Below are 144,179 nucleotides of genomic sequence, written 5' to 3' on the forward strand. Positions count from 1 at the left end.
TAGGGTCTGAGGAAACGAATTTATCGAAAACACTCGTATTTCTTGTCTAGATTTGATCATGCATCCTTGTTAGAGAAAAAAAAAAAAAACAAAAGGAAAGGAAAGAAAGAAATAAAAAATGGAGATTGTAGATTGTAGAGGAAATACACTGGTAGTGACATATATGTTGATAAATCTTGACCTGACCCACAAAACCGATTTTCTATTATGTAAAGCCATGAACCAGTAAGCAATTTCAAGTTTTTCAGCTTCAAACCAACCCTGTATGGCTTTATACACATTTAGGCCACAATGCTTCTCATGTGTCTTGTGATTTGTAATGACAGAACTTCTTACTATTGCATCTGCTGCAAGTGTAGCTCTTGTCATAGTGGGTTCACTTATAATGATTTTTCATACACAAGATAGTCTTCAGTGGTTGGAACTTATAGGATTTGCCTATGATGGAAGTTAGATCATTCTACTTATAGGATCTGCCTGTGGGACAAGGGTAAACAAGAGATTTATGTTTACATAAAAGGTCAACCTGCGGGCCTTGCTCTCCTCAGTGTTTGACTGTTATTGGCAACGGTACAAAGGCTGTGTTTGACTGTACCTCAGATACCAGCATGGATTCTAGTTATCATCAATTTTACAAAAATTTGAATTCTTTGAGCTGAACAATGATTTTTGTGTTTGTACAACTGAACAATGATTTAACAAAGATTTATGGTGGATAATGTTGAAAATATATAATAACTGGATTGTTCTTAAGGTTATTTTAATGGAGGCAAATTTGGAAATTTTGGTTAATTTCAATTACAGCATCTGATTTCGATTCCCAATTGAACTAAGCATGCACCAAGAATAGGTGATTCTGATTCCGAGGTGAGTATGCATGGATTTGGCATTACTATAACAAATGGGCATTGGTGCCTCTAAATTGTAAAGCCATGACAAGAATCCAGAGGTCTCATTTCAATCTCTCTAACTAAAAGGACGACTGAGTAAATGAAGAATATTGTTTCCATCGCCATCCCAGATTGTGATCGATATCTTTCTCTCTCTCTAAGACGATGAAGGTGAGGGCGATGATGATTCATCTAAACTGTTTCTTCTGAGAGAACCTGATCTGGAGGGATTGTAACATAATGACTTAACTTTCAGAAGTTTTTTCATGGCTACCGGATTCCCCTTTGGTAAGAATCTCCTCATTTTGCTGATTTCTTTCTTCACTATTTCGCTGCTCATCATTAATTCCTGCAAAACTGCAGCCCAGTTTTGTTTCTTCACTAATTGCAATTGCCCCCCCGCCATTGATTCCTGCACAAGTGCAAAACAGCAAAAACAACATCAAAATCATCATCTCGTAAATTAGCACTCGACCCAATTCAGATTACAAATTCAACAAGCTTTGCTTATTTGGTAATTGATCCTCTTACGTACCTCATCTGAACCGCAAGATGAAATGCTCTTCTTCCTCTTCCATATATCTCCTATTTTTTTCTTCGTCTCACTACTGCTCTTGCCTACACAGACGACGGAAACAATTTTTTCTTCAGCTTTAAATTAAATTAAATCAATATTCGAAGGCTGAGGTCATCAGCACTCGACCAAGCCTAAAAACAATGATTCTATGCAATTCTTTAATTCTTCGCGCTACAGGCATGGTGGGATCCATCCCATGAAAAATTTTTTATGGGTCCCACTTTGTCTGTAGTGAGAAGGAAACAAAGAGTTGCACATTTGGTCCAAACTCCAAAGTTGCCACATCATCAGCAGACTTGGGCTGGTTTGATGTTTGAATTGAATGAATGAAAGGAAGCTGCTGCATGCATGAACGAATATGATACTCACCGTCATCTTGCTTATTTGTATGGCTCAACTCATCACCACCGTCGTCCGAGGCGTGCGAGTTCCTGCCAAATAAAACAAAATCTCTGAAACTGGGTGACCGTGCCCCTGGGGCAATGTCGCTGCAATCACCACCATCCCAATCCCAAGAGACTCTTTCCTCCCCCTCTTCTTCTTCTTCTTCTTCTTCTTCTTCTTCTTCCTTTGCTTCTTTAAACTCTTCGTCTTCGTTTTCTTTTACATTTTGCCGGTTAGCACTCTCCACCTCTTCTTTCTCTTCTTCCACTTTCTCTTTGATGGCCGGAACCCTCTTGACAACATCGTCGCACTCCGCTGTCATCGAATGCAGCTCATGGGCTAAGCCTGAGTCTAATTCATCTTTGTCTGTAGCGTTGCTATTCCGCGTTGAATTTGGGTGCACCTTGGGTGACGACAATACGCCTTTCGCCGCCGTAGGAGACACCGAAATGCTTTCCCAGCTGCAGAAACAGAAAGATTCCCTGGAAGGACACTGGTCGTCATCCTCCGCTCTTTCTTCAAGAAGATTGATGGAGAGGGAGCCGTCCTTTATCGTGTGCTGGTCCTGTCGCTCTCTTATCTCATCAACTGGCCGACAGCGGAGCAGCCCGGGAAGAACGGGATTTACTTCCATGCCGAACATGGAAACCCCGCAACCCATCGTGGAAGGAGAGAGAGAGAGAGGGGGGATGGATGAAGGTGGGAGAAAGAGTAGAGGGGAGAAGGTTAGAAGGTGAGAGAAAGTGTGGACGGAGAAGGATGGAAGGTGAGAGAATGAGCAGAGGGTTAAAACAAGGATAGAACGACAGTTCGGGGAGATGGATTCATGGAGACGACAACGAAGAGGAGCTGGATGTCTCGTCGCCATCGTGTCTTCTCTGTTTTATTTTTCTTTTGCAGTTATAAAATGGTTATTTGTTTTATTTTTGGAGTGGTATTTCCAGTTTGTTTGTTGAGTGGTCCTACACTATTTTCCTACACTTCACGTTCATTGTGTTGCAGGTGTCTTTTCTTGATAAAATGTGTGACAGGTGCCTTAATACAAGTATTTAGGGTTAGGGTAATTACAACGATCCCAAGTATTGTCGGTGACAATTATGCCCTGGAACCTTTGGGACAAGAAGTCCCCGGCCATTAAGTTAAGGTCCGTTTGGTTTGAGATCAGCTTCACTGCTCATAAGACCGTGGTGACACCGTTGGTACAACCTTTTATAGCCAAATATTGAGAATATCTCTGTATTTATATGCTTTTTTTTTTCATAGGGAGATATTTTCATTGCAAGGCTGCAAGGGAATGTATGAACGGTCTGGTAAGGACCAAATCCAATTTTATTTCATTTGTGGGAATAGGGGTTTGGTTGGGCAGAATCAGAATTCTATTCCCATTCTTGGTGGAAGCATTTCCACATTTGATGGAATGGCCATTCCCTGCCCCTCCCTTAAGGAATAAAGTCTCATTTCAATTGATTCCAATTATCATTTAGTGTCATGTTTGAACCAAACAGACTATGGGAATAGATCATTCCAATTTCAATTCCAAAAGATTTGGATTCTGATTCCAACTACAAACCAAATGGACCCTTAGATTATAAAATATGTTAAACTACCAAAGTACCCATCTGAGCTTTCCTTATTTTTATTTCCTCACCCTTTTTCTCTTAAACCCTAATTGACTCAAAAATACTTCTATTTTTTTCCAAATGAAACCCGATAAAATAACAATAATCATTTTACTTTTAATGACATGAAAAATAAGTTTCTTTAAATTCTTTTATCATTTAACTGACAAGAATGCCTCTCTTCATCTTAAAATATAAAAATGATATATTCCTTTCTCCAATAAATCAAGAAAAGCCAAATAAAACCTGAAATTTATATCTATAAAAAAGAAGACCCTATCCATTCATTTGAATATTGAACAAGGTGTATTAGAGCAATAAGAGGACTTCAATATTATATTTAGAAAATTAATCGAATCATAAATCATTTAAATAAATAAAAAACGTGGTTTGAAAATTCAGAAAAAATTAAACAGCTGAATTTTAATCTTTTTTTGAAGTCAACTGACAGAACTCTAAGGAGGAGGTATTTGTGGTAAAGTAAAAGTTCAAGGGGTAATTGTCACTGACCCCATAGTAAACTTCAAAAATAACCTATGACAGAACTAATTGAGATGCATGGCAAAATGTAGGATATCCGGAGTTGAGGACAAAGTGAGTAGGAACAGCATTTTTTCTTTTTTGTGAAGACAGGACTTCCCATCTGCTGTACATATTGCTGTGTGTATTCGATCAGTAATTTACAGCTATTATTCTGAACTGGGAAACCGGAAATAGATGTCCTATCAAGGCAGCAACTGGCGTGTTTATATAGGATGTGGTGTACTAAGTACTAAGTACTAACTACATTTACACACATATTGTTGCAAAATTCAAAGTATACAATATAAACATCTCACATGGTATCTTGGTGTACTAACTACTAACTACATCTGACCACTCTTAAAGGTTAATATCTGCTGATCATGTTTACCCACCCTGGGGAACATCTCTTGTACATATCGTCCATGTTCCCAATGTGATGCTGGTTAATTTTTTATCTAAGTGCATCACCCATCCAAAAAATTGCATACACATTTTTTATGTATCACGAGTGTCAATACTTTGAACCATGGTTTCCAGCAAACCTGCACCAATCCAAATCTGTGCAGACCCCTAACAATTGTGATGCTGATGGCTTTAAATTATATCTAATTGGGAATTTTTAAAAGAAGAAATATAGTGGAAAGCATTTAGTAACCACTGTTACATTCATTCTACAACCCTAATATATATCAGAGAAATGAGAGATCTATTTGACAGAGTCGAGTGTTACCTGGATACCTCTACCTCTTAATTACAAACAAATTAAATACAGCATTCCTCAAGAATATAATCTTTGATTTTTCACCATTCAGAAAAGATTTAATCATGCAGTTGGTTTATTTATTCAATCTGACTGTAAAAAGAACCTTTAATATATAAGTTATAAGATTTCACATTTACTGTAGCCAATCCGAACTGCACCGTGCACCTAATGATCTAATGGTAAAAGCAAGGTTTATACAATGCCGTACGATACACTGATATATTTCAAATTTTCAATATTTTAAGCCTTGGGCAAAAGAGAAAAGATCACTAGTATTTTTTTTTTTTTGTTGAGGGTTCAGGAGCAGTTGAGATAAAGGGGGATTTCAAAATGGTTTTTGAAAGCCTCCAAGGAAAAATAATCCCTTCATGGAACATTGTGAATCTTATAAAGGATAATCAGTGATTGTCAGAGAATAGTGCAAAGGTAGCAAAAGCAAACAACTTCGATTCAAACAGAGATGGATACGAATCTAGCTTTTTATGAATTATTCATCAGCTCCCTATAAATCAGATTTCAAGTCGAGCTCGAGTTCAATAAAGCTCAACTCATGAAACTTGCAAGTTTAATCCAGCTTATATTGTATATAACACTTTTTTTAGAGGAATACAATGTGCTTTGATGCATACTAAGGTCTTCCTTGTAATAACCATATTAATCATATAGCTATCTGTTTTCTTGCATGAATGATTTAGATAGAGAAAAACAAGATAGACGCAAAATGAATTTTAACGGTTTTATTCTTCTATTCACTCAAAGAGGTGCTTTGTTTTCAAATTGGTCTATTATGGGAGAACAAAAAGTAGCCATCTACTAATCAGAGATTGGTGAAAATTATCGGTAAAAATTAGGCCAGCCTAAACAAAGCCTACCAAGCATAAGAAACAAAATATCCGATGTACACCTTGACCTTGTGTACACCTAAAGGGCCGAACATTATCATCCCATCAGATTAAAAAAAAAAAGAGGGAGGGGGGGGGGGTCATACTATTATGTGAAAATCACTTCCTTTCATGGGGCAAGTGAGAAACCTCATCCTCAAAATGAGGAGCGTATACTGGGGTTCTGTTGTTTTCACAGTTCATTCTCATGTCATAAAGTTCCATATGCTAGCATTTGCCAGAAAAAAAATGTTCTTAACTAAAATAAATAGGACAATCAGTTATAAATTTAGTGTACTTGGGACAACGTAGATCCTTACATTTGGGATGACTCAAGTATGATATTTGCAACATTTGATGTATATTCCAAAGCAACTGCAGTTCTTCAACAATAATGATAATCCAGTATTTCAAGAGAAAGTCACACTATCAAAATGCCATGGGTTGATCACAGATCCCGCTGGTTGGACAGTATATGGTCTTCTCCAAATGAAAGTGCCAGAAAACAATCAATGGCAATGTGGCCTACACATGAAGCTTTTCAACACAAGTTATTTCAGGTATCTTTCTTGTTCACGAACACGTATATTGCAGGTAAGACCCCTAGGTCAACTCAAACCTCTTTCCTGTACTTGCCCAAACTAAGCTTTCTGCCTTTCCAATGTAGGGGATTTTGTTTCCCAAATTTTCTGTTTCAATGTAGACCGAACATCCCAATGCTCATCCACAGAAATTGAAACCAAGCACATGGCATGAGATGCACCAACTGCAACTGAAAGTACATGGTGGGGATGCACCCCATCATCCTCAATTAGAAATTTCACTTCAATAGGTGAAGATTGCACCTCAGGCAGCCCAGGAACCCCGAGTTGACAATCCCTTGCATTTCCCCACATATACAACTTTCCTTTATCTACCATTACCAAGAAAAGAATTCCAGTCAATCCAGTGACCTCAGAACTACATTAAAAGACAAAATGCCATTCATTGGGCCCTAGTACATGATTAAATATATTGATGTTTCAAATTTATAGATTTAAAGTCATTTACTTCATTTTTTTTTTAATTTCAATAGATTGGGTCTACTTTTCCTGTTGATTTGAGCTCCTAGATGTTAGGGGCCTGCTGCCCACCTTGGTGAGCAGTTTTGTTTCAGTTTTAATGGCAAACTTCAGTTATTTATTAAATAAAACATTAAAGTATAAAATATTTACAGCTAATGAATGGCCTGGATACCATTTCCCAGAACCATCTTATGCTGGTTTAATGTGAATATAAAGCTGCCACTGTAGCAGTGAGGGATATGAAGCCCTTTGGTTCCTTGAGGACAAAGATGTTCCAATTGATGTGGTATATGAAATATCCTTTTTCTACGACTCTTACCAGAGATAGCAGCTGAAGAGGAACCTCCACATGCAATGTACACAATCCGCTCCTTTGCCAAAGATTCAATCACCATTGGAACCTTCAGATTCTGAATAGAAGAATGACCCAACTGACCTTGTCCACCATGACCCCAAGAGAGAACTTTACCTTCATCTGAAATATATCTCAAATATTTAGTCATAACTCATAAACATGCCTAAAAGGAAAAGGTGGATTACTTAGACAATGCAAATGGCAATGCACTCTGGGATTTAGGGAATTATCAGCACCATCCTATAAACCTGAAAGCTGAACTAAGAGCACCAGTGATGAAATTAAGTGTTGCATTGAATATAATGAGCATGATGTGGTACTTGAATTGTTTGATGGTCATGAGTCATGGCGACATTGAAAAATCACAGACTTGGGTTGGCATTTATGTGACCCATGGAAGGAACTAATTACATGAATTGACACCATGGGTGTAGGTGCAATTCGTAACTATGGAGAAACTAACAGAGTGGTTGTTGGATTAAGTTGTAAAGGCGCTTTCTTTTGATTAATATAATACATTCATACTTTACCTAGTCCCAGGCTGAGTTATGTGGTGGAAATGGAGGTTCCTTGCTCCTAGGAAACACTACTTGGGGTTTCCAATAATACCAAAAAAAAAAAAAAGCCACCTGGGTTTCTAAAATTACATTGCACTTACCTTAACTATTTGTTATTATAGACACCTTCACTTTGTCAAATAGCACTTAGTCATAAGATATATTTACATTTTCAAGATCAAATTTTAACCTTGCCAATCATATGTGCCCTCAAACCTTCTTAAGGACCAATAACCCTTTTCAGTACATTGTTTGGAAAGTTCAATTTAGTAGTTACATCTTTCATTAGACTTGTTTGTATGGCATTTAGCTCTGATAAAATGGCATTGAAACTAGAGCAAGTTGAATATGATAGAGCTCTTTTCTGTGATCATATGCTAAACATGAAAGAGTGGGAATAGAATTGGTAATCTACAAGTTGGAGCATACTTGGTATTTGAAAAAAGTGATTCAGTGTTATCTTTAAGGGTGTTTCTTTTGAGTTCAGACTAGAGGGGGTAATTGTAATTTCGGAAACATGGGGTGGGTATATGTTATTGTTGGAAACCCTATGAAGGAAGGGCATATGTAATTTCAGAAACATGAGGTGGGTATTTTTATGAAGTTTCACATAGATGGGGTAAATTATGGTTACCTCCCTAGGTTTCTACAAATACAATGACCTCTCCTGCTAAGAGGGAAGGTAGAGAGACTTGGAGGTTTCAGCATGCAGATTTCAATTGGCACGTAATTAACTGTTCTCTCCCCCCTTAATCTCACACTCTCCTACCAGTCATACAGATCCAATCATGTGGGTTCTGGAGTATGCATTTTAATGGAATTTCAAAACTTCTGTTGGAAATTTTCCTCTAGGCATGTCATCTGCTGTAAATTCTCTCAAGTCCAGTGGATGTGTTGTGTTGTATACCTCTTGTATACTTCTTTTCTTGTCTTTTTTTAATAAAAGATACCTTATCCTTTTCAAAAAAAAAAAAGTTACAGTGAGGCTGACACACAGGATCACTACTAGAGAAGAATTTAGACTTGTTTCAATTGTTTCTATTTCAAGGGGATGGCAGAAGATTGCTGATTCCTTGTAACCAAGGAGGTAGATCCTACATGCTTAGGTTGCAACCTAAGATGAAACAATCAAATTTAACTTTGATGACTGGTGTTAGTGTCGAGTATGTTGGGGTATTTCTATCTTTATGCTTATGCTTATGTTGTTGATGTGTAAGATTATGTTAGATCTAGTGTCCCTCACTTAAGTAGGGGCACATGTGTATTTTCCGTTTAACCTTATGTCAGTTAGTAAGTTGACCAAGTCTCTTAATTGCTCTATTACTTTTTACCCTTCTTCATGTGTTTTTCAGGATCTCAAGACGGGGATGAAGATTGGTGGATGGCATGAAGCTGGTGGATTGTATTATCTTGATGGTCGTGGATTGTATTTTTTGTTTAACCTTATGTCGGTTAGTAAGTTGACCAAGTCTCTTAATTGCTCTATTACTTTTTACCCTTCTTCATGTGTTTTTCAGGATCTCAAGACGGGGATGAAGATTGGTGGATGGCATGAAGCTGGTGGATTGTATTATCTTGACGGTCGTGGAAGTACGTCAACAGCTCTCCAGTCATCTCTTTCTCCTCTCCAGTGGCACTGTCGATTTGGTCATCCTTCGCTGAAAGTTTTGAAGTCTTTGGTTCCTTCTTTGAGTCATCTTTCTGTTTTGGATTGTGGTTCGTGTCAATTGGGGAAACATCATCGTGTTCCCTTTAGTACTAGGGTTGATAACGTTGAAGGTCTTGGATATACCCATATGATCTGGTAGGTCCACTACATAGGCATTATCATTAAGCTTCTTCACGATCTTGTAACCATACTTCCGAGGCTTCAACTTGTTGTAAGTACCTACGGGAATTCTTTCCTTCCTTAAAAAAACCATAACCTCATCACCTACATCAAACACTTGAGGTCGGCGGTGCTTGTCTGCGGCCATCTTGTACTTGGCGTTGGATTGCTCTAGCTTCTGCTTCACGGCCTCTTGGACGGACTGGATTTGTTCTGCCATCTGTTCTACTAAGATACTGGCGCCAGGTACTTTGGGTAGCTTCACTAAATCCAGTGCATGGTTAGGGACCTTCATGTATACGATGGAGAATGGGGATCTGCCTGTAGAACTGTGCACTGCATTGTTATAGGCAAACTCGGCCTGGGCTATGGCGAAGTCCCACTGTTTTGGCCTCTCCCGACATATGCTGCAAATTAAATTCCCTAAGGTCCGGTTTACCACTTCTGTCTGTCCATCTGTCTGCGGATGGGCTGTACTGCTGAAATTAAGTGATGAATCAAACAACCTCCACAAGGTCATCCAAAAGTGACTGAGGAACCGTGTGTCACGATCTGATGTGATGGTCTTGGGTACCCCATGCAAGCGGGCAATCTCCCTAAAAAACAATTTGGCTATAGCGGATGCATCTACTGTTTTCTTGCATGAGAGGAAGTGAGCCATTTTTGAGAATCTATCAACTACCACGAAGACGGAGTCCATGTTCCTCTGGGTCTTTGGCAAGCCTAGCACAAAATCCATGGACAAGTCTTCCCATATAGCAGTAGGAACGGGTAAGGGCATGTAGAGACATGTGTTCTGGGTTTGTCCTTTAGCTGTCTGACAAACATAGCACCTGCTTACTATGGTAGACACGTCCCTTCTTAATTTCGGCCAGTAATATCGCCCCTTAACTGCTTCTACTGTCTTATCCCTTCCCAAGTGGCCTGCTAATCCACCCCTATGCAAATCCCTGATGATCTTTTTGCGGAGAGAGGTGCAAGGGATACATAGTTGCTCCCCTTTCATAAGGAACCCATCATAAATAAAGAAGTCCTTTGCTGGCTGCTTATTCACACATTTCTCCCATACTTGTTGGAAGTCTTCATCCTGGGCATATAAGCTTTTTAGGCACTCAAAACCCACAATCTCAACACTGAGGGTCTTGATGAGAGCTACACGCCTGTTAAGTGCATCAGCCACTTTATTTTGCTGTCCTGTCTTATACACAATTTTATATGGGAACTTGTCTAGGAAGGCAGACCATCTAGCATGCAAATCACTTCTTAATTGCTTTTGCCCACTAAGATATTTTAGGGCCTGGTGGTCAGTGTAGAGAACAAATTCTTTTGCAATTAAATAGTGCTGTCATGTCTTCAGGGCTCTTATCACAACATAAAACTCTTTGTCATAAGTAGACCACTTTCTCTTGGCTTCACATAATTTTTCACTAAAGAAAGCAATGGGTCTCTTCTCTTGGGACAATACAGCCCCTATGCCCACTCCACTGGCATCACATTCAACTTCAAATAATTTATTAAAATCTGGCAAGGCAAGAACAGGAGCAGTACATAATTTTTCTTTTATGAGAGCAAAACTTTGCTCTTGTTCTTCTCCCCATTGAAATTTACCCTTTTTCAAACATTCAATAATGGGAGCCATGATACTACTAAAATTCATAATAAAGCGCCTATAGAAGGTTGCCAACCCATGAAAACACCTGACATCTGTGACAGTAGATGGGGTCGGCCACTCCCTAATGACTTTTACTTTTTCTTCATCTACTTTTACACCATCCTTGCTTATAATAAATCCCAGGAATAATAAATTATCATTCATAAAGATGCATTTCTTCAAATTAGCATATAATTTATTTTCCCTCAATGCTTTCAGGACCTCCTTAATATGTCCCACATGCTCAGTGATAGATTTGCTGTATATCAAAATATCATCAAAATAGACTACCACAAATTTACCAATGAAGGGGCGCAATACCTGGTTCATCAGCCTCATGAATGTGCTGGGTGCATTGGTTAGTCCAAAGGGCATGACTAACCACTCGAACAAACCATCTCTAGTCTTGAAGGTTGTCTTCCATTCATCTCCGGGATGGATCCTGATCTGATGATATCCACTCCTGAGATCAATCTTTGAGAAAACCACAGCTCCATTAAGCTGGTCCAGCATGTCGTCCAGCCTGGGAATAGGAAAATTGTACCCAATGGTGATCTTGTTAATGGCCCTGCTGTCGACACACATTCTCCAATTGTCATCCTTCTTAGGTGTTAATAAGGCAGGTACTGCGCAAGAACTCATGCTGATTTGAATGTGTCCCTTTTTCAATAATTCTTCTACCTTTTCCCATAAGATTTCATTCTCCTTAAGACTCATCCTGTAATGTGGGAGGTTAGGTAGACTAGCACCTGGAACAAAATCAATATGGTGTTGTATATCCCTCAAGGGAGGGAGTTCATTTGGTAACTCCTCTGGAACTACATCATTGAATTCATCCAGTAGTCCCCGTACTTCTGCTGGGATTTTATTTTCATCATTAACATCTTCTCCTTTTACTACTAACAAATGGATTTCATGAGTATCCTTACATTCTTTAACAAATTCAGCATGATGATGGGTGATGGTAAGGAAATTCTTCTCATGTGCCTTTGGAGCACTTGTAATATTTTTTTCTGCCATGGGTAACAAAGTATAACGTGTACCCTCTTTTTCAAGTTGGTAGGTATTCTCCTACCCATGTGCCTTGCATCTGTATCAAACTGCCAAGGCCTCCCTAACAAAATATGGCAAGCATCCATATCAACAATATCATAATATACTTCGTCATGGTAGTTACCAGTTGAAAAAGGTACCTTGTAGCGTTCTTCCACCCGTACGCCGCCTCCTTCCTTGATCCACCCAATTGTGTATGGGTTGGGATGTTTTTCAGGAATCAGCTGTAATTGTTGGATGACATCCCTGCAAATAATGTTTTCTTGACTGCCACTATCAATAATTAAATTAAATAATTTTCCCTTGACAGTACATCTGGTACGAAATAATCTGTGCCTTTCAGAAGTATCTTTATTCTTCTAGGACAACATTAATTTTCTTACCACACAAGTATACTCCTCATGTTCATATGGACCCTCTTCATCCTCCCCATCATGTCCACAGTATACCTCCTCAATATCTTCCTCCTCCTCCCTTTCTACCATATTAACTGCCTTCCTCCTGGGACAGTCACTGGATCTATGTCCAACCTCATTACATTTAAAACATTTAATAGGAGCAGGCCTTGCATAAGGGTTACTGGATTTAGGAGGGTTGGAAGGATTACCTCGAGTATGTCCGCCTGTAATAGCCTTACCGGCGTTACTTGTGCTTGCCAGGTGAGAGGGTTGTATTGCTGAGACTGATTTGTTCCTGTCGACAGTTGCCGGTCTGTTGTCGCTCCCGCTGTACCAGCGGTAATTATCACTACGGCCTTGTCTTGGAACATTAATTATGCTTTCAAAGCTAAGTTCCTTGCTTCCTACACACTAAGAACCATTTGTACACCAATTTTGTCCCTGATGGACGGTCTTAACCCGCTCAGATAACGGGCTGCCTGCTGGTTATCACTTTCAGACAATTGGTTTCTTTCTACTAATCTTAAAAATTCTGATGTGTACACATTAAGACTACGTGAACCCTGCGCACACCGCTGGTAAGATTCAAACATATATTGTTCATAGTCAGGAGGTAAAAATCTACCTCTGATTAATTGTTTAATGCGCCTTCAGGTTCGAACAGGACCCCTTCCTTCTCTGATCCGGGTCTCTCTCATTCGTTCCCACCAAACAGATGCGCCTCCCTTTAATCGGAAAGCTACCAATTTAACCCTTCGTTCCTCTGGTATCTCCATGTAATCAAAGAATCTGTCGACTTCTGTGATCCAATCTAGAAGTCCCTCTATGCCTAGATCTCCACTAAAAGTAGGAATATCTACCTTGAGTTTAAATTCATCATTATTCCTACGGGGATTGAAATTACCTTGATTGTGCCAATTTCTGCCATTTCTGTCGTTGTCGGGAAGAACTGGAGCACAACCAAATTCGAAATCCTCATCACTGTCGTCGTCAAGAACTGGACGTCGAGACGCAGTAACGACGGGTGGTCTGTCGTGGTCGTCTCCTTCGATCTGCTGTGGATTTTCCCGGTTCCGTGGAACAACCTCCCGTAACAAGGTTCGTAGTTGCTCAGTCACCTCTACCAACTGTTGTTCGATGTTATGTGTGGCCGTGCACTGTTCTTCAATCGCTCTCCAAAAAGCTTGTAACCCCTGATCACCGTCACGGCGTGGGTTGCGACTGCTACCATCTTGGTTGGCCATCTGACTGGGCAAACTCCCTGCTCTGATACCACTTGACGCAGCGTGGAAGCAATGGACACCGGAGCTGGCTATGCAAGCACCGGGCGTTCGCTAATTCCTAGCGAATAACACCGATTTCTCTAGGAGAGAGAAAAGGTGGCGAAAACTCAAACAATAGAACTTGAAGAAATTCTGAAAATATGAAGTATGAATTGATGAATAATTCTAGGAAATTAGCAGTATTTATAATACATTTGGAAATTATAAAAGAACTAGGAAATAACAACTAGGATAGATCCAATCATCTAATCTGATAGGTTCGAACTCTTCTTGGTTTGATCTCCACCGTCCGATCTCCCTTGATGCATGAATCTTGGATTATCTTGCTAACCTTGATGCTTCTTGGAGTCTTGTTGGAATTCTGATCTTAATTTCTTGATAATCTTGGAAGAGTCTTGAAAATCTTGGAAGAGTCTTGCTTTATCTTGATAATCTTGGAAGTTCTTCTTATCTTAACCTTATCCTAGGAGCTGCCGCCCCTAGGGGTGAGAAGGGCCTTGTGATGGGCCTCCATCAGAGCCTTACCACTCTTCCTCTTGGTAAGCAGGTTGTTGGTTGTAAGTGGATTTATACTGTTAAGTACTTACCTGATGGTAGTGTAGAGCGGCTGAAAGCTAGACTGGTTGCCAAAGGGTACTCCCAAACCTATGGTATTGACTACACAGAGACCTTCTCCCCGATTGCTAAGATTGATTCAGTTCGTGTTGTGATCTCTCTTGCTACTATGTATGATTAGCCCCTCTATCAACTTGATATCAAGAATGCTTTCTTGCATGGTGATCTGCTCGAGGAGGTCTATATGGAGCAACCATCGAGGTTTGTTGCTCAGGGGGAGGATGGTAAGGTGTGCAGACTAAAAAAGGCCATTTATGGGCTTAAACAGTCTCCTCGAGCATGGTTTGGTAGGTTCAGTGAGGTGGTAAAGAAGTTTGGTATGAAATAGTGCCAAGTTGACCATTCAGTCTTTAGTCATGACTCTCAGGCAGGAAAGATCCTATTGATGGTGTATGTAGATGATATTGTTATTACTGGAAATGATAAAATGGGCATTGATAGGTTCAAGACTTTTCTGCAGGAACATTTTCAAACAAAGGACCTTGGTAAATTGAAATATTTCTTGGGGATAGAAGTAGCAAAGTCTAAGCATGGTATTAACTTGTGTCAGAGGAAATATGTCCTTGATTTGCTGGAAGAAACTGGTTTGTTAGGTGCTAAACCAATTGAAATACCTATGGAAACAAACACTAAGTTGAGTACTGATATGGGTGAATTGTTTGAAGAACCCGGTAGATACCAGCGGCTTGTAGGTAAACTAAACTACCTAACCATTACTCGGCCAGACATTTCATTTGCGGTTAGTGTGGTAAGCCAGTTCATGCAGAAACCTCTGGTTCCACATTGGCATGCGGTTCCTCAATTTTATCAGGTTTGTTTGGATCCCTCCAAGCCAGATAAGAGGGTTTGGACTCCTAGACCCAATGGAACCTTCACTTGTGCTTCTTTCTTCAAGTCCATCTCTCAACTTTCTACTCACCAACCCTTTCCGTCAAATGAAATTTGGTGTAGGCCAGTTCCCCCAAAAATTATGGCATTTTGTTGGGAAGTATTCCATGGGAAAGTTAACACTTTAGATAACCTACAAAAGAGAAGACCTTTCCTCCGTATTTCTCCTAATTGGTGTATCCTCTGTAGAGCTCACGGTGAGGATTGTTACCATTTATTAATATCTTGTCCCTTTTCTGCAGACCTTTGGGCTTGGCTACTTTCGTTGTTTGGGGGTAGTTGGAGTCTACCAGCAGAAGTTCACATGCTCTTCAACCATTCTACCTTTTATTGGCCTACAAAAATAGGGAGAATTATGTGGAGATGTGCTCGTGCTGCTTTGATTTGGACTCTTTGGGAAGAAAGAAATCTTAGAATCTTTCAAGAAAAGGAAAGGAGCAGCCAGGATTTGAAAGACTGTGTTAAATAGGGCAATACATTGGCTGAAGACCTTGAAAATCTTTCATCAATTCTCCTTTAATGACCTTTGGAGAAATTGGTCAGCAGTAGCGAGGTGTTCATCTCTAAAGGACAAATCAATTACAAGCTGGTCTCCTCCATCCGAAGGCTAACTAAAGTTGAACTTTGATGGAAGTAGCAAGGGTAATCCAGGTTTATCCGGAATGGGGGGTGCTTTGAGAAATGCGAAGGAAGAGATTTTGTTGCTTTACTCAGGTCCCTTGGGATTTGGGAACTCCATCAAGGTAGAACTCTTAGCTGTTGTACAAGGGGTGCAATTTGCAAACCAGCTAGGGGGTACAACAACTAATAATTGAGGGGGGCTCCAAAGTGGTGGTGGGTTGGTTGGAAAATTCTGAAGAGGCTATGTCGCGATACAAGAATGAAATGAAGAAATTTAGTTGGTTGACAAGGAATATGTTGGTCACTGTACAGTGGGTGGAGAGATCAGCAAATACTTTGTCAGATATGTTAGCTAAGCAAGGGGAAAATAGGGAAGAAATATTTTGGGCTCAGTTGTGATTCTTGTTTTTCTTTCCTAGTTTACTTGTAAGTTTCAAGGAGGGGCTGCAGCTCGCGCCTCTCGCTGGGATGATGTATGAACTCACTCTAAATTTGTTTCTGAATCAATAAATTTATTATTATTCATCAAAAAAAGGGGGCTCCTGGTCGTGGTTTGATATACAGGAGTGGTGAAAAACTTGAAATAGAAGGATATACTGATGCTGACTAGGCCGGTTCTATGTCCGATAGGAAATCTACCGCAGGCCATTGCACTTTTCTTGGGGGTAATCTGGTGACATGGAAAAGTAAGAAGCAGACAGTTGTGGCAAGAAGCAGTGTAGAGGCAAAATATAGAGCTATGGCACATACTACTTGTGAATTAGTGTGGTTAAGGAAACTTCTACAGGAGATGGGATACACTATTGACACTCCAATAAAGCTCTACTGTGACAATCAGGCTACAGTTCATATTTCTTATGAGAGAACCAAGCACATAGAGGTTGACTATCACTTTGTGAGAGAGAAGGTGCTGAATGGAGTGATAGATACTACATATGTTAACACAAGGAACCAATGGGCAGACTTGTTTACTAAAGGGTTAAGTCGGGGAAGAGTGGACTACATATGTAACAAGCTGGGATTATATGATGTATACTCTCCAGCTTGAGGGGGAGTGTTAGTGTCGAGTATGTAGGGGTATTTCTGTCTTTATGCTTATGTTTATGTTGCTGATGTGTAAGATTATGCTAGATCTAGTGTCCCTCACTTAAGTTGGGGCACATGTGTCTTTTCCACAGTATTAGTAATATAAAACAAATATGGCTGAATGGTAGGTGATTTTTCTCTCATTTGAACCAGACCTTTCTCTCCCTTTCTTCTCTTCTCTTCTTCTCCTTTCTCTCTCTCTCTTTCTCTTTCTTCTTCTTGACTGTTATCAGCCTAACAGGATTCAAGGGCAGGCCGAATCCTAATAACTGGTCTCTAGGGAACACAAAAAGTGCCAGGAATTGGGGGTGTCTTTAGAAACCATGAACAAATTCTTTTGAGCTTTTCAGGTAATGTTGGAGTATGAATATTGCTAAGGGTGGTTTTGTTGGCACTGCTTGAGGGGTTAAAATTTGTATCTTCTTCAGGCTGGGCTAATTTTATGTGGAAGGTAACAGAAAAGAGATAATTCAATGGTTGTTGTCTTTTTTTCGATAAATAACTCAGATTTTATTGAAAATAGAAAATGATTTACAAGAGAACCTAAGAGTGGTGGAGGATCTACCACTCCCACAAACTAGTTCCCACTTTACAACTAATTTGATAGCGCATTATAAACCATTTACAACTCAGCCAAATTCAATAGTGTTCTCTTTCTATATTGCAAAGACACAAGAAGGTTGGTCGGTTTAATGGTTCATTGAATACCTTATTCACTGGATCACAAGATAGGTCAATACTCTTGCTGATGCTTTGACTAGGGAAAGGGCAGGTAGGCTGGAGTTAATTTGGGGAATACCTAGCCCAGGGGCTCAATTGAATCTGGCACAGCATGACAACACTGTATTTTACAACATTGTTCTATTCCTTTTCTTGTATTATTGTATTGTGCTTGTTTTCTTTTTATTTTGTCAGATGTTGCTTTATTGCAATTCCCCTGCTAACTCATTAGTAGCAAGACAATAAATTGATTGATTTATTTATAACTGTAAAGCTTTATTAGACTTTTTTGAAAAAAAAAAAAGAAAAAAATGAGGTATATACTATATGCCATGCATCCCAGAATGTGAACTGGACAAAAAATCACTTTGATCATGTTAGAGGCAAATAAAATCTCCTATATACCTGTTGGGAAAAAATAAAATGGCTTGTATTCTTTTCTATTGAACTAAGATAAGTAGAATAATGCAGGTTCTCTTGTGGAAGGGAAAAATAATTGTTATTGAAGGCAGATTTATCATTATCAAAATATCAAATGAACAAGTGTAATCACCTGTTTTGTATCTTTTATTCTCTTCTTGAATAATTTTGTTTTTATTTATTTTCAAAAAAAAAAAAGAACAAGTATAATCAGTATTACCAATGGCGCCCATGGCACTTTCTATTGCAAAGGGACTTGAATATGGCACTTGCTATTGGAACCATGAAAGATTGATATCTTGAGAATGCACAATATGTAGAAGTGTCCTATGAAAGACTTGAATGTGCTATCGTCCTTCACTACCTTGGGTGCTATTAACCCAAGAGAAAAGGGGGAGAAGTTATAAAGTATCTACTATAACCATTATGAATTTTCTACCTAGCTTACCTGTTAATGCAAGTGAATGATATCCGCCACTTGCTATCTGAATAACATGAATATCTTGAAGGCTAGGAATTGGTTGTGGTTTCCAACCACCAATCTTGTCACCCCTTCCTAACTCATAGTTGGAATTTGCTGCATAAAACATAAGGTGCCATCAGAATGATATCATGTTTGATTATATGGATAGAAAGATAAGCCAAATTCCATTGAAGGATAATATATGTTGAACACTAATCTAACTTGACTCAATATTCCCCATGGTGATAACACTCAAGCTTCACCTTCGGCATTATCGACATACAAGGGAACAGTAAACAAAGTATCTACTCATTAAAAAAATCCATCTTTTAGCACAAAATGACTCCAATAGGACTCGATTACTTATTAAGAAAATTATAATTTCTATGAAAGGACAACTCCAATTTAAAGCCTCCTAATTGAATTAAGCAACGAAAGGAAATGCTAATCACAGATCGAGAAGCATTACAAGCTTATGTACAAACTAAAAGAAAAATTAGAAATGCCCCACATCATCGTCACCTAATCCTTATCTCAACTATATGTGGTCAGCTATATGGGAAATGCTAACCTCCTAACCATGTTTATCTCAGGAGGTTAGCATCATCTCCAAATTTATTTGGACAAACTGTATACCAATTACCCTTACTACTACATTTCACATAAAAAAGAAACAAGCCTTTTCATTTATTCCTTCCTTCTCACTGTAGCCCCCTTTTTTTTTTGAGAAAAGATAAATGAAATCATCAAGCAATCGAAAAGGGGAAGGGGGGGTGATTTCTAACAATAGGTGGAATAGCTTCCACGGGTCTAGAATCTGTCCTGAAGCCTAGTTGATAACATTTCTTGAATCATCTTCCACTGCAATGCAGCTGAGCCGCTGTGATTTGGCAATTCTGAGGCCTTCCAAGAGGGCCCTTGCCTCTGCATCAGAAACATCTTCTGCCTTGACTGGGCCACTATAGGCCCAAATCAAATCTCCATTTGCTCTTCAAATCAGTCCTCCAATTCCAGCCTTTGATCTGTCCACAGTGGCTCTCCTAAAACTGCCATTGAAGTTTAGAAGAAATTCAGTCTTGTCATGGGGTGATTATAAGAGGAGGTTGAGGGTGAAAAGGAGAGGTTGATAGTAGAGCAGGCCAGTTACTATGTATGTCATTCCGACTGATACCCTCAAAGATTTTGCTATTCACCATCCAGCTGCTAATGTTGGCCAGAATGCGATCTTGAAGAGCCTCCAAGGAGTAGCTCTCCTCAAATAATCTCCTATTTCTTTCTTCCCAGATATTCCACATAACAGCATGTACAATTGCTTTCCAGAAACAGCTTCCTCTCTTGCCCAAAAACATCTTTAGCCCTTGCCAAGAATTGATAAACTCTATAACAGAATTACGGGGGTGCAAGTGACCTTGCCACCAGCTGAGGCATCAAGAAAGAACTGCCAGAGACTTCTGACCACCAAACAATTATTCACCATCCTTGTAACACATCAGACAGATATTGGGAGAGAGAGAACGATGGCCTTGAAACTTCTTTTGGAGATTGTCACAAGTATTCAGCTTTGAGCAAGAAGCCTCCCAAATCATGACAGAAACTCTAGGGGGGGACTGTGGGGAGCCAAATCTTTTTGCCCGGAAAAGGAGAGGGGGGTGGGCTGGTGGTTAGGTGTTGAAAGAAAGAAGAGGTAGTGAATGAGCCTTGAGGAGTTAAAAGACCAAATAAGTTTGTCTTCAGTGGAGTGAGAGATTAACACTTCCAAGAGTAAGGAGAGTAAGGAGGTGATTTCAGAAAGTTCAGAATCTCTTAGCTCTCTGTGAAAATTGAGGTTGAAGGAAAGGCCCTCTGAATCTCTTATCAAGGTTACAGAAATGAGAGCATGTTTATCACGCACTAGCCTAAAGAGAGAGGGGAAGGCTTCACAGAAGAGAGTGCTTCCCCAGTCCCCACCAAAGGTCTGTCCAGAATTTAATATTATTTCCTTTTCCTACTTTCAACCTAATAAGGGGAGAGAAGGAATCAAAAGAATGAAGGATACCTTTCCAAGGATTTCGCGAGGAATGAGCCAGTAAAGGGAGAGAGTTGCCCCGTTCCCAATTGCTTCTGCTGTATTTGCTGCGGATTACAGAGGGCCATAGAGAGTTTTGTTCTGTTTTGAATCTCCAAAGCCACTTTCCAAGAGAGCCTGATTTCTTTCTGAGATGTGACCCAATCCTAGCCCACCATCTTTCTTGGCCTTACACACTGTTTTCCAGTTTACAAGGTGGCAGCCCTTCTCTCCTCCTCCCTCCCAGAGGAAGTCTATTTGGATTTTTTCCAATCTATTTCTGATCTTTGCTGGAACTTTAAAGAGGGAGAGGAAATAGATAGGGAGATTTGAGAGAGTATCCTTGATGAGGGTTAGTCTACCACCTTTAGAGAGATAATTTCGCTTCCAGTGCTCAACCTTCTTTCACATTTCTCTATTACAGCATCCAAAAAGATGCAGATCTCAGATTTCCCCCAAGGGGGAGACCCAGGTAGGAGAGTGTTGTAATGTGTAGCGGCCTGTGGCCTAGTAGGGGCGTTTCTGCCTTTTCCTCATTGTATTTGTTATGAGCTGTCGCCCTAAGTATAAATACTAACTTAGGCGCTGCCAGCTTTAGACTTTTGAATAGATTTTTCTCTCTTCCCTCACCTCTCTTCTCCCTTCTCTCTTCTTTCTTCTCTCTTCTCTGTTCTCTGATCTTGTTCTATTGACAGCTTTGAAAGATTTGTGTTAGAGCCAAAAGATTTCAAACCTGAAAGGGGGCTTGGTGGGGAGAGGTTTTTCTGTATTAAGTATCACCGGCCAATGATCTGAAGTGCTCCGGACTCCAGTTTCTTGGACAGAGCCAGGGAATTGATCCTCCCATTCCGGAGAAAATAGGAACCTGTCTAGATGGAAATAAATGTCTTCTGCTTGCATGTTTGACCAAGTGAATCTGGCATTCCGCAAGGGGGGATCTAAGAGGGAAAAATCTTGGATAAACTTAGAGAAGAGGCGCATGCTTCTTGTCTGCCTTCTTCCATTCGATTTCTCTGAGGCAAATCTGGTCACATTAAAATCCCTGGCCACGCACCAAGAAAGTTATCCATGAGATCCTATCATCCCCACCTCCTCCCAAAGCTGGGGTCTTGATCTAGAGCTATTCGGGCCATAAATCCCTATGAAAATCCAGGTGAAACCATCTGCTATATTGGAGAAGAGGACTGAGATTGAGAATTGGCCTCTATCTATCTCAACCCCTGACAAGACACTTTCATTCCAAATAATTAGAAGACCTCCTGATGATCCTGAGGCAGCAAGCCATACCCAATTTTTATTTCTGACCTCCCAATTTGCCTTTATCAACCTTCTATCAATCCTCTCTTTCTTGGTTTCTTGAATTACCACTAAGTCTGGGTTTTCTCGGGTGAGAGTCTCCTTCACTAAGTTTCTTTTTTGACCCCCTCCGGCCCTCCCAAGCCTCTAACATTCCAAGTCAACAGCTTCATTAAGATTCATCTGGTTTCTTTCCCTGATTTCTTTTCCTCCCTACACTTTCCTTGGCTTCCTTCCAATTCAAGTCACACCTTAGCTTCTTCAACTCTCTCATTGACCTCGAATGGAGGGTATTACCCTTCTCCCCTAAGAAGTCCTTTATTTTCCAATTCTTCCCTTGAGAATCCACTGTAGATATGCCTAGATTTCCAGATATCTTATCTGTTTCGCTTGCTGAGTTCTCTGATTTCTGTTGCTTCCAGGCAAACTCTCTATGAGCCCATGTTTTCAGCCGGTCATTCTTGGGGCAGATGGGCAGTGGTTGTGGGGGTCCACTCTACCTGTACCTGCTAAATCAGGGGGGGGAGGGACACAGAGGTATCGACAATGAGGAAGGAGAAACAAATTGAGGAGAGGAAACAGGAAGTTGGAACGAAGTAACTGGAGACTCAGATTGAGGCATGAAAAGCAGGCTTGTGGTCTGAAGTCTGAACTGAGTTCTCTGACCTTTTTCCGAGCAAATGGGCGGCTCCCCTCCCACCGCTATTGCAATAGAGATGCGCCTTCTCTTGATTTTCTTTGAAGAGAGACTTCATTCCTGATAAAGGACCTTCTTCCACTGGAAATTCCGCTTCTGATCTATACGAACCCAACTCCTCTTCTGAACTCATATCTGCTTCTGAATCTGAGGGAAAGGAGGAGGGCGTTGAAGGGCAGAACACTGAGGATTTTTCTTCTCCTAGAAAAGGGTGGGTATTTACTGAAACTTCCAAAGGGTACAGTGGGGTTTGCGGTGACAATAACATTTCTGAGTCTTCTAAGTAGGCATCCTCAAGCAGTTGCAGGCCTGAAGAGTTTGGATCGAAGGAGGAAGAAACTTTCGGGCAGTTAATCTCTCGACCAAGGGTTGACTTATCCATTGAAGTAGTTTGGGGAAAAGGGCCTGTCTTGTTTGGTCCCACCTTCAAAAGATTTTGTTAGGGCCATAGTTGTCAAGGCGGACGCCTAGGCAACAAGGCACCCTTTGAGGCTCGCCTCGCCTAATCGCCAAGCAGTTTTCTACTTCCTACTATAAAATACTTTTTATTCATTCTTTCTTGAGATGATAATTATAAAATAGACATTATTAAACTAAAATAATCATTTTGTGTGTTTATATACAAATTTCTTTTTATTATTTTCTTATTTATTAGGGTTTAATCAACACAAACATTGATAAATGCTGAATTGAACCCTCAAAGACTTAAAAACCTGAACCAATAAGTAAGGAAGAACTTAAAATTTTATCTAATCAGCACATTTTCCTCTTCCATATATTCTTCTTCTATTTCTTCTTCTTCTTCTTCTTCTTCTACTACCAATACTTTTTATTTTCTTCTTTTCCTATAACAAAAATAAGGGTTCAGCCCCTGTATTTTTTGAATTTTATTTTCCTTCTTCCTTTTCTTCTCTTGAATATGTTGATTTTCTATACTTTAATATGAAATTTATACTTTTTTATGAAAATCATGAATAATTATTAAAGAAATATGGTTATGGTACCTAGGGAACTACCCTAGGATCTATGTTTTTAACATAAAAAATCCATCGCCTAGGCAACTAGGCGACAAGGCGCCCCCCAGTCACCTAGTCTCGTCTTGGCACCTTGAAAACAATGGTTTGGGCCTCGTCTTTTCTGGGGGACCTGTTGGGCCTGGGGGGCTCAACTTGGAACTCTTCAATTTAAAATTTGAAGGCTCATGCGCTGATCGCTGAACCAGGAGAGCAGTGTCAGTCTTTACCGTTGGCTCATGTGTGTTCTAATTAAACTCATAAAACTTTAGTCACCTAATTTGATCATTATTTTATTGAGGGTTCAGATTACCATGGCATGGAATAAGGTTAGTGATTGTTGGATCAAGTCTCTGTGGACAAAGAGGAGCAAGGGTTACAATTTGATGGTGGGGACTACTGTTTTCAAGGACTTGATATACAAACACGAGAGAAAGAAGGGAAATATTTGTAGAGGCAGTGAAATCTAGCCATAGGGCTATTTTTGTACTTTTACTTTTCTTTGCTGTATATCTATTCTTTGTATTATCTCTCTCTTGTACATTAAGGGCAGATCTGTCCTTTTACAACTTAATATAAATATATCTTTTAGGGTGTCGACTGATACAAGGTGTCACGCCCACCATTCTGCTGTTCTCTCTCTGTCTGTCTCTCTCTTTCTCTAACTTTCGAACTGACTCGGACATGGTATCAGAGCAGGTCACGACCTGAACTTCTCTCAACACATCGGCTACCACTGATTCAAGAACTCCATAACAGTATTTGAAAGTTCTTGAGTATCCTCATTTCCTCTCTTCTTGGATCGGCTACAGATCTGAATTCTACAGATCTGTTACCTGAACTGTTGCGCCACTAGGTTCAATCTTTTTCTTATATCTCCCTATAGAGACATTGAATCAGCCTAGAATTTTAGATCTGGTGTTGCCCAGAGAAGATCTATTGAACCTCTTTGGTTTGGTTTGGATCGGTTTCGTCTTTGAGGGGTTTTGATCCACTTTTCAGTTCAGCAGAAATCTACAATTGCCTTTTTTGGACATCAGCAGAAAGGTATTCTTCTTTTCTTCTCTAGTTCGAATTTCTTTTGGTTTTTGGAAGTGTGTTGTTGCCCTTTGTCATTCAATGACATCAGAAAGGATGAATGTTCTTCCTATTAAGTTCAATGGTACGAACTACGCACTATGGAAGTTCAATTTTCAGTTCCATGTCGAAGCTAAGGGTCTTTGGGGGTACCTAGATGGATCTGTGACTAAACCTGATGACTCTGACATCAAGGGACTTAATTAGTGGAAGATCGACAACGCAAAAATTGTGTCATGGATTCTAGGCTCAGCTGAAACTGATATTGCTATCCCTATGAGAGGGTACAGGACAGCCTATGAGATGTTTCAATACCTTGAGAAAGTTTATCAGCAGTCAAATACCTCTAGACAATATCAGATAGAGGTTGACATTTTTTCTTACTATCAGAGAGATAGAAAGGTCCAGGAGTACTATGCTGGGTTCATTAACCTCTGGACAGAATATGAGTTAGTTCATATGGGAGATGATCCTTCAGACTGTTGTGTTAAATACATGAAGGAACACTTCGATAGGAGAAAAATTATACATTTCCTAATGCACCTAAGGCCAGAATTTGAAGTCGTCCATTCTAATATCCTAAGCCGAGGAACACTTCCTGGCTTAGATACTATCCTTGGGGAGATTTTGGGGGCAGAAACTAGATTGACTACTCAAGCTGCACTGGATGGAAGGAAGGATTCCAACATTGATCTTGTCTTCTTGACAACTAAACCAAAGGGGAAGAAGGATTTCTCTAAGATACAGTGTTATGAATGCAAGGAGTGTGGGCATGTTGTCTCCCATTGCAAGAAGAAAAACACATGCACCTATTGCAAGCAGGTCGGCCACATCATCACTGAATGTCCTACTCGGCCGCAGAAAGGTAGTTGTCCAAAGCAGAAGAAAGGGAACTACAAGGCCTATCAGACTGTTGTAGATAGTTCAGATGCCTCCTCCTCTATCACTTCTATAGCTGGACAAAATGACACCTCCAACGGTACGTCTGAAGAAAAGATTCGACAGCTCATGTCCCCGGTCATCTCCTCAGCGTTTTCTGCTATTGGTTTGTCTGGTAAGTCACCGACCTATTGCCCTTCACCGAACCACCTCTGGTATATAGACTCAGGAGCCTCTAACCACATGACAAGGGCTACTCTTGGTCAGTATCCCAAACCCCATTTTCCCAATAGACATATTATTACTGCAAACAATGAGAAACTTGACATACTTGGTTGTGATGATTTGTACTTATCTACCTCTAAATCATCTCCATTTCATTTATCCAAAACTCTATTTGTACCTAAACTCACCACCAATTTGGTTTCTATTGGCCAACTTGTAGAGGAAGGTAATAATGTCTCATTTACTTCTAATGGTTGCTTGATACAGGACCAGCAAACTGGGGAGGTGAAGGGGAAGGGGCGTAGACTGGGAAGACTCTTTGCCTTGGAGTTTGAAAAGAATAAGACCGATTCTACTTCTACTTCTTGTTTGCTTTCTACTACTTCTAGTTTTGGATCTTTTAATTGTAATAATGATTGGCATTTGTGGCATAGATGCCTTGGCCATCCTTATTCTAAGAAACTTGATCAATTATTTGCTGCTGGTAGTTTACCTGTTTCTGCTATTTCTTTTAAGAATGTAAATAAGATTGCATTACTTGTGGTTTATGTAAGAGTCATATTTTACCCTTTCCTTCTTATTCTGAGCATGCAACCGTTCCATTTCATTTAATACATAGTGATGTTTGGTCGTCTCCAGTTGTTTCACGGCTAGGGTATAAGTATTTTGTAACCTTCATTGATGACTGCACTCGTTTTACTTGGGCTTATTTTCTTCAAAAGAAATCTGAAGTGTACACTGTTTTTAAACACTTTCACACTTATGTAATTACCCAATTTGATGCTCGAAACTGTGTGCTGAGATCAGATTCAGGGGGAGAGTATATTGATGGGGATTTTCAGAATTACCTGAAACATGGAATTCAACCCAAAAAATCTTGTCCGGGTACCCCACAACAAAACAAGGTAGCCGAAAGGAAGAATGGGCACATCTTGAGTGTAGTCAGAACCCTTTTACAGGATTCCCATGTACCCTCTTGATTTTGGGTGGAGGCAGCCAGCACTGTTGTGTATCTCATAAATCGTCTTTCGTCATCTATTTTGAATAACTCCTCTCCTTTTAAATCTCTTTTTCACAAACCTCCAGACCTATCCATGCTCAGGGTTTTTGGTTGTTCTTGTTTTGTCCACCTTCCACCCCATGAACGTACAAAGTTAACTACACAAGCAGCTTTGTGTGCCTTCATAGGATACAGTTCTGAACATAAGGGGCTCCTTTGCTATGATCCCTTGGTTCGTTGCTCTCGTAATGTAGTTTTTCTTGAAAGTGTGTCCTTTTTTGAACATATTGTGAAATTCCCAACTCCTATTTCCTTGTTGCACAGTTTTGATTCTATAGGCACCTCAGATATTCCATTGTCACCTCCATAGCAGCTTCAAACATACTTCAGGAAGCAACGGCCTTCTTCAGTCTCCATCCCCCCCTCTACTCCGCCTCCAATTGCTGATCAGGTCACTCTAGCTCCCTCAATAAGTGTACCTGACCTTCCTCTTGAACCCACTTTACGTCGTTCCACTAGAATCTCTCGACCACCTAACCGCTATGGTTATTCACCAGACCATAGCTCCTTTTCTGTTGTTTTATCTACCATAGACATTCCCAGAGCTTACCAGCAGGCAGTAGCAGAACCACACTAGAAAGATGCCATGGATTCTGAGATTCGAGCCCTTGAGAATGACACATGGGACCTAGTTCAAGCTCCACCAGAAGCCTCTCTCATAGGAAGTCGATGCGTCTATTCTGTGAAATTGAAATCCGATGGGAGCCTAGATAGATATTGTAAAGAGATTGGGCCGAATGGGTCCTAGTATCTTCTCTTGTAATATCTTTTCTTTTATTGTTGGCTAATGGGCCTGCTATTTCTTTTTGTTTAATCTCTTTATGTTACTGCCTAGCTGGCCGCCCACTTAAGGGCATACTTGTCATTACTCTAACTTTAATTCTTAATAAAAAAAGGATTAGAGGAGAAAGGGAAGAGAATTTGATTCTTCTTCTTCTTCCTTCTCTTTTCGCCATCTTCTTCTCTTGTGTTGCTGCTCTTACTTCTCTTCTTCCTTTTTCTTCTAATCTTCAAATTTACACCTAATATTTGAGGACTGATTTACATCTTCGTATCAGAGCAGGTCTATTTCTTCCTTTTTTTTTCTTTCTTCTTCTTTTCCCATACACCCTTAGATTAAGAGTGTATGGAGAGATAGATTCTCTATAGTTCAAAAGATCTTTGGCCTAGTTGGTAGAGGGTTTGGAGAGTTTGAATCTGGCTAGATATTGCCAAGAAGCGGTGTTGTTCTGTTGCTGCCCAAAACCCTAGCCGATTAGAGATTTTCGAAGGTATAGATAAAGGTGAAGCTTTAGGTGTGGCGCTCTGTGCTTGGGAGGTGTCTTGTGACTCCTAAAGGAGGGCGGTTCAGGTTTGGAAGAGATTGGGAAATTCTGGTAGGAGCGGTTGCATCTTCTCTCTTCCTCCCCAATAGCTGGACGGAGTAAAACCCTAGTTTTCAAGCATCTGGGTTCTAGTTTGACTTCAAGTAAGTTTATATAGACAAAATTTCTGGTTCTTTGATTTTCATTTGATTAATGGAGCCATACGAAAGTGAGTTCAACCAAGTGTCAGTTTCAGGCCTTGGCTCGGTAGATTCCGTTTTGACTGGTGTAACCACAATCAAGCTAGATGGGACAAATTATCTTGCTTGGGCACAACCTATAAGAATTTATGTCTGTAGTAGAGGAAAACTCGGGTATCTCATAGGTAATAAAGTGAAACCCAAAGAGACAGACCCTGAATTTGAGAAATGGATGCAAGAGAACTATACTGTCATAGGATGGTTGGTTAATTCTATGCAACCTCATATAAGTCAGCATTATCTCTGGACGTCTTCGGCTAAGGAGATATGGGACAGTGTTACTGAGACCTATTCACAGAAGTTGAATGTAGCCAGAGTCTATAAGTTGAAAGTGACGTGAAGAACCTAAGTTAGGGGGAGAAGAGTGTAGCAATCTACTACTCTATACTGAAATCCCTATGGCAAGAAATTGATGTTATGGAGACAGTTGTATGAGAGTAAGAATGATGTTGAAACGTATAGGAAGTTGGTGGAAATGAGGTTACTCTTTCCCAGGCATATGCTATGATAAGCAGTGAGCAGAGTAGGCGGCAAGTTCAATTGCAGGGTCTACCTACAAAACACTTTGCACATGCTGGAATAAAGCCAAAGGGTCCTACTGAGCTTCATGAGAGTAAGAATGAAGCTTCATCCTGAGCTTCTTCCTTATAGGTTTAAGAATAACAACAGCTCTAAGAAGGGCAGTCAGGTAGGAAAGCCTAAGGCAGCTAATGTTGCTACAGTACCTGAAGGAGGAAATAAGGAGAGTGAAGAGAAATCAACCATTGAGCAGTTGGCAGCAATGAAGGTGGATTTTGAAAAGTATAGGAGGCTACTAAATCACTTGGAAGCTATTGTTTCTTCATCTCACTCTTCCAGCAACAACACATCATCTTCATCAGCATTTGCTCACTCAGGTATTCGTGCTTCTACAAATCATGCTTTAGTTTCAAGTAATCATAAAATCCCTTGGATTATTGATTCCGGTGCATCAGACCATATGACCAGCCTGTCTAATCTCTTCTGCTCATACCACCTTCTCTCTGGCAAAGAGAAAATATCCCTTGTTGATGGGTCTCTTGCTTGCTCCCATCTCTGGTAAAGGAGATATAAAGACGTCTGACACCCTTTATTTATCATCTGTCCTTCATGTCCTTAAACTTAACACAAACCTTTTATCTGTTAGAAACTTAACTAAATCCATGAATTGCAGCATAACCTTTTTTTCCCACTCATTGTGTTTTTCAGGACCTGCAATCTCAGAGGATGATTGGGAGTGGCCATGAGGCGAACGGAATATACTTGCTGGACACACCGGATCGAGCTTTGGGACCACCTCATGGAGTTGCCTTAGAGTCAGTTTTGTCAGAGTCTGTTAACAAAGTCTTGTTATGTCACTTTCGGTTTGGTCATTTGTCATTTTCTACTTTGAGTCATTTGTTTCCAGATATGTTTAAGGGAGTGTCTTTATCGAGTCTTCAATGTGAGTCGTGTGAACTGGCAAAGCATTGTAGACATTCTTATTCAGTAAGCAATAAAAGATCTTTATCTCAATTATCAAAAAAAATAAATAAATAAATGATCTCTATCTCCTTTTCTTATTATTCACTGTGACGTGTGGGGGCCACATCATTTGCCAACTATGGGGGGTTACAAGTACTTCATCATTTTTATTGATGACTACTCTTGTTACACTTGGATTTATCTCATGAAATCCAGGGATGAAGTACCAGCTATTGTGCAAAAATTTTATGAACTCATCCTCACCCAGTTTAACACTTGTATCAAAATATTCCGTTCTGATAATGCTAAGGAGTATTTTGAGAGAACCCTCTCCACCTATCTTGAAACTTTTGGGGTTATTCATCAAAGTTCTTGTTCCTACACTCCACAACAAAACGGGGTGGTGGAAAGGAAGAACAGACATGTGGTTAAAGTTGCCAGATCCCTCTTGTTTGCATCCCATGTTCCTATAAAATTTTGGGGAGATGTTCTTCTTACTGCTACTTTTTTGATCAACTGTATGCCCTCCTAGGTCCTTGACTTCAAAACCCCCTTTAGCCTTCTCTTCCCGGATGAGGATATTTTTCTCTTCCTCTCCGTGTTTTTTGGTGCACTTGCTATGTGCATATTCACAGTCATCAAAGGCGCAAGTTTGAACCTAAGGCTCATAAATGTGTTTTTCTGGAATATGCTTCCACACAAAAGGGATATTGCTGTTTTGATCCAGTTCGTGGCACCCGCTTTGTATCTCGGGATGTCACCTTTGCTGAGTTGACTCCTTTCTTTAGCATTTCTCCTGAGGGGGAGAAATCTGAAGAGCCCTTTGCTATGTCTCCAGCTATTCCTCTTCCCATTCCTCTTGAGTCCTATCATAAGGTGTCTACTTCTCCCACTGGACCTACCTCTGATATTTCTATTCCTCCTCCTCCACCTCATTCTCCCATAATTCCTCCTCCTCTTGTTCTCCAAAGGTGGTACCAAATGTAGAGATTCAGACATGGGCAGGTTGTTTCCACTCCTACAGAAGAGCTTCTTGCTCCTCCCATCATTACTGAGGTAACAGGTCAGTACAGAAGAGCCTCTTGCTCCTCCCATCATTACTGAGGTAACAAGTCAGCCTTCTTCTGACCCATCTACAGCTTTCCCAGACCTTAACCTTCCTATTGCTCTCTGCAAGGGCAAGCGGAAGTGTACAGCCCATTGTATCTCCAAACACCTGTCTTACAGCCTTCTCTCTCCTTCCTACTACTCTTTTCTTGCATCTGTTTCTTCCCATGTGATACCCAGGTCCATACCGGAAGCCTTATCTCAACCTGAATGGAGGGATGCTATGATGGCTGAACTGGATGCTTTGCATAAGAACCATACCTAGGATATTGTTGACTTGCCTGAAGGGAAGGAACCAGTGGGTTGTAAATGGGTGTTTACCATTAAATATCACTCTGATGGCTCTATTAAGAGGTTTAAGGCTAGGCTGGTTGCTAAGGGCTATACTCAAATGTATGGCATTGACTATCTTGAGACATTTGCTCATGTCGCTAAGATGACCTCAGTCAGAGTTTTGTTATCTCTAGCCGCTACTTTTGGCTAGCCCCAACACCAGTTTGATGTTAAAAATGCCATCTTGAATGGAGTCCTGCATGAAGATGTCTATATGTCTTTGCCTCCAGGGGTGTATGGGAAGGAAATGCAAGGCAAGGTGTGTAAACTACAAAAATCTATTTATGGTCTCAAACAGTCTCCTCGGGCTTGGTTTGAGAGGTTTAGGGCTGCTCTTGTCTCCTTTGGCTACACACAAACTCAATCTGATCATACATTGTTCTTGAAGAGAAATGGCTCTCTGGTGACCTTGATAGTTTATGTTGATGATATTGTGGTCATGGGTAATGACACTCAAGAGGTCAGTAAACTAAAAAGGTTTCTCAACTCTAAATTTGAGATCAAGGATTTGGGAGATCTTCGGTATTTTTTGGGCATTGAAGTTGCTAGATCTAAGGATAGTATCTTCATTTCTCAGCATAAATATGTCCTTAACCTCCTTGCTGAGACTGGTAAACTTAGAGCTAAACCAATCACCACTCCTATTGATCCTAATCATAAGCTTTCTGCTACAGATGGTGAGTTTTTATCTGATTAGGGGGTTTTCAGATACTGCTTAGGAAGTTGTTATATCTTTGCATGACTCGGCCAAATATTTCCTATGCAGTAAGTGTTATTAGTCAATTTATGCATTCTCCCAGTGACACTCATTTAGCTATTGCAAAAAGGGTTCTGTGTTACTTGAAAGAAACTCCAGGGAAAGGTATTCTGTTTGCTAAGCATGGACACATGAAGCTGGAAGCTTTCACTGATGCTGATTGGGCAAGCATGTATTAATGATAGGAGATCCACCTCAGGTTATTGTGCTCTGGTCGCTGGGAACATTGTGTCAGGGAAGAGTAAGAAACAGTCTGTAGTTGTTAGATCCTCAGCTGAAGCAGAATACAGGGCAATGGCACATGGTGTGTCAAAATTACTTTGGCTACGATCCCTTCTAGAAGAATTGGGGGTTGACTACGATAAGCCAATGATGCTCTACTGTGACAACCAAGCAACTATCAACATTGCACATAATCCTGTTCAACATGACAGAACTAAGCACATTGAGGTTGATAGACATTTTATAAGGGAAAGAGTTTCCTTAGGAGAGAAGTTTGTTTGCTATTCATCACATCAGATGAGCAATTGGTTGATATCTTGACCAAGGGAGTTCCAAGAGGGAAAATGACACACTATATAAGCAAGCTGGGCATGATTGACATCTATGCTCAGCTTGAGGGGGAGTGTAAAGAGGCTGGGCCGAATGGGTCCTAGTATCTTCTCTTGTAATATCTTTTCTTTTATTGTTGGCTAATGGGCCTCTCTTAATGGGCCTGCTATTTCTTTTTGTTTAATCTCTTTATGTTACTGCCTAGCTGGCCGCCCACTTAAGGGCATACTTGTCATTACTCTAACTTTAATTCTTAATAAAAAAAGGATTAGAGGAGAAAGGGAAGATAATTCGATTCTTCTTCTTCTTCCTTCTCTTTACGCCATCTTCTTCTATTGTGTTGCTGCTCTTACTTCTCTTCTTCCTTTTTCTTCCAATCTTCAAATTTACACCTAATATTTGAGGACTGATTTACATCTGATATAAAGCCAGACTTGTTGCACAGGGATACAAGCAGGAATACAGGATAGACTATGAGGAGACCTTTGCTCCTGTAGCTAAAATGACTAATGTACGTCTTCTGATGGTCATATCTGTAGCCAAACAGTGGACAATCCATCAAATGGATGTCAAGAATGCTTTTCTTCATGGGGAGTTAAAAGAGACGGTCTATATGAAACCCCCTCCAGGATACTGTACAGATCTAAAACTTGTTTGTCGTCTGAAGAAGTCACTCTATGGCCTAAAGCAAGCCCCTAGGGCATGGTTTGAAAAGTTCAAATCTATCATCACTGATGTTAGCTTTACCCAGAGTCCTTCCGATGATTCCTTATTCATCTTAAGGAGGAAGCAGGGAGTAACAATATTACTCCTCTATGTTGATGATATACTCATTACAGGGGATGATACAAAAGGAATTTCTAGGCTACAACAGTTACTCAATGAATCCTTCAAGATGAAGGACTTGGGGCCTTTGACATATTTCTTGAGCCTTGAAGTGAGCAGAAATTCTCGAGGATACTTTGTTAATCAACAGAAGTATGCGGCTGACCTAGTTAAACTGACAAATATTAGTGACTCTAAGATTGTGGACACTCCACTAGAACTAAACCTGAAACTCAATAAAGATGATGGGTCTCCCCTTGAAGATCCTACCCTTTATCGTCAGCTAGTGAGAAGTCTAATCTATCTCACCATGACTCGACCAGGCATATCTTATGTAGTTCAGATAGTAAGTCAATTTGTTTCTTCTCCGAGACAACCACATTTATCTGCAGTTCATCAGATTATAAGATATGTGCGAGGCACACTGTCACATAGGATATTCTTCTCCTCATCATTTCCCATTCATCTTATGGCCTATGCGGATGCTAATTGGGCTAGATGCCCTAACACCCGACGGTCCACTACTGGCTGGTGTGTCTTCCTAGGTAACTCCCTTATCTCCTAGAAGTGCAAGAAACGAGCTACTGTGTCCAAATCTTCCACTGAAGTTGAATACAGGGCTATGTCTTCCGTGTGTAGTGAGATCATATGGCTTTGGGCTCTTCTATTTGAAATACTAAATGAGCCATCATTGCCTGTTCCTCTTTATGCAAACAATATCGGTGCAATAAAAATTGCATCCAACCCCGTCTTCTATGAGCGCACCAAACACAAGAAGTTGATTGCCACTTCATTCGCAATCTCCTTCTTGAGTGTACCATATCTCTTCCCCATGTCTCTTCCGGGTTTTAACTAGCAGACTTGTTGACTAAAGCAATGGCACGGGCTCGGCATCTATTTCTCATGGACAAACTGATGCTTGTTCCTAAGCATCAGTTTGAGGGGGAGTGTAGAGGCAATGAAATCTAGCCGTAGGGCTATTTTTGTACTTTTACTTTTCTTTGTTGTATATCTATTCTTTGTATTATCTCTCTCTTGTACATTAAGGGCAGATCTGTCCTTTTACAACTTAATATAAATATATCTTTTAGGGTGTCGATTGATACAAGGTATCACACCCACCATTCTTTGTTCTCTCTCTGTCTGTCTCTCTCTTTCTCTAACTTTCGAACCGACTCTGACAATATTATTGGGGGAGGGGGGCTGTTTTGGATAATTAACTGAAACCGGGTTTCTAGCAAACTAGTTGAAATGATCTCTGAATCATCAAAAAGGTTAACAAAGACAGGGAGATCCAAGAATCAAGACAGTAGTTCCATCAATACAACTCTTTTTTCTCTCTTCTAGTTGTCAAGGTGATGCATAGGTGTTTGCCTATGTGATAAAGCCTAGTTATGGGATCACCTTGGAGTTTCCATATGGAGTGCAGTGAAACCATACAATATTGTATATGTACAAGGGGCATAATAAAATATCAATTTTCAACTTAGAGAGCCATCAAATAGGATTTACCCCTTGGTTTGTTCTTTTCTTTAAAAAATTAAAGAAAAAGTCCTCTCTATCCAAGTGTGACCAGAATGCCCTTTTATTTTATTCCTTTTTTTTTGTGTAATTAATACACCTGTAAATGCACTCCTATATATCTTTGTTGCATTCAAAATGGCAAGGATCCCATCCCTTCATATCTTTGTTTTGTTATAGTCTCTGACTTAATGCTCACATAAATGAAAAGTATGCATATATACAACTCCCAAGCAGTCCTGCAAGGTGACAGCTATCACCATGCTCTTTTTCATTTCATTCCTTGGTTTCTTAGGCTACCTGATGTTGTTTTAGTTCTACTTATAGTGTTTGATAAATTATTTTGTGTTAGATCACGTTTAATGCTTTCTAGTTCATAAACCAACAAGGGAAACAAGTTAATATCCTAAAAGCAGTTTTAAAAGAACTAACCTCATTGATCTGTTTACTAGTTACCTCCATCCACAGTTAAGAATTAAATATTGAGTAAAAGAAAGGATTCAGAGGTCATTTATTAGTACTGTTCAACAGGAGATTCAGATAAGCACAGGTAAGTGCTTCTTTGGCATTGATAACAACCTAAATATGGAGCAAAAGAAGATGCATAAAGTTTCTTCTATTTCTTCTGAACTCAAACCCAATAATTTATAAATATTGACTAGTTTGAGGGACAGATCTAATTAGTTTAAGAAAGCGATAGGATGATTTCCAGGTTCAGAACTTCAGATTCAGGTAAGAGAAATTATGCATCATGAGGCACTGCAATGGGTTCTCAAATCCAGCAATTGTTGTTAACTGTCCTTCACAAGTGATAGCATGCCTAGCGCCAAAGTTGTTTCCACAAAAACTGTGACAAGTCAAATTTTGAGACTTTCCCATTAAATGCACTCACTAGATGAATACTCTGTCATTTTCTAAAACTTATACTAGCTGTAGCTGGTATATAAGATGATCCAAGAAGACAATGAATATTTTCTTAGAGGATCTGAGAACCCAACTGATCAAAGCACAATAGCCCAACCCAAAATTTCAAAATTAAAAATAATAATCCACAATCCTCTAATTACACTCTGCAATATGACAAAAATAAATTAGAAACAAAAACCTAATTGATCTTTTATGTCAATCACTATTTAAGGCCATACCCCTAATGCCCAGGGGCACACAAGCACATTTCTTCCCCAACTACAGATTACTAGCAATATCTTTGTCAATGAAAATCTTTGATGCTCTTGAAATCAAAGAGAAAAGGAAAAACAAAGGAAATTAAATATCTTGCCATACTGTTCTGCCCCCATAACTTGCCACATGTCCCATGTTTCAAGCATTAGAACCCACCACACCAGATGGATCCCTAAAAGATTAGCTGGGCCAAAAATCAGCTTGTACAAGAGGTTATAACCCTCTGATATTACTGCATGTAAATGAAAGGTAGAAAATTTCTCTTAAAGTTAAAAACTAGCTCTATGGCTACAAATAATACCTAAATTAGCTCTATAATGCTAATATTTTGCATACTGTCTGTAAGGACTTTTGAGGGGTGGCTGTATTGAGCATACTGTTTCTCTCTGTACAGTTCCTCATTGTACAGGGGCTATTTGATCTTAATGAAATACTTTTACCTTACAGTTCAAAAAAAAAACGCTAATATTCCGCCTTGTTTTTTGAGCCTAATTGGATAATGGTAATTCTTTAAAGGCTGAACTACAGGCCTTGATTCTGGGGCAACAGTTGATGAGCATGATGAAAATGGGGAACATGGGGGTGGATGGTGATTTCAAAACCATAATCTGCTGGATGAGATCCCTTGCAAGTTCAAGCCATTGGTCAAGCAAGCACAAATTCTAGGTACCAAGTTTACAACTTGAATAGTTCATTCAACTGGGTGCCTAGAACTGCAAATGTTTTGGCAGACATTTTAGCTAGGGCTGGGGCTCCTATAATCATTTGGTGTGGGGTTGTTGGACTGGATTGTAATTTGTAACAGATCTCTAGTTGTATCTTTCTGCTTCTTTCTGGAGCTTGCTCTGTGCTCTCTTGACCTGCCGTCCACTTTCATGGACAGTGTGGAATTTTTGCTTTAATGAACTATTTCTATTATTTATAAAAATAAAAGGTGACAAAATGTTAGAGAAATGGAAGAGTAAACATTTAGATCATATTAGATGCACAAGGTGAAGATCGAAGAGTTTCGGTAAAGAACAAGGACATTAAGGAGAGGCAAAGAAGTTATTTCGTAAAGAAAATGCCTAATGAGTGGGGGAAAATTACAATGATTATATAAGAACAAAGATAATATACAGAGTTGCAATGATTACCATGGAATTAAGATACTGGAACATACTTTCCCTGTGGAAAATGAGAAACTATGGCAATTGGCAAAGAGTAGTGGCAGTATTCATGGGCTATCAAGAAATGGCTGGGATGCAGAATGTCTGCAAATAGCTACTCTGACTATTCCTTGATAAGCAATTCATGGCACTCTTCCATCTTTCCTCAACCATGAAAGGTATGACTTGGCTTCTGGTAGTAAAATAAGATTCTGAGAAGATGTGTGGTGGGTGAATCCCCTTTGAAGGATGTCTTTCCCTCACTCTTTGTTCTTTCTAGTCTCAAACATAAACCTGTGGCTGACTTTATAGAACCTCATCCTTCCTCTTCTGGGTTGATTTGGAATTTGGAGCTTACCAGAAATCTGAGAGTCAGAAATCCCCTTGGTGTCTAACTTGTTGAGTGTTTTGGAGTTGGTGACCCTTGTGAATGATGGGAGGGATGCCGGGCGGTGGTCTCTTTCCTCTACTGGGCAGTTTTCTTTGTAGTCTCTATTTAGCTCCCTTTTTCTACTTCCTCTCCCCCCACTTTCCCTGTGAAAGAAATCTATTGTGTTCCTATTCCTCCAAAGATTAGTGCATTTTGCTAGGAAGTGTTCCATGGGTGTATTAATACTTGTGATTTGTTGCAAATGAAAATACCAAATTGAGCCTTGTATCCCAACTGGTGTTTTCTGTGTAAATTGAATGGTGAAACTACTTTCCACCTCTTAACTTAATCTCCTGTCCTTTCATTTGCTGTATTTGGGAATGGTTTTCTTCTCTTTCTGGTTGTAGGTGAAATCAAGGTTCTAAATATCAATAGAGAAAGATATGCCGATTGGGGCATATCGACCTATATCAAGCTGCGCCTTAAATTTTTTTTTTTAGTTTTTTTTCAAACTGGTTCAGGGGTCAGTTTAAAAGCACAAGGTAAAAAAAAGGTGTAGGGGTCAATTTGCACCCGAGGCGCAAGGCAAGGTGCGCGCCTTTCTGAAGCAAGGAGCAATAATTAAAAATAAATAAAAAGCTAAAAAAATCAAAAAAATCAAAAAAAATCAAAAAACATTAAACATAATATTAATAAAAAATATAAATTTTAAATTTTAAAATAAATGTTTTAAAAACCTATTATCTAAAATTAAAATACATAAACATAACATGTAAAACATATTCACATGTGAATTTTAAAATAAATCAAACATATAAACCATTTTCAAGCATGTAAAACCCACAATCTCTTTTTTTCCTCAATTGCATTACTTAAAGTAGCTAATGTGATGTAAAATATATTACATTCCTGATTCTACAAACCGCCTTTGTGCCACGCCCCTTGAGGCAAGCCAAAGTCCTAGTGTCCCAACCATCATATGCATGACCATGAATACTTAAAATTACCCTCGTCCACAATTTAACTCTTATTAAGTCTACCCTAGCAAATCTTCCAATGTACTACATGTCAGGATTTAGGATGCCACAAGAGATAGTGAGGATGCCTAGTCACCTAGGTGACGCCTTGATAACTACGCCAACTATACAAAAGTAATTGTCTTGAATGTAAATAAATCTTGTAAAGCACAATAGATGAAGAAAATACCAACCTCCCCAATTCCAAAGCTGCCCCTCTTTAGTCAGTGCCATTGTAAAAAATCCTCCACATGACACTGCAACCACAGGCACAGGTAATGCTTTTACTTTGGAAGGAACACTAAGTGCACCCTCATTCGGGCCACGACCAGAACCAAGGCCCAATCTACCATCACCTTCATCTCGACCCCATGTATAAAGTTCACCTACATCAAATGAATAAAAGCAATGATATTTGGTACAATGTGCTGTTGAAGGTTTTCATACAAACCCCATTCAAAATTGCCAATTGTAAAGTTTTAGGTTAGCGAATGCAAGTATAGTTTCTCATTTTGTGTGAATTCAAATAGACAAAGTCCAGTAGTAACTCCTTCCTAGAACAATGGTCAGCAAACCTGAATCTGTTACAGCCGCAGTATGAGCCCCACTGGTTGCAATTTGGCAAATCCTTCCATTCCAATCACCTTTCACCTGTCTTGGCAATAATTCTCTATGATAAACAGAATGCCCAAGAGCCCCAAATCCACCATAGCCCCTGCAAACTTTACCCTACTGTCTGTAAAATCATTACATTACGCAACTTCAAAGAAAGAAAAGTTCACATCAAATGTAATTGGATATTAAAAGGAGGGCAAGGAACGATGCTAAATGAAGTGATATCTTTAGAATTCTATGTAAAAATAAAAATCCTCTACTGATGCATTACCGACCAAGTAAAGACTTCGCCAAGGGCGGTGAGCGCAACAGAATGAAGTCCACCCGGAGCGATACTTCGGACATTATCAAGATTAGGGTTTAGAGTTGGAACAAATGCAGGGTTTTCGTGACCAAAGCCGAGGCGACCACCTTCACCTTTACCCCACATCCAGAAATTTCCATTAACGAGTAGAGAAGAGTGGAAGAGGCCACATGAGATGCCAACCTCCACAGACGACTGTGAGGCTTTGAAATCTGATGCATCGGAAGGAGGGAGGCGTCCAGGGATAGGAGAAAGTTGGAAACTGGAGGGCAGGGCAAGAGAGGCGACAGGAGTTGGGTATAGTCGGATTTCTTCAATGCCACCGCCGAGTTGGCCTGAGGCACCTCGGCCCCATGACATGAGCTGGACGGTGGTGGACTCTTCTTCAGTTTTCCATAGCAGAGGAACCTTAGAAGAGGACGATGAGGCGGACGAGAAGTAGCGCGCTAGGGATGAGCAGCGTATGCGATGCGCCATCAAACTTTGCAGCCTCTTCCTTGTTTGCTGGGATGTCCCAAGAGGTTTAACCACCGAAGGAGACGATGCTCAGTAATGGGTCGGCTGAAGCTCAGCCCGCACCAAATTCACACAAACCCACCCATATGGCCATCCCTTCAGAGATTGTCTCCGGAAAACCTCCTGCAGTGTGAACTCCTCAATCAAACAGGATTACAGGAATACATGTCCCGAACTCGTGTGACATCACTTCCACGTGCAACCTCTAGCTCGCGGCCTCGCTGAAGGGGAGAACGGGAGGGTGAGCCGTGACCGTGAGCAACTCCATCTGCTAGACTCATACTTAACTGAAAGAGAGGCTACTGCTCTGAAACGGAGAGAGAGAGATGCCTCTGCAATCAGTTGAAGAAATCTGGTAAGCCTGTGTTCCTTCAAGTTCTAAATCAGTTGAAGGAATGAAAGACTTCGAAGATCCCAATTCCAATATCTTACCATTTCAAAGCCCCACTTTATATATTTAAATAAATGAGCAGCAGTAAACACCATGATGAGCAAGGGTGAAGGGATTGAACGCACGAATCATTTTCAACTACTAAAGTGGCAATTGACTATGTTCACCTCTATAGGGCCTCGAAGGTGTAACTAAAAGAGGAGAAAGAAAGAACAAAACTACGAGACTGGCACCGGGTAGCGATCACAGCAAAGTTCTTGGTCGTCCTCCGCAAGCACGGCAACCATCAACTCTAGATTAGGGCTGATATTAATGAATAATGACGTTATAGTTGCTTTGGCGCAACCAGGCGAACACGGTGGTGACGGATGGTGCAAAAAGAGAGAATATTTGAATTTGATCAAATATTCTTGAATTTGGAATATTTGAATCATCAAGCATTACTATATCATCATCTTCCCCCTTCTGCTCACTGGAACTAAGCATGATAATAAGGAAATCAATGGGTTGGACCAGACTCCATATTCTGGATTCCCTCCAGAATCCCTTTCATGGGGGAGCAAAACTACAATTTGGGACATTATGTAATCAACCATATGACAAAAATCTTCGTGAGATGGATTAAAATATTAGCATATTTCTATTTCACAATTTCCATCAATTACAGTTTTAACTTGTTATTATAATCTCCCTTTTGATGGGAGACCTAGGATTAATAACCTTTCCTGTAACAAATAATTCTTTTTCTTTCTTTAAGAGCATCTAAAATTTACAACAAAAATAGAAGTGGTCTATGCAGAAGTTGATCATTTTGATATTTTCATTTCATCAAGAATTGATATAAGGCCAACTTCGTTTATGATGCTTCATCTTTGTTATAGCTTCATGTATGGTCTGTCATGGAAATGAGCATCACTGCCAACCAAAAACCTATAGGTCCCTTCTTTAGTCTCCAACCAACTAAAGCCTTCCCTTTTGGGGACACCTTTCTCTCTCATTGCTCTCCTAACCTCTGCAACACTGTCTAACCTACCCTTTTCTGCATATATACTCGACAACAACTTCTGGAAACCACCCTCATTTGGCTCAAGCTTGAATAGTATTTCTGCTGCAGTTTCAGCCTCTTCAACATTTCCATTAATCCTACAAGCACCAAGCAATGCCCCCCACACACTAGCACCTGGTTCCATTGGCATTGATGCAATTAAACCTTTTGCCTCTTCTAGGCGCCCAGCTCGTGCAAGAAGATCAACCACGGACCCATAATTCTCCTCCATAGGTACAACTCCATATTCCTTATGCATTGCTTCAAAGTACCTGACACCCTCCTCTACTAGACCCGCATGGCTGCATGCTGAGATCAGAGCAACAAATGTGACATGATCTGGACTTATATCTTTCTCTCTTGCCATGCCTTCGAAAACTCTGATTGCATCTTTCCCATTACCATGCATCCCATAACCATCAATCATTGAAGTCCATGAAATCCTATTCTTCTTGGTCATTCTAACAAATTGGTTCTCAGCATATTGGAGCTTTCCACATTTGGAGTACATATCCAATAAACTGTTACCTACCAATGTATCTTCATCTAAACCATTTTTAAGAGCATAACAGTGGATCTTCTTGCCATAGAGGAGTGAAGCAAATCTAGCACATAGTGGAAGAACAATGGCCATGGTGACAGAATTTGGCTTGACACCACCATATTGATACATAGATTGGAACAAAGTCCATGCCTCATCAATACAATTGTTCTCCACATATCCAGCAATTAAGGAGTTCCACATTGCCGTTGAATTACATTTTTCATAGATCTTACCCATCTCAAATAATTGACGAGCATATAGCATATAATTGCACTTGCCATACATGCCAATCAAGGCTGTAAAAACAAATGCATCTGGCTCCATCCCTCTCCTAATTATGAAACCATGAAGTTCCTTACCTAGTATCAAGCTTGGCATGTCAGCACATGCTGTTATTAGTGTGGTCAGTGTAACATAGTTGGGCTCAGAGCCGTCAGAAGCCATCTCCCTGAAAGTCTCAATAGCACGAGAAGGGCACTCATTACGTATGTATGTTGCTATTAGTGTAGACCAACCCACCACACACTTGATCACCATGGAATCAAAGACAACCCTTGCCAGTTCCTGAAAACCACAACGACCATACATATCCACAAGAGCGCTTCCAACAAATACATCATTCTCAATATATGTGCTTATCTTTACAGTGTACGCATGGACTTGCACCCCAAAATGGATCTCTCTCAACTGCCCACAAGCAGAAAGAACACTAGTAATGGTGTGAGAATTGGGCAAAAGACAAGAACATGTTTCATCGACTTCGCCTCCCATTTGCTTGAAAGATAACAAGGCATCCTCAGGCCGACCGTTCTGAGTATAACCTGCAACCATGGCGGACCACGTGATGTCATTTGGATTTTGTGTTAATTTCATCTGATCAAAGAGTTGGCCTGCCCCACCGCAGTCGCCTGCATGGAAGAAACTAGAAATCACCGTGTTCCAACAAACGGGATTGGGACATGGGATTTCATCGAATAGCTTGCGTGCATTCTGCAATGAACCATATCGAGCATACGCACTTACTAAGGCATTGGTCACATAAGGGTCGGAGTGGATGAACCCACGCTTGGTGGCATCTGCATGGATGGCTTGGCATTGATGAAGGGAAGGGGAGTGAGAAGAAGAGAAGGATTTGAGAAGAAGCGAGAAGGTGAAGGAGTTGGGTTGGAAGCCTTGATTTCGGATTCGTTGATAGAAAGCCGTTAGCTCCCGCCATTTTCCTTGCTCGAGGTAGAGGTTCAGAAGGGCGTTGGGAGAACCCATTTAAAATACGGTTACCCCAACGGCATTCTTGCAAAGTGGCAATTGAATTTCACAAATGTGGTGATCCGATAAGTATGTTTGGCTTTGGTTGATCTCGCTCCCCTGGAGAGAGAAAGAAGCGTAAAATAGTACTGTTATGTGGATGAGCAGTTAAACCGCGGTTCACGTTCACAGTTAACATCACAGATCACACGATTAGGCATCCCCAATCCCCCAAAGTGAACTCACAAACACGTTATACGCCCCTTCGCGTGTGCTTTATGTACACATCATCAACCATTAGGGAAGCTTCATTTTATTTCTCAGCTTTTGAAGACAAATCAAGTACAAATATTTATTTAATAAAGGAAAGTTATACCAAACACATACTTAATAGAAATCTTATGCCGTGCTAGACAAATTTGAATTTGAATAATTGGTCTAAATATAAGAACTAAGGCTAACTTGAATTTAAAATTGTCTTAATTAAAGAGTTAATTAAGAATTAGTGCTTTAGTGTAGGAGTCAATGAGAGATATTAATGAGTGTGATACAAATTGTCTTTGAAATTTTACCTTAGGCTACGCTTGGTTGTTGTGCAAATTTATTGCATCGATGCAAAATTATGGCAGTGCATATGATTTAAATTTGTTTCAATCTTCACCTTATTCTATTTGATTGCATTAAAAAATTAAGTAAAAATAAGACCTTAAGCATAATAAAGTAAAACCCTAAACAAAATTAGGGTATGTTTGTTTGCAAGGAATTCTAAATTTTGAATGCCTTTGAAACTGTAATAATTACTTTTAAAGGTGTATTAGAATTGGTAAACTTTTATTGACTCTGAAGCCTATAAAGAATGTTATTATGATATTTGAATGTTGAGTTTTGAAAAATGACAATTGACCATTTTAACCTTGGATAAGAGAAAGTTTGTTTAATTATTTAACAAACTAATTAACAATTAATAAAATAAATACAAATAATGGAATTGAAAAAATAATAAATAATTAAATATTTTTTAAAATTAAGAAATTATTAATTAATTAATAAATATTGAAAATGAATAATTACGTAAATATTAATTAATTTTTAATATAACTATTAATAATTAATTACTTAATTATTTTTAAGACATTAAGCATTAATTAAATAATATATTTAAAATATTTAATTATATAAATTAATTAACTAACAAATAAAAATTATGTATTTCATAATTAATTAATTAATTAAAATAATAAATTATTAAATAATTAAATAGATAAATAAAAATACATAAATAATTAATAAAGTAATAATAATAATAATTTCTAAATTATAGTATATGTGAAAGGAAAAAGCTTTTGGAAGTAATTTTTGGAAAACAAAAAGTGAAGCTAATGGAAAACAAGGGATGATGTGACGTTTAAGGATGAAGTGAAAACATGATACTAAATGCACTTATTGCCTTTGAAAATGTATCAATGCTTTTCAGCATTAAAAAGCAATAAAGAGGCCCTTAAACTACAATTCGCATTCTTTTCATCTGTACTCCCATGCATTTGTACTAGCACAAATAAAATTGCACTGCAACCAAACAATACAGCCTTAAGTATAGGAATTGATTAGACTTTAGTGTGTAATTATACAGTTTATATGTAGAAATTAATGAAAGAAAATGGAGAAAAACAAAAAAAGGGAGAATTTGCGATTTCTCAGCCAATATCGGCCAATGCAGATGGATATTATGAAAATATCAGTTGATACTGCAAATACAGGTGGAATAAATTTGAATTTCAACCATTGATATTTAAACCTTGCATATGAAATCTTAGCAATTTGCATTTTCACAAATTAGCAAGTTTGGGGATTTTAAAGTATCTTAAATCCTTTTCTGCTCATCTTTGATTTGGCTGTGATGCCAGTATACCTCATGCAAGTTTCAGATATCACTGGTTTCACCCAAATGCTCCAAAGCTTAAAAAAAAAAAATTCAAGGAGACGTATCTTGGTATCTGGACAAACCAATGGAATTAAGATCCATAAAAGATATACTCAATGCCAATCTAGGGTACATGATTGGAAAGAGAAACCTCTTTCAAAATCAGGAAAGGAGGTTCCAATAAGAGAAACTGCTGCAGCTATCAACTTATCAATATCCTGTTTCTTATCTCCATAGTCTCTCTTTATCTCCTCGGGTAGCTTTTGGTGGGATCAACCACCATAGGTGATTTGGTGTTTGTAGGAAAAAAAAAAAAAGAAAAAACTTCTGCATCTGAATAGTTTTTGGAGCAGAAGTTTCACTCTGCTATCTAGTCAAAGTTATTAGTTGACTTTAAAAGATGATCAAGATTCTTGGAAGCAACTACAAGGATCGTGGAATGGATAATGCACCAAGAGAAAACTTCAAGAAAATACAAAGGTTGTCAAGTTACTATATCTCTAATAAATTTCGTTTCCATAACCTGCGAAGTTGAATAAATGATACAAATTTCATCTAATGGCTAATTCCTATTTACGTAACCAAAAACAGTGATAAACCATATAGGCAAAAAATTCACAACTAAAACAATATCCTCTCTTGATAAATCTCCAGTGCTTGGCTGACCTTTTCTATAAACAACTTCCTATGCAGACGGTACCTGCAGGAGCGACATTTTTGTTTAATAAGTAAACTTTGGCAGTTCATTCCCCAAGGCTCAAGGTGATTTAACAATGAAACCCAAAAACAAATGATAAGATAATCATAGGGCTACATACTTAATTGCAGCTTCAAGTGTCCTCCTTGCTTGTGGCATAGAATCTGTTGGCAGTAAAAGCAAATTAGGAACAAGCTTCAACTGGACCTTAATTTATGACAACTGGATCAAGTCTGTAGCTAATTGGTTGATGTATTTCTAAAGAACCAGTGAGAGGGTCCAAACCAGCTTGCCCAAAAAAATAGAAAAAAAAAAGTTTGAAATAGCCTTATTAATAATATTATCTTTAACATCCTAGGTGTTTGGAAGCAAGACCATAATTAGAACTTATTGGGTCCATGCCCAGTCCACCCCTCTCAAGACCCAGATGATCAGGGTTAGTATTGGATAATGGCTGTTTTTAATTTATCCCTTTTGAACATGCATGATCACTATGCATATTATCCTCAAAATATTCAATTGAATGTACTATTGTTCAGATGATTTCAGATGATACAGATTGGATGGAGCTATCCATGAATCAAAACTCCATTCTGAATAATGGAAACTGCATGGTAATACCTAAGATCTCTTGATCTTCATATGAAGTCGTAGGGAATTCAGCTAGCATAAGTTGGCATTCTTCTTGTAACTCCTTCACAGCCTTTCTTTCTTGGCTTGGAATTGGAGGCATATCGCCATCTGACCATGTTGGCAATGTCCTTGCTGCCGCAATGACTGCTCCATCAACAAATCCATCTCCACCATTTGACAGCTTACCTGCTACAAATATTGGTAATTCTTATGGAATAGGCATACATAATCAAGTAACTAAAATGGTTGTAAATAGTAAAAAAATAGAAAAAAAAAGTTTGCAAAACCCATACTGTTATGATAATATTCTTCAGGCAGGCCAGATATATTGAAGACTGACAAGAAGGAATCCAACTGAATTTGTGAATTGCCAGAAAATTGGATTACATCCCAAGGGTTCTGCAAGAATCAAGCAGGTCACAAATATCTGAGTATATTTAATTGAAATAAAGTTCATTTTTTATTCAATCCAAACAAATAACTTGCAGAAAAACTACCCTCTATGTAAAAGTAGAAGCGGTTTTATTTTGAAATTCCACACCAGACAAATGGACAGATTCTTGCCACTTCATGGTACATTAATATGTAAGGCTACTTTTAACTCTGGTCAACCACATAGTTCAATTGACAAATTATCACTAATGCTGAATCAAGAGCCACTGGACAAATATGATCATCCTTTTGAGTGGTAAAGATTAAAAAGATTTGATTAACATGATGGAATAAAGATTTCAAGAAGAGGATATACATGATGGGCAATAACCTTTAGCCCACAATGCCATACAAAAAGAGATATTCCATATATGATATCTGAGGCAATGAAGAGCCACTGTACATCCTTCTCTATTTACTCACAATCTTGCCAACATTCCATCCATTATATCTGTCTTATTCCAGTTCCCACCAATTTGGGAGATAGGCCCCATCCAAGAGGAAATGCAACTTTAACTTGTAGGTTTATTTTTTCTGAGGTGGGTTTTGGAATGTAAAAAACTGGCTGTAGTGCTAGCCAGCTTCAGTTTCCACTAGAGTATAAAGTGAAATGAAAATGGAATCTCTTACGTATTGGTAAAATGTGCTGTAACCATAATTTTTACATGTTTTGGAGAACATAAAAATAGATAAACTGATCATCATCAAAAACTTATCCCAAGTTCCCAACTATACAGGTTGGCTACATGAATCCCGTTTCGCCATTCCATTCTGTTTACCCTTGTCCTTTTAGGTCTGCTCATAGCCCTTCTAGCCCCTTCAACTTGTAACTGACCACTTTTTCTTACAGGTTCTGTAAGTGGTCCTCTGTTCAGATGAATCACCTACTGGAGCTACTTCTAGGTTCCTACGAATGACTTCATTTCTGACATAAAAATAGTAAACTAGAATGTGGAAATTTCTGGAGGTCAGAAACACAAGCTAGTACTTGAGGGGTTGAGACTGGCAATGAAATCACGTTTTCAAAGCTTGATCATTTAGGGGGATTCACAGACTATCAGTTAGTGTAGAAGGAAAAATGGCAGGACTGTAGTAAATGGCAACTAGAGCATCAAATCAGAGAAACATGGAAACCTGTCTCACATTCTACAAGCAGAATTTTCTTGGGTTTCTCAGTCTGCTAATTTTATTGCCGACTCCCTAGCCTATGAGGGGAGTTATCAGAGAGTCAATGATGTGGGCAAGGCATCCATTTGGACTGAAATAAAACCTTTGATCATTTGATGTGGTGTGGGGCTCCATTAGGGGCAGGGGAGAGTAATAATGGGCTAGCTCCAACTGATCTGTGTGAAAAGTGAAATACATGGAAAATTGTATTATTTGTTTTTGTACTGTATGGTTCATATTATAGATAAATATATTAACAGTTAATCATCAAAAAAATCATAAAAGAAACAGGAGGACCAATTACAGCACAAGAAACACAGGAAAAGGCTCATGAATGATCAATAAAAGAAACTGTTTCACAGCTTACAAGGTCAAAAACTTAACAGGGACATTGAGGAATAACAAGTTTAAACATTCTGCCCTTCTAAGAACATAAAGTCCCAAGCTAGTAATTTCCAGAGTGTCAAGGATGTCCAAAATGGTTAGGTAGTAGAATCTACTAATTTCTGGTATAAAATTAAAACTAGATTAAATCATGAAAATAAGAAAGCATACACATATAGAAGACAAGATTTAATGTGGTTTGGCAATGGTTGCCTACATCAATGGCTGAGCCTCCGCAAAGATTCACTATAATCTCTACTGGAATTAAAACCCTAGCTTCTCCTTTTAGTCCCTAAAGAACTAAAGTTTTCCTCTCATGAACCCTAATTATTGGCACTACAAGGAATACCTATGATATAGGCCATTCAATACATAACATCTGAAGTATGAAAAATTACATAATAATGAAAAATAGTCCAACCCACACTATTATGTCAGGTAAGTCTTCTCCAGAAAATTATTTTTATTGCCATAGTCCATAGAAATGCGTACTGCTTAACATGAAAGACTTGCCTTTCTTTCATTTCTTCTTTAAAGGAATATATACTCAATAAATAAGCACATATTCATAATAATGAAAATACAAGTAAACAACTTCTAAGAAGCAAGGCCTAGGGCAAATACCACTGATGATGAAAAACCATAGCGCTGCATGAACATGTTATTCCTCTTGCCATGCATATAATTGATTGTCATCTATGCAACATTGCAAAAAACAAATTAGTAAAAGAAAAAGAATGAAACTAACCATGTGGTAGAACTGCACAAAGGAAATGCCAACTTAGATTATAAAAAACAAAGAAAAGGATATGGGTTTTGAGAAAATAATAATCCTGCTTAATTGATGCTCCATGCACCTATCAATTGAATAAAAAATGTATGTTGTGCAAGCAGTATTTTAAAAGTGAGTAATGGCCCATGCCCATTAAAATTGAATAGTCAGGACCATCATTGAGTAATGGCCCTTAAAATTCTACAATCCCCAAAAGGAACTTCAGGCCATCTAACATTCTACCGCTTCCAATCATCAAAGAAGAAAAGTATATCCTAATGTGTTGAAGATTTAGTCAGTTTGTGTTGTTTTAAGAGTAGTTGTTTTATGTTAATTGTTAGATAGGAAGTGGGGACCACAGCAGTTATGTTGGGTCCATTATTTATTATTTCTTGAAGTCTTTTATGTGCTTTTTAGTGTTTGCCACCCTATAAGGGCATATTAGTCATTGTATACTTCTTGTATTTCTAATATAAATATTAAGTGAAGGGGGCGGCAAGATATAGCTCTCTTTTCTTTCTCAAGTTCTCTTCTTCTTTTCTTCTTCTCTCTTTCTTCTCTTCTTCAAGAAAATATTTTTTTCTTTCACAATTTTTTAATTCCGCAGGTTTCTACTTGGTATCAGAGCTTCGACTAAGGTTCTTGGAGTTTTCTCATGCAGCCTTTGAGCGGCTGACTGCATGAGGTGATAAAGGGCTGATTGATCTACTACAAATTGCCCAGTTCTTGGATTTTTTGGTGAGATCTAGTCATCAGGAAGGTGATCTACTTTTCGTCATCAAATCAGGAAGAACTGGAGTACATGGAAGAGTCCTAAAAAAGCTGGAGTCTTGTTTTTTATCTGATCTTGGGCGCTCAAGTATCATTGGATTTCTCTTGTTTTTCTGTAGGGGGCGGTTAGGTTTCTGGAGTTTTTTGGGCCTCCTGGAGTGGCCAATTCACTTTTCTCTCTAGTGGGAAACAGTGGGAGGAAAGAAATTTCTCTCCGGATAGGGTTTTCTTCTTTCGGAAGAGTTTGTTCCTGTGTGTGTGAGATCGAATTGCTCTTGGAGGCTCTCAACCTATTTTTTCTTACTGTTGAACTATTTGAAGTACGATGGAGAGTTGGAGTACCGAGCTGAAATCCACCGGTACCATGGGACTGGGCGTTGAAGGTAGTAGTGATATTTTTGGGTCTGGAATCATTACTATAGTGAAGCTTGATGGTACAAATTATTTAGAATGGGCACAATCAGCCAAAATGGCTATTGGTGCCCATGGAAAATTAGGGTACATCACTGGGGAGGAGAAGAAACCTAATACAGATTCTTCTCGATGGGTACAGGAGAATTACATGGTGATGTCCTGGCTATGTAATTCTATGTTACCTCACATTGGCAAAAATTTTCTATAGGCTAATACTGCAAAGGAGATTTGGGATGGAGTTATTGAAACCTATTCTCAGAAGTAGAATGTAGCCAAAGCCTATCAGTTAAGGAATCAGGTGATTAGTATAAAATAGGGAGATAAACCCCTTGCCATGTATTTCTCCATGCTGAAAACCCTTTGGCAGGAGATAGATCACTTAGAAACTATGGTGTGGGAAAGTGTAAATGATGCAGCAACCTACCAGAAACTGGTAGAGAAAAATAGGGTTTTTGAGTTCTTGGCAGGGTTAAATCCTGAATTCAATATTGCTAGGCAGCATATCCTTTCTAAGAGAGTATGACACTCTCTCAAGCCTATGCCTTTGTTTCTGGAGAGGAGAGCAAGAGGAATGTCATGCTAAGATAGCCTGGGATTGACCAGTTTGCTATGGTTAGTACAACCAAACCTAAGCCAAATGGAGACAGGGGGAGCAGTGAGACTAGGAGGGAGGATAAGAAGGACTTGGTGTGTGATTATTGTAAGAAGCCTAAGCATACTAGAGACACTTGCTAGAAGCTCCATCCACATCTCATACTTGCTCAGATCAGGAACAAGAAGGGAAATGCAAATGTGGCAGCTATAAGAGACTCTTCGGCCTCCCTTTCCCAAACTGATTGGGAGTCCATTGCAATAGCAACAGTTAGAACAGAATTGGAGAGGTTTGGACAGCTTATGAGTAAGAAAGATGCAACTAGTTCTAGCCCTTCAGATGGACAACAAAGTGTAGGAACCAACTACACCACCTCTTTTGCTCATATAGGTAGTTCATATGCAACTGCAAATTTTGCATCCACTTCAGATAAGGAGGGACCTCCCTAGATTATAGACTCAGAAACATTTGAGCACATGACTAATATACCTACCCTTTTTAATTCTTATCAGTTGTGCTCTAGTGGAGACAGAGTCTCTACAGCAGATGGTTCACATATTCCCATTGCTGGGAAGGGGACAATTAGAGTAACCAATGACATTACTCTATCTTTTGTCTTACATGTCCCTAGACTTCATACCAACCTTCTTTCTATTAGTTCTTTGACAAAAAATTTGAATTGTTCAATGACCTTCCTTCTTGGTAATTGCATTTTGTAGGATCTAGAGTCAAAGAAGATTGGGAATGGTCGTGAGGTGAATGGAGTCTACCTTCTAGATGAGATCCCAAGACATCAGAGTCACCATGTTAGCAGCAACAGTAATAGTGGATCAAAGTCAGAGAGTCAGATTATGCTCTGGCATAATCGGTTGGGTAATCTTTCTTTTAGTTAATTAAAATTCCTTTTTCCAAAGTTGTTTGAGTCTGTCCAGTTATCTACCTTAGAGTGTGAGAGTTGTCAGTTGGGAAAACATTGTAGACATTATTTTAAATCAAGTAATAAAAGAAGTACTTTTGCTTTTGATGTTGTTCATACTGATGTATGGGGACCATATCATATTCCTTCCATGGGTGGCTATTGTTATTTCCTCTTGTTTGTGGATGATTATACATAGTATTTGTTGAGCAAGAGCAAGTGAAGAGAGGAGAGGAGAAGAGAGAAGAGAGGTGAGTCGAGTGACTGAAATCCCTCCAAAACATAAGGGGCGAAAGAATGATTTTATTATTTATACTAGTACAGTCGAACAATATAAACAGAGGAGAAATTACAACAGTACCCTTATGGTACTAAACCTGAATACATAAACTGTCAACACTCCCCCTCAAGTTGGAGCATAGATATCAATCATGCCCAACTTGTCACAAAGATCATGATGTCTGGAAAGGTTTAAACCCTTTGTAAAGATGTTTGCAAGCTGGTTCTCAGAAGTGACATAGGGGGTACACACTTCGCCTGTGAAAACTTTCTCTCTGATAAAATGCTTGTCAACTTCGATGTGCTTTGTTCTATCATGTAACACCGGATTGGCAGCAATGCTTATAGCTGTTTTGTTATCACAAAATAGAGTTATAGGTTTGGTCACTGGGAAACCCAACTCCCCCAACAAATTCTTTATCCACATGCCTTCAGCAACCCCGTGGGCCATAGCACGATATTCAGCTTCAGCACTGGATCTAGCTACCACATTTTGCTTTTTACTCCTCCATGTAACAAGGTTCCCTCCTATAAAGGTGCAGTAGCCACTGGTAGACTTTCTGTCACTTTGGGGTCCAGCCCAATCTGCATCTGTATAAACTTCAACTTTCAAATGTCCATGCTTTTGAAATAACAAACCAGTACCCGGATACTTCTTTAGATATTGGAGGATTCTCTCTGCTGCTTCAAGATGAGAAGACCTAGGAGCATGCATGAACTGACTGAGAACACCAACAGCATATGCAATGTCTGGGCGAGTCATAGAAAGGTATAACAATCTCCCTACAAGCCTCTGAAACTGTTTCACATCCTTGAGCGATTCACCACAGTTGTCACCTAATTTATGGTTGGGGTCAATGGGAGAGTCAACTGGCTTCACCCCCATCTTTCCAGTGTCCTGAAGTAAATCTAGGACATATTTCCTTTGAGAAATGAAGATACCCTTCTTTGATCGGGCAACTTCAATTCCAAGAAAGTATCTGGCAGGTCTTAGATCCTTCACTTCAAACTGAGTGGCAAGAAAAAATTTCAATTTCTGAATTTCATCCTCCCAATCACTAGTAACAATTATGTCATCCACATATACAATTAGAGCAGCAATTTTACCTTCTCCTTTTTTCACAGTGTGTGATCTGATTGGCATTGCTTGTATCCTTTCTGCTGAACTGCCACATGGAATCTGCTGAACCAAGCTCTTGGTGATTGTTTCAGCCCGTATAAGGACTTCTTCAACTTGCACACTTTCTGTTCATTGCCTTGGGCTAGAAAACCAGGAGGTTGAATCATGTACACTTCCTCTTCAAGGTCACCATTCAAGAATGCATTCTTGATGTCCAGCTGGTGTAAAACCCAATTCAGATTAGCCACAAGAGAGAAAGGACTCTAATGGAATTCATCTTGGCAACGGGGGCAAAAGTTTCTACATAATCAACTCCATACACTTGAGTAAATCCCTTTGCCACTAAGCGAGCTTTATACCTTTCCATTGTTCCATCAGCCTTATGCTTGATTGTGAACACCCATTTACATCCAACTGGAACCTTTCCCTTAGGAAGATCAACAAGTTCCCATGTGCCATTTTTGTGAAGAGCATTAATTTCTTCCCTCATGGCATTTGTCCATTCAGGAACTGAAAGAGCTTCTGCCACATTCTTAGGGATAGGGACACTGTCAATAGAGGTAAGGAAGGCACAGAATGAGGATGAAATGTTCTCATAGGAGACAAAGTTGGAAATGGGATGTTTAGTGGTGCACAATCTAACACTCTTCTTGTGAGCAATAGGACGGTCAAGATCATTAGCAGTAGAGGAATCATTTTCAATAGATTCAAGGACATCATTGGGAGCCAAAATACCTGAGTGAGAATGATCCTCCCCCGAGGAGTCTGGTGGCACTGGAGGTACAGCTTCCGGATTCTCTACAGCTCTTGAATTTGGTTGGCCTTTGCGACGACGAGAAAAAACACGAAAGGTGGAGGGTCAGGGAGAGAGGGAAGCTGAACCAGTTTCTCCTCATGCCTACACTCCCCCTGAGGAGAAACAAGATAGAAAGGCTCATCTTCAAAGAAAGAAACATCCATGGAGATATAGAACTTACAAGAAACAGGATCAAAACAACAGTATCCCTTTTGAGTGAAGGAGTAACCAAGAAATATGCAAGGGATAGCACGAGAATCCAATTTCCCACGGGTGGGAGACAGATTTTGGACAAAACACCGGCAACCAAAGACACGAGGAGCAATAGAAAGAAGAGGAGCCTTAGGAAAGAGAAGTTGATGTGGGGCTTTGTACTCTAACCAATGAGAGGGCATACAGTTTATAAGGTAAGTGGAACAAAGAACAGCTTCAAGCCAAAACCGTTTGCGAACATTCATATGAAGTAGTAAACCTCGAGCCACTTCAAGGAGATGTCGGTTCTTCCGTTCGGCCACACCATTTTGTTGTGGTGTGCGGGCACAAGAGCTACGGTGATGGGAACCATGCGAAGCAAAAAATTCCGTGAGGTCACTATGAAAAAAATGCATTGTCTGATTGGAAAATTTGGATTTTAGTTTGAAATTGAGTGAAGACCATTCGCTGGAAATCTTGAATGATTTTTGGTACTTCTTCCCTGGTTCGCATCGGGTATACCCAAGTATATCTAGAATAATCATCAATGAGGGTAATGAAATACTTGTAGCCACTCTCAGATGGTAAAGTAATAGGGCCCCACACATCAGAATGAACAATGTGAAACGGAGATTCAGATTTACTATTCTTTGAAGAAAATGAGTTCTACAATGCTTACTCAACTGACACGTTTGACAAGAAAAATCAGAAACAAGCATTGACTTAAACAGTTCTGGGAATACAACTTTCAAAGACTCAAAAGACAAATGACCAAGACGACAATGCCATAAATAGACTTTTTTCTTACAGGACGGACTCATAGACTCTGTAACATGAAGACCAACCTTATTCTCCAGCATGTAAAGTCCATCAGCCATACGACCCCTACCAATCGTCCTCCCCGAGACCAGATCCTGAATCACACAATGAGAAGGGAAAAAAGTCACTGAGCAATTCAAGGAATTAGTAACACTACTATTAGAGAACAAATTAATGGGAAAATTTGGAACATGAAGAACATCAAAAAGGGTAAGGCCAAGAGGAAGAGAGAGAGTTCCTTGACCAGCTATGGAAGAGTATGATCCATCGGCTAGTCTCACCTTGTCTCTTCCAGAAAGAGGGTGATAGGTTTGAAAGTAAGACGACGTACCAGTCATATGTTTTGATGCTCCAGAATCAATGATCCATGGAGAGTCAGGGGTGTGAGAAGCAACATGGAAAGTAGTGGCAGGGTTACCTGACGTAGATGCAAGTGAGGTTGAGGGAGGAGTATCCATCTGACGAATTGCTCTACCATAGAGCTCTAAATGGTCACGGAAGGAATTCATAATGTCCTCCCTCGGGTCAGGTCCAGTGAGATGTGTCTGAGTCACAGTAGAAATGGGGGGTTGATTCCCCCGAGTAGCCATGTTGGCCATGTGATGTTTCTTTGTACTTTGCTGTTCGTACTTCTTATTCACCTTTGAACCTTGCTTCTTAGTCAGATCTTGAGCCCATTTTGGTTTCCCATGAAGATCCCAACAGGTATCTTTGGTGTTCGGGGTTTCTGGCAATGAGTGCACCACAATTTTTCCTTATCTTCTATTTTTTTCTAGAGATCTCCTTTCCGGGAAGAAGATCCCACACCAGTAGATACACCCCCTTTTGCAACTAACACAACAGCATCCCCACCAGGGTTGTTCATCAAATTTCTCTTGCTTTCTTCAGATTGTACAAGAGCATAGACTTCCTGAACAAAAGGGAGATCCTTAGAGCTGAGAATCTGAACCCTGATAGATTCATACATAGGATTCAGACCATGTAAGAATGCAAACACCCTTTGCTGGGAGACAAGCTATTTGTACTTCTTAGCATCCTCATCACACTTCCAATCCACACTCTAGTAGTGATCCAACTCCTTCCAGACAGATGTTAAGTCAAAGTAATAGACCGATAAACACCTCTCCCCCTGTCTACAAGTAGAAGATGCTGCCTGCAGTTGATAAATTTTGGCATAGTGTCGCAATTCTGAATATGTAGACTTTGCTTGTTCCCAGATTTCATTCGCAGTTTCAGCCCACATGAAATTCTTCCTGATTTGAGGTTGCATGGAATCCAAGAGCCAGGACATAACAATATTGTTCTCCTGATTTCATTTATCATATTCAGCACTCCCGGAGGATGGTTCTTTTATCCTCCCATTAATATAGCCTATCTTCCCCCTTGCAGTGATGTATAATTTGATCCCTCTTGACCACTCTAGGTAATTTAAACCATCAAGAGGGACAACAGCCATTGGAAAGGATAGATCACCCCCACCCATTCCATTCAGCATTGAGGAAACTCCAGATGTGGCTGAATCTTCACTGCCCATGATATCTTAATAAAAGGTTGAAACAGCAACCAAAAAAGGTACAACCGTACAAGACTATTTTAGAGATAGGTCCTTCTGACCACTGGTTTCACTGAGAACAAAAGAAAGAGCATTGTTGTTACAGTACAAAAACAGGTCCTTCTGACCTACAGTTTCACTGAGAACAAACAACAAACTAAGCACTGCTGTTGCAGTACTGAAACAGGTCCTTCTGACCTACGGTTTCACTAAAACAAGTCTGCACACTGCTGTTGCAGTACAAGAACAGGTCTGAATGACCTACTTAGTAGGGCTGATAGCTAACCAGTCAAGGAGATCAATAGGGTAGCCGAACAGTCAATTAATAAGATTAATGTTGAGCAGACAATTAGTCGGCTAAAACAGACCATCAACAGTCCACAATACCAACAAAAAAAGGTTTGAATATGTGTTAAGGAATACAATCGCTTAACAGTAGGGCAGCCGAACAGTTCATCAGTCGAACAGACAACAGTAGGGTAGGCGAACAGTCATCAAACAGTTCAGCAAACAATAGGCATCCGAACAGACAAGGATGATACTACCTCCTTTAGTTTCAGATGATAGTCTCCCTTATGGTAAACCAGAACTCCTTGACTGTAAACCAGAGCTCCTTCTACGAATCCTCAAACAATAGGCAGTCGAACAGAAGATGAGCAATACTTTTTTTAGTTTCAGATGCTAGCCTTTCTGAAGACAGAACACCCTCTATGAACTGCAAACAATAGTCTCTCTACAGTCGAGCAGACAGGAGGAGCAATTTCTGGGCTGGAAGACGAAAAGACTCTATAACTTCTGGGTCGAAATGACTTCACCAGATTAGGAGTTCGATTGGAGACAGCACTGGATGCAACAGTAGTTAGCTTGACACCACCCTTCAGGCCTGGACGACTTGCTCTGATACCATGTTGAGCAAGAGCAAGTGAAGAGAGGAGAGGAGAGGAGAAGAGAGAAGAGAGGTGAGTCGAGTGACTGAAAGCCCTCCAGAACATAGGGGGCGAAAAAATGATTTTATTATTTATACTAGTACAGTCAAACAATATAAACAAAGGAGAAATTACAACAGTACCCTTATGGTACTAAACCTGAATACATAAACAACTGTCAACAGTATTCTTGGATATATTTGATGAGATCCCGTGATGAGGTTCCTAACAAGGTACAACAGTTCCACTAGATGGTTCTTACACAATTTGAAGTGAGAACCAAAGCCTTCGGATGAGATAATGCCAGAGAGTATTTTGAGAAGGATTAGACCACATTTTTGGAACATGGTATAATTCATTAGAGTAATTGTGCATATACACCGCAACAGAATGGAGTAGCAAAGAGAAAAAATAAACACATTGTGGAGGTGGCAAGAAGTCTTATGGTGTGTGCTTCAGTTCCTGTTCATTTTTTAGGAGATGCAGTTCTTACAGTCGTACACTTGATTAACCATGTTCCTTCACGTACTTTGGGGTTTAGGGTACCATTCAATCTTCTTTTTCTGGATGGAGAGATGTTTCACATACCTCTAAGGGTTTTGGGGTGTGTTTCCTTTGTTCACATTCTTGGCCTCCATCGCAAAAAATTGGATCCTAAGGCCAAGAAATGTGTTTTCCTTGGGTATGCTCCAAACCAAAAAGGGTATTCTTGTTATGACCCTGTGTCGAAGAGCAGATTTGTCATTATGGATGTTACTTTTTTTTAGTCTACCTTCTTTTTCTCGAGTGGTTCTCCTTAGAGGGAGAGTCTTGGGGAGAACTCACAGTCTGTTCCTTTTCCTGTTTCCTTTATGCCCCTAGTTTTACCATCAGCGCCTTCATCAGTTCCATTACCTGAGCCACTATGGGTAGCCTCACAGCACTATCAGTGCCGCCAAACGATGGTTGACTTCACACATGCTCAACCAGTAGAACCTGCACCACTCTCCATTTGTCCTTCTGAGGCTCCAAATTTAATAGATACAATTCCAGGTATTCCCCTTGAGCCTGAGCCTATTATTTTTTCTGATGATAATGTTCCTGTACCTAACACTATTGTTGCAGCTGATCCCATTGACCTTGATCTTCCCATTGCACTTCGCAAAGGGAAGAGAAAGTGTACAGCCCATTGCATTTCACATCATCTCTCCTACAGTGCCTTATCACCCTCTTACCGAGCTTTCCTTTCTTCCCTGGATTCTGTGTCTATACCCAGGAATGTTACTGAGGCTCTCTCCGAACCTGAGTGGAAAACAGCCATGCAAGAAGAGATGGAAGCCTTGGTTAAAAACCAAAGTTGGGAAATAGTTGATCTTCCTCCAAACAAGGAGACAATCAGATGTAGATGGGTGTTCACTGTGAAGTACAGGGCCGATGGCAGGATAGAGAGGTACAAGGCAAGGTTGGTTGCAAAAGGGTATACTCAGACCTATGGCATTGATTATTTGGAAACCTTTGCATCGGTTGCTAAGATGAGTTCAATTTGTATCCTCTTGTCTCTAGCAGCCACCTATTCATGACCCCTATTTCAGCTTGATGTTAAAAATGCATTCTTCAATGGTGATTTGCAAGAGGAGGTATATATGGACATTCCAACAGGTTTTTATGAAAATGTTGGTAAAGGAAAGGTTAGTAAACTGAGAAAATCATTGTATGGCCTGAAACAGTCACCTAGGGCTTGGTTTGACAGGTTCAGGGGGCAGTTACCCATTTTGGGTACACACAAACCCGGTCTGATCACACCCTCTTTGTGAAGAGGAGAGATGCACTTGTGTCAATTCTGATTGTGTATGTGGATGAAATAGTGGTTACAGGAAATTATCTAAAGGAGATCGATGCTCTCAAAAAATCATTGCAGCAAGAATTTGAGATCAAAGATCTTGGTGAAAACCTAAAGAAGCATCCCAATAGAGGTATCCTTTTCTTAGATCATGAAAATCTAAAGTTGAATCTTATACAAATGCAAACTGGGCAAGTTGTTTAGATGACAGGAGATCTACATCAGGAGTATGTACCTTTGTAGGTGGAAAATTGATCTCATGGAAGAGTAAAAAATAGGCAATTGTGGCTAGGTCAAGTGCAAAAGCTGAACATAGATCCATGGCTCGTTGTTTTAGAACTACTATGGGTTAGACCCCTATTGAGCGAGATTGCAGTAAAAGCAGAGGAACCTATGATGCTATATTGTGACAATCAAGCTGCAATCAATATTGCCCACAGTCCAATTCAGCATGACAGGACTAAACACATTGAAGTTGATAGGCACTTCATAAAAGAAAGGGTAACAATCAGAGAAGTTTGCTTGCCATATGTCTCTTCAAAGTTGTAGTTGGCTGTGTCCTCACTAAAGGGGTTGCAAAGAACAAGCTTGTACATGATTTACGCAAGTTGGGAATGTGTGACATTTACTCCCAACTTGAGGGGGAGTGTTGAAGATTTAGTTAGTTTTGTGTTGTTTTAGGAGTAGTTGTTTTATGTTAATTGTTAGATAGGAAGTGGGGACCACGGAAGTTATGTTAGGTCCATTATTTATTATTTCTTTAAGTCTTTTATGTGCTTTTTAGTGTTTGCCGCCCTATAAGGCATATTAGTCATTGTCTTCTTATATTTCTAATATATATATTAAGTGAAGGGGGCGGCAAGATATAGCTCTCTTTTCTTTCTCATGTTCTCTTCTTTTCTTCTTCTTTCTTCTCTTCTTCAAGAAAATATTTTTTTTCTTTCATAATTTTTTAATTAAGCAGATTTCTACTTTCCTAATGATATAATAAAAGAAATGTATTGCTATTGTTTGAGTTTTTAAAATTTATTTTCTAGTTGTAGGTGGTTTAAGAACTATTTTCTTTCTTGGAGAGAGAAAAGAGAGAGGAAAGGAGAGAAGAGAAGAAGAGAGAGGGAAAATAGTTTGGGAGTCAAAAAGTATTGCTGGCAGCACCCAGCTTCTTATTTATAATGTAATAACATAATAACAAATGGGAGATTACATTTATACCCCTGGCAGCACACCTTAATAGTAAACTAATTAAAAGAAGAAAAGAACAAACTGACAACACCCTAGGCTGACAGCATGCTAACAGCAAAGATAAAATAATAACACTAACAACACTCCCCCTCAAGTTGGGCTGAATATGTCTATCATGCCCAACTTGTCACACAACTCATTGTGCCGCAAGTATGGAAGCCCCTTTTTGAGGACATCAGCTAGTTGCTCCTTGGAGTTGACATAAGGAGTACAAACTTCTCCCTTTTTCCAATTTTTCCCTTATTAAGTGTTTGTCCACTTAATAAGGCTGACAGCATGCTAACAGCAAAGATAAAATAATAACACTAACAACACTCCCCCTCAAGTTGGGCTGAATATGTCCATCATGCCCAACTTGTCACACAACTCATTGTGCCGCAAGTATGGAAGCCCCTTTTTGAGGACATTAGCTAGTTGCTCCTTGGAGTTGACATAAGGAGTACAAACTTCTCCCCTTTTCCAATTTTTCCCTTATTAAGTGTTTGTCCACTTCAATGTGCTTGGTCCTCTCGTGCAGGACAGGATTGCTGGCAATGCTTATGGCTGCTTTGTTGTCACAGTAAAGAGACATAGGATTATGAATAGTAACCCCAAGCTCTCCTAGAAGATTTTTTAGCCAAAGTACTTCAGCCACCCCGTGTGCCATAGCCCTATACTCTGCTTCAGCACTTGACCTTGCTACCACACTTTTTTTTTTGCTTCTCCATGTCACTAGATTTCCTCCCACAAATGTGCAAAACCCACTTGTGGACTTTCTCTCATCCACAACACCTACCCAATCAGCATCTATATAGACTTCCACCTTCAAATGTTTATGTTTACTAAATAGCAGACATGTTCCTAGATACTTTTTCAAAGACCTAAGAATCCTTTCTGTTGCCTCCATGTGTGGTCTCTTAGGAGAATGCATGTATTGGCTCAGAACCCTAACTGAATAAGCAATGTCTAGACAAGTCATGGACAAATAAAGCAACATTCCCACTAACCTTTGGAACTGTTTCACATCTTTCAGAGGTTCACCATCACAGTCACCCAATTTATGGTCGACATCCATAGGAGCATCTGTTGTCTTTACACCTAACTTGCCTATGTCTTGTAATAGATCAAGGGCGTACTTCCTTTGAGAAATGAAGATGCCCCTTTTTGAGCGAGCAACTTCAATTCCAAGAAAGTACTTTAATGGACCCAGATCATTCACCTCAAATTGAAATGCTAGGAACTATTTCAACTTTTGTATTTTTAAGCTCCAATTTCCTGTAGTGATGATATCATTCACATATACTATCAACACAGCATCACAAAAAGAGTGTGATTAGACTAACATTGCTTGAATCTTACTTGTTGGACTGCCATATGAAACTTATTGAACCAAGCCCTAGGAGATTGTTTTAAACCATAAAGAGAGACTTTCTCATCTTGCACACCTTATTTTCACTTCACTTGGCACTGAATCCTGGGGGTTGGACCATTTAGAAAGGCATTCTTTATGTCCAGTTGATGCAATTCCCAGTCAAAGTTAGCATCCAATGATAGAAGAACTCGAATTGAGCTCATCTTAGCTACTGGAGAAAACGTTTCATCATAGGCAACCCTGTAGACTTGAGTGTATCCTTTTGCTACTAATCTTGTTTTGTACTTTTCAACTGTCTCGTCTGCCTTGTGTTTAACTATAAACACCCACTTACACCCCACTGGGTCTTTCCCCCTTGGAAGATCCACCAACTCCCAAGTTTGATTTTTATGGAGGGCATTAATCTCCTCCTTCATAGCATTTGTCCATTCAGGGTATTTTAAGGCCTCTACAACATTTCTGGGTACGGGGATGCAATCAACTGCAGATAGGAAGGCTCAGTATGAGGAGAAATAGTCCATGGCTACAATAAGCCAGGACATCACCATACTGTTCTCTTGGTCCCACCTATCATATTCAACAATCCCACTCTTGGGTTCTTTCACCCTTCCATTTATGTAACCAGCTTTTCCCCTTGCTGTTACATACAATTTTACACCCTTAGCCCACTCCAGGTAGTTCAGGCCATTTAAAGGGGTAATTGGCATGGGAAACATCATGTTTTCACCACCCATACCAGTTGATCCATTGGTTGATGTAACCCCCGGATGAGGCAGAGTCATCATTTGCCATTGAGAGCAACACAAACTACAAGTCAAGAAACTAATCTACAGATGCACACAACCAGTCCCCACTGAACTAGTACCTTTAACAGTCTCAGTCCAAGCACTAAACACCAAACCAAACACCACTGAAATGCACAGCAGCAACTAAACAGTCCAGGAACAATCAAATAGTCCAGAAAGAAATAAAAAAAAAATACTGTTGAAACTCACTAGCAACAACCAAACAGTCCAGATATTTAAATCTCAATCCTCATTGGGCTACCCACTACACATAGCAACACATCACAGCACATACCTGTAACAAAGGGGATCACACACCCCTATACAGCACCCGTTCAAAGGTGCAAATCCCAAAAAAACATGCCTTCACAGCATCAGCCAAAGAGAGAACAAGGTCTTCACAGCATTGGTTCTCTCCTACTAGGGTTACCTTAGTGCTACGACCAAGGAAGAACCCAGAAGAAACAGGAACAAGTTGTTCTACACAGTCCGATTAGGGTTTCTTGCCTTCACCGTCCAAGAAATCAGAAAATTGAGTGGATGAATGTGATTCTGAAGAGAACAAAGGACTCCTATCACCCAAAACCTTGCTCTGATACCATATTTTCTTTCTTGGAGAGAGAGAGGAGAGAAAAGAGAGAGGAGAGGAGAGAAGAAGAGAGGGAAAATAGTTTGGGAGTCAAAAAGTATTGTTGGCAGCGCCCATCTTCTTATTTATAATGATATAACATAATAATAAATGGGAGATTACATTTATACCCCTGGTGGCACACCCTAATAATAAACTAATTAAAAGAAGAAAAGAACAAGCTGACAGCACACTAACAGCAAAGATAAAATAATAACACTAACAACAAGAACATGGTTTGAAATTTTATAAAAGTTTTCTGTTAATTTTAAATTACTATTTATGGTAACTTTCAAGCTTATATGGTAAAATCTCTATTTACTATTTTTAGAAATTTCTGGTGTCTTCACATTAACTTAGCTTTAGCAGGATTAGTAAGGTGTTATTAGAGTTTGTTAAGAGTTAAGAGTCCTGAGTGTCCCTATTGGTTACCTATGGATTTGTCTTAGTTCTAAAGCGATTGTTGATTGGGTCAGCTTCCCAGTAAACTACAAAAGACAAATCCATAAAATATCATTTTTGCTAACATTATCATATATATTATTTATCAAATTTTTGCTAACAAATTAAACATTTTTAGCTAATATTATCATATATATTATTTATCAAATTTACCATTTCAAACATAAAATATAATAAAATTAGGAAAATATTATATATATAATGAAATAATCGGTTATTGTCCTAATTGGTTCGAGACAAGCAAGAACCAGAACCAATCCGATTATTAATTGGGACAAAATCATGGAACCAGAACCAAAATAATCAGTTTGGTTCGGTTCAGGTAGTCAGGCAGAACTAACCAAGTGATAGCCCTAGTCATAGGATCCACTGGGAGGAAGTGAAACACTTTAAATATGTCCTTTATAATGCAGACAGACTAAAAGGGACCATTATCCAATGTTGGTCCAGGCTATCTAGTGTTATGGGAAGGATGGACTGGATACAAGCCTAAACTTAGGGGTCGTTTGATAATGGCTGAAGTTTCTGAACTGAAAGACTTATTACTTTGTCTTTTAGTTGTTAAAATAATTAAATAATAAAAATTTCAAGGGTGTAGTGTTCTACCCAATATCAATTTCAGATATTAAGGAGTCCACAACCTCCTTAAAAACTTATTCACTAAAAGACAAAGCAATAAGCTTTTCAGTTCAACTTCAGCATCTTCAGTTGTAATCAAATGGTCCCTTATTCTTATACAAAGTGCCATTCTTAGACTTGAACCTACTTATCATGCTTCCCAGCCAGATATTTTACCATTGCACCAAGCAATGGTCCTTTGGTATGGTCAGCCTCTAAGAAGAAATACTTCACAGTGGACCAGCTACAAAAGAGAAAGGTCAAATCTGCCCAAAACCAAGTTGCTTTCCTGTATTGAGATGTAAATGAATTAATGAAATAACCAATAACCTACTGCATTGATCAAAACATAGAAAAAAAATACAATAACCTATTGCAGTATTGCAATATCAGCTCTCTTACATATGCTCTCAGTCTCTCACTTTTTGGTAGTTGGAGTTGAATGGTGTTTACCTAGGCATAATTCTCAGTAGCCTATATGGTGGCAGCTTAGAGGTCCAAGAAAAAGAGGGGAAACTATTGGTTTAAAAGTGAGAACAGCGGTAAAATATCAAAAGATTCCAATAACCAGAGGTGCAAGGCAAGGTGCACACGTAAACAAAGTGAGACATCAATTTTGAAAACAAAATAAAAAACTTAATGTATAGGAATATGAAAATCTAAATTCTGAAAGAAATAAAATATTTCAAAACCAATTAACTCAATTGGTTAGATCATCATAATATTAACAGTTCAACATGAAGGGTGTGGCCTTGTACATTCAAGTCCTACATAGGCTAAACTATTTAAATATCATAGGTGATAGGTATAACCTACAATCTAGTAAACTACCTAGTCATCATAAAATTTGTTATCCAGAAGAGAAGAAGGAAGAAAGGAAGAGAGAAGAGAGAAGAAAGAAAGAGATTTGGAGTCACAAAAGAGATGTCGGCAGCGCCAGAATTTTATTATTTATAATAGGACGACACAACTTAAAATAAAAGGTGCTGAAAGTACCAAAGTACCCCTGCAGCACTAAACTTACAGAATAATAACATTTCAACACTCCCCCTCAAGTTGGGACATAGATATCAATCATGCCCAACTTGTCACATAAACCATAATGTTGCAAGTGATGGAACCCTTTTGTGAAGATGTTTGCAAGTTGGTCTTCAGAACTGACATAGGGAGTACACACTTCTCCTGTGACAACCTTTTCTCTGATGAAATGTTTGTCAACTTCGATATGCTTAGTTCTATCATGCAGCACAGGATTAGCAGCAATGTTTATGGCTGCTTTGTTATCACAGTAAAGAGTCATAGGTCCATCAACTAGAAAGCCCAACTCACTCAACAAATTTTTTAGCCACTCCATGAGACATTGCCCGATATTCAGCTTCAGCACTAGACCTAGCTACTGCATTCTACCTTTTGCTTCTCTAGTTAACTAGGTTCCCTCCTACAAAGGTACAATAGCCACTAGTTGACTTCCGGTCATTCAAGGATCCTGCCCAATCTGCATTAGTATACACTTCAACATTCAAATGCCTGTGCTTTTGAAACAAGCCTGCACCTAGGAACTTCTTAAGATATCTAAGAACTCTTTCTACTGCTTCAAGGTGGGTAGTCTTAGGGGCATGCATGAACTAGTAAAAAACACCCACTGCATAAGCAATGTCTGGTCGAGTCATAGAAAGATATAGCAGTCTTCCTACAAGTCTCTGAAACTGTTTCACATCCTCAATGAGTTCACCTTGACAGTCTCCTAATTTGTGGTTAGGATCAATAGGGGAATCAATAGGCTTCACTCCCAATTTTCCTGTATCCTGGAGTAGATCTAAGACATACTTTCTTTGGGAAATGAAGATACCCTTTTGTGAGCGGGCCACTTCAATCCCAAGGAAGTGCCTTAGAGGACCTAGATCCTTCACTTCAAACTAGGTAGCAAGGAAACTCTTCAACTTTTGAATTTTATCATTCCAATCACCAGTGATATATCATCAACATATACTACCAGTGCTGCAATCTTTCATTCCCCTCGTTTCACAAACAGTGTGTGATCAGATTGACATTGCTTGTATCCTCTTTGCTGAATTGCTACATAGAACCTACTAAACCAGGCTCTCAGTGATTGTTTCCGACCATATAATGATTTATTTAACTTGCACACTTTCTGTTCATTACCTTGAGCCCGGAAACCAGGGGGTTGCACCATGTATACTTCCTCTTCAAGGTCACCATTTAAGAATGCATTCTTGATGTCAAGTTGATGAAGGTCCCAGTCAAGATTAGCAGCTAAGGAAAAAAGAACTCTAATGGAGTTCATCTTAGCAACGGATGCAAAAGTTTCTGCATAATCCACTCCATACACTTGTGTAAACCCCTTTGCCACTAAACGAGCTTTATACCGCTCCCCTGTGCCATCAACCCTATGTTTTGCTGTGAAAACCCATTTACACCCAATTGGTTCCTTCCCCTTAGGAAGATCTTCAAGTTCTCATGTGTCATTTTTATGTAAAGCATTAATCTCTTCCTTCATAGCATCTATCCATTCAGGTATCAAAAGACCTTCTGCCACATTCTTAGGAATAGGAACACTGTCAATGGAAGAAAGAAAGGCCTGAAAGGAAGGTGAAATGTTCTCATAGGAAACAAAGTGGGACATGGGGTGTTTAGTGGTGCAAGACCTAGCACCTTTTCGGTGAGCAATAGGAAGGTTAAGGTCATTAGCAATAGAGGTATCAATGGCAATAGAGTCAAGAACATCAATGGGAACCAAGGTACCTGGTTGGGAAGGATCCACCCCCAAAGAGTTTGACGACATTGGTGGTACAGCTTTTGGATGCTCCACAGCTCTTGAACTTGGCTAGCCTTAGTGACGTCGAAAGAAAAGACGAAAGGGAGGAGGATCAGGAAGAGGAGGTAGCTGAACTAGTTTCTCCTCATTTCTACACTCCCCCTGAGGAGAAACAAGGAAGAAAGGCTCACTCTCAAAGAAAGAGACATCCATAGAAACATAATATCTTCGAGAGACGGGATCAAAGCATCAGTACCCCTTTTGAGTAAGGGAGTGCCCCAAGAAGATGCAAGGAATAGCACAAGGATCCAATTTTCCACGAGTGGGCTCCAGATTTTGAACAAAGCAACAACAACCAAACACAGGAAGAGGAATAAAAAGAATATGAGCCTTAGGAAAAAGAAGTTGATGTGGGGCTTTGCACCCTAACCAGCGAGAGGGCATACGGTTAATGAGATAGATAGCACAAAGGACAACCTCAAGCCAAAAACGTTTCAGGACATTCATATGAATGAGTAAACCCCTGACCACTTCAAGAAAGTGTCGTTTCTTTCTTTCAACAACACCATTTTGTTGTGGTGTTCAGGCACATGAGCTATAGTGAAGTGATCCATGCGAATCAAAGAATTCCATGAGATCATTATGAAAATATTCTTTGGCATTATCGGATTAGAAAATTTGGATCTTAGTTTGAAATTGGGTGAAGATCATTCGGTGAAAATCTTGGATAATTTTTGGTACTTCATCCCTGGTTCGCATGGAATATATCCATGTGTATCTGGAGTAATCATCAATAAAGGTAATAAAATTTTTGTAACCACTCTCGGACGGTAAAGCAATAAGGCCCCAAACATCAGAATGAATAATATGGAAAGGAAATTCAGATTTATTATTCTTTGAAGAAAAATGAGTTCTACAATGCTTACTCAATTGACAAGTTTGACATGTAAACTGTGACACTGACACTAACTTAAATAACTCTGGAAACACCAATTTTAATTTTTAAAGACTCAAAAGACAAATGACCGAGACAATTGTGCCATAAATAGACCTAACTCGTACTAGACTAACTCTTAGACTGTGACTATAAGACCATCCTGATTCTCTAGCATGTAGAGTCCATCCACCATACGTCCTCTACCAATCGTCTTCCCCGAGGCCAAATCCTGGAGTACACAATAAGAAGGGAAAAATGTTACTGATCAGTTTAAAGAATTAGTGATACTACTAACAGAGAACAAATTAATAGGGAATTTTGGAACATGTAAGACATTAGTCAGGGTGAGGCCAAAGGGAAGAGAAATGGTCGCAGAAGGAATGTTTTGACGCTCCATAATCAATTATCCAAGAGGAGAGTCAGGGGAATGAGACGACACATGGAAAGTTGTGGCAGAGTTACCTGATGTAAACGCAAATGAAGTTGAAGGAGGAGAAGAATCCATCTGACGAATTGCTCTACCATAGATTTCTAAATGGTCGTAGAAGGAATTAATAATATCCTCGGGTTAGAACCAGAAGTGTGTGTCTGAGTCATAGTAGTAGTGGGGGGCTGATTCTCCTAAGAAGCCATATTTGTTGTGGTGAACTTTCTTGGACCTTGATGTCCTGACTTCTTATTCAGATCTGAACCTTGCTTCTTACTTAATTCCTGGGCCCATTTTGGCTTCCCATGAAGATCCCAGCATGTTTCACAGGTGTGTCGGGGTTTCTGGAAAAGGGTGCACCATAGTTTGTCTTTGTCTTCGACCCTTTTTTGAAGGTTCCCCTTCTTAAAAAAATTTCCCCCACCTGTAGTAACATAACCTTTTGCTACCAACACAACTGCATCCCCTCCGGAGCTGTTCATTAAATTTCTTCTACTTTCTTCCGACTGTACTAATGCATAAACCTCCTGGACAGATGGAAGATCCTTGCTGCCTAGGATCGATCTGGACTCTGATGGATTCATACACTGGATTCAAGCTATGGAGAAATGCACTCTTTGTTGGGAAACAAGCTTCTTGTATGCTTTTGCATCTTCATCACACTTCCAGTCTACACTCTGATAGTGATCTAACTCTTTCCAGATGGAGGTCAAATCCAAATAGTACGCAGAAAGGTTCCTCTCCCCTGTTTACAAGTCGATGGTTTTGCCTGTAACTGATAGATTTTTGCATAGTAGCGCAGTTCAAAATAGGTCGATTTTGCCTGCTCCCAAATCTCATAAGCCGTTTCAGCCCACATAAAGTTCCTTCTCACCTGAGATTGCATAGACACCAAAAGCCAGGACATAACCATGCTATTTTCCTAGTTCCATCTGTCATACTTAGCACTCCCGGAATTTGGTTCTTTAATTCTCCTATTTATATACCCTATCTTTCCCCTTGTAGTAATGTATAACTTGATCTCCCTCGACCATTCTAAATAATTCAAGCCATCCAGGACTATAACAAACATAGGTAAGGATAAATCTATACCCCCACTTATTCCGTTCTGCATCGAGGAGACTCCAGATGTAGCAGAGTCTTCACCACTCATAATCACAAGTTTAGGTTACACTCCAAGTGAACACAAAAAACCCAAAAAGAAACAGCTTAACACCCCAATAAAACTCTTTGCACCAGGGAATTAGAGATAACCACTCCCCTCCTTTCCCCCCTTTTAAATCTCAGTTCTTCAAACAAAATCAGCTGCTGTTACAAAACTCACAGGTCATCACTGGCCTACCATAAATCAGGTATGGCTGCTGTCGCAGCATGTACAGGTCCTCTCTTGACCTACAAATCAAGTGTGGCTGCTGTCAGAGCATTTACAGGTCATCCCCTGACCTACAAATTCATCAGAAAGCTGCTGTTGCAGCATATAAAGGTCATCACCGACCTACAGTCTGTTACAGGGGATCAGCTGATACCACAAAAAAGGAAAGAAGAGGGTGCTGCTCACCTCACATTAACTAACTGAACCTATTACAGGTTTTGTTCTGGCACACGACCAGAAAAAGTAAAAAAGGAGAAAGGGAGAGAGAGCACTTCAGTCCGATCTGAATCTGGATCTGGATCTTCAATAAATCTCACTGTATCTGGCGAAGGAAGAAGACAGAAAAGGTTTGCTCGATCTCTTTTCAGATCTGACAGTCCCGCTCTGATACCATGTTATCCAGAAGAGAAGAAGGAAGAAAGGAAGAGAGAAGAGAGAAGAAAGAAAGAGATTTGGAGTCACAAAAGAGATGCTGGCGGCGCCAGCTTTTTATTATTTATACTAGGGCAACACAACTTAAAATAAAAGGTGCTGAAAGTACCAAAGTACCCCTGTGGTACTAAACTTACAGAATAATAACCTTTCAACAAAATTCGAGGTTAATTCATCAAAACAAGGCACTCAGAGAGGTGAAGCACTGACGCAGGAGAAAAGAAGCAGTATTATAGCCATCAAAAACTCAGAAATCTTCATTGAAGAAATTCCTTAGGGATTTTGGATGAATTTCTTCAAAAACAGTCCTAGAAGTATGGGACTGTGCTAGAATACCAGAAAAACTAACAAGAGAAGATTAGAGAATGAGAGAGAGAGAGAGAGCTGCGGCAAGGAGAGTTAGAGGATGAGAAGTTCGAACTTAACCTCCCTCTAACACTCTAATACTCTTTTATTAAGTTAATCTTTTAGTAATTACAAGAGAGGTCCTTAGTTGGACAAGAAATTACAAAAAAGGAACATAGAAGAGTATGGGCCATTCGGCCCATCTTCTCTACACGTACTCAAAACCCAACCGAACTTGATCAACCCTTACACTTATCTAGGACAAATCTATATAAAAAATTTAATGGAAAAGTTCCAACCCTATATCTATTTTCCTTAATTTAAAACGTTTCACAATTTTGGGGCAAATCTACAACTGTTGTAGTTAAACCTTGAGACCCTTCCTAACCTAGCCAATCACTATTTAGTCCTAAAATCACCTTTAAACTCATCCTAACCCTCCTAAACCCATCCTTTGGTCATACAAAGTCCTACATCAATTGGTATTAGAGCTATTGGTCCCATATTAGGTAAAACCCAAAAAGTTGAACCTCATCCATAAACCTAGGCATGCCTTCTAAAATACTGGTTCCAAAACTCATTTTGTGGTGATATGATCAATACGGGCTGAAACAAAGTCAACAATCTTCAATCTTTGATAATTAAATCATCCATAAAGGAGTGGTTCTTAGGAGGAGTACCATAATAGTATAATCACGGTTTACCATGCAGAAATGCATCAAAGTATGACAATCCTACATTTTTTGTTTTATTTATTTCATATGCAACGCAGATAAAACAATTTTAACTCCTACTTGTTGGGAGTTCCAAAGGGAATACCAGCATATGGTTCTTTTTGACACTAATTCCATAAGTTGCTTTACCTTTCAAAGAGTAACCAAATCAGAGAAGGGAAAAAACAAATAAGAGGATGTCAATTAAGGGAACAAAAAGGAGACAGATTTCAAAAGTGAAGAAGTTTAACATTCAATCAAATTAAACATCTATAGTAAAATAATAGGAGAAATATTACCTCATCCCCCTTTCTGATCCGTTGCCCAGCATTTATCATCACCTCAAGCATGCGGTCTTTGAAACGCCAATGTAGAAAACAATTTGGCTGAAAGGAATGGTTCAGCATGTCTGCGGTAGAAATGCAATTGATTTTAAATGCTTGGGAAAAAGAATGGCTAGTGATCCCAAAAATCATTTCCAAAAAGAACAATTTAGAAGTTCTCAAATTATCAAGCAAACAATACTCTACTAGATGAAGGCAATTGCAGTTGAAATCCACAATATAAGAGAAGCAAGTATTTATTGTAAAATAAGTCAAGGAACAACAGAACAATTGACAGCTTTATGATTTCATGATTGTAATTTGGAATCATTTGTTCATCTTCTTATACAATGTTCAGGAGAAAAAACCTTTCACTTTTCTCAAAATTATAAGAGGATAATGACAATAAGGGAAATATAAGTGAAGGGTGGTGTATTTGTATTGTAGTAGTTTTGAGGTGCTATTTTGTCTTCACTTTATCCTAGTGATTTCTTATCACTTTAGATTGTGTAAAGAGATTGGGCTGAATGGGCCTTAGTTTTATTTACTTTTAGTAGCTTTATTTCTGCTGTAGCGGGCCTCCTTTATGGACCTTAATACTTATTCTTCTTATGTTTTTTAAGTCAGTCGCACAACTAGGGGCACTCATGTAACTTTACATATTTTACGTTTCAGCACATATTTAATAAAATTGAGGGACAGAGAGAGGATCGAATAGCTCTCTTCCTCTTCCCATTTCTTCCATTCTCTTCTCTTGTTTCTAAATCTTCTTCTGAACTTCTCTTTCTTCCTTCTTTGTTCTATTTTTCAGAATTATTGCGGGTGTGATTTGCAACTGATTGTATTATCTCCTTTTTCCTTTTGGGGTAATTTACAGATAACTTCCACATTTTCAAATTTGGGGTGCAACTCAGGTGGGCCCAACCCGAGCCTGGATCTACCTAGACTGAAATTTTATATGGACTGGGCTTGGATTTTCAGTCCTTGGGCTGAACCTGGGCCCAAAAGTTTGGGCTTTTTAATTTTTTGGGCTGGGATCAAGCCTAGTCCTTGGGTAGCCCAAGCCCGGCCCGTTTATATATATGCATATCAATTTTTAGTGTGGGCTGATTGACCAACCTAAGCCCAGCCTAGACCCAAGGCAAACCCAAGCACATCAATTTTTAGTGCAGACTGGGCTTGGGTTGGATAGTGTGGGCTTGACCTTGGGCTTGGACTTTAGGCCCAATTCTTAGGGTTGGGCCTCGGTTAAGCTAAAACCCAGCCCAGCCTGCCTGACTTGCACCCCTACTTACAATTAGGGAATTTGGAACAAAATCTTTGCAAAAATTTCCTCTACTGGAAATTTCTGACTACTGGGTCATCTTTATATTCAACCTCTGTCAAGCATTATTCCTTTTCAACTTGAGTGTTGAAAAATATCATGTAGTATTACTGTGTAGTGAAAAAAAAAGGAAAAAAAAAAGTCCGTGAAGAAACCTCAGAAACTGGAATTTTTTTATTGGGTTTTAGCTTTTAATTTTTTCTTAGGTGTTGATTAGTTAAGAAAGCAGTCTTAGAAGTCCTATATCCAGCTGTCAAGTAGGATCCACATAGATGCTTAGGTGTTAAATTTTTCCTATTTCTTCTGAAGTTTCTAATATTCATTTCAGGAGTCCATTTAGTCATGAATAGAGACTGGATGTTGGGCCCAGCTACTCTATAAAGATCTTGTATTGTAACTAAGGCAGATCAAGTGAAAGGAAATTTGAATGATTCTTTTAAGGTGCCTTGCTAAGGTTAGGGGCGCAACCTGAGCCCGGACCAATCCAGCCCGCAATTTTACACAGGCTGGGTTTAAATTTTTTGTTCTTGGGCTGGGCTTGGGCCCAAAAGTTCGGGCTTTCAAATTTTTTGGGTTGGGCTTGGGCCTAGCCCTTAGGAAACCCAAACCCAATCCAAGCCCAGCCCGACCTTATCCCAACCCGAGCCCAGCCTAATTATATACATGTATATGTGCACATGTAGACACATATTTGCTTTCGTACATGCATATATGCATATTTTTTTAATAAACTACACATATATGCATACATGCATACATATACACACATATGTATATCAATTTTCAGTGTAAGCTAATTAACCAACCCGAGCCCAACCTGAACCTGGCCTGGGCCAAAATCCAACCCAAGTGTATCAAATTTTAGTGCGGGTTGGGCTCAGGCTGAAGGTTCATGCTTGACCTCAGGCTTGGGTTTTAGGACCAATTCTTAGGGTTGGGCCTGGGTTGAGCTAAAACCCAACCCAGCCCGCCCGACTTGCACCCCTAGCTAAGGTACAAGTTACCAAATTTATCTCCTGCTCTTCTATTTTTCCTTCCTATTATCCATTTATTTCTTCTTCCAAGTGACCTATCTTTCTGCTACATATTCTAACAGAAAGATTTCTTTTTCACTTTGTCGGAAAATTAAGAGATTTGAATAAATTTAGGAAAGATTAGGTTTGAATAAATTTGAGAAAGTCATATCCTAGGATTAAGGGAAAGATTTGGTCAATCCCTGATTGAGAGAAATTTTAAGGGTTTGTCTTTCCTATCTTCTCTTATTTAAGGTGTATGCTCAATATGTTTGTTATCATCAATAAAGAAAATCTTCTTCTTTTCTCCCTCTATTTTTCGCAACATGGTATCAGAGCTTTAGGGTTCAATCATGAATTTTAAGGCCGCCATGGTTGGCTCAGGTTCAGCATCTTTGGATGCTACCAATGGTATGACGTCTTCGGAGGGAGGTATTCAGCCAGCGGCTATTTCTCTTTCTAAGAATTCCCTTCAAATTACCATTCACAAATTGAATGGAAAAAATTATCTTGAGTGGTCTCAGTCCATGCGGTTGGTGATTGACAGCAAAGGGAAACTCTGGCTATTTGAATGGCGAAGTGAAACCGCCAGCCACTGATGATCCAAAGTACAGGCAGTGGTGTTCTGAAAATTCTATGGTTACCGCCTGGTTGATCAACTCTATGGATCCGGTGGTTGGAAAACCATTCATGTTTCTGCCGATGGCTCGCGATGTGTGGGAAGCTGTTAGGGAAACCTATTCAGATTTGGACAATCATTCACAACTGTTCGAACTGAATACCCGAATGTGGAAGATGCAGCAAGGTGAACGTGAAGTAACAGCCTATTATAATGAGATGATGGCTGTTTGGCAGGAGTTGGATTTATTTGAAGAAGAAGAATGGGAAAGTCCCAATGACAGTGCTTGGTACAAAAAGAAGATAGAAAGAGGTCGGGTTTTTGTCTTCTTGGCTGGTTTGAACAAAGAACTCGATGAGGTTCGGGACGTATCTTAGGACGAAAGCCCTTGCCTACTATAAGAGAAGTTTTTTCAGAAGTGCGTAGAGAAGAAGCACGGCGGCAAGTGATGTTGAAGAATGTTAGTTAAACAAAAACAGAGAATGAAGGATCCGCTCTTGTGGCCCGAGGTGCAGACTTAGACGGAGATAAACGAGGAGGAAAGCAGAGGCCTTGGTGTGATCATTGTAGAAAGCCATGGCATACTCGGGAAACCTGCTGGAAGCTGCATGGGAAACCGGCGGGTTGGAAGAAAAAATCAAGCAGTGACAACAAGTCAGGGAGAGATGTCTGCGCACTTCAAGTAAGCAACTCAGATCCAGGGCAGCAATCATCCTCAGAGTCTCTTCCTTTCACAAAGGAACAAATAGAGCACTTATATAAAATGTTTCAATCTCAATCGTTAAGAAATTCTAACCCATCCTGTTCTCTAGCTCAGTCAGGTAATTTTTTCACTGCAGTCATTGCTTGTACCAAATCTAATGGCTCCTGGATACTAAATTCAGGTGCCACTGATCATATGACCGGCACTTCACAATTCTTTTCTTCATATACACCCTGTGCAGGGAATCAAAAGGTTAAGATTGCAGATGGTTCCTTTGCTACTGTTGCTGGGAAAGGAACTGTATGTATCTATTTCTCCCTTTCTACACTTGACATCAAAGATGTTCTGCATGTTCCTAACCTATCATACAATCTCTTATCAATCAGCAAACTAACCCTTGATCATAATTGTCGAATTAATTTTTGGTCTTCTTGTTGTGAATTTCAGGATTTAACCTCGGGGAAAATGATTGGGGGTGCTAAACAGGATGGTGGTCTCTACCTCTTTAATAAAGGATCTACCTTTGGAAGGCAAGACCGACAGACTTGTTTCAGCTCTATTTTTGTTTCTAGTGACAGTGAAGTTTTGTTATGGCATTATCGATTAGGACATCCTAGCTTTCAATATTTAAAGCATTTATTTCCCAAGTTATTCATGAATAAAAACCATTCAGTTTTCAAGTGTGAATCTTGTGAATTAGCAAAACATCATCGTGCTGTTTTTCAGTCTCAACCATATAAAAAATCAAAACCATTTACCATGATTCATAGTGATGTTTGGGGCCCTTCTAGAGTAACAACTCTTTCTGGAAAACGTCGGTTCATTATTTTTATTGATGATCATACTAAGGTCACTTGGGTTTTCCTTTTAAAAGAGAAATTTGATGCTGAAATTGTGTTCAAAAATTTCTATAACATGGTTCAAACACAATTTCAGACTCAGATTAAAATTTTCCGAAGTGATAATGGAAAGAAATTTTTTAACAATGTGTTAGGGAATTTTTTTGTTGAGAAAGGAATTGTTCACCAAAGTTCGTGTAATAATACACCTCAACAAAATGGGGTGGCTGAAAGGAAAAACAAACATCTCCTTGAAGTTGTTAGAGCCCTAAGTTTTCAAACTAAGGTTCCTAAGTATCTTTCGGGAGAAGCCGTTTTCACAGCCACTTATTTGATTAACAAACTGCCTACACGAATTTTGGATTTTAAAACACCCATACAGGTTTTCATTGACTGTTTTCCAAACTCTCGGCTAGTGACAAACATTCCCTTAAAAATTTTTGGAAGTGTGGCCTTTGTTCATAGCCATGATCCTAAACGTTCAAAACTTGATCCACAAGCACATAAATGTAATTTTGTACACTATCCCACAAATCAGAGAGGTTACAAATGCTTTGATCCAGTTTTGAAAAGGATGTTTGTGACTATGGATGTCACATTCTTTGAAGGAACCTCATACTACAGCAACTCCCATCTTCAGGGGGAGAGCAACACTAGTGAAGATGGTTTTTTAGATGGTTCTGATTTAATGTTTGAATTTGTCCATAATGATATTCCTCACAACTAGTCACCGAAAGAAAGAGAGGCAGAAAATACAAAATTAGTGGAAACAAATGAATTAAATATTGAAAATGAACAACCTTTGGTGATGCCATCTCAAAATGAAAAAGTTGAAACAACAGAGATGCGTGCGAAACAGTATAAAGGCCTTGTATATTCAAGGGAATATCTAGCACAGAAAAGGAGAGGCACTATTCTGCAGCATCAACAAGAATATAATCTAAGGATGGATCATGAAATTCATGATAATTCTCCAAAAATCCCTAAAAATATTCCTCCAGGTAATTCTAATTCTTCCAGTCAACTTGATCTTCCCATTGCTCTTAGGAAGGGTGTTAGGTCTTGTACAAAACATCCTCTGTCAATTTTGTATCTTACAAAAATATTTCACCTTCATATTATGCCTTTATTTCACAAGTGTCTAGTGTATCCATTCCTAACAGTATCCAGGAGGCTCTAAATGTTCCTGAGTGGAAAGAAGTTGTTTTTTAGGAGATGAGAGCTTTGGAAAAGAATGCTACTTGGGAGAAAGTGGACCTGCCGGATGGAAAGACAGTTGTTGGTTGTAAATGGGTGTTCACTCTGAAGTACAACTCAGATGGATCCTTGGAGAGATATAAGGCTCGCCTAGTAGCTAAAGGCTTTACTCAAACATATGGGGTAGACTACTCTAAGACCTTTTCTCCAGTGGCGAAGCTAAATACAATTCGAGTACTCTTATATGTTGCAGCTAATCTTGACTGGCCACTGAATCAGCTGGATGTGAAGAATGTCTTTTTGAATGGAGACTTGGAAGAAGAAATATATATGGAGCCTCCACCTGGTTTCACTGAGAAGTTTGGAACTAAGGTATGCAAGCTAAAAAAAATCTCTATATGGACTTAAACAGTCTCCCAGAGCCTGGTTTGAAAGATTCACAAGGTTCGTTAAAAGTCAAGGATATAATCAATCTGATCATACTCTTTTCACAAAAAGATCCACCAAAGACAAGGTTTCGGTTCTGATTGTCTATGTTGATGACATAACCTTGACTGGAGATGATATTGAAGAGATGAGCAGACTAAAGCAGAGCTTAGCCAAGGAGTTCGAGATTAAAGACTTAAGCCAGCAAAGATACTTTCTTGGAATGGAAGTGACAAGATCAAAGAAGGGCATTATGGTTTTGCAATGAAAATATATTTTAGATCTCTTGAAAGAAACTGGAATGAGTGGATGCAAACCTTCAGACACTCCGATAGAAGTTAATACTAAACTTGGAGAAGTTAAAGATGGGGTTCCAGTAGATACAGGAAGATACCAAAGGCTGTTAGGAATATTGATTTACTTGTCACATACACGTCCTGATATTGCCTTCGCTGTGAGCATGGTGAGTCGATTTATGCACTCCTCATACGAAGAACATCTTGAAGCTGTGTATTGAATTCTTAAGTACCTAAAAGGCACACCAGGAAAAGGACTCTTCTTCAAGAAAAATGAGAAGAGAGGGGTTGAAGTGTATACAGATGCGGACTGGGCAGGCTCGATCACTGATAGAAGGTCAATTTCGGGGTACTGCACATTTCTTTGGGGCAATTTAGTTACTTGGAGAAGCAAGAAGCAAAGTGTAGTTGCTAGAAGTAGTGCTGAGGCTGAATTCAGATCAATGGCTCAAGGAGTGTGTGAGATTCTTTGGCTAAAGAGGGTGCTAGCAGATCTTAAGATACCAGTGAACTTTCCTACGAAACTGTATTGTGATAAAAAGGTGGCTATCAGCATTGCTCATAATCCAGTTCTACATGACAGGACTAAACATGTTGAGATTGACAGACACTTTATAAAGGAGAAGCTTGAAGAAGGAATAATCTGCACTCCATTTGTACCAACCACACAAGAAGTTGCAGACGTTTTGACTAAGAGCTTGTTGAGACAGCCATTTGAACTTCAAGTTAGCAAGTTGGGCACGATAGATATCTTTGCACCAACTTGAGGGGAGTGTCAGCAAATTAAGAAAGACAGGATTTGCGGCAAATTAAGAAAGATATGATTTGATTGATTAAGAGATTTGAATAAATTTAGGAAAGATTATATTTGAATAAATTTAGGAAAGTCATATCCTAGGATTAAGGGAAAGATTTAGTCAATCCCTTTTCGAGAGAAATTCTAGGGGTTTGTCTTTCCTATCTTCTCTTATTTAAGGTGTATGCTCTATGTTTTTTATCATCAATAAAGAAAATCTTCTTCTTTTCTCCCTCTATATTTCGCAACACACTTCATTATTGGAACCAAATATATATAGAGAGAGAGAGAGGTTCTCATAATCCTTGCATGTGGTTTTTATGAATGAAATATACATACTCCATGCAACATTTTACAGATCGAGCACAGAGAGGGATGTGATGAATGAATGTGAAAACTACCACAAAACTCACTCAACTTGAAACTATCTAAGCATGAATAATTGTCAAGAAAAAATATAATAATGTTTCTGATTTATTAACTATCCATGTAGTCAATAAAAAAAAGCCTTCAAACATTATAAGTTGAAGCTTACCAGCATAAGGAATTAGCATATTTGCATCTTGGACAAGTGCACCAATTCTCATTTGCATGCTAATACATCGTGATTGTGCAATACTCAATGCCCAAATGAATCTCTCAGGATCACAGGCCAAACGCTTTATTTTAAGTGGAACAGCAGAATGCTGACATTGAAGTGTTGTAAATAAAAGCAACGTCAAAGAAAGCAAGGAGAAATAGGTTTAATAAATAAAATATGGAATATAGGCCATTCTATACCCAGTTTTTTTCCCAAAATTCTAATGCACGGTGTTGCTGTTCTTTCATACTTGATGCCAGATTTGCATCCTGCAATTCTTGGAGATCCTCCTGCAGTAAAAAATTAAAAAAAAAAAAAAAAAAAAAAAACTAAGCATAGTTAGTTAAAGTTAGGGCTAACAAATTAGTGAATCCCAGAGATTATGGACAGAAAAAAGGATTTGTTCACACCCTGGGCTTAAGAGAAGAAGTATTAATGCAGGACCAACCACAAATTAACAGGTCCATGAAACCATTTTTAATATTATTTCAATTCTACTTTTAATGTTTGATTTTTCATATTATAAATCACTTCTAGTGTTTCTTTTCAGTTTCTATGTCAACTGAGAAAACAAGTTGATTCATTGGAAAAAGAAAATAGGAAAACAAGTTTGCTCATCAATTTTTGCATGGCCAAAGAAAAGGAATGTTAAAATAAAAAAGAATAAGTACAAGGAAGGTAACCAGAAGTCACCCAAAAGAGAAAAGAAAAAACTCCAAACCCACCCAATTATCAACAACTCACAAACCAACCAAACAAAAAAAAAGACCCCACATACCCATCCTCCCAAGCAAAGAAAAAAGAAAACCACCAGAGCTAACACTGAAAAACAATACCACACCCCACATTCACTCTTGACAGCAACAGAAACTCAAACAAAAACCAATCACCTAAACAGAAACAATAACAAAGAAACCCCATCAAGTGTCTCCCAACCAAATAGCCTGAAAGGAACAAAGTAGAAATGCCTACCTCTTATTTTGGATTTTCCTGTATTTCATCACCTTTTTATTTGGTCCAATCCCAAATATTCCTCCTTTTAATTTAGCAAGGACACTTGACATCAAAATAGGTTGATGCTTTTTTTGATTTTTGAATCTTCTGAGTGCAAGGTTATCCTTTCAATCTCCAATAGATCCTTAATCCTCTCATTAATTCTTTCCAATTCTAACACCATGTTCTTCTCAAAATGCTGATCTGCTTCCAAAGCTTCACCAATATCATTGTTGACCGTTGCAAGTCCAACAGAATTCTGTTCGTTGTTAGTGCCTTCAAGCCATGACATATTTCTTTCAGAGGCATTGGGTACCTCTCTTCCAGTTCTTTGAATTTCTTCCTTGCATATTCCTCTCCTACAATAAGCAATCCCAGAGAAGGTGGCACTGTGACACATTGGATTAAGACCATGGATGTTTTCTCATCTTTCTTAACAAATGCCATTACTAGAAATTTGAGGGGGGGAGGGGGGGAGTGGCTGGGTCATCACCTAAGTAGGTCTTAATACAAAGAGAATGGGAACCCCCAGAGAGGGGATTCATAAAATTTATTTTTGATGGCAGTAGTCTCTGGAGCCTGGGGCCGCCCGGGGTAGGGTGTTTAGAGATGAAAAGGGACATGTGATAGCAATGTTACTAGGTGGGTTGCTTGTAACTCTTATTTGCTATATTAATAAAATCTTACTCATTTATCAAAAAAAAAAATAGAAACTCAATAAGAGCAGAACTTAATGCAGTTATTCAAGGACTGTAGAGAATAAATGAAATGAACTTGGAGTAAACTCAGAATTGAAGGTGACACAGAGATGGTAGCTGGATGGCTGCTGAATTGTTAGCACTTTGGTCATACAGAAATGATCTCAAGAAATTTTCATGGGTGACTAGGCACTAACAAGTTACTTCAGTGGGTACCTAGGTCAGCAAATAGTTTGGTTGATACTAACCAAACAAGGGATAACTAGAAATCAATTATTTGGGGTTCAAATGTAATATAATCTTCACAGAGAGAGAGAAAGAGAATAATGGCTGTGCTCTCAGTTGTTGTATTGCAGGGTTGTGCATCTTGTTTTATATCTAATAAAATTAAATCACCATGAATTTTTTGTATAAGAAAAGCCATTTCCTGTAGGCAACAAGTTGCTCTACTATTTCCCAACATTGAATTGGCACCTTGTTTGGTTGTAGGTGGAATCCTCATGTTAAGAGCTTATTCAGCCATTCCTTTTTCAAGCCATCAAGTAAAAGAGGCGAGGTGTTATCAAGGTGTACAAGGGCAACCACTTTTGGACCATTTGGGAAGAAAGGAAGAATAGGAGTGTGGCATGTAGAGTAAATAGCATAGAGATTTACAACTACACTATATAATGAAACTCTAAAGCATATCAATCAAACTTAAGGGAAAGTTTTTGTATGATTAGTGAAAATAAATCTGCTATATGAAGTAAAATGTAGGACTACCAAACCAACATATTATTGTAATGATATCAAATAAGCTGTAGTGGTTAGAAGGCTAATTGCATACACTAAGACAGTCAAGAACAAGAGTGTTCAACAGAATCTTTAAGTAGATAAATCCATGATGAAACAAGGGAGAGTTGATTGTTATAGCCTTTACATTTAAAAAGCAGATGATAGAAACCACTGAGGAGTGTTTTGGCATGTTTGAAGGCTATAGATGTGCAATGGGGAGACCAAAAACTATGTAGATTGTGGTGGTGCAGGAGTATTTGGAAAGACATGATTTAACTTTTAAGAGAATCTGTTGCTAAAGGTAAATAGGGATAGCAGAGAAGGATATAAGTTTCTGACCAGAAGTTCAGAACCAGTTTAGAGACACCTGACAGTGAAGATTATTTAGGATACTAAAATTCCACTTTCTCCAGTTTATTTTCAACTGTCAATAATATGTTTATATTGATATATAACTTATTTATAAGACATATCCATCCCTATATGCCCTTCTGTTTTATCATTTCAAGGACAATTGTACTTCAAACAGAAGTAGCTAGCATATTTCAACAAACCACTACCACAGGACATATTTCTTAATGAAGTTTCAAACTTCAAAGACATTATTGAATAGAACAAACTACAGAAAAATTTGCATCCAATTCTATAGATCATTTATAGTCATCATATATCCTGCTATTAAACATACCTCTGTGGCAAGAAGCAAGCTAGTGCACTCATCTGCACTTGGTAAAAAGTCACCATACAACTGCCAGAAGTTACCCTCCCTATCAAATGCAAACAAAAGAAGACATGCTAATCTCAAGTCCCAATCTGTCTGTCACAACACAGTATGAGAATCAAAGGTTAAAAAGCATATTAGGCCATCAACCATACTTGAAGATGACAAGCCCATGAAATTAGTGAAAGAACAGAACACATTTCTTATCAAGCATTGAAGGCCATTATCTTCTTTCTTCCTTTATCTTTGAAGGAATAATATCAAGGAAAATGCAATTACCTCCGGATTGGTTGAGTTGATGATATCAAATATTGGATGACCCACTGGAATAATATCCGGGAAAAACATCCATGGAAGTTTTTGGCTTATGGTTAACATTAACTCTAATGGAATCTCCATGATAACCTGTAAAGTTCAGTAAACAACTACTAATATCATATATGATATAGGAATTCCATTCCAACCATGACCCAAAACCAAAGAAACCAAGCTATAGTAGAAAAATGTGGCGATTGAACTAAAACCGAACAATTTGTTAAAGGATCAGTATAGTAGGAGAAATGAAACAGAAAAAAGGATTACCCTGGCTCTGCGAAGTGGCTCTACATCTTTGGAAGCATACACTCCAAATCCATCAGGCCCTTCTTTGAATTCCACACCATAAGCTCGAACACTCCGAACGTAGCCTATCTTGTAGAAATCAGGGTCTGCAGGCTCCAGCTACACAAATTGAGTTTGGGGCGGAAGTTAGAAAGAAGAAAATAAACAAAATGCTTCCGCTGGTAAGGAAGAACTACAATCAATTTGTTCATAATAGGTATGCCTAAAAACAACTAAATAAATGATGAACATCAATGAACTGATGAGCAAACCCCGAAACAGTAAAAGACAAGAAAATATCAGAGATGGGTATACCTCAGTAGGTGATTCTTCGACCTTGGGAGGTTCAAATAATCTGAAAGGAGGCAGCTCTGTCGTAGCTTTGATGGGCTGAATGTTATTCCTGTTGTTACGAAGGCGGAGAAAAGAATGGCCTGGTCGTAGTGAGCGGCCATGCTCGAAACAAGTCACCTATCTCAGATAAACAGAGATAAACAGGTTACAAACATTAATCGAGATTATCGAGAGAGAGAGAGAGAGAGAGAGATTGAAGTATATTGCTAACTGACCTTGTGATTGGAGATGAAAGAGTGGATTGGCTGCTGAAGGGGAAGAGAGGCCATACAGAGGAGACTGAGAAGAATTCAAATCATCATTGATTTTCCCTATAAAATTTACAGTGGAGCTTCAACTGTGGAGAGTCAGTGAACAATGCATCAAGCAATGGGCTACTGAGCTGCTGCAGGGGGGAACGTTATCCACTTTTCAAAAAAAAAAAATCTTTCAGACCGTAGCGCCTTTCCTTATTCCTTTCTAGTTTCTGCAATGTGTCCCTATTTTTTATTAGCGCAGAAATTGTAGTTGTAGAGGGATGTCAACGGGTCGGGTTCGAAACGGCTTTGGACCGACCTTAACCCGACCCGACCTATAGGGTCCAACCCCATACCACATCATAGGCTGTTGAGACAGTTTTGGGCTGGGCACGTTCTGGGCAGTTCACCTGTTCACACTTCACACCCATGATTTTGTTTTTAGTCAAAATAAATTAAAATGTAATTATTAATTTACCCATTCTGTGGCATTTTCAAAAATTCTCTCAAAAGCATAGATTGTTGGCCCCAACAACTAAAGTTTGTCCTGCCACAATGTGATATAGTGATATTTGAATTGTATTCTAAGGTGTTAACTTTTTCATTTAACTTTGGCGGGGGTGGGTCAGCCAAAACCCAAACCTCTCCCAAATCCGACTCAGGTCAAAGAATCAAACTCCTAACCTGACCGGCTGACCCTATAGGTTTGGGTCAAGCCGGGTTTACCGTTTAACTAGTAGAGGTACGTACCATCGAATGGGTGGCTGTTTGAAAACAGCTGACGTGGCTGAACTAAATTGAATGACTTAGGCCATGTTTGGGAGTGCTTAAAAATAAATGCTTATTTGGGTCATTAAACACTTATTGGTATTTGGGAAATAAGCCTAAAATAAGTGCTTATTTTAAAAATAAGAGCTTATTTTTTAAGCCCAAATTTCCAGCTTTTTTAAATGCTTATACAATAAGCACTTATTCAATTTTTTTCCAAAATTATCCCTAATTGAATTTTAAAATAACACTTATGAAATTATCCCTAGTTGAACTTTATAAAGGTAATTTTATGAAAGCACTTTTATAAAAATACTTTTATGAAAACACTTTTAAGAAAGCATTTTTACAAAAGTACAGTGCTTTCATAAAAGTGCTTTCATAAAAGTATTTTTGTAAAAGTACTTTTATAAAAGTGTTTTTATAAAAATGTTTTTCATAAAAATAATTTTATAAAAGTGCTTTCGTAAAAGTGCTTTTATTAGTGTTTTTATAAAAGTACTTTCATAAAAGTATTTTTATAAAAATAATTTATTAAAAGTGCTTTTAAAGGGTATATTTTGAAATTTTGAAATGCTTATTTAAGTGCTTATTAGAGAAAAAGACTACCAAATACCCAATCTAAAATAAGTGCTTATTTAAAAACAAAATAAGCACTTGAAAAAATTGGGTGCCAAATGCAAATAAGTGTTTATTCGAATAAGCAATTATTTTTAATCACTTATTCAATAAGCACTTATTTTTAACTTGAGCACTCCCAAACATGGCATTATTCCTTCTTTATGGCATGCTACCAAAATACTTAAAAAAGCTTTATGACATGAGTGTGTGCTTAGGATGGCTTATAGGAATTTAGGCTAGAGACTGAGAGAGCATGCTGAATTTAGGCTAGAGACTTAGAGAGCATGCCTGCTCCCTACATGTAAATCTTAGCATGCATTGGAAACATCTCTAATCTATATCTATATATATTAAAATGGAATGTGCCAAGTTGACACTTTCCTACATTCTGGTTTCTTCTCAAAGTCACTTATCTTTTTTTTCCTAGTTGTTTTGATTTTTTTAACTTAAAATTAAATAGAATAACTCAAGTGGCAAATCACCTTTAAGACTTTTAACTTTCTAAATTAACTTTATATTAACTCTTTTAATTATCTCTTCTTATTAATTATGCCATTAACTCTTTCCTTCAATTACTCATGCCACTAATTCTCTATCTTATTGCATTAAATTTATTAAAATTCATTAACTTTATATATATCTATATCCATTTCAATTTAACTATAATTTTTTATGTACATTAAATTATAATTATTAATAAAGATTAATTATATTGAAATAAAAATATTCAATGATATATTATTAGGCTAAATAATGTACTTCCATTTAAAAAATAATTAATTTTTAAGTTAATAAATCAAGTAATTTCATTTTAGAATAAATATTATTTGCTTCACTCAAAAATAAAATCGATGTTTTAAAAACTAACTTGGAGGTTGAATAACTTTTGCCTCTAGGTCATAGGTTAATGGTTCAACTGTCCAGATCAATGAGTCAAACCATGATACATCATCTATCCATATATGTAGAATATAAGGTCTATTTGTTTTTAAATTTTCTATAAATATAAGAGCCAAAAATTGCAATTCGATGTCAACAATTGAGTTTTTTTTCTTGGTATAGTAGGGTTGCAAAGATTGTGCAAAATTATCCAAAATATAAAAAAAAGCATCATTAATCAAACAATTGAACGCAAAGTTAAATCCCTTACAAGTTTCGAATACATTATATATATATATATATATATTGTAACATGTGACCCAATGTCTAGGTCAAAAGGGTAAATGGTTAAACCACATAGGTCAAAATAGGGCAGATTTTAGGAAACCCATAAATAGAAAATAGGGTCGATTGACGATTTCAATGGTTCAACTAAGTTAAAAACAAGCTGAAAACATTTAATAAAACATCATAAAAACTACAATGCATTTATATTTCATTTGAAAATAAAAAAAAAGTAATTAAGAATAGTAAAAATAATTTAGTGAGTTACTTAAGTAAAATAAAATTATTTTTTAATTATTGTTATTGATAAAATATTTTATTAATATAAAAATAATTTAATCAATTAAAATGAATAAGATAAATTAAAAACTAACCAATTTAAAATTAATATAGAATTAATACAAAAATATCCAACAATTATTACTTTTATAATTAATTTTACTAATTTAAAACCAACTCAAGTTCCTTTGAAAAAATAAAAACTTAATATAGTTAATTAAATTTAATAAGGATTAATAGAAACAAAAAATAAAAAAAAAGTTGTAAATATAGCTTAATTAATTTAAAATCATTTTAAAAATAAAAAATTATAAAAACCTCCTTGAGTTTTCTAACAATCTTATGAAACTCCATTGGGTTTAGACCATAACAAAAACTTCCCCTGTTGTTTGGAAAAGGGTGTAAATACTTTCCTTTCGTTAGCATTCCAAATAAAAAATGCTGATGTAATGCATTAAAATTTTAAAATGCCAAATTTACACCTAGCCAACTTCATTCATATGTAAATTTACTAAAATACATTGAAAAAAGGAGTATGTATTGTTGAAAATTCGTAATATGTGATTTTTGTAAATCACCATCAATACTTTGAACCATGGCTAGAAAAACCTTCCTAGTTTGGATTTGGATTTTTATAGTTGTCATATATTTAACTAGCGGGGACCCGTGCGATGCACAGGCTTTGTTAAGCAAAAGTTAAACAATAGAAATACATAGAAGTATATAATTATTCTATATTTTAAATTTTTAATAACCAATCCAATCGAACTCAACCCGAGTTGGTTGGTTTTATAGTATTTCCGATCGGCTTTGGTTTAGCAATTTTCCAACTCAACCAAGTTAGGTCAGTTTCAATTTGGCCATTTGTAAACCGACTCAACCATATATATATAAATAAATATATATATATATATATATAATTTTAAATATAATTTTTTAATACGGGAAAGTGGAAAAATTCCCATATTTCTTAGTCTAAAATATTTTATATCATAAATTTATTTTTTAATAATACCATCATCAATTATTAAGTTTAAATTTAATTTTTAAGTTTAAATCTTTTGGACAAACAAACCAAACCGAAAACAGACCCAAACTAATACAACCCAATTTGGCAGTTTTAACTAATGGTCAACTGGTTTCGGGTGACAAACTCCCTACCTAACTTGGTCGATTTGGTTGGCAAAACAAACTGCAACTAAACTTAACCAATTCTTGAACATTCATAATTTCAGATAAATTAATAGTCTTAATCTCTAATAAATAATAATAGTTTAATATTCAATAATTATTGAAAATTTATAGAAAAAATACACGATTATTTAACATAAATTTATAATAAAAATACAATAGATATCTAACAAAAATACAATAATGACAAAATTACAATAAATACTGAAAATATATTAAATTAGTCAATAAAAAGTGTAATCTCAAGTAATAGTTTAATCTCTTATAAATATTAATCAATAAATTATAAAAAATGCATAATTACTAAAGGTAAATTTATAACCAAAATATAATAAATATGACAAATTAAATTTCAAAAGTTAAATAATATTTGTTTAATCTTCAATAATTATTGAAAATTTATTGTTAAATAAAAAAACAAAAAATAGATTTATAAATAATTATTGAAAACATATTTATCAAAAATCCAATAAATAATTATTGAAAATAAAAAATATTAATTTTAGTATATATAAATATATAATGAATATACATTTTATTGTAAAGTTATTACTAATGAATATTATTTTTTGAAAGTTATTTTCTATAATTATTAATTAATATAAGTGAAATTAGTTATTTACAATATTATTTAGTTATTTAAATAATATTTTAATTTAAAATTTTAAAATATTAATTATTTATTGAATTTAATAATCTGTAAAATTATAATTAGTATTATTATTACACAATTAATCATTAATTTTGTAAAATATTAAATTATTATTAATATGAATATTATGAAATCTATTATGATTATTTTTATACTTCTAAGATTTTTTTTAAGTTTATTACATAATTTCGTTATTTTAACTATTTAAAATTTAGTCATGGTAATATTTCGTTATTTAAATCTTTAAATAATATGTAAACAATTATAATTTTTTATTATTTGAATTTTATTTATTTTAATATTATTATGTAATATTAAATATTTTGTTATATAATTATTTAGCTATTTTTAGTGTTTTCTTATTTGAGATATTTAATTGTTGAAATATTTAAATAATTTGTTATTTTTTAATGTTAAATTTTTATTATTTTAATAACATTTAAATTGAATAATTTGTAAAATTATTCCATGGATGTGAGTTCCTCTCTTACACTTAAGTGTGAGCATTTGTATTCTTTACAATTCTAATGCTACCGATGTTGGTTGGAGAGGTTTATGTGACAGTTATGTGTGACGACTGTTTTGATCCAGGTCCATGGAGAAGATTTTCAAATCTTTGCTTCTACTGATAGTCTTTTTTCAATCTTTAATCATTTTTTCATGTCTTATTTGTATTGGTCACTTGTGTTAGGCATGCTTTTAGGGTTGCGGTGGTAAGTATGACTTTCTTTGGAGTTGCTTTGCCCTTTTAATTGCTTTTGCTTTCAAAGGGGTTTATGTATGTGTGATTCTCGTCACTAAAACTGGTGCTACTTTGGAACGGCTTTTGGGCTCATTGGGTCGTTCTTTAAATTTGATGTTCAACACGGATGAAAGATGTTGATTTTTCTCCGGTGTCCTGGCTTTTTGTGAGTTGGTTTCAGGCATTTTGGGAGTTTTATCTGCACATGATGCTACCGTTCCCGACAACCATCTTAGGCAACCCTCTGGTTCTCTCCGGCAACGTTCATGCTCCAACCGTTTTGATTTCTACAACAACTTGGGTGGTATACAGAGCGTTTTGCACCCCAAAAGTTACAGAGTGTTATGTGGAGTTCTTGGTTTTATGGGGCCCATTCCTTGGATGTTTGGCGGCTTACAGAGTGTTATGTGGATTTCGAGCAGTTTGGGCATAACAACCATATTGCAGGAGAACTTTTTGGGCCTCTCCTACATTTACGTTTACTTTGATTTTATGTCTATTTGGGGGTGCCATGTAGGAATTGCAACGGGGTGGGAATCATATTTCTTGTCATCGATCCTGATTCTGAAATTAACCCCATCTCCATTCTCAATCCCCGACAGGATAAAGTTTTTCCTCCATCTCCGATCCCTGATGAGGATGGGTTTCCCATGGGGATCCGAAATGTTTTTAGATAATAATATTAAAAAAATAAATTTATTTGAAATAAATAAAAAATTTAAATTATAAATAATGTTTTAAATATATTTTGATATATATATACATAGTATAATATAAATAATACAATAGTATATTTAATATAATAATATATATATATATATTTAATCGTGGTCAAGGTGGGGTGGGGACCTCAATCCCCATCTTCAACCCCCTCGGGTCGAGGAAGTTAGGTCCCCATCTGGGATGGGAATAATTGCCATCCCTAGTGCCATGGCACCTATTTTCTATATACCCCTTTTTTTGGGCTATGAGTTGTTGGTCAAGTCCCACATGGTAGGGTGCTACACTTCCTGAATTCATGTCTATTAGAGGCATCTAGCATGTGTTTGGAACCATGGGCATTTATTGAATAAATGTTGGTATATAGGTGTCACTTCAACATTTCCCCGTTATGTGGATCCATACGCATAGAGACTTGTTAAAGCAGACCTTGATTTATGTACACGCCTACCGTTGGGGGAATCTTCATTTTAGTGCTTCCCCCGGTGGGTAGATGTTTATTCACTATTTTGATGATGTAGTGCCTAATGGTGTCTGTATCAATAAATATGTTAATTATTGTTTTTCTTGATTTTGCAAACAAATCAAATACAAACGTTTAATGAATAAACGCCTATTGTTCCAAACACATACCTAATCAACCTCTTTAGCCTTTCTTGAGTTGTTTTCTCCTAATGCTTTTGGTTACCTAATTTAGTCTTATCAACTTATGCATGCTTTCATAGTTGTATTTTTTTTCCTTTTTTGTTCATTATCCCATCTTTGTAACCTGAATGGATTTGCCTTTATGCGTAAAAAAAGGGCTCTTGGTTTTAAAAATGTGCAAGAATGAAGTTATAAAAATTATTTGAAAATTGCCTCCACTCAAAGGGATTTTTACTACAAAGAAGGATGAATGGGCTTATTTGGGAGGTCTTCAGCATTGATTGAGCTGCTTCGAAAAATTATCGAAACTAGCTTTATCAGAAAGTTAACTTCTCAACTCAGTATAAGCGTTTTTCACCAATATCTTCATGGCCTTTCATGCAACTGCAGGGCCTACCTTGCAATGTCACAAGCCAATGCATGAAAGCCCTCCCAAATTTGGGAGGGATTTCTCATGGCAGCTTTAGGCTTCATGAGGCCAGTCTAACCCACACGGTATATAAGAAATGTTTTGTGAAAAATCAGGAAAGCCTAATTTATTGTCCTTTTTCCCTTGAAGTTTTTTCGGTGACTTCTCCAAACAGTTCAACCAAAGCTTCAGCCCTCCTAAACAAGCCCTTGATATTTGGTTATTTGATTAATAGTATTAAGATTTTGAATTCAATAACTATCAAAAATAAATAAAGATCTTGTATTCAATGATTGGTAAATGGCAGTGGTAGAGCTGGGAATTTCTTTTGGGGGAGTCAAGTTAAACAAGAAAATGAGATTGGGTTTGGAGAGAAATGGGGCAGAAAGATTTGATTTTTAAGAAAAAATAAACAAAATTTTTTTTAATATAAGGAGTTGAAAGAGTATTACAGAGTGATCCTTAATATTTTAGTGGGACTTTCAAGTTCTGGGGGCCAAGGACACACTTAATTACGTTTATGACCCTGCCTCCACCTATATAATTAATGATTTTAACAAGTTTTGGGGGGCGGGTAGGGGTGTCAATTGACCGGTTTTGGGTTGGATTCAATCCGAACCGAAACTAATCAAATTGGACTTGAACGACCCAATATAGGAATTGGGTTGGACTAAATCCAAATAAACTCCTATTGGTTTGAGTTGGACTTAAACCAGATCTTCACAATAGAACCAAAAATCAGAACCTTTTTGTGCTTTACAGGTACTGGTTGACAAAGCATATGTGGGGGAAAGAAGCTTTCTTAGATCAAGAAGATTAATAGTCTACCGTGAATAAGAAGATTAATATATAAAATGAACAAATTAAAAAAAAAAACATTTTGTGAAGAAGTTTTGATTTTAATCAATGTTTTCAAAATTAGACCGGACGATCAGATCGGAAAAATTAAGAACCGGTCACCTGACTGACCGGTTCCGTTTTACCCCAAAACCACTATTTGGCAAAAAACCATTGATTTGGTTAGTGAACTGTTGACCCAGGCGGTCGAACTGTTCGACATAGAAATGGTTCTTGGCCATTTTTGGGTTTTTTAAAATTTTTATTATTTTTTTATTTTTTTGTCAGAGCAGGCTGTCCGTTGAGACCATACAGTCAGACCGTTTGACTCGGGAAATGACCCCAGAACGGTTCCCTATCTGGTCCGATTTTAAAAACTTTGATTTTAATGTTCCAGATTTTCTTTATTTTAATATATTTTTATAATTTTAATTTGAAATTCTACTCGCATGATTGTTGGATTATATAAAAAAATTTGATATTTTATTTGGTTTGGATTGAGTTGGATCCAATCCAATCCATTTACATTTTAATGGATTATTAAATTCTAGTCAATGAAAGCGGACAATGACTTATTTATTTTCATAGGCTTAAAACTTATTTTGCATAGGTTAGTTTAGGCAGACAAACGGTTTATTCAGTTAAAACCTGAACCAAATAAACCAAAATTTTAAATGAAAAACCGAATTGAAATCAAAATCTTTTATTCAGTTTTCGGTTTAAACTGAATTTCAACACTATATATATTCTAATATATATTATATATTAAAAATATATATTATACAATGTATACAATAAATGATATATTTTAATACATAATATAATACAATATAATATATTTTATACATATTATATATGTATTATATGTTAATATATATGATAGATAATAAAGTTCGGTTTAATTTAGTTTTTTCGGTTAACTGAATTTCTAAACCTGAAAATCAAAACTGAAACTGAAATTTTCGGTTTTAACCGAATAATGCTCACCCCTAGGCGTGGTAATAAAATTTTTATGAAAAATAAAATTACTTAACAACTAAAGAAATGCCATCATGTAATATAAATTGAAGAGAAATTAGAAATTTATGAAAAAGAATTTAGAAAAACTAGTGTAACGGCACATGCTATGCTCGTGTGCAAGTGAACTTAACAACATGTTCTCAAATTTAAATAATAATTTTGGAAAATTTAGTGTTTGCTCTCTTTCATAAGGTTGCATTTGGAAACGATGCAAATATGTAGAGTATAAAATTGTCCATATAAATTGCACAGTTGGGTTAGTTTTGCACTGACAAACTTACCTTTTTACCAAACAAACTTTTAACTGTAATGGATGCAAACACGAATTCTAATAAAACATATGCCTTTTTTTAATCAAAAGCCCACTTGAATGCAAATTTACTTCTTTTTTATTAATGTACTTTTGCATCTTATTATCAATGTAAATATGCATTGGAAAATATGTTTTCTGTCATTTGTCAATACATAAATGTAATGTTGCCAAACACATGCAAAAGTGAAACAGAGTGCAAATTTACTCTGAACCGGAATTTATACTCCAATTTACACTCCATTTGCATCGTTTCCAAACACAACCTAAAGTTTTATGGTATCCCGATTCCTAAATATATTGCCCTAATTCCCCTTAATTGTCAATTGTTATAGATTACCCCACCTGTCATTATTATGAGCATTACAAATTCATAAAAATTTCTGAGATGGAGGAATCAATAAAAACCCCTTTGATTTTTATGACTTGAACTAAAATCAAAGCAAGTATCCATGCTACTAATATAGATGTCTAAGTAGTAACTCCGAATTGTTAAGCATAACAATGGAAAATCAGAAAAGTGGGTGCTTGGAACTTTGGTGGTTATTTTCCAAGGAAGGTGTCATAGTGTTTTAAGTCAATTTTAATACCTGAATTGTTACATTGGAAACCAAGAAAGTGAGGGTAGGGGTCTGGAATTGGAATTCCATTACCATTCCTACTAGAATGTCATTTTCCTATTTGAGCCTTGTTTGTTTTCCAAGAAGTAGGGGCAGGTAAATTGGTAGGTCCGACGGAAAAGAAATAAATTCATGCTTGTTTTTTGGTGTTAGTGGGTATTGCAGGAAAGAACAATTCTTGAGCAGCTCATTTACTTGGAGTAGTAATACTCTCCTCAAACTTGGGTAAATTAATTACTCATACATGTTGAAAATGGCTAATATGTGATGAGACAATGTTGTTTCTTCAATGTCACTTTTTTGGATAAATCGGTCATTGTACACCTTTACTTAGGGAATAAAAGAACATTGGTAAGTTTTCATATCCGGATAAGTGTTTTCCAAGAAACACTTGCTTAGATAAATGCATTTACTCAGGTAAATCGTTTACTAAGACACAAACGAGGCCTTGAGGGAATGACCATTCCCTCCCCCTCCCTTGGGAATGAAATCCCACTTCAGCTTATTCCAATTTTGATTCTAATTCCTGTTTAAACCAAACACACTATGAGAATAAACCCATTCTAATTCCGATTCCAAAAGATTTTGATTCCAATTCCTACTATAAGATATTTTGGCATAAAATGCACAACATGATAATCTATTATAGATTCAAACACATACTTGCCATTAGACACCACACATGAAAATCAAAGTGGAAATGCCCCCACCATCCCCTTCCAACTAATCCAATATAAAGGTGGTACAACCATTTGACATTAAGTCTACACCACTAAACACATTTTTTTGCTAATGTAACCTACAATGTTAAATAAGTAACTTATATATATCTATGTGTAGAAAACAACGTTACAATCAACTAATGTAACCTACAATGCTAACCGCCTATTCTGATCTAAAAGTCAAATTGTAGCATCATCAAACTCACTGATAATCTTATGGATCATAACATGGTGATCCCATCTCTCTTTTCTTATACCATGATCTCAACATCATTCTTATCGTATCCTTGCATATGAACTTTGATTTTTTTCTTATATGAATTTTTACGTCATTAAACTAGATGATGATTAATATACCATTTATTTTATGAAGATGGTTGTCATATTTTCTTATTTAACTAAACAAATTAGTTATTATATGAAAATAATACTTTGTCTCGTAATCAAATCCTAACCCTGTTAAAAGTGAGAGAATTGCATGCAAAATGTTAATGGAGTATATAAAGGAATTGCGACCCAATACAATTGAATGGCTATGCAAATCAAGGATAATGCTAAATTGCTAATAGATCAGATGAAAGATGCCAAATAGCCTGGTAATCAAAATCAGTTCCGATAGATCAATTACGACATGGGGGGACTAGAACCTTTAGAAGAATTCGGGGTGCCGGTTGGGCCAGCATGGCTGGGCTTAATCTAAATTCAGGTCCAATTTTAAGAATGGAACTTAAGGTTCAAGTCTGAAATAAGTCTAAGGTCAAGCCCGATCGGCCTAATTTGGGCCTGGTTTGTACTAAGATTTGATGCATTCAGGTTGGGTTTGTATCTGGGTCAGGCTTGGATTCATCAATAAATCCACACTCAAAATTAATATATGCATGCAAATATATACATTTGTATATGAATATATGTATGCATATAATTGGGTTGAATTTGAGACAGATTTGCCTACATAAGTATTAGGCCTGGGCGCAGCCATAAAATAAATAAACCAGAACTTTTGGGTCTGAACCCAGCCGAAAGTCCAAAAATCCAAACCCAGCCCATATAAAATTGCAGGTTTCTATATCAATCAACATAATCACCTCACATATCCCAAGGAAATCAAGCACTATATGTTTTAGCAAGTAGAAGGTCAACTACGGTAACAAATGCTATTGGGTAAGGTAGATTAGCAAGCATAGAATAAACTTTGCAGACTGATGCAACTTGGGTTAGGTTAGCTTGAACCTAGCCCCAAAAAATCAGGTTGGTTTGATTGAGTTGAATATCGGGCTCGGTTAGGGTTAGAGTTGAAAGATACTAACCTACACTCACTTCAATTAACTATGGGTTGGATCAGGATTGATTCCTCAGCCAACACAATACAATTTTAGGTTTGGAAGACCAAAATTATTTAAATCAACCAAACCTTAATTGGTTGGTGCTTGGTACTCGGTGAAATCATTACATTTTTTGTTTTTCTTTCTCCAAATAATAAATTGAGAAAATTGGTGAGGTTAGGGTTGGAAGTTCAGCAACTCTGATTGGGCTGAGGTTTACTTCAACCCAACCTAACCCGGCCCCATCTGCACTCCTAATGGGAATGAGCTATCTCTTGACTTGTGTAGCTTATGTTCCCTGTACCACTAAAAAGAAAATTAAAAAAAAAAATGTTATTATGGTCATTTTGGTCGAGTCCATGACCAACCATTTAGAAGTTGGTTCGTTGGACAGGTCCTCTAAGCTTACTGAGCTTATTTGGGGTTGTTTAGTTACATTGCCTTTTATTAAACAAACGTTTTGTATGGCATTTTCTTTGAAAAAAATGAGAAAAATGGTTGAAAAATATTTGTTAGTATTTTTTAACAGTTAGGTGCCATTAAACGCCATTAGGCACTACGTCTATACTATCTTTAACAATACGAATACATGTGGTTGGCTTATGGAATTTTCATTAAACTAAAATATCCCATCTCTAAGGTTTGAATCAGAAAAAAAGCAATGGTAAATATGTAATTTTGTTTTCTCGTTTACTGCCTATTATAAAAAAGACACAAAACTCCATTCTTTTTGTTCATAATTGTAAAACCAGTCAATGACAAAAATGTTATTTATCACTCCCATTTAATGCTTGTTAGGAAAAATACACAAAAATCCCTCTTTTTGTTCAATAATTGAAAAACAAATCATGGTAATTGCTGAAACCTCCCTTCAAGTTTTTTACCATTGCCCTAACCTTGAAGTTTAGTAATTGTAATCACTTCCCCTAAACTTTTGACATAGTTGCAAGTAGACCCTCTTTGTGAAATCCTTTAACAAGATACATGAAAATGTCCAAAATACCCATATAATTATTATTGAGGTTGGTTTATACATAAAAAAATAATATAAATGTTATGACAACAAAAAAAAAAGAGTTTAAAGTTGCAATTTTGCCTTTGAGCAATTGATATGAAGGGAATAAATGGGAAAATACATCATTTCCGAAAAAAGAGATTAGAAAGGATTGGGGTAGTAATTGATATGAATAAGAAATTTGGAAATAAATATTTTGGTCAAAAGTAACTACATGGGTATTTTGGCCACTTTTGTGCTTTTTGGTAGAATATTCTAATAGAGGGTGTACTTGCAACTATGTCAAAAAGTTCATGGGAGGTGATTGCATTTACCAAACTTTAGGGGGGGGGGGGGAGTTCAACAATGATAAAAAAATTTATAGAGGTTTTAACAACTTACCCTTTCATTTATTCAAATTAAAAAATGGGAAAATTCCTGATAGGTACCTTGTACTTTAGGTCGAGTGCCAATTTAGTACCCAAACTTTAAAATGTGACAATCTAGTACCTAAACTTTTGAAATGCGACAATCTAGTACCTACTGTTAATGGACCGTCAGTTATGTATATCATGTGACCTCATGTGCGGTTTAAGACTTAAAAATGCCAAAATTACCCTTGAAAATAAAACACACTATTCATCATCTTCTTTCTCAAGAAAATTAAACAGAGCCCAAGCCAAGCTCTCAACAATCCAGACCATCATTTCATGATGAAAACACAAAAGCCAGGGTTCACCGTTGGCCGCCACCATGGCCAGCAGGAGGGGTGGTGTTCTCAATTCGCCACCGTAGCTACCACCATGGCCCACGCTTGATGCTCCTGATCAAGAGAGATAAAGAGAACTACAACGGAGGAGGAACAAGAACTGTGGAAGAGGAGAGAGAATAAAGGGTGCTCGTTTCATGTCATTTTTCTTGTTTTCCGTCATTCGAACATTAAACCTAAAATGACAAAAGTGGAATAAACATGAGAGAGACTTGTTATTGAGCTTCCCGTATCATGCAGGTATTGCCGGCGAAGCCTGCTAAGATGATCACTAACCATTGGTTTTCTAGGGAGATGGATGATCCGTTGAGGGCGTCGAATAGAAGCATGCCAGATACACACCGTTATTTCATTTGTTAATATTTCAAACTCAAGATTATGGATTTGTCACCAGTTCAGAGATAGGAAACAACTCTAAATCCTTCACTTCAATGTATTCCTCTCTAATAAATCGAATATCAAATAAAATCCTAGTATGGATCCTCTTTACTTTTCACCACAAGATTTGGGGGAATCGACGTCCTCTAACTTCTTCACCACTGCTGAAATCGTCGACCATGAGCTTAGTTAATTTAAGGGTTTGAGCTTTTTATGAAGTCGACTATCGACCATGGCACACCTGATTCAAAACCTATGAGATCATCTAACATTGAGAAGAAAACTTGATAACTGGGATGGCTTCCATGGGCTTTAATGACTTCGGTGATGGAAGAGTTGAATGCTAGTATATTTCAGCTTTGCTTCAATCAAGCTTGAATAGGGGTACAAGTCATGGCATCTTACAAATTTGGGCGACAATGAAGAAAAAAAATAGAGCATGGCGGACTGATTCGGTCTTCCTATAAGAAGGAGAAGGAAAGAGAGATGGGAAGTCATGGAACTAGTGCTCTCTTCGGTTGGGAGGTCATTGCCTGTTTTTGACTAATTGCAATGTTAATAAACAAGGGGAAATAAGAAAGAACAAGGAGAGAGAGAGAGAGAGAGAGAGAGAGAGAGTTCTGGTTTGTTGGTTCTGAGGCCGTAGAGGAGGGAGGAGGAGAGGAACAAAGGAGAGGGAAGAAGAAGTGGAACATTTTATTTTTTACACTTTTTTAAATTTAAAAAATATATGAAAATATAATGGAGCAAGTACGCCGTTTAGTTTTATTGCACAAGTGAACTGGGGCATCCAAGCGAAATACAATGTGTTCCAATCTCATTAGAAGTGCATCTCGGCACATAACAAACGAGTGCTGGAAATCTAGTCTCGATAGCCAATGTTGGGCCACGTTAACCACCATAAAGATATTTCCAACTTGCAAATGGATGAGCAATTTATTCTTTAAACTATTTTCTTATTTTTTAAATATTTTTAACATATTTTCATTGGTTTAGTTCTTGATCATCAAGGTAGAAGATGGTTTTCTCTTATTTATTCCCACCATATGGTGGGTTAATTTTTCATTTCCATTACTTTAATACCCACAACATTGAATGGCAAAATATTTGCAAAAGTGATATTTTTTATAGCAGTTCTTTATAAGGTTTTCAGCGTTAAAGTAGCTGAAGTTGGATTTATCATATAGAAGTTAATTCTTGCAAAGGTAACAAGAATTCAAATAAAATTCTGCTAAAGGTAACTGATAAAAATTATTAATTTTATTAAATTTATTAATGAAACATAATAAATAAGAATAGTAAGAATTTTATTAATGATAAATAAGAATAATGAGGATTTTATTAATTCTTGTTACCTTTGCAAGAATTTTATTTGGACATATCTTTATACTAATGAACCATAATAAATGTGATAAATAAGAATAAATTTTATAGAAGTAAAAATATGAAAAAGTTACAAAAAAATGGAAATATATTATATACTATCATCATTACAAAATTTGTTATGTGCAACACACATACACAAATGACAAATACTAGGGAGTAAGAAACATTTAAATGGTATTTCTTTAAAAAATCATGTTTTAATAACCTAATAAAAAATAATACAAAACCTTTGTACTCGATAAACTCAACCAAACAAAACCTTCGTTTGGTAAAGTGAAAATGCCTACATGGTTCTTATATGGCAATAAAAGGACTCAACAACACTTACATAGCACCACGACACCAAACACCAGCCTAGGTAGAGGTGCCACGGCCCATGCCAGGCCTGGCCTGGAGGTCCGTGCTGTGCTGGGCTGGGGGTTCGACGCCCCTGGGCCAACACAGCACGGCACACCGCCCGCGGCCCACACGGTCTGCGGGGCCCGTAGCGGGCCGCGCTCGGCTAAAGGGGCCCAACGGCTAGTTTAGCTTTTTGGGGGGTTTTTTTACAGAAATACCCCAAACAGCTATAAACAGCCATATTAGGGGGGGTATTTGTGTATTTTGCTTATGGGGGTTGAAAAAAATGACATAAATGCCCTCCAACAACAATATAACAACTACTTTAGGGGGGCTTTTTGGGTAAAGTTATAAGTAACTTTACAATAACAAAAATACCCCTCCCAACAACTAAATAACAACTAGTTTTTTGGGTATTTTGGGCAATTGAATTATGTTCAATTCCTTTAAATAGCCTTATCCTCCACCATTCTCATCACACCAATTCAACAATTCTCTTAATCTCTTCTCTCTCTCTCTCTCTCTCTCTCTCTCTCTCTTTCTTATACTCATACGTTCTCAATTCTCTACAATCTGAGTAATTTTGATTAGTTGATTGTCTGATTCTACATTCTCCAATTCTCAAGTCTCAACTTTATTGGAGTTTTGACTTTCAACAAGAAGAAGGCTTGCTCAACCAGCTCAAGTATCTCAATTTGGGAAGCTTGGACATTGAAAGGTTTCAACCGTTGAAATCAAGTTGGGATTTTGAACAGGCAATCCGGGTATGTCAAATTAGATTATTTTTTATCATTTTAGAATTAAAAAATGGTTGGCTCTTCTGAAAATCGATTCCCCAACATATTCACCATGGATGATATTCAATCGCATCATGGTATTGATATTAGGGGAAAAAGGAGGACTTCTAAGCTGAATAGCCCGGTTTGGAAAATTTTCAAAGTAGAGGATATTGAGGGGAAGGGGAAGGGTCGTTTGCCAAAAATGTAGGAAATACTTGAATTATTGTAGTAAGGGTGGTACGGGTCATTTGAGCAGACATCTGCTCACACATGAGTAAGAGGAAGATGAAAAGAGAGAAACAACCTAAACACAGATTGGGAGGGGGAGTGAAAAAGTGAGACAAGAACTTGCTAAGTGTATTGTACATGCAAAACAACCATTTATATTAACTAAAGATCCAAAGCTAGAAAAATGGTTGCGTGGTTCTGTAAACCCACAATATAAAAACGTTTCTACGAATACTATAAAAACTGATGCTTTAAAAATTTTTTATTCATATAAACAAAATTTAATTTCTTTGTTAGCAAATCTTAATTCTAAATTTGTAACTACTTCGGATGTTTGGACATACAAATTTAATATTTGTTATATTTGTGTTACCGACCATTTCATTGATGAAAATTGGCTTTTGAATAAAAGAATTTTAAGTTTTACTATGCTTGAATGGCCACATAGTGGCCCAATTATTGCTACAAGTATTTTAAATACATTGCATGCTTATGCTTATTAGTTTTGATAATGCTAGCAATAATGATTCTGCAATAAATATTTTAAAATCTCAATTAAAACTATGCTTAAATGGTAAATTATTTCATATTAGATGTGCATGTCACATCTTAAATTTATGTATTTAAGATGCCTTGAATATTATTTCTACTCATATTTCACTATATATATATATATAGTTCAAGGGCAAGAAAACATGAATTTAAATATTTATGTCAAAATTATGGTTTACAATATAAACATTTTATATTAGATGTAAAGCATAGGTGGAATTCTACCTATGCTATGTTAGAAAGTTGTATATCTCATAAACAAATTCTTTTTGATTTTTATAATTTAGAAATGCCTAATGATATGATATTTGAGGAAGACTAGGAAATGATAGTCTATATAAGAGATTTTTAAAACATTTTTATGATGTAACTAATGAATTATCTGGAATTTATTATCCAAGTAGTTGTAATTTACCTTATCAATTAATGGTAATTAGTGATTATTTTGCAAAATATAGAAACAATCCACAATTTCAATGTATTGTTGAAATTATGGAAAATAAATTTAAAAAATATTGGAAGAATATTTCTCCTCTTTATTGTTTAGCTACAATATTAGACCCTAGGATTAGGAAAGATGGTTTAGATATTTTACTTGAATCATATTGTGAAAATATGAATATTGATATAGGAAATAAAAAAATTTAATAATTTATTATTTGAAATGTACAGTTTATTTGAATCTGAACTTCTAGGAAATATTCCTACAACTTGTTCGTCATCTTCTTCTACTTCTTATCTTGAGCCTAGTGGTAGAAGAGAAAAACTTTTTTATTTAATAAGTAGAAGACAGAAATTTGCTAGTTCTACAACAAATTCATTTACTGAACTTAATTTTTATTTACAAGCAAATTTTTCTAATTTATGTGAAGGATCAAATAATTTTGATATTTTAGCCTAGTGGAGTGAACATTCGAAAAATTATCTGATTCTTGCCGCCATGGCACGTGATCTACTAACCCCTCTGGTGTCTATAGTTCCATCGGAGTCTTGTTTTAGTGCAGGTACTTGAGTGTTGGATGACAAAAGGAGCTGCATGAACGATGAGAGCATAGAGATGTGCATCTACTTCAAGGATTGGCTAGATGCAGAAGATAGATTACAAGACAAGGGAGGGCATGATAATACACTAATATTTCACCTGAAGCAGATGATGAAAGTCATGAATGATGATTCATGAATTTGACTACTTAAATAAAATTTTTTATTTTTTCAAATTATTGTAATTTTTTTTTAATTTTTTTTAATTTATTTGATATGTTTTTTTTTTAATTTTTTAACAATGTAATTTTGTATTTTCATTTTGTAACCATATTGTATTTTTTACATTTTATTAATTTATTCCATTTTCACATTTCATTCATGATTCATCCAAGTATGCAATGATCCAATCATTGTATTTGTAATTTGTACCATTCAAATTTAAGTGAAATAAAATTCATATTTTTCTTCCAATTTGTTATTCCATCATAATTGTTTCAATTTTGTTAAGTATTTTTTTTTTCATTTATGTGTTAGATAACTTAGATTTCTCATTTTTTAATTTTTTAAATAGTTCTCAATTCCCAATGTTCAAAGGAAAGTTAAATATTTTAGTTTTACAATTTTACTTAGGAAAGAAATCAAAATTTTTAAAAATAAATAAAAAAAGTACAGCCAAGTTCGGCCCAGGCCCAAGGCCTACCCTGTGGCCCAGCCCTGCAGGGCTCAAGCCCACGGCACAGCACGGGTCCACCTGGGCCTGGGCCGTGCCGAACCCCAAAATTTCCACCGAGGAGGGTGGCACGGCCCGTAACGGCCCGCGGTAAAGGCGGGCCGCCCTACACTTCTAACCCTAGGTAAGCTGAATGGTGAAAAAATGTCCAGGTATCAGGGAAACATCAAACACGTATCCCAATTTTCACACAACCCAAGAAAAATATTTATTTAAAACAGTTTAACAAATGACAATGAACCATCATTCCATCAAGGAGGAGAGAAAGAAAAAAGAAAAAAATATGTTTTTTCATTAATGAATATGAATTTAATAGATATACACACCCAAGCCCATAAGCCCATAAGTCCATGACAAACATATCCATTGATCCATTATCCATATGATGAGTTGATAATCACACAATGTTAAAAGGTGTCACTTGCTCCTAACTCCACGTATTACTAGTTAATACAACGATTAGATTTCTTAATTATGTTTAACCACAACCCACTAATCAACCGATTATTACACTGATCAACGTAATTAAGGTGAATTAGTGGGATTGAAGATGTCAGCGGGTGGGATGAAGTAGTCAATGGAGAGCCCCGGGACGTTGAACACTACATCATCGATCCTCCACGCTTCTTCCATTCTGGTCCTACAGTGCTGCATAGACACTTCTCCGAATCGAAACACCGTAGCCACAGATCTCCCTTGATGAGCGATCAGAACCCCATCGACGTCCCTGTAGTCGCCGATGCTACTCCCGATGGTTGTCTCCCAATACACCGTATCAGTCTCTGGGGTCTGCACTCTCGTCAGATGCGAATCCTCCATGTAGATGAGAAGCCCGCTCTTCTGGCTGAAGTAGCCATACAAGACGTGCCTGATCACTTCCGCGGGGCCCTCGCTTCTCTCCATCACAGCCGCTCGATCGGCAGCTACCTTCAGCACGAAGCACTCTTCATCGCCGATTCGTTTCTCGCCCAAGCATTGCGCTTTAGCAAACAATCTCGCTGTGCTTTTCGGATCTAAGCCCTGGAGAAAAGAGGATACACAAAATAAAATCAAGGACTATTTTAATATGGTGGATCCTTCCTACTTTACCAGATCGGCCTCTTGTCTAGTAATGTGGTAAAGGAAAAGTTCAAGGTAATGCGCGGGATACTTTATTACAGTGGTTGGCAATCCCAAGGTTATGTGATGAGGGGTGTGATGTCAGCACAACAAAAAGTGAGGGGATGATGATGTCACGTGCCTTCCCGAACTTGCAGTGACTGTACAAAGATGTCTCGGGTTCAGCTAAAGCAGGGGACAGCTTCTCTATCTTTGTCAGTGATCTACCGTTCATTGGGAAGGTGATTTGCTCTACAGACTACAGCCATTGGACATTGGACATTTTCTCATCTCTACGGATTTTTCAAAAAATTGGGGTCTGATCCCATGTTGAACGTGATCATTGCTTTTACTTGTTTGAACTTTGAACTTTGAGATGGATAGGCCCCACCCCGAAAGATCTGGCTCTGGCTGCCTATGCTATCAACAATTTTTGGAATCGAATCGTTTGATTTAATTGGGATCATTGAATCTAGGTGGAAAGTGTTGCATTGCATCGATCTCCCACCCCCTAGAAAACTAGCATAGAGATTGGAATCTTGAGGGAACTAATCCCAAGGCCCAAAAAAAGCCCAATGGGCCTGGACTGGGGCCGGCCCAACCCGACAACGAGTAGGAACTGGGAACGCCTGAACTGAATAGTGAGAAACTGTGAATACCTGGATGATCCGGCGGAGTGGGCGTTGGGGACCTTTGGCAGCGTGAGTGCCGAGCCAGGGAGTGTGTCTCCAGACGATCTTTCCGTTGCTACCGGCGACGACTTTATTGCCGGCGACGACCAATTCGACGGACCACATGCCGGGAGACATTTGCCAGAGAACAAAGCAACCGTTCTCTCCCCCTCTAGTCCCCACGGTCCGAACACTTTTCCCAGATGAAATCTCGGTCTCGCAGCAGATCATCTTGACGGTACCGGTGGTGTACATGTTCTTCGTACACTTCTGAGCTTTCAAGCATCCGGTTGCCGCCAAGTACTGTTGAATGATATAATGTGCGGATGACGTCTCCTGCAATAATAGTTAACGAATTAAATGGGATGGGAGTGGTTGAAACTCGAAAGAGAAATAAGAACTGAAAGCTGCAACGTAACGTACAATGGGAATGTCTTTCATGGGGAGATGATAAATTGAGTCGTTGAAGAGAGGGACTGGAGCGAGAGGGCAACCCAAGACACCGAGCAGAAGCCTCAAATCCTGCCTCTTGGCTGGACCGCTGCCGTAAAACGAAACAGGGAAATTGCTCCGGGAGAAGCTTCTTTGTAGCCGAACCCAATTGCGAATTACCTCCCAGGAGCTCTCCTTCTTTCCCCCACCTTGAGCTTCGAGATCCGGGCCTTCCATTAGAGGTGTTAGAGGCTGGGAGTACCACCTTTGCTTTCTTCTAGTTCTGGATCCCATGATCCTCTACTCTTCACAAATGTGTTTGTGTCTGTACCTCTGAGAGAGAGAGGGGGAAGCTGAGGCCTGAGGGGGAGAAAGCTTAGTTATTGGGATATCTGCTGTAGGCTTGTGGCATTTGAAGGGAGAGAGAGAGAGAGAGAGAGAGGAAGAAATGAAATGAGAAGAAGGGAAGGAAGAGAGAGAGAGAGGGAGGAGGAGGAGTTACTCTTTTCTTTTTGGTAAGAGACAAAAGGGACAGCCCATCTGTCCAACGGCAGAGAATGGGGATTTTAATACTCACTCGCATGAGGTGTCGCTGCCGCTTTATTCTCCTTCTTTAGACCCCTCTTGTCGTCTTATTTATTATTCTTTGTTTAGTTTAGCCTCAAACTAGGAGAGAGGATATTTGCGTTTCCAAATTCACCCTCCATCTATTATCCTAATTACCCATCAAGATCAAGTCATCTCTCTCCCCATCGCAAGGTTATTTCGGTCATTTCACCTCAGTGGGACCCACGAAAAGGAAAACTGTCTTAACTCCAAACTACCCTTAAATTGTATCTATAAACAAGTGAAATCAACAAGTGGATAGAACCTCTCTTTATAAAACTCTAACTCTCTCTCTCTCTCTTACACACACAGGACACAAGAAACACAAAACAAGAGTCAAGAGAGCATCCATTACAAATCTCATCAGCTCGTCCAGATTCATCCACGTGGTGATTATTCTGATTCTTATGACGCCGGCTGGGCCCACAAGCGGGTGGGCCGGCAGAGACGAGAATAATTGCGGTCTAATTCCTAGGCCCAACAAAGGTGAGGAGTCGACATCGGCAGATGGGCAGTGGTGGATCCAATGGGATGGGTTGGATATGGTGGATGAAGGGATCAAGCGATGGTGATAGATGGACACCTTCGAAGCCAAGCTTTAATTGCGGGGGGGTGGTTTAAGTTGAACTGGGCCTTTCATTCATGGGGCCCATGGTTCCGGAGAGCGTGTCCACATGTCGTGATGCACATGCAGCATGATAGCTAAACCATCGCCATCTGCTTCGATGACCCAAGACTCGAATCGCCCATCATTAACCCACTTATTATATGAAGGGCCCCACTGTGTACTCTGTTGTTTGTAGGGACCACTATGTTGTATGATAGAGAACCCACCATCTAATCAAAGCGTGCCATTCGGACCGGAGGTTGACCAAGTCAATGGGACAGGTCTGTTCAATCTGGTCGGACCGGTAAGTCAAATGGGCCCCCACCCAGTAACATGCTTTGTTTTTTAAAATCCTTCCAAGTTCATGGGTTCTCTCACACTGGTTGAGATAGAGATTTGTCAGACGACTGAGACCCATTTAATTATGCAATTGCCAATGCATTATCTCCGCTCTAGAGTCTAGACTCTAAGCTGAAAGGATATGATACATATAGAATTTAATGTTATCTAACTAGCATGTGCCGTAGAAGGAGAAGCATGTGCTTTTGGGCACAGAATCAAATCAAACTTCAAAAGCAGGAAATTGCATCTTTTTATGGATCACAAGAAGATCCTAGTCCAGCCGAAATGTCTGCTTGATCAGACCATCATGACCATACAGGCTTTAGATCCAAAGAGTAGAGAGTACTATTAACCTCAATTCTATATTTCAAGTGGGTGTTTCTTGTTTTAATGTGGGTGAATTCTTCTTCTCACCAACATACTTCCACAATTTATTTATGTGTAGAGATGGATACAAATCGAGCTTTTCATTAGTTATTTAAAGTTGATTCATGAAATTTGTAAGCCTAATTGAATTTATATTATATTATAGTATTTTTAGTTTTTTAACTATTTATATTTACTTAATTCATTGTCGAATTCGAGTTGAGCTGAATCGAATACAAAATCATATTCTCTGTCTCAATCGAATTCAAAGCCAAACTTAATCAGTCTCATATTTTTCTGTCAAGCCAAACTTGAATAACTAGATATTTGGCTCAACTTGACTCGAATCTTACCCTATTAACACATATTTATCATTACATCAAGAATATTTAGACATGGAACTATTTCAGAAGTGAGGGAGATAGAGAGTTCAAATGGGATGCCACCATTAAAGGTAGCACGAGAATCAGCAGTGAAGGGCAATAATAGAAGGAACATTTGTTGTTGAATGAACCCAATAATTGCTCTCAGTACTCAGATGTCATGGGTACTGGATCGGTTCCTCCCATTTGTGTTGGAATATTTATGTTGGAGCCCATTCTTTTTTTTTTAATGTAAATTAAAAGTATATTTAACTCTCTTGTCGTCTTCTTTTCCTCCAGCAAACTTTCTGCTCAGACCCTCTGAAGATCAATTGATATCTCCAAATGCTTCACTTGCTCCGTTGTCACCCTACCCACCAAACCAATTGAAGCAATGTTATGATGGTTTTTTGTCTTGGCTTGATTAACAAACTGCTCCAGTTCCCATTATTGGTGGGAATATCAGATTTCAGCACTATTATGTTCCCTAAATTAGAGGAAAACCACATATTCGGCCAAAAATATTTGTTTGTGGATAGTCTGAGGTATCCATGATAAAACAATTGAAATAATTTAATAGCCCACTTGAAATCACAGTCTATAAATCAAGTTTGAAACTTGGGTTTCTGTGTTAATTTTGGTTCCTGTGAAGGAGAAAGAAGTAGCTAGCTTGGATAATACAAGCACACCACCTCTCCACATGCAACCATGTACTTCAGCTTGGGCCATATTTAGAACAAGCCGACTGTGGTCCACTGGTACTACTGCGCCATCCTTAAGTCCAGATCTTGGGGAAGTTCTTATGCTTCTTCACTTTTTGGTAATTTTTAAAACCTGATCTAAAGGTTGAAGCATTTTTTCTCTTTTTATGCCTTAATGAGTCAACAGTTTTATTATCCAGGTCAGTGGGTGAATGTAAGGCTCAGTTTGAAAGGAGTATAAATACAATTTTGTAGAGTGCAAAACCTTATATTTTGTGTTATTTTGTAAATATTCATACTGTATATATTTGTATTTGTACTCTTTTCAATGGAGTCTAAAGGATCAAAATTTCTCAACGTATTAGCCGATGACCGATATGTATTGTATGAATAGGTCACAGATAGATACATGGAATATAGGATTTTTGGGGTTTATTTGATCCATTTCTGGGGGTAGGCAGGCCTTAAACCAACTCATTGACCAGTTTTCTTTTTTTTTAGAAAAAGCAAAGTATGATTGAAACACCATATCGGTATATCGGGATGTATCGATACTTTGAAACTTAGGTAAACTTATGATATCATCATTATAAAATAATAAAAAAAATAAATTAAATAAAAACCAGTGACCAATTGAATGGTTTGGAACTTTGGATGGATCCACGATTGAACAATCCAGATCATTGAGTCATTGACCAAATCAAAGGTCTTTTTTTTTTGTGATATAACACATTAGAGGTTGACCCAAATTGCAATTGTAACCGGATCACCGGTCTGCCCGGATGAATTAAATCAACCATGAATTGAAAACTTGAAACTTGGAATCTTAATAATTAAGGAATTAAAGCATTCTACATGGATTTCCCTCCTCTATTCTATGTATTATTGCATTATTTTTGTCCATGAAGTTACTACAAAAGAAAGGCTCTTCTCCCCACATGACAAAAGATTACTGGACCCGAGAAGGCTCTTTTTCGGGTAAAAAGTACACATACGTAACTTATGAAAAAAAAATTTTTTGAGGTTGGCCTACATCTGTACAACCAGGTAAGAAGCATGCGAGTGATGACTGGATGAAGGATTATGCATTTTACGGGTTTCAATGGTTCCCGTCAAAAAATATCTAAGTCTTGTTTGTTTTTCGGTAAGTTATTTATTCAGGTAAATGTAGTTATTTGGATAAGTTTTTTTTTAGGAATATGTATTTCTCATGTAAACAATACAATGATCATTTTAACTATAAAAATTCATTAATAAATGATACATTTTGGTTCCATTCAAGTATTGACAACTTTCCTCATAGGTGGGAAAATTATTTATCCACCTAGGAGATAAGTATCACTTAGGTTAGTGATACGTAGGAAAATAAACTTTTCCTGATCTCCACATAAATTTGAAGGAATTACATGGGGTTCTTAGTTAATAGGAACCAAAATCCTATTGACCAACTTTCCCCCCTCTCAAAATCCAAAATAAGAAAACACCCCTTAGAGTTCTGATTGATATCATGCATCATTGCTGCTTCAACTTGAAACGTTTTGAATTGATGTATTAATTATTACTTATTAACAAACAACTGCTGTGTATACTTGAAACAGACATACCTTAAAAATGTTATGTTTGGAAGGCTATTTCATTGCTCGGGGGAAAAGATTTGTTGTGACCACGTCGCATGTAACCCTCAATAAAATGTGAACACATCAGCACTTTATATATATATAGATAGATATTCAGTTGATATGAAGCCCTAAATTTATTGCAAAGAATGGCACATTTTATGGAGGGGTCTCCCCATTGTCTTGTGATTGTGACTGTGTTGAAATTTGTGAATCTCATATTTGATGTCTCACCAACGTCAAGGTGGTGTTTGGTATTGGGCGGCATTAAATTCTCATTGGCTCACAACATATATCTCTCACCAGTGGGAGGGGTCGGCCCTGATGGACCAGAACCAACTGGTTACAGGAATCAGTTGGGTCGGTTCTGGTTATAGGAATCAGAACCGATGATGTTGTTTTGATTATTATTGATTTGGAACTAGTTCCATCCGGTCCTGTACTAATTCAATCCCAATTATTATCAGATCCATTGGGTTAGATTTAATTGCCCTGAGAACCGATCAGTTTAATTCTAAGTCTAAAATTACAAACTCTATTTAATCCGGATCAATTTCAGGTCCTTGATATTTCTTATCGGATCAACTCCGGTTCTATCCAAACTCGACCCGTTCACAACCCTACCTTATATATGCCCCACATGCATATCCAACAATGCATTGGGAATATCTCCCGTGACAAGTATAAAGATATTTCCAATGCATGTGGGCAAGTGCAGGTGGGGCGCGCTCTATGAGGAGCTAATATTAACTCAGCTATTTTGGCCGTGGCATGTTCATTAGAAATAGTCGCGCGACGCCATGCCATGATGGGAGGAAATGCAATGATTCCACAGGTTATGTTTGGATAGAGGTATTTCTTGCAATGAAACGAGTTTTTTTTTTTTTTTTTCCTGATAGCATGTAAAGCATTTACACTAATTCGTCATAAATCAATGCTCATCTTGCGATTGGAATTCAACTAGCCATCAATCGACGACCCATCGTCAATATGTTATGAAGATCTAATGGCTAAAATGATTTCAAAAATGCATCTAATAGGTAGGATGACTTAAAAATGGATCTATCAGCTTGGATTGCATAAAATATCAATCTAATGGTTCCAATAATGTCATACGTCCAACTTGTCATCATCTGACGGTCCAATTTCCTTCTTATGTCTAAAATTACTTAAAAATTAAAAATTAGATTTCTGAAAAATATAAATTAAAAAGCTAAGAATCGGATCTGAATGTAGATTCACTAAGGTAAATAACATTAGATTTCCGAAAAAATTAAAAGAAATTGTACTATTGCACATGAAATTCTATGTTTTAGTTTAGATCTTGCTTGGTTTCTTTTTTAACATATCTAGGATTTCAACAAAAGGGAGCTTGTTTTCCTTCAAGATACAGCACCGTTTTCTTATATGTGGGTTAGAAGCATCGTTTTCTGAAAAAATTGTTTTTTTTTTTTCTGTTTGGAAACGTTACTGGCAGGTAAGATGCTTACTGGAGCAACAATACTTCTATTTGGTATCATTGCTCCATGTCTGTTTTCAGCACTAGTACCCATTATAGTAAATCCATGTTATTGCCATATCACGTTCTTGTTGACAACAACAAACTACAATATGAAAAACGTCAAATTTGACATTGCTCCAAACCACATCTTCTCAATTTCCAAGACATGGATTGGAGCACCATTTTTTTATGAAAAAAATAGTTCAAAACAAACAAACGTTTCCTGGAGAACCGTTTTTTTTTCGATGTGGCACTGATGTATCACCATTTTCTAGAGCAATGGCATTGATGCCAAACAGATGCAGAATAAACGACAGTGGCAGAAATGATCTTTTGGTGGTGATAAAAAATGAAAAAAAAAAAAAAACTTAAACGAAACAAATATGGAGGCTTGTCAATGGCGGAAATGGGCTTACCTTCACCAGTGGCGTGATTCTCCTTCCAAGTTCCAATGCTAGAGGTGTTGTTTAGTTTGTTAGACCCAATTGGGTATTGACTAAAACTTCCCCCCAATACTTAGAAATCTCTAAGCCTTCTTGAATAATTGGAACTAATTAAGTATAGCAAAATGAAGGCTTAATGTGTACATTTGCTCATTGTTGCAAATGAACAACTTCTAATAAATGTAACAAATAAAGTAACGCGCGGTTACAAAAATGTGCATTAGATGAGAAATAAGCTTAAACAAATAATTGCAGTATGTAAGTATAAATTGCAGCTTATCAATATAAATGAGATAAGATAGTAGCTGCACATATTTTCTTCATGAAAGTGGAATGTAGTTAGTGAAAAGCAAGGAGTATAAATGACTGCAAGAACTTAAGAGTAAAAATAAAAAAAAGCACAAGGAAAAAAAGAAGAGACAATGCATACAAAACTTTATAGAGATTTGGTAACAATTCTTGCCCACATCCTCTACCTCAAACCCTCTCTAAGGATTTTCACTGAAACAACTAACTAAGCTTCCTGAGAGTCAGTAAAGCCTTTACAATTATATGTTTTTTCATGCTTCTACAACCTTGGATAAATTTACGAGCGCTACTCTTAATAGAATTTCACGGGTGCCTATTATACATTTCTCAATGTTCAAACCTAGAACACTACTCTTTTACATCAGATATTACATGTGAAGCTTAGGTACAAGAATATGCCTCTCCATAGGCTGATGAAACAAATACAACTCAAAAATTAACCTAGAACACTACTCTATAAAGAACTAAGGCTCAAATGGTGCAAACCTCTCTCTAAGACTTTAGGGTTTTCACCTTCCAACCCAAGGAAAGTACAAAAAAATCTATACTCGTGGAAACACATGAATCCTTTTGATTTTCTTGAAAAATCCTTCCGTCTGTTCCACCACTTTTTTCACTTTTTCTCACATAGTTTTATTACCCAAGGAACATAGTCATTTTTTTACTGTTATTTAAACGTTATAGATCATTAATCCTCTATAATTTGAGGCATGTTTCTAACTTTTTCTTCATGTTTCGATCAACTAATTCGAGCTGATAAGCTCCCAAGTTACTATTATCAAGGGTAGTTGACTATAGGTTTGAGGGTAATCAACTACAGAATGACCTCTCTCTCTGTTCAGGATAATTGGCTATAGGTTTTGGGTAGTAGACTACATGCACTATTTATAACATTTTCTTGTGCAAAGTACTCTACTACTCTCTCCTGGTAGTCTACTACTTTGATAGCTCCAACCTTAGAACACTTTGGCCTCATTCGTTTACCAATATCCAACGGGGGGTAACTTGGTCAATTGGTCAATTGACTAGTTTTCCCATGTTCAAGTGTCGGCACAATGGGTCCTACGAAAAGATTATTTTCAGAGAGTATTGGTTTCAGGTGTAACTACTCTCCCACCTTCGTTTTTACCCAAATAATTTGAAATGTAAACAAATACCGACACTGCAATTTATCCAAGAATCATTTGCTTGGGTAAGTGCATTACCCGGGTATTGGTAAACTAACAAGGCCTTGGAGATTTTCATTCCAATTGCCTTATAATCAATCTCTTAAGCTTCTAAACATAATTTTTCACATTCTTAACTCAATTAAAATCTAGGAAAGCCCAAGTACTAAACCCAACTTTAGCCATCGGTCTCTAAGGTTGGGTAATCGAATATGGTTTCATTCAAGCTCATATTGTATCTTACACCCGATTACATCAAGTCCTAAAAAGATGAACAAATTAATTACTTTGAAGCTTGATGTCTTCTCTTTCTTCTTCTTTTGGTAACAAATCCTCCTTTCTAGATGGTCTTTGATGCTTTCATTTTATCATTTGAAGCATCATCTTCTTTGAAGAGTACATACAAATAATTTTTTCATCTTTGTTAAGCTCAAATGAGAATTGTTAGTTATCCTTCCTTGCCTCATGTAAATATTTTTTTATAATGAGAATTTTTTTCTCTATAATTACACATTTGCTTTTCAAACTATTAGTATCCTCAATGAATCTGTTATCATCAAAACACATTAGGCCAAAGAGGTAGGGGTGAGCATGGGTCAATCAGGTTCAGTTCCAAGGCAGAACTTGAAACCTACACTGTGAAGATCATTCCTATGTTTTTGGAACTAGAACATACATTATGAAAGTTAAGTCTAAGGTCTACTTATGGAATCTATTCTTTCTTTACTCCCCCTAAAAAAAAGGAATATGTTCCTTTAAAAACTTGATTTTCAACAATAATAATATATAATTCAAAACTTACATTAACTTTATTAATTAAATTGAGTGAATTAATATGTAGATTATCATAATATAATAATATATGATTCAAAACTTATCATTATAATTTAAATTTTGTAAATATTACCTTTTTACACTACTTATTATACACATTTGAATATTAAAATGAAAAAAGAAAGATCAAATTATTTAAGTGACTCAATGGTCAAGTGAGACCATGGCCTTTGTAACCATGAGCGCTTGGCTTCAAATCTTTACATCCTCAAATTATTTTGGGATTTACTTCAAGGTAAGTTCGACTCCAAGGCTGATTTCACCAAGGCCCGTCGGTCCCATCCTTCGAGTTGATTTGAGTAGGATAAACCCCTAGACCCTGGAATCGGCCTGGGTAGGGATTGGTTTGAAGAATTTAGAACCAGACCCTATCTTGTAACAGATTTAGTAGGGCTAATTCAAAGCCAGTTCAAGGTTGGTTCCAGGTAGGACCTACTCATTTTCTCACCCCTAGCTAGAGGTAGGGTTCGTATGGAGGTTTAAGTATTTTGTTGGAATTGGGGGATGGTTTTCATAGTCTCAGTGTGTCATGAAACACTGACTCATAACTGAGCAGTGGCATGTAGGATGACACATCAACATCTCGGCATATAGTGATAAGCAATGGTTGATAGGGCGAGAATTAACTTTTTTTCTGTTTCCCTCTATTAGAATTCTCCCATGCTCCGAGGCATGGCCGTTTTTTCCCCCAATTTCTCACTAAAAGGTCTCTCGACCAAACTGCTTCATGACCGTTATAGTCAAAACACCCATTTGGCATCGATTCCTTTGGAAATGATCGTTATCAGTCATTGTAAGAAGATGATCTCAACTATTCAGTTTTATGCCGTCGACTGGATGAAAATAAGAAAACGGAAAGTTCACTGGATCATGATTTTGCTCGTTTAATCAGAGGTTAGATCGATCATTCGGCCTGTACAAACAGAGACCCAGAGGCCAGAACTCATGGGTCACCAGTTCAACCGCTGGATCCCATCCGAGTCTGACAAGATAAGTTGTCGAGACTTGGTTGCTGGGTCCAAAACATGTCAATTCAGATGCAGTGCATCTTACTTTACGTGTGACTAAAACATCCTAATCACCATCCCCCATTATGGTACCTGGTAGGCTGGTACCATCCAAATAAAAGACACTCCCAAGCCCCAACCCAACTCTGTGTCTGTGCCTATGGTTTTGTTTATGGTACCCGGTCCAAAACATGTCAACTCTGTGTGTGACCCCCGTGATGTGAACTGTGTATATAGCTTTGTTTAGCCTTGAAATGGCTTTGAAGGACGTCAAAATAGCTTCTTAGTTTCTTGACTGTCTAGAAATCAAAATTTCAATAACAGTACTTGGAAAAAAACATAAACACACTGAAACCTGAAGGGGTATCAGCTCCTTTTCTTTGGTAAAGAAATGCAGCTGGACAGTCAACATACAAGGAGTGATTACAGAGATTCAAAAAAACGACAGGAGAGATCAAGTGGAATGGGTTCATCTCCATCTACCCCCATTCACCATTACAAGGACAAAGACTACTAGCCAAAACATGAGCTATCCCATTGTTAACTCGAGTAATATGATGCCACTGAGCTCTAAAGGGACCAACAAGTTCATCTTTGACGTCAACCAAAGCAGACCTAATCCCCTGGGTCTGAGTAAGAGTGTGCTCTGCCATAAGATCAACAAGGATATTACTGTCTGAATAGACACAAGACATCAATATTAACCTTTTTTGCTAGTCTAATACCTTACAAAGCAGCAGAGAGATCCGAGAAAAGAATGGATATGGGGATATCAGAAATAGCTGAAGCACCGCAGAGAACACCCGGCTGATTCAAAAAAACCACACCATACCCAGCTCTCTCTCCAGCTTTATAAGCACCAGAGACATAAACTTTGGCAAAACAAACGTGATTAACTTCAAGGCCAGCTGCATTTCTAGAAACAAGAAAAGGACCTCGATCAAGGGGAGAAGTGAGAAGCGAGTCTGAATCAGCATCTGATTGCACTCCAACTGTAACCTGCTAGTCAACATCATGATATAAAGGATGATCAGGATTACCACCATCCAATACTCTATTGTGGTTCAACCAAATCAACCATGCAACAGTACAGAAGTGAATTATCAAATCAGATTTATAGGCATTGTCAACATTTTGCAAAAGAATAATTTCCTTTAATCTATCCCTGATTGATCATCCTGCACTGTCCCCCACTCTCAAACCCAGAGATGAACCAAATGACACTGACCGGGAAAAGGAACAGTAAACGATCATGTGATGTGAGAGATTGTCTCAACCTCACCATGACAGACAGGACAGAGTGGACCATCAACAATTCTCCTTCTTTGCAAGTTGTGATTAACAGGGAAACCATTATGAAGAGTTCACCAAATAAAGCTCTTAATTTTGGGAGCTACTTCAACTTTCCACACAGACTTCCAAATCTGGCATCCGTCCCTTTTTGAGGTACCAGAATTTTGGTTTGGGTGCATCAGGTCTACATCAACGACAGCACTGCACAAGTGGCCAAGCCTGCTGCCTGGCTGGCTTTCTGGGTTGATACAGATTCAGTTTTTGAAACAATGGTCAAACTTGTATGAATGTCTGAAAATATCTGTATTTCGAATAATGTTTAAAAGTTCATTAATTTGTCCATTTACTTCTATTTTTTTCTTGCTTATAACTTTTTTCCCTTTTTTTATTCATGATCTGGATAATCCAAAAAGGTAGTTAAACTGCTGAACCACGAGCAACCAACCTGAGCAATTCTGTTTCTGGTATCATTTTAAGTGTTCTGTACTGCAATAGGCTCTAGAGATGGTCTGGTAGGGTAGGAGTACTGGTGAGAAAATTAGGTAATCACGTGCTTAATACAAGAGATTATCACTGAAATGAGTCAAATCCTTTAAGCAATAGGAGATTCATCTAAGACAGGTCATGCTTTAGGAGACTATGGGTTCAAATATTGAAGCAATTTGATATTTACTTATGCTATTTCATGAACATCATTTGAACCTATCGAGAATTCAACAGATGAACATAGGCCTCAATTAAACAGCACTAAGGAATGTCTTATCAAATCCTCATCATACAAAATTACAGATCTATCAAAACTCTACAAAGTAGAATATAGATAAGAAACATGAAAATTCTATCTCACAAACTGTTGCAGTCTCACAAAATCTCAGATCTCTCAAAAAACCGGAAGATTAGAGAAATGAAATATGATGAGTGAATGTCCTGCAGAATGTCCTATATTAATGTGGAGAGATATTAAAAGTATGGCTGATGTGTTGGCAAGGCAAGGGGTAAATAGATCTTAGATGTATCGGGGAATGGTTCCCCAAGGGGGGGAATATGTAAATAATAGAAATGAAATGGATGGGTGGTGGATGCCTAGCCTAAACAATAGGGATGCTTAGGCACATATGTACTTGTATATTATTATTTTGTTCAAAGTTAATAGTTGCATTTGTTACCGAATACTGATAAAAAAATTAATCATAATCTCAACTCAGGTCTCTGGATATACTGTATACTGCAAGACTGCAGGGTAGTAATTTCACTGGACATGATCCTGATAAACATAGGGAACAGAGGATATAGCAATAACAAAACAGAGTAACTTACCAAAAATGTTCAGTGAATATGGCATTGAACAGAGTGGAATGACCAAACATGATTTAAGTTGCTGACGCCCCATATAGTTGGGACAAGGCTTAGTTGAGTTGTATGGTCCTGATAAGTATAGCGAAAAGATACATCAATGACCATGGACTAAGCCTAGATCTGTTGTTGTTATCATTCTTATGAGTACAATGACCAAAAATAGTTGAACAAGGATAGGATAGAGCCCCTTGACCATATAATTATTCAACAGGTATTGCAACTATAACAACATGGAAGTTCAGTGTACTTGGGTAAAGAGAAATGCAAACTCCTTTGCTGATGGATTGGCTAGGCAAGGGGTGAATAGGGTTTCTGGGTTCTGGGCTCAGTTGTAATTGTTTGTTATTTTCAGTTTGGGTGCCTACCCAATTTCTGGGGAGTTAAGATACTTTAGCTCCTCATTTTTGTAAGTTTATTCCTATTTAATGAAATCTGTTGTTATTGATAAAAAAAAAAAAAAAACTATAACAACACCACCAAACATCAATTGTACTCAGCACTCCAGGAAATAATATCTTTGTACTGTGACTGACAGAAAACAATCCAGTATTTCTTTCTTTTTTTATCAATTACAATTATATTGTATTCATTAAGAGAAAAGCTTCCTACTACCCTTAATTATGAACAGAAAGGAAGAGGTAAAGGCTATCCCTGATTACAACATTCAGTCAAATAAAGAAACTTTACACATACAAACCCATCCCAAGTATTCCCCGTTAGCGGTCATAGCACCCACTTGAATGAGCCATTCAAATTACTGCCCAGTGCTTGCACCTGCCTCACTAATGACATATAAGCCCCAGAAATGCTCTTTTCATCTCACATCCATGATAGGACTGTTTGATAGTCTCCCTCTACTATTACATCTATCCACCTTGCACGGAAACCGGCTTTAGACCTTGGATAAGGGCTAGGAGTTCTGCCTTTAAAGGATTGCCATGCCCAATTAGGCCTGAAAAACTAAGGCAAATATTGCTGTTACTTTTTTTTTATCAATAACAGTAACTTTTATTAAGAATTAAGATGGAAAATTACAACCAGAAGGGAGGGGTAAAAAGTCATAACCCTCCCTGTCAAAACTGAAAAAACAGATTACAAAAGAGCCCAAAAGAAATTTGCTCTCCCCACCCCCTGTTTAGCCAAAGTGTCTGCCATAGAGTTAGCACTCCTCTTGGTCCATTGAACCCTTATATGCATGTTTTGAGTTAACTGATTAATTTTCTTTTTTCATTTGAAAACTTCCACAAGCTGGACTCTTCCTTCTGCAGCCATCTAACAGTCAGCTGAGAGTCACCTTCCACCAGCAGATTACTGATCTTCAACTGCTTAGCTCTTTTAATCTCTTCTAGGGCTGCCAAGATTTCAGCTCTCAGTGAATGCCCCCAACCTAAAGGTCCTGAGAACATAGCAATAATTCGACTTTCTTCATCCCTGAAAATACCACCTATGCCTGAAGGGCCTGGATTTCCTTCATTGCTACCATCAAAGTTCAATTTGATGAAACCCGAATCTAGTGGAGTCCAAGCTGGACTAAGAGCAGTAGACATGGGAGCAGACCCAGCCACTTCTTCCCAATTTCTAATGATGTCTCCTACTGAATAGGCTTCAAAGAGCTTCAAAGACTTGACCCAATGAGCCACCCTAACATATATTAATTCAATGATGGCTTCCTTGCTTTTTTCTTTTTCATGAAATATTCTTTGATTTCTTTCCTCCCAAATTGTCCAACAAACAGCTGCTCTAACACATCTCCACAAGATTTTACCTCTCTTTTTTAAACCCCCTCACTGAAGTAGAATTAAACAAGCTTTGCACACTTGAAGGGAAGGGCCACCTGCAACCAAATAAAGAAAAAAACCAACACCAAATATCTAACACAAAAAGACAAGAAACTAACAAGTGATAGCAGCTTTCACCATTTTTCTTACATACGATGCACCAGTGCGGGGATAAACACCAATTAGGCCTTTTCTTTTGAAGTAGGTCACAAGTGTTACACTTTTCTAGGATAGTTTCCCAGCAAAAAGCACCTACCCTTGGAGGAATTGGGCTACCCCAAACTTCCCGAACTGGAAAAGGAGACCCAAGTACCGGATTAGACTGTGTTAATGCTTTGAAAAAAGAGGAACCAGAGAAAATACCCAAAGGAACAAGAGACCAAACCCTAGTGTCCACACTAGAGAGGTCAAGAACTACCTCATCCAAGATCTTAAGCAAGTTAATGGGTTCCAATTCAGAATCCCTAAGAGCCCTTCTAAAACCCAAATTCCAATCAATAGCAAAATTAGACAAGGTAACAAAGGTTGCTACAAGCTCATTTTTAAACCTTGAAAGAGCAAACAAAGAAGGGAACTGCTCTTTCAAGGGAATGTCTCCCACCCATGTGTGTTCCCAGAAGTTCACAAACAAACCAGAACCAAGATCATACCTGATGAAGGGAAGAAATGAAGGAAGGATGGCATGGATTGACTTCCAAGGAGAAGCTCTTCAAGCCCTAGATGATATCCCCGAGTCCCAGCCAGCTGCCTCTTGCCCATGGATACTTAAGATTATTTTAGCCCACAAATTCTCCCTTTCTTTGGACCACCTCCATAACCATTCCCCCAAAAGAGCTTCATTCTTCTTCTACAAATTTCCCAACCCGAGTCCCCCCTCACTTTTGGATTTTGTAACCAAATCCCACCTAACTCTATGGTCCCTTTTCACCTCCCCTGGTTCCCATAAGAAGTCCCCCATTAATTTTTCCAACACCCTACAGACTCCTTCAAGAATTCTGAACACAGACAGGAAATAGACTAGAAGGTTTGCCAATGTTGACTTAATCAAGGTAATCCTACCACCCAAAGAAAGGTAGTTCTTCTTCCAAGAAGCTAACATTTTTGTGAATCTATCAATCACTGGATTTCAAAAGCTCCTTTTCTAGGATTATCCCCTAATGGGAGCCCTAGATATTTCAATGGCCATTGAGCCATCTCACAGCCCAGCATTTGGGCCCTTTCCTCCACCTCTCCAGTACTCGTATTAATGCCAATCACACAGCTCTTGTCAAGGTTTACTTTGAGGTTGGTCACTTGTTCGAATACCTTAATCACCATCTTTAGATTGCTAACCCATCTAATCTCCTCTCCACCACAAAACAGAATTGTGTCATCTGCAAATTCTCGGTAAGTGACTGGGACCCTATCCCTCCCAACTCTCCAACCACTTACCAAACTTCTTGAATCTGCCCTCTCAATAAGCCTTCCTAACACTTCAACAATTAGGGTAAAAAGGAAGGGGGAAAGAGGATCCCCTTGCCTAATACCCCAAACAGCTGAAAAACGATCTACCACCTTGCCATTCACTAATATAGAATAGTGGCATGTCTTGATACACCCTTTTATCCATTTACACCATCTTTGCCCAAACCCAAAGGACTCTAAAACTTCTAACAGCAAGGACCAATCAACCATATCATATGCCTTTTCCAGATCCAATTTACACACCACCCCTTTCTCCCCTCTACTTTCATAATCTTCCACACTCCCATTTGCAATTAAAATTTGGTCGACAATTTGTCTATTCTTCACAAAGGCGCCTTGATTGTGGGATATTATTGTGGGAAGCACCTCTCCAATTCTTCTGGATAACACCTTAGCAATGATCTTATAGAGGCTATTAGCCAAATTGATGGGTCTAAACTCTTTAGGGTGGCAAGCTCCCTCCTTTTTCGGAATTAAAGCAATAAAAGTCGAGTTCAGGCCAGGGTTTATCACTCCCCTTTCAAAGAATTCTGAGAAAATATTTTGAATGTCAGCCTTAATAATCTTCAAGTAGTCTTGGTAAAAAGCCATCGTGAAACCATCAAGGCCTAGGGCTTTAGATCTATCCATAGAAAAAAATGGCATCTCTTATTTCTTCCAGGTCAAACTCTCTTTCCAACCACCCAATCAACTCATCAGGGAGCTTGGGCCAACCCAATCATTCAAAGTTGAGTTTCAGTCTTCATGTTACAGTTTCTGCCCACTCTACTTGCCTTTATTGGTTTCTAGCTTTATACCCCACCACAACCTGTTGTCCTCTTAGTAGCCCGTCCATAGTGATACCTTTAATTTCATCACAAACCAAAGCCCAATGCCCAATTCTTATGGTGATAAGGTCCATCAAAACTCTCACCCTTAATTCTTTGTTTTCAAAGATTCCAGTATTCCTCCCCCACCCCCACCACCAAAACCTCATTGACCTGATTGGTAGCCTTCCAACTAAATACCTTTACTTTTGGAGGTATTGGGCCAGCACACAAGGCTTTTAATTGGGAATAAATGAATCACAGTGATTTGATACAAGGTTTAAAGAGGGAATACATGAGAAAATGGTATTGGTGTCTGGACCCCATAAATTTCATGATGGACAAGAACAAACAAGAACAAAGCAACATCTAGTGACACTTTTTTTTTATCAGTAACAGAAAGCTTTCATTAAATTATAAAGAAGGTTAAAATAGAAAGGTGAGGGGAGGTAAACCCTCTCACCACCCCCCCAACAATAAAATTACATAGTAGCCCAAAACAATCAGCTTCTTCCCACCCCCTGTTTGGCCAAAGCATATGCAAATGAATTAGCACATCTTTTAACCCACTGGGCACACACATCCATTCCTTGGGTTAGCCACTTAAAATGCCTTTTTTCATTAATGTATGCCCATAACCCATTGTTTTCCTTCTCTATCCAGCCAATTACCACTTGCGAATCTCCTTCTATAATCAACTTATTTATATTCAACTCCTTGTTCCTTTTTACCCCCTCCAGGAGGGCCTGAATTTCTGCTCTCAAAGAATCTCCAACTCCAATTGGTCCTGAAAAAAGAGTTATAATTGAACCTACCTCTATTCTGAACACACCAACCCTTGGTGACCCTGAGTTTCCTTCACTACTCCCATCAAAGTTGAGTTTGATAAAGCCTTCCATCAGAGGGAGCCACATTGGATGGACATTGATTCTGCTAGGAGCCAAGACTGCTATTTCCTGCCAATTATTCATGATGGTCTCTATTGAAGCATTCTCAAAGAGATTCATTATTTTTACCCATTGTGCTACCCTCATGGAGATTACTTCTATAATTGTGTCCCTGCTTCTTTCCTTTTCAGCAAATATCCTTTGGTTCCTTTCCTCCCAAATTGTCCAACAAACTGCTGCCTTAGTGTATCTTCACAAGATTTTTCCCCTCTTTTTGATCCGCCTACCAACTGCATAGGTGAAGAGGCTATGAATGCTTGATGGAGGAGTCCACCTGCAACCAAATAAAGAGAGAAACCACTCTAGCCGAAATTCCAGTGTCCCAACCATCTATCGTCAGCCCGTGAATGCTCTTGATCACTTTTGTCCACAACTTGTCTTGATCCACCAAAAATCTCCATAACCACTTACCCAGCAAGGCTGTATTCCTCTTTTGAATGTTCCCAATTCCTAGACCCCTTAACTTCTTACTTCTAATCACCATTTACCATCTCACCCTATGATCCCTCCTCTCCTCTCCTGGTTCCCATAAAAAATCCCTCATTATCTTCTCTATCCTTCTACAAATCCTTACAAGCATCCTAAAGACCAAAAGGAAATATACCGGCAGATTTGCTAATGTTGATTTGATCAAAGTTATTATTCCACCCATCGATGGATAATTCCTTTTCCAGGAGGCAAGCCTTTTTGAGAATCTATCCACCACCGGGTTCCAAAATTCCACACTTCTAGGGTTGCCTCCCAAAGGTAAACCCAAATAAATCATAGGCCATGACATACCTCACACCCCAATAATGTTGCACATTCAATTACTTCTTCATCTTCCATGTTGATCCCTGTTACACAAGTCTTATTGAAGTTGACTTTCAGATTTGTCATTTTCTCAAATACTTGTATCACCTCCTTCATATTCCTCACCCAGCTTAGATCACCTCCCTCACATAATAGAATAGTATCATCGGCAAATTGCAAATGAGTGATAGGTACTCTCTCTTCCCACTCTCCAACCTCTCACCAAACCCCTCAAATCTGCTCTCTGAAAAATAATTCCTAACACTTCTGCTACTAGAGTGAACAAGAACGGAGAAAGGGGTCCCCCTGTCGAATGCCTCTGATGGCTCAAAAGTGGTCAACCACTATGCCATTAACCAAGAGTGAGTAGTGACAAGTACTAATGCAACCCTTAATCCACTTGCACCACCTATCTCCAAAGCCAAAATTCTTCATTACTTCCATTAGGAAATCCCAGTCCACCAAATCATAAGCCTTCTCTAAATCGAGCTTGCAAATCAAGCCTTTCTTTCCAGATCTCTTTAGCTCATCCACACTCTCATTGGCAATAAGGATTTGGTCCAAGATCTTCTTATCCTATACAAAGGCCCCTTGATTTAAGGAAATAATAGAAGGAAGCACTGATCTAATTCTTCTTGATAGCACCTTGGCAATGATTTTGTAAAGACTATGAAGAAGACTGATTGGCCTAAAGTCCTTAGGTTGTATTGCTCCTGCTTTCTTTGGGATCAAAACGATGAAGGTAGTATTTAAACCTGGATTAATTACTCCTCTGTTAAAAAATTCATCAAACACCTTTTGGATATCCTCCTTCAAAATGTCCCAACAGCCTTGGTAGAAAGCCATAGCAAATCCATCTGGACCTGGTGCTTTAGATTTATCCATTGAAAAAACTGGTTCCCTTATTTCCTCCAAGTCAAACCTTCCTTTATTTCCTCCTGGTTCCCATAACAACTTACATAGAAGCACAAAAAATATCTTCCTTAGAAACCCCCTGTTTGGCTAAAGCATCAACCAAAGAATTAGCAAACCTATTAACCCATTTTACCTCAACTCCCATATTGCTGGTTAACCACTTTACTTTTTTAATGAGATCTTTGTAGCCCCAAATGGTGGTATCCAAGTTTAGGAGTCACCTTGTTACCACCTGAGAGTCCCCTTCAACTAGGAGATGCTCCACCCCAAGCTGGTTGGCAATCTGAATTCCTTGTATTGCAGCAAGGATTTCTGCCCTTGTGGAATCCCCCACTCCCACCGGTCATGAGAATTGGGAAATTATGTTGGTATCCTTATTTCTCAGGATACCCCCTATACCTATAGGCTCGGGGTTGCCTTGGCTGCTTCCATCAAAGTTCAGCTTAATGACACCTTCCAAAGGCGGAATCCATTCTGATAGAATTCTATCCTTCTTTGTTAAAGTGTTAGCTATTACTAGCCAATTCCTCCACAAGTCATCAAAGATATCCATAGTTTAAAGTCAATGGATTGCTCTTGTTAGGATACAATCCTTCATTTCATCTAACCCTCTTTCCTTCTTTAAGAAAATTCTTGCATTCCTTTCCTCCCAAAGAGTCCATAGAGTGGCTGCCCTGACACATTTCCACATGACCTTACCTCTTCTAGTGTGCCAAACAAAGACAGATGGGTTGAATAGCAAGCTTAAATCAGAAGGCATAGACCACCTACCTCCAAATAAACAAAGGCTCCACCTCCATATAGTTGTAGCAAAGGAACAGGAGATCAGCAAATGGAAACAGTCCTCATTCTCGGCCTTCCACAAGGAACACCAATTTGGGGAAAGACAAAGCGAGGGTCTCTTTTTCTGTAAGTTTTCCAAAGTATTGATTTTCCCATAGAAGACTTCCCAACAGAATACATCAATTTTTGGGGGAATAGGTCGCATCCAGACTTCTTTGACAGGGAATCCTTGGGAAATGGGGTTAGAACTGAGGGATTTTAGAAAAGAAGAGCACGTAAAAGTACCTTTTGGAAGAGGAGTCCAAACCCTTTGATCAGAAGAAGTGGGGTCCAAGCAAACGGATTCTAGTAAATGAATTAGCTCAATAACACAACTCGACTCACCATCCCTTAACCCTCTACGAAACCCAAAGTCCCAGTTTAAAGATAAGGGGTTTAATGGGCTCGGGAGAAAAGTTGCAATTGGCTCATGTTTGTGAAGGGAAATGGAATAGAGCAAGTCAAACCTTCTTTCTAACCATCTTTTTTGATCATCCTCAATTCTTGGCCACTCCAACCTTCCACACCAAGTCTTCTAGAGAGAGATTTTCTTAATGTCGACTTGAAATGGTTAACAATAGCACTAGCAATTTCAAATTGTTGATCAATAGTCTCCCCTTCAACTTCCAATTTGTAAATGTAATTTTTCCTCCTCCTGTCATTAGCTAAGGCGTGGAAAAAATTTGTGTTTCTATCCCCATCCTTTAACCAGGTTTGCCTAGATTTCTGCCTTCATGAGATCTCTTCTTTAAAAAGAATATCCTCCAATTTCTTTCTCAGCCTCCCTCTCTCTTGCTTTTCTTTTTCTCCAAAAATTCCATCATTTTCCTTATTATCCAATATCTCAATATTGTCAATTACCTCTTGTTTTTTCTTTTCTAATCTGCCAAATTGTTGAGCATTCCAAATCCTGATCTTTGCTTTCAACTCTTTAAGCTTATGCTGAAATTTCATACCCTCCCACGTATCACTAGTATTAATCTCCATTCGCCAATCCTTTACCTTTTCTCTAAACCCTTGGTGACTAAGCCACATGTTCTCAAACTGAAACGGGGTAGGGGCATTTCCTCTTAGCTCAACCTTGGATAAAGAGATAGGCCAGTGATCAGAGGTTAACCTAGGAAAATCCATAGAGACCAACCCTCCCCAGTGGGCTTCCCAATCCACTGTAAATAAGAATCTATCGAGCTTAGAAAAAATTGGGTTTGATTGAATATTAGACCAAGTGAAGTTACTACTCACAAGGGACAACTCCTTCAATTCACAATTGTTTATGAATTCATTAAACTTCCTCATACTTGTGGTTTCTCTTTGTCTCATCTTATTAGACTCCTCAACAAATCTTATCACATTGAAGTCCCCTCCAATACACCATAGTCCATCCCACAATCCCTGTACATCTTCAAGCTCTTCCCACATTTCATTCCTCCCTATACCCATTAGGTCCGTAAATGCAAGTTAACACCCATTCAAAACCATCCTCTTCATTTTGAAATTTAAGAGACACTGTAAACTTCCCCATCAATTCCTCTTTTCCCATCAACATGTTCCTCTTCCATAGTACCACCATACCACTTGAGGAGCCCCTAGACCTCCATATACTTCTAGCCCATCTGTCATCAAATGTCGAAAGCTTAGTCTCTTGCAACAAAACAACATTCGGCTTCTCCTTCTTCAGCAATTCTTTTATTATGGCTCTCTTCCTCGTGCTCCCTAAACCTCGAACATTCCAACTGATCATTTTCATCAGGTCACTTTGATTTTATATCCCTTACCTCAGCCCCCTTAATTACTTGCCCCCTCTTCTCCTAGCCTTCCTCTCACTAAACTCTCTATCTCCCTTCACATCTAGCATTAACCTCTCCACCTCACTCATCTTCCTTTTTCTCACCTTCACCTCAGTTTTCTTGGTCCTTAAGTAGGCTTTTAAGTCATTGGGATTCTTCACCTTACAACCCAACTTCTCCACAATACTTTTTGTCCTGTCTTCTTCCTTTTTGTCAGCAATCAATACTTCCCCCCTGTTCATATCTTCCTTATTCTCTATGTGTTTATTTTCCTCTAGCTCCTTCCTCGTCATTTCTTCCAAATGATGTTCAATTAAACCCCAAATTCTTTCTCCCATCTCTTCAACAACTATAGCCTCACCCCCAATTTCACTGTTAATCTTTTTTGCATCCACGGCCGGCGGCAAATAGAGAGGCTGGGAACCTGGAGAATTGGCATGAGACAGCGAATCCACATTAGTACCCAAAAACAAAAATTTACTGCCATACCTGGGGGGAAGAGAACGGAAATCCGTTTCCTTTCCCGTCGCAGGAAGAGGAGGATCACGGTCTTTAATAGGATGGACCTGCTGGGAACCAAATTCCAGGAAGGAATTCTCCTGCAAAAATCTTCCTAACACTTCACACAACTATTTTAGATGAAAGAGGACAAGTAAAAGTTCAAAAGATAAAGCAAGCTTTATTTACTACTTTAAGTAATGGGATTTTAATATCCTCCAAAAGTTTGTACTGATCCAAAAAAAAAAATCCTCCAAAAGTTTGGGTTTTTGATTCCCCTATAAGACAAAATCCAAATCCATGGCAAAGTGGGTGAAAACTAAGAAGATTAGCAACCATACCTAAATGAAGATTCCCAAATACAGGTATTAGTACCATAGGTACCTGGTTTTCTGGTTCATTTGCTGCTATTAAACAAACCCAGTTCATCCGAAGCAGGCTTTTAAAATATGTTTTCAGTTTGTCTTGGAATAAGCTCATTGAACTCCTTTGCTTCTCTGGTCTATTTGCTACTTTAGAGTTCAAAGTTGAGAATGCCTTTAATTAAGAAAATGTACAGAATTAAGAATTCTTAATAATAGGCTTTTAAAATATATTTTCAGTTTGTCTTAGAATAAGCTCATTGAACTCCTTTGCTTCTCTGGTCTATTTGCTACTTTAGAGTTCAAAGTTGAGAATGCCTTTAATTAAGAAAATGTACAGAATTAAGAATTTTTAATTTTTTGGTTTACTTTTATATCTATAAAATGTTGGATTTCTTAAACTTTGCCTCCAAGTTATTAGGCATTATTTCTTTTAGGTAACTGAATTACAGGTTTCCTACTACTTAAGATAGTATACCTAGTTCACTCAAATAAGGAAACTCTTACACATCATCACAAATTGACTTGCAAATTGGTATAATAAATACCAGTTCACAAATTGTGGTAAATGACTAAATGAAAGCACTTTAGGTAATTACGATTAGTATTTAGTACAGATACTGATACATGGATAGAGACATGGCCCTTCATAAAATTCAGGACAATGTAGTAAATGCAAGCACTTTAGGTAATTATGGTTATTATTTAGTACAGCCTCTCTGTATATGCAGGGGTAAGGCTGCGTACATCTGTCCCTCCCCAGACCTTGCATTGGCGTCGCACACTGAGCTGCCCTTTTTTATTTAGTACAGATACTGATACATGAAATAGAGACACGATCCTTCATAAAATTCAGGACAAAGATACGGATACAAGCATCCTACCAGGATAAAAATAATACTTTTGGTATTTAAGAATTCTATAGTGGATTAGATGCACCATCGTAGATTTTCGTTCACAAGACATGGAGTCATGGATAAAGACTAAAGAGTAGGGGTATCAATGGATTAGGTTTGGGTTGGACCCCGCCCAAATCAAAATCAATTTGAACAGGTTGGATAGTCCAATAAGACATGTTGAATTGGACCAGTCACCAGTCCAGACTTAATGGTCCAAAGTATTTATTGGATTGGATTGGACCTGGTCCATCTATAATAGGTTTATACTGGACTGGATTGGGTTGAACAAATATCTGGTCCATTAACAAAAGATAATAGTAGGGGTGTCAATGGACTGGGTTTGCGTTGGACCCAGTCTGAGTTCAAACCAATTTGAACTGGTTGGATGGCCCAATAAGGTGTATTGAATTGGACCAGTCCAGACTTAGTGGTCCAAATTATTTATCATATTGGATTGAACCTGGTCCATCTGTAATGGATTATGGACTCATATTGGACCAGATTGGATTGGACCAACATCTCGGTCCTGACAGCCCTACTAAAGAGCAACGCTATCAGGTCAAAACACCATGATAAGCAAGTCATACCCTTTTGGTGTGACAAAAATCAAATACAATTATAACCTAGCAATAGAGGTGCATAGGGGTGTCAATGGACTGGTTTTGTGTTGGACTCCATCCAAATCAAAATCCATTTGGACGGATTGGATGGACCAATAAGACATTGAATTTGAATGGACTGGACGGACCAATAAAACATATTGAATTTGGACGAACTGGACGGACCAATATGACATATTGGATTGGACCTGGTCCATCCATAATGAATTTATATTGGGTTGAGCCAATATCTGGTCCATTGATAGAAGATAAGAACATAGGTGTCCAATGGACCAGGTTTGAGTTGAAACCAACCTAAATTAACAAGAATTTGAACAGATTGGACGGTCTCTGGACCGGTCCAAAATATTCATTGGACTGGATTGGACCAGGTCCATTTGTAATGGACTCACATTGGACTGGACCGGATTGGATCAAATCCAGTCCAATTGACACCCCTAGAGGTGCACAGGCTCAACAAAATTGCATTTTCTATCCACTTTTGACAAAACTGATGGGAACATGTCAGAACATGCCACTGAAAGAATACCTATCCACCAAAACTTCCCCAAAATGACTTGATTTCTTTAATTGTTAACCATAGGCATTATTTCTTTTTATTTGGAGCTCTTCTTATTTAAATCCATTTCAGTTTTTATGAAGTACATTTACAAAAAAACAATAGGTCTAACTTATGACCATTAGATAGAGGGATCCAAATGCTACGGAATAGAGGTGAATGGATGTAAGAATGCTGGATGTCTGATCACGTTATTTCGTTTTATAAAGGCCTGCTTCATACAGGAATTATCAGCACCATATGATGTAATGTGACATCCAAGATGGTTCATGTCTTATTTGTCAACCTTCTGAATAGAAAAGAGGAGACTAAGACTCAATTAAGATAGTAGAAAGAGAAGCAGGTTTGTAGTGGAATTGATCAGCACCAATATTTTTAGCGTACAGTTATGGTCATGATATGTTAACAGCCTCACGAGGAGGTTACTGAAAACTAGAACATTAAATCTGCAGAATCATAAAAAATATTGAAGCATGAATTACAGAATAAGAAATGAAATAGTGCTGAAAAGCAAAAGGAGAAAAGGCTACATCCAGAAAAAGCATAGGCTTATACCTTCTCTACTCCATCCAATTCTCAATCATCCGATCCAGCAATTCTACAATATTTTGAACACCCTCCTTTCCACCTTGAACACAATCAAGAGCCTCATTCAACTGCTGTGCTTCAGTAATCCGTGCCTCCCTCAACAAGCTTCTATAAATCTGAGTTCGCAAATCATTAGCAACTACCACATTTGCGCCAACCATAGCCCGAAGAACCTTCAAAGCCTCCAAAGTCTTCCAATGCCTACAAAACCCCCCAATGACAACTCCATACACACCTGCATCCGGAGTACAAGGTGAATCCGGTCTGGACATCCAATTAAATACTTTCATTGCTTCCTTGAATTTATGCTTCTTGAAATAAGAAACGAGGAGCATATGGTTGATGGGTCTGAGAGCAGGATGGGCATTAGGGTTGTACTTGAGCCGGGTGAGGAGGGCCATAGACTGGGTCATGTCAGGCTCTTCCGAAATGCGATCAATGAGGATAGAGAGGGAAAGGGAATTGAGAGGTGGGTTTGTAAGGAGTGCTGCATCTACCAGACGAATGGCTTCTGGCAGATGATTGGACTCGCAGAGACGAGGTATAAGGAGATTGATCTTTGTGAGTTCTTCTGAAGTGAGTTGGGCAGCCTGTCTTACACCTGCAGCAGAAGAACAGATAGACCTGAGAAGAAGAAAATCGGGTTCTGGAAGAGCATAGCGACACAAGTAGAGTAAGGAGGGGCAAATTCTTCTCATTGTGTTGGGAGAGGTTTGAATTGTCGTTAGGTCTAGGAGGGTTTAGGGTTTTAGGTCGTTAGGGCTTCGAGCTGGGAAAGCCGGGAAGGTTCAACAATTTGGCACAGGGGATTCAGTCATTCCGTCATTCGTGTCTGTGGTGTAAAAGGTTGTTGACGATAAGTTAGGCGATGGCCCATGGGCTATGGGCCCAAGCTTTGTTCTCTCAACAGAAATAGCATAATTGGGCTGGAATTGGCTATGGGCTGAAAGCCTGAAACCCATTCAAGGCCTTGATAAACCTTATCCTATGTTAGGTTCATTCACTGATTCATCATTTCACCGTATATTTATTGGTGATCAAATTCATCAATCCAAACCAGAGGGATGAGTATAAGCACAGTCTACAATGGGGTGTTCGCCAATAAATATGGTTTTGTTTTTTCAAAATAAAACAACTTTAAATCCAAGGCAAGGTTTGTATTGGCATGGGTGTATCGATTCTTTTTTGGCCGTGTTTTTTTTAGTTTTTTTTTTCAAATTTCATTTTTATAAAAGTTTTTTTATATTATTTAATCAATAAAAAAAAGTTGAGGTCCTGGAAACACCTGTAAACAGGTATATTGGACACAAAAATACAATATGATACGCCTAATATGCCCGGTATCAGATGTATCGTTTTGATACACCCCGTATCAGACATATCATATCAATACTTTGAACATTGATCTAAGGTATCATTGGTACTATAACCACACCAATGCCTATGTTTCATCATCCATCAAATAAGTAGGCAGTAATTGCTGAATGCTGAATGTGGGGTCCTTTTTTTTTTTAAATTTGGAGTCTTTTCCATATTCCACTTTCAGCAGTTATTAAAGTGTCAACTTGTTCTTCTTCTTCATAATCATTATCATCGTTGTTGTCATTTTTCATTTTTAGCGGGCTAGTAGGTTAACATTTGGGTTTAAAAAGAGTGATTTTAGAGTTTGAACCTAGGTGGTGTGCATAGAAACATTGAAGATTTTATCATCTTAAACTTTGTGAGATAAACAAAATCGGTCATGATTATGATCTCATACAAACTGAAAAAACAAAAGGAAAAAAAAAAAAAAAAACTGAGCCAATTTGATTATTATGTTTTTTTTTTCTACCACAAATGCTTTGATTTATCAATACAACATTAAATACTATTATTGTTTATTCAGGAAAAGTCAAATTTGGTGTTTCTACTATAAACATCCAATCTAATGTTTATATTTTTTTAGTAGAAGTGGTTATTTGTTATGATGTAGGAAGGCCATTTCTCAAAAAGTTTGTATTAATCAACCTAAAACATTGTAAGTAGAAAGTGACAATGACACCAAAACACAACTTTTATCTCTATATCTCTAATATATTGCACCTTCAAATAAGCAGCCTTGCATTCATTGGATGATTATAACCATTTGACTGATGGCTCTCTTCTTAGACTGATAAATGCAAATTATATATTGAGAATGGTCCAGACTGGTGCCTGTTTATTGTGCAAGCACTAACTTCATAATTACTTACTGGTGCAAGGTTAATGTAATTGTTCGAAACGTCTTTGAATACCCATTTCTAAAAACACATAAAATAGGATTAAGACCACAACTCTGACCTAACTGATTGTGCAAAGGGGAATATGTCCCACCTACTCTCTCTCTCTCTCTCTCTCTCTCCGTGGTTCAAGTGTAAATTTCAAAGCAAAGCACAGAAAATTAGTATAATATGGCCTTATCCAAATACTCTCATAATTGTATTGAAGGGAAAAAGACACACTAACCACCCAACAAGATGGTGGAGGGTGGAAACTGTACATTCCAAGGCAATTATTTAGATTGTAAAGGGGAAAGCTGGTTAAAGCATGGGCATCCTGGTTAGATTAACAATATTATTTATTAGTAGAAAAGCCTCAATATTTTAGCTGTGTGGCGTAACAAAACAAATTGGCTAATCAACTAACAAACTCTTTTTTAATTCTCTGAATTGGTCATATTTTAATTAACAGAATAATAACAAGAAGAAAAGAACTGACATGCTTTCAGCAGAGCAACAATCCAAATCAATTATCTAAACCCACCACCATGGACTTTGAATCTCTTTCTATGGTACTTGGCAAAACAAGCTTCAGGTGTTTCAAGTGTCAGGAGTCTTGGAATTAAATAAAAGAAAGAAGAAAGAAAGCCCTCAGCCTCAAGAGGCTGTTCATTGTTCAGAGACTACATGGAAATTGGGTGCTCTAAAGTCTAAACTTCAAGTGAAAAGTCACCCCCCAGAAGCCATGTTCAACAAAAGAAGCTAATTTGCAAACGTATTGTCTGACATCATCACCAGATTTGGCCTATTGTTGGCACTCCCATTCCTCAATTATTATTGCAGTCTACCATTATGGACCACTGTTTCAAAAATATCCTATCGCCCGCCAGGTGTTTGTCATATTCTCCCTCCTTTTAAATCTATATATTTCTTACCCACTTCCCCTCTCTTCCCCCATACTCACTCTTACACAGCGAAGCTAAGCAGATGGAGACTGTTGAAGATGTTGTCATTGTTGGTGCTGGAATTGCGGGGCTCACTACTTCTCTGGGACTTCATAGGTATATTATCCCCTCTCTCTCTCATATAACTGATCATTTGATTTTGTTCATTCTAATATGAGAAGATGAAACAAAATTATAATGAAGCTCCCTTTCTACAGGATGGGACTGCGAAGCCTGGTTTTGGAATCATCAGATAGTTTGAGAACCACAGGATTTGCATTGACAACATGGGCCAATGCTTGGAAAGCCTTACATGTCATCGGCATAGCTGATTCCCTCAGACAAGAGCATGTTTTGCTTCAAGGGTAAGTCACACAAACCGTTGTTGATCAACATTTGGTCTCAACCACAAATTAAAAATAACTAGAAGAAATTTTTACATATTTGAGTGCAGGGTGAAGGGTACCTCTACAATCTCTGGACTAACTACATCAGAGATATTATTTAAGGACATTAAGAAATTGTGAGCATCTTATCCTTGAGTCTACAATTTACAAACTAATAAACAATCTCGCAAGGTTGGCTTCACCCAGTTCATCTGATAATCAGATGGAGTTGGATTCACCCACTTCATATATATAATACATAACTGTGAGCTTATAGATTTATTGTTCTGATACTATAGTTGGTTTGGATGTGTAGCGGAGATGTTGAGGTTCGTTGTGTGAGAAGGAATTTGTTAATTGAAGCCCTTGAAAAGGAGCTACCTCCTGGCACCATCAGGTTCTCCTCGAAGGTTGTTGCAATTGAGGAAGCAGGATACTTAAAAGTGTTGCACTTGGCTGATGGTTCTGTGCTCAAAACTAAGGTAATTTGCTGGTGGATGTGGATTACGCAAAGCTCATGGATACAGTTACAGACCCAAAACTCAAAGTGGCTGGACCAAGGGCCAATTATGTTGTGGAAATTAAATTTAGGCCCAGAATAGCCCACACTCATGTTATGATTCTATTGTTATGGGCCTATAAGCGAAGGTTGGGTTGGGTTACAAAGGCCCAACAAGGCTGTCTTCTACTCTTCCACAGTGAAACTAAGGGTGCAAGTTGGCCTAACTCTAAAGCCCCGAGCCTGGTTTAAATTTAGGCCCAGCCCACACTAAAATTTGATGCACTCGGGTTGTTTTTGGGCTTAAGCCCGGCTCGGGTTGGTCAATCAGCCCAAACTAAAATTGATATACATGCATGTGTATATGAAAGCATGTAAGCATGTATGCATATGCATGGTTTATTAAAAAAAATTATGGATATATGCATGTGTGCATGCAAATGTGTCTATATATGCATATGCATGTATATAATCGGGCTGGGCTCAGGTTGGGATAAGGTCAGGCCAGTTTTGGACTACCTTAGGGCTAGGCTTGAGCCAAGCCCACAAAAAATCGAATTTATGGGCCGAGGCCCATCTCAAGGACCAAAAATCCAAGCCCAACCCATGTAAAATTGTGGATTGGGTCAGTTAGGACTTAAGTTGGGTCCGCCCAAATTTACTAAAGCAACTTCATTCTTCTCAACCCAGTAAAGATTGCTTTAGTAAAGATGCTTAACATACAACCATGCAATCTACTAAAGCAACTTCATTCTTCTCCAAAATTAGGTTTTAATAGGGTGTGATGGGGTGAACTCTGTGGTGGCAAAATGGCTAGGGCTCCAGAAGCCAGCCTTCACTGGGCGGTTTTCAACTAGAGGCTACGCAACGTTCTCCTCTGGCCATGGTTTGGAGCCCAAATTCTTGATGTTCTTTGGACACGGTGTCCGGTCTGGTTTCATTCCCTGTGACGAGAAAACTGCATATTGGTTTATCACTTGGACTCCCTCTACTGAACGTAAGTAGTTATCCATATCCCCATATTATGATTCTTATGTTAAGAATTTTTTTTTTTTTTTTTTGGGTTGAAACTTGAAGTTATTTGTTTGTTACAAATGGTTGTTGTAGAGAATGGCATGGAAGAGAACCCCGCCAAGTTGAAGCAGTTTATATTGAGCAAGCTTGACAATGCACCCAAAGAAGTGGTTTCTGTAGTAGAAAACACAGAATTGGAAAGTATCATAACATCTCCCCTGAGGCTCAGGTGGCCATGGAATGTCTTATGGGGAGATATATTCAGAGGAAATGTATGTGTAGCTGGGGATGCCCTTCATCCCATGACTCCAGACATTGGTCAAGGAGGGTGCTCTGCATTAGAAGATGGTATTGTTTTGGCCAAATGCCTAGCACAAGCCCTGTTGATGGAACCAAAGAGAGAAGCCAAGGGAATTGATGAAAAAGAAGAATACAATAGAATAAAAAATGCATTGGAGAAGTTTGCAAAGGAGAGGAGATGGAGAAGCTTTCAGCTTATAAGTACAGCTTTTGTGGTGGGATTGATTCAACAAAGTAATGGGAAGTTGATGGGTTTCTTGAGAGATAAGTTGCTATCATCATTCATGACTAGGCTGATGTTGGAAAGGGCTAATTATGATTGTGGGGGACTTGAGAGATAAGTTGCTATCATCATTCATGACTAGGCTGATGTTGGAAAGGGCTAATTATGATTGTGGGGGACTTAAAAGTACTTGATGGGTTTCTATGTAATAATGAAATGTAGTACCAGCTGAGGGGTAGCCCAGTTGGTGCGTTGGACGAATTGTCCCATAGTTTTGAGTCCTACTATTATCATTTCCGTAAGAAAGGAGCTATTGATGTGATGTTATATTGTTCACTTAAAAGAGTAATGACCCTATGGGAGTGTGAGGCAGTGATTAATACCAAAAAAAAAAATGTAATTGTATTTGCACTTGGAGTTTATTAAGGAGGTTTTTTGGGTTCTAACCATGTTGAATTTCATTTCAACATGGACATTGGACTGCTCAAAGCAAGACAAACTAAAGTATGCTATTGGGGTTGGCCACCTTGTCTATATCTTGGACAATGTATTATGTATGTTGTAATACAAGTTTGACATAATATGTTCTTTTTTTTTTTCAAAATAAATAGTGGGGGCACGTGTGTTGCACATGTAAGTTTGTCATCATATTGTATGAAAACCAAAGAATAAAATACAGAATATACTTAAATTACTATGAAGTGACTTTCAAGTATGAAAAGAAATACACAAAAAAAAAGTCAAGGAATGAACTGATGCACCTTTCTGGAAGAGGAGCACTTGATATTTGACTACTAGATTGAGTCTGGAAATAGCAAAGGAGTTACCCAAAGTAGTTGGGGTTTATTAATGGAGTTGTGTTTACCATAAGTAGTGTTGAGGAAACTGGGCCCAAGCCCATATGACACATACGTTCACAACCCAACCACTGAATTTTATCCTCTTATCCTCTTAGTTCCAACTCTACCTTAGTCTTTATCATTATAGTTTGTCCTTATCACTGTAACCTAACTACTGCCAAGTGTATAGTTGGTTGTAACCAAAACTTTTGTAATCTATAAATACAATGAAAGGCGCAAGTCGGATGCAAGTTTTGTCTCCAAAATCATTCAAGATCTTTTATGGTATCAGAAACTTCAAGACCTACGTCTACCATGCCAACTCGGTCCAACTCTCAAACCCTCTCTAATACCAGTTCAATCATTACCAATGGAGGGAAAATATTGAATCTTCCCAATACATTTGCAATTCGGCTTGATGGCTCAAATTTTCTGTCGTGGAAGTCATCTGTACTTCCTGTTCTTAGAGGCAACCATCTTTTGGGCTTTGTTAATGGCAAAGAGAAGTGTCCACCGAAGCAAATAGTCTCATCCACTATGAATGGAGAATTAAGTGCTGAAGAAATCACCGTCAGTTAAAAATACAAAGATTGGGTGCAACAGGACCAGCTCTTAATGGGTTGGCTATTGATGACACTTACCGAACCCGTATTGGCTCAGGTTATAGGATGCACGTCATCCATTGGAAGAGGATGAAATCACTCTAGTAAACATTGAGAGCTTGTTTCCAACGAGGTTGAAAGGCTTACTAGAAGAGGAAAGAGTTGTTAAGCTTTTAAATGGTTAAAAATGTAAATTTGCATCGTAAAAATAGTCAATTATTACGATTAAGTAATTGACCACTATGGGCAAGAAGGATTTTTTTTTTGGCTAGTTGATTACTACCTCTTGATAGTTAACTATTTAGTAAACCTAGTCTCAGTTGTCATAACTAGTTGACTACTACCTTACAAGTAGTCGATTACTTAGTGATACCAAGCTCATTTGTCACAATTAGTGGATTACTAAGTGTCACCACGCTTGATTATCACATCTAATTGACTTCTACCCCATATAGTCAATTACTATGTATTAGATCATTCAAGTGGTTGACTCCTACAGTACTGGAGTCAACTCCTATAGTCAATTACATCTAGTTGACTGCTACCCCATATAAAAGTATAGACATTACAATACCATTTTTATTTCAGATCTCTCCCATGTTTGATCGCTTCTTTAAAGCAATTTAGTTAGGCCATTCAGCTGCTTTGAAGTGCTTGAGATAGGATATAGAGGCTAATGTGGGTTACACTTCCTAATGACTAACAATCAGTTTAGGCTCTCCTTGTTTTTCACCAAAGGTTGTTTGCATAGGGCCTACCTCAGGAAGCTAGAAGCTACGCTTTAGCGTTGATTGAGTTGCTTCCAATAAGCTACTGCAAATATCTACTGGAAAGTTGATTTCTTAACTCATTTTAAGCTCATTTTAGCTTATATTTTGCTTTTCGAGTTTTTAACCAAACATTTATTTCTACACAGGTTTCTATGTGGGGGGCTATCTTGTAATGCCAAAAGCTGTTGCTAAACACCAAATAGGCACTCAATGTAGAGAAACGAGTTCGATAATGGTTGTGGATAGCATATTGTGCATGGGAAATCTAGATTCCATGTAGGTTTTCCAATTCTGCACTCTCATGATTTAGCTTCCACTTTTATGCCCTCCCACATGAATTGGTGTTTGCTCCTTACAGAGTGTTCCACATTGACCTCACAGCACATCCCATCATGTATTGGGAACATGTTCCCATAAATAACAAAATACAAGTATGGGAGTTGTTCCCAAGGAGAGAACATGTTGATCCCATGTGGATTTAATCCCATCTAATTTGATTAAAATCTGAGTCTGATAAAAAATATATATTATTCATAATATATAAATATTATAAATAATTATATAGAGTCTATAGTTATTAATTTTAATATTTTATATTTATATATATATGTTTAATTTATAAAATTAAAAATAAATAAGTTTCTTAAAACCTTAAAAGTTTTTTGATCATTTTAAATCCAATAAGATGGAAGATCACATTTGTGCCCCTCCCCACAAAGGTCCCACATGCACATCTCGGCGTGCATTGGGAACATCTCCACATGTTGTCAGTGGGAGATGTTCCCAATACGCGATTGGGATATGCAATGGGGCACAATAAGATGGTTGCAATTAAATCGGAATGCTGGCTGATTAAAATTTAGGGAAAATTCCTAATCAGTACCTTATACTTTGGCTCGAGTGACAATTTGGTCCCCGAACTTTAAAATGCGACAACTCAGCACCTGCACTTTCAAAATGTGACAATCCAATACCTGAGCTTTCAAAATGTGATAATCTAGTACCTACTGTTAACCAGTCCGTTAATCAGCCATTAAGTGACATTTGAAAGGTCAAAAATGCTCTAAGAATGCCATATAATTCTCTTTATCAACCAACCAAACTTTGACAATAAAATGATCAGTAGCAAATTCTAGACTCTTCTAAATAATCACCAACTTTTTTGAATAGAAGTGGCTAGAATTTAAGACTGTTCAGTTTTTTGTCAATGTTTGGATGGTTGATAAAAAGAATTAGATGGCATTCGAAGGCATTTTTGACTTTTCAAATATGGACTGATTAATGACAGGTACTGAATTATCACATTTTAAAAGTTTGGATATTAATTGCATTTTAAAGTTTAGAGAACAAATTGTTACTCTAACCAAAATACAGGTACTGGCTTAAAATCTAACATAATAATCGGATACTATCGTATTTATATGGATGCGGATAGAAATTTGAGAGTCCAAATCTAACATAATAATCTAACTCTAGATCCGTTTACAGCCCTAGATGTGTGAGATGTGAGGAGCGTTCGATGAGGAAGAGATCCGGAGTCCTCTTACACACGATTTCGCTATCGCTCTCGCGCTGCGTCGGGACACTTCAGGGCGCTTTCTCTACAAGAAGCAGGGGCGCCGGCTTCTTTCTTTTGCTTCCAATCCCTACTTCGTAACTTCGGTTATAGAGAGAGAGCCGATACCGGAGGCGGAGGGAGTACATACACCTCTCTCTCTCTCTCTCTCGATCCTTAAGAGCACCGCCGCTTTCTGTGTGAGCAACCAAGCTTCAATCAATGGCAAAGAAGAGAAGTAGACAACAACATCAGCAGCCGTTTCTCGCAGATGAATCCACTGCTTCAAAGAAGCGACCACGATCGCCCAAACAACACCAGAAAGAAGAGAAGGTACTCTCTATCTCCTCTTCTCCTCCCTCTCTCTCTGTTCCTCTATGGCTGTATTATTCATTTAATGTTCTTTTCTCTCTGCAGCTCATCTCGTCTGGTATGAGCTCTAAAATTTTGAAAGAAGCCCTGATTCAGCAAAAGGAAATCCAAGATGAGGCGGAAGGCCAGAATCCTAACTCTTTCTCAGCCATAACTGAAGAACCGAATGCGGCTTTGGACGATGCCGGAGAAGAAGACATTGACGCCTTCGACGGCTTCTCAGAAACTCTAAGTCAATATGGTGCTTATGAAGTGAGAATAGTTCCTCTCTTTGCAGCCTCGCAATTATGAGAGATTTAATTCGGTCCAGTTTAGCTTTAGTGATTTTACTATTTCGAATAATGTAGGAAGAGATCGACGAAGATGAGGAGAGACTGTTGGAGGCGTTTATGTCGAAGGACGCCAAACCACAATTTACATTGGCGGACCTCATCATTAAGAAAATCAAAGAAAAAGATGCAGAGGTCTCTTCAGGTAATTCAATTTTAGTTATTTATATTTGCCTTTAGTCAACCACAGAAACAGCATGGCGATGAATAATGACTTTCACTTCCGACGTCTGATTTCTCGTGTTCTTAAGGTTCTGATTATGTATACAACTTGAGAATTTTAAGGCATACACTCTTTTGTCTCTTCAGGAGTTCTGGAATTCGAAAGAATTCTCATTTTGAGTTGAAGTGTATGGTGTCTTAGCCGCTCTTGTAGGGCATTGGGTTCATTGTTCTCATGTTGAACATAGTCTGTTTCACTTAGATGAGTTTGCATAAGCTGACAGTATATGGAACTCTTGGTTTGTACATGCCCATTGGTATCGTTTATTGCTGATTTTGCAATTTCATTAAATAAGTCCCTTTAGATAATTCGCAGGCACAATTTTGCTTACATCCTTCCGTGAGTGCAGTCCATGAAGGCAATATGGAAACTCTCTGGTACTTATCATGCTTCATGTATTTATGCCATCAGATTAAAACATGTTCTCCAATTTTTTTGCATCCTTCAGATTTGAATTTTCTGTGAATAAAAATATATAGTTAAGGTGACCAAGTATGTGGTTGGTATAGATACTAACATCTTAAATGGGGTAATTAACTAATAACTAATTATACCCCCTTTATATGTTGGTTTTAATGTGTTAACTCATTTTGGGTTGGTTGGAATGTAAAGCTAAACGTTATGACTCCTAATCCCTGTGTATGTGTATTTTCCCTTGACAGTGTTAAGTTATCATGTAATCATTACTAGTTTAATTTGTTTTTGTTGTTGTTTTTTTAATCATGGGGCTTTACAGCGGGGGTTACTCATCCCCCCCGACCCATAAATCCCCAACCCTGGTGAAGGAAGGATTCAATCCCAAGTCTCTGCTACAACCAGCCTGAGACTTTCTTTACAGTTCACAACTTAGATGGAGTTATTATTGTTACATGTATACATTACTTTATTCATTACCTAACCACTTCAATTATACCAGAAGAAACACAGCTGCCACTACTGCAGTTCAATCAATAACTCTTGCTAGTTTTTTGCTACTTGGGGTTGTGGAGTACTAGGCTTGCTGTAGGAAAATTTAGGATTACTGAGACTGAGATGGAAGGAACTACATTTGGGTCATCCTAAGGGTGTCTCACTGAGAACTTTGGGGTGTCAATTGTGTTGTTGACTACTCAGATGCTGAAGGATCTAATAAAGTGTTAAGCAGTGTGTTGGTAACTCGTCTGAAAATCTTTCCTCTCTTATAAAGTATTGATATGCTCTATACTCAAAAACAGTACAATACTCCTTTTTTTATATATTTTTTGGTCTGAGAATTTAGAGATCTGTACCTACACATGATTATTAGTATTTTAACTAATACATATTCAATGTAACGGGGACCCTGAAAATTGATATGTATTGTACAATACTTACTGATATATTGCTGTACTTTGAACCTTGGTCTCAACCAAGGGGAAAAAAGCAATACACACACAAACACACACCCACACTCACACCCAGAAAACAGAATTTTATTGAAGATGACTAGATACAGAGTACTACTAGAAGTTGTGAAAAGAAAACAACCCCATTACAGAGTTAACCCCAAGAAATTACCACCGTGGCCCAAACATCTGTTGTCTTGAACTCCTTTCTTAGCTAAACTATTTGCCAAACTGTTAACATCTCTTCTGATCCATCTGATTCAAATATTTATGTCTTTTGAAAGCCATTTAAAGTGCCTGAATCAATTTCACAACTGCCAGCTCACTCCACTTTTTTTCAGCCAACCCGCCACAATCTTCGAGTCACCTTCAATGATCAGCTGACCAACTCTCAATTCCTTGGCTTTCTCAATCCCAGATACTGCTGCTAGGTATTCAGTTCTTACTGAGTCACTTTGTGTGGTTGGGCCTGAAAACAAAGCACATATAGTATCACCATCATCTCTAAACACCCTTCCAATTCCCAAGAGGCCTAGATTACATAAACTGCTACCATCAAAATTCAATTTCAAGGTGACCAAACCTCTGAACATTTTTTTGTTTCCTAGAGGAGGAGTCAGCTATAGCCTCCTAACTCCTGAAAAAATCCCCCACCTTAAAATCCAAAAAAAGTTTCAGGGTAACCCATTGTGCAAATCTAAAAGTAATGAACTCTATCACTGTTTCCTTCTCTCCTCTCCAAAGATTCTTGTATTTCTTTCTTCCCAAACTGTCCAGATCACAGCTGCTCTTGTTCATCTCCACAAAATCCTGCCTCTCCTTTTTGTGCACCTCAACACAAAAGGGCTAAACAACTCTCCAAACTGGCAGGGGGTATTGTATGGTTGTATTTTATGTGCTTATTTTTTTTCTTTACCTCCTTTATTTGGCATCTTCTTGTGCTTTATATAATTCTACAACAATTCTTTCGTAGTTGGTATAAAATAAACTATGATTATCTTCCATCCTCTCTTTATTGGTTTTTTTTTTGGGTACTTTAAACCAATACTTAGGCATCAGGAAGAGTCAGTCATATGGGGCAATCTGGCAGGTATTGGTGGAATTTTGCCTGCATTTGGTGATTTGGTCCCTGATTCATGTTCATTTTAGATGATCAATGTTAATAGTCTGATAGGTTTTAATTTGATTCAGTTCAAGTTTACCTGTATTTCATAATTGTGCATCATGGCCAACAAAACCCTTTTGTTTTAATGTGTCTGCTTACTGTAGGGTGCAAATATTTTTAAACATCGGTGTTTAGATACATGACAGTTTTCCCTCCCTTCTTCCCTCCTTTTTGAGGAACTAGTAATGCACTAACTCTTTTCTTTGATTGTTTGCAGAAGCACGGCCCCTTCCTAAATTGGACACAAAAATCATAGATTTATACAAAGGGTATTTGGGCCATTTTATTCTTATCATCGCCATTTTCTTTTTGGTTGATAATGTTACACTAGTTCTTATCAAAATGGTACATAACTTGCAGAGTTGGTGAATGGCTTAGTAAGTACACATCTGGTAAAATGCCCAAAGCATTTAAACAT

General features: G+C 38.1%; 7 protein-coding genes across 11 annotated transcripts in view; 2 read left to right on the plus strand and 5 right to left on the minus strand.

Annotated features, from left to right (window-relative positions):
- Nucleotides 1-701: 701 nt before the first annotated feature.
- LOC109114856 (uncharacterized) lies at nucleotides 702-3,290 on the minus strand. Its single transcript, XM_019198148.2, has 3 exons — nucleotides 1,837-3,290; nucleotides 1,426-1,508; nucleotides 702-1,302 (listed from the first exon to the last, which is right to left on the minus strand). Exons 1-3 carry the CDS (start codon nucleotides 2,717-2,719, stop codon nucleotides 1,048-1,050), a joined length of 1,221 nt encoding a protein of 406 aa, XP_019053693.1. The 5' UTR covers nucleotides 2,720-3,290; the 3' UTR covers nucleotides 702-1,047.
- Nucleotides 3,291-5,873: 2,583 nt separating this feature from the next.
- Nucleotides 5,874-41,213, minus strand: RUG3 (Regulator of chromosome condensation (RCC1) family protein). Of its 2 annotated transcripts, XM_088891450.1 has the most exons (7): nucleotides 40,657-41,213; nucleotides 39,680-40,556; nucleotides 39,365-39,504; nucleotides 38,984-39,175; nucleotides 18,627-18,755; nucleotides 7,023-7,178; nucleotides 5,874-6,552 (listed from the first exon to the last, which is right to left on the minus strand). In XM_088891450.1, the coding sequence occupies exons 2-7, from the start codon at nucleotides 40,183-40,185 to the stop codon at nucleotides 6,281-6,283; spliced, it is 1,395 nt and encodes a 464-aa protein (XP_088747576.1). In that variant the 5' UTR covers nucleotides 40,186-40,556; nucleotides 40,657-41,213; the 3' UTR covers nucleotides 5,874-6,280. The 2 variants fall into 2 exon arrangements, with proteins under 2 accessions (XP_088747576.1, XP_010260757.1); XM_010262455.2 differs by having other exon boundaries at nucleotides 39,680-41,213.
- A 143-nt stretch (nucleotides 41,214-41,356) lies between these two features.
- On the minus strand, nucleotides 41,357-43,777 carry LOC104599851 (pentatricopeptide repeat-containing protein At2g13600-like). The gene has a single exon (XM_010262590.2). It carries the CDS (start codon nucleotides 43,465-43,467, stop codon nucleotides 41,491-41,493), a length of 1,977 nt encoding a protein of 658 aa, XP_010260892.1. The 5' UTR covers nucleotides 43,468-43,777; the 3' UTR covers nucleotides 41,357-41,490.
- A 2,006-nt stretch (nucleotides 43,778-45,783) lies between these two features.
- Nucleotides 45,784-84,476, minus strand: PTAC14 (plastid transcriptionally active 14). Of its 4 annotated transcripts, none has more exons than XM_088891808.1 (14): nucleotides 84,211-84,456; nucleotides 83,957-84,112; nucleotides 83,624-83,761; nucleotides 83,321-83,446; nucleotides 83,009-83,137; nucleotides 80,056-80,145; nucleotides 79,811-79,961; nucleotides 72,039-72,148; nucleotides 55,381-55,449; nucleotides 49,308-49,379; nucleotides 46,994-47,099; nucleotides 46,689-46,886; nucleotides 46,189-46,231; nucleotides 45,784-46,070 (listed from the first exon to the last, which is right to left on the minus strand). In XM_088891808.1, exons 1-14 carry the CDS (start codon nucleotides 84,262-84,264, stop codon nucleotides 45,992-45,994), a joined length of 1,521 nt encoding a protein of 506 aa, XP_088747934.1. In that variant the 5' UTR covers nucleotides 84,265-84,456; the 3' UTR covers nucleotides 45,784-45,991. The 4 variants fall into 4 exon arrangements, with proteins under 4 accessions (XP_088747934.1, XP_088747933.1, XP_010260759.1 ...); XM_088891807.1 differs by having other exon boundaries at nucleotides 46,689-46,889; XM_010262457.3 differs by lacking the exon at nucleotides 55,381-55,449 and having other exon boundaries at nucleotides 84,211-84,476.
- Nucleotides 84,477-103,663: 19,187 nt separating this feature from the next.
- Nucleotides 103,664-106,131, minus strand: LOC104599764 (C-type mannose receptor (DUF620)). Its single transcript, XM_010262458.3, has 3 exons — nucleotides 105,585-106,131; nucleotides 105,150-105,497; nucleotides 103,664-104,412 (listed from the first exon to the last, which is right to left on the minus strand). The coding sequence occupies exons 1-3, from the start codon at nucleotides 105,885-105,887 to the stop codon at nucleotides 103,918-103,920; spliced, it is 1,146 nt and encodes a 381-aa protein (XP_010260760.1). The 5' UTR covers nucleotides 105,888-106,131; the 3' UTR covers nucleotides 103,664-103,917.
- A 27,950-nt stretch (nucleotides 106,132-134,081) lies between these two features.
- On the plus strand, nucleotides 134,082-137,150 carry LOC104599766 (monooxygenase 2-like). Its single transcript, XM_088890981.1, has 6 exons — nucleotides 134,082-134,237; nucleotides 134,339-134,485; nucleotides 134,575-134,643; nucleotides 134,823-134,988; nucleotides 135,774-136,002; nucleotides 136,113-137,150. The coding sequence occupies exons 1-6, from the start codon at nucleotides 134,164-134,166 to the stop codon at nucleotides 136,658-136,660; spliced, it is 1,233 nt and encodes a 410-aa protein (XP_088747107.1). The 5' UTR covers nucleotides 134,082-134,163; the 3' UTR covers nucleotides 136,661-137,150.
- A 3,095-nt stretch (nucleotides 137,151-140,245) lies between these two features.
- Nucleotides 140,246-144,179, plus strand: part of LOC104599767 (bystin-like protein) — a 9,781-nt gene continuing 5,847 nt past the window's right edge. The window contains exons 1-5 of the mRNA XM_010262465.3: nucleotides 140,246-140,641; nucleotides 140,726-140,932; nucleotides 141,028-141,154; nucleotides 143,979-144,030; nucleotides 144,122-144,179. The exon at nucleotides 144,122-144,179 is cut by the window's right edge and continues 270 nt beyond it. Of these exons, the coding sequence (XP_010260767.1) occupies nucleotides 140,531-140,641; nucleotides 140,726-140,932; nucleotides 141,028-141,154; nucleotides 143,979-144,030; nucleotides 144,122-144,179 (555 nt within the window). The 5' untranslated portion in view covers nucleotides 140,246-140,530. The remainder of the gene's footprint in view (nucleotides 140,642-140,725; nucleotides 140,933-141,027; nucleotides 141,155-143,978; nucleotides 144,031-144,121) is intronic.

The sequence above is a fragment of the Nelumbo nucifera genome, chromosome 7 (assembly GCF_055504915.1).
Source record: "Nelumbo nucifera cultivar China Antique chromosome 7, China Antique-T2T, whole genome shotgun sequence".
Classification (NCBI taxonomy): Eukaryota; Viridiplantae; Streptophyta; class Magnoliopsida; order Proteales; family Nelumbonaceae; genus Nelumbo; species Nelumbo nucifera.

Bases quoted from the DNA above. Each gene is read 5' to 3' on its own strand.
- PTAC14 (XM_088891807.1), bottom strand. From the start codon at position 84,264: ATGGCCTCTCTTCCCCTTCAGCAGCCAATCCACTCTTTCATCTCCAAT. The intron at 84,113-84,210 runs GTCAGTTAGCAA...TATCTGAGATAG, and splicing joins CTTTCATCTCCAATCACAAG to GTGACTTGTTTCGAGCATGG. The intron at 72,149-79,810 runs GTAAGCTTCAAC...TTTCTACCGCAG, and splicing joins TATGCTAATTCCTTATGCTG to ACATGCTGAACCATTCCTTT.
- RUG3 (XM_088891450.1), bottom strand. From the start codon at position 40,185: ATGGCGCATCGCATACGCTGCTCATCCCTAGCGCGCTACTTCTCGTCC. The intron at 39,505-39,679 runs GTCGGTAATGCA...TAAAGTTTGCAG, and splicing joins CTTGGCGAAGTCTTTACTTG to GGGCTATGGTGGATTTGGGG. The intron at 6,553-7,022 runs GTAAGAGTCGTA...TGGTAATGGTAG, and splicing joins CTCTTCAGCTGCTATCTCTG to ATAAAGGAAAGTTGTATATG.
- LOC109114856 (XM_019198148.2), bottom strand. From the start codon at position 2,719: ATGGCGACGAGACATCCAGCTCCTCTTCGTTGTCGTCTCCATGAATCC. The intron at 1,509-1,836 runs GTGAGTATCATA...TCGTCTGTGTAG, and splicing joins TACAAATAAGCAAGATGACG to GCAAGAGCAGTAGTGAGACG. The intron at 1,303-1,425 runs GTACGTAAGAGG...GCACTTGTGCAG, and splicing joins CATCTTGCGGTTCAGATGAG to GAATCAATGGCGGGGGGGCA.
- LOC104599766 (XM_088890981.1), top strand. From the start codon at position 134,164: ATGGAGACTGTTGAAGATGTTGTCATTGTTGGTGCTGGAATTGCGGGG. The intron at 134,238-134,338 runs GTATATTATCCC...CCCTTTCTACAG, and splicing joins ACTTCTCTGGGACTTCATAG to GATGGGACTGCGAAGCCTGG. The intron at 134,486-134,574 runs GTAAGTCACACA...ATTTGAGTGCAG, and splicing joins GAGCATGTTTTGCTTCAAGG to GGTGAAGGGTACCTCTACAA.
- LOC104599851 (XM_010262590.2), bottom strand. From the start codon at position 43,467: ATGGGTTCTCCCAACGCCCTTCTGAACCTCTACCTCGAGCAAGGAAAA.
- LOC104599764 (XM_010262458.3), bottom strand. From the start codon at position 105,887: ATGGGATCCAGAACTAGAAGAAAGCAAAGGTGGTACTCCCAGCCTCTA. The intron at 105,498-105,584 runs GTACGTTACGTT...CTATTATTGCAG, and splicing joins CCATGAAAGACATTCCCATT to GAGACGTCATCCGCACATTA. The intron at 104,413-105,149 runs GTATTCACAGTT...TCTTTTCTCCAG, and splicing joins CACTCCGCCGGATCATCCAG to GGCTTAGATCCGAAAAGCAC.